The sequence below is a fragment of the Leptodactylus fuscus genome, chromosome 1 (assembly GCF_031893055.1).
Source record: "Leptodactylus fuscus isolate aLepFus1 chromosome 1, aLepFus1.hap2, whole genome shotgun sequence".
In the NCBI taxonomy this organism is placed as follows: domain Eukaryota; kingdom Metazoa; phylum Chordata; class Amphibia; order Anura; family Leptodactylidae; genus Leptodactylus; species Leptodactylus fuscus.
The window spans coordinates 331,180,758-331,324,936 of NC_134265.1; the positions used below are offsets into that span (position 1 = coordinate 331,180,758).

At 43.2% G+C, this 144,179-nt stretch overlaps 1 protein-coding gene across 1 annotated transcript; it reads right to left on the minus strand.

Annotated features, from left to right (window-relative positions):
- Positions 1-2,321: 2,321 nt before the first annotated feature.
- Positions 2,322-63,734, minus strand: SH3BP2 (SH3 domain binding protein 2). The gene is made up of 13 exons (XM_075261097.1): positions 63,721-63,734; positions 19,679-19,818; positions 11,922-12,024; positions 11,361-11,478; positions 10,802-10,872; positions 10,514-10,596; positions 10,242-10,301; positions 8,859-9,591; positions 7,118-7,235; positions 6,463-6,518; positions 5,615-5,693; positions 4,623-4,682; positions 2,322-3,529 (listed from the first exon to the last, which is right to left on the minus strand). Exons 2-13 carry the CDS (start codon positions 19,812-19,814, stop codon positions 3,389-3,391), a joined length of 1,758 nt encoding a protein of 585 aa, XP_075117198.1. The 5' UTR covers positions 19,815-19,818; positions 63,721-63,734; the 3' UTR covers positions 2,322-3,388.
- Positions 63,735-144,179: the final 80,445 nt, after the last annotated feature.

A 144,179-nucleotide genomic window follows, 5' to 3' on the forward strand; every position in this document is an offset into this window, starting at 1 on the left:
GGGAGTTTACTGACAGAGAAATGTAACAGATTATTATAGTCTGCAGGAAGTAGAGTCTCTTCCCCAGAAACCAGGGTGTGACAGGGGAGATGCATTTAGAGCCTTCTCTGTATGTATAGTTTTACTATGCTGCCATATCTAGGCCTCCAGAAGTACCATAGAGTTATCATGAATTCTCCAACCCTTTATTGATGAGATGACCCCGCTCAGTGGTGAACCTAGCCCCTCTGCTGCCTGAGGCGGACAATCAAAAGAGGAGATGTCTTCCCACATTTCCAGGCTCCCTCATTTCCCGTCTCTTCCCTTAGGACCGCCATGACCACTTCTTCCAGCTGTTACTTGACTCTGTAAAGTTTGTAACACAGACATCTTTGACTCCTCACTTCTCCATGCACTCAACCCCTATATATACAGTACAGAAAGAGTTTTCTGTATTTTCATGACTATGAAAATTGTAGATTCACACTGAAGGCATCAAAACTATGAAGTAACACGTGGAATTATATACTTAACAAAAAAGTGTGACACAACTGAAAATCTGTCTTATGTTCTCGGTTCTTCAAAGTAGCCACCTTTTGCTTTGATTCCCACTTTGCACACTCTTGGCATTCTCTTGATGAGCTTCAAGAGGTAGCACTCTGCTGGTACCTGTTCCGGCCACACGTGACGGCTGAGACCACTGAACAGGAAAGGAACCAATGACGTATGTAGGTGACTGTGTGGCGCGGATTTCTGGTGGCATGGGCCTTGGTGTGTGCTAGGACCGGACACTGGAGCGTCGAAGACAGGTTTCACCTTCCCCGGCCTTCTGGCTCAGTACGGATATTCCTGGACAGCCTACTTTTTTTTAATCACGCTCTGGTGACCACCAGACTCCAGTCAATGAGCTTTAAGGATATCTCTTATACCCCCTTTATGTAGGTGGCGTAAACCACCACTTTTATAGACTACACAAGAAATTGTTCTATATAATAAAACCACATAGGCTTGTAAAGAAATCCAGGATGACATAGATTAGCAAGTGTAATATTATTCATCTTTAAATTAAAAATGGCCCAACATTTTAATTTACACAAAATATAACAAAGGTCATCTTTCTGTAGTGTACAATATACCTTAGTAATACAATTTCAACAATTATTAACCTTCAGATATCTGGAAACATCCCCTTGTCACATAACAAACATATCTGTAGCTATTACAAATCTGGATAACGCTCAAATTTGAAAAACATAAAATAAAGTACAAAAAAAATGACAGGATCAATAAGAAACCCCCCAAGTATACCCGTCAATTAACACTCTCAGGCTATACCATAAGTCCCATTGCCTTTTATTACCTACAAGTTGATGTTTTTTCTTCCAAATCCTTCATCCTCTGTAGCACATGTGAAAAACCAACATCTAAACTACTGGGAAGGACACAAGCTCAACATGTAGAGTTGGATATATGCTGGAAAGGACACCATCTTTATATATTTTCAACCCTTCAGGTTTGAATGCAATTTTTAAAGGGGTTTTCCAGCTCCAAATGCATGTTTCATGCATGACCTATGCACAGGATAGGATGAGCTGAGGGGTCTGACACCCAGACATTTCAAAGCTCACCTGTTCTGACAACCTCTAGGTGCTGACGGTTATTGCACTGGATGGTAAGCAAAAGCAACTCTGCTCCTATATACTGGACAAAACTGCAGCTCTGCGCTTATTACTTAAATAGGAGCAAATTGCTTCCATCCATTGTTCACTGCGGTAGTTTCTGGCACCGGAGGCTGCTGTTCCAGCTTGCCTGTGCGGGATCCAGGTGACCCCCATAGATGACCTATTCTGTGCAACATAGTCTAAAGTCTCGTTCACATCTACGTTGGTATTCCGTCTGGGGGAGTCCACATGGAGACCCCCTCAAATGGAATACCGAACGCAACTGCAAGGGCTGTGCCAGTGCAAGCACACGGACCCCATAGACTATAATGGAGTCCGTGTGCTTTTCACCAGATCTCCGTAGGGAACATGCGGACAGGAAAGTAGTTCACAATCTACTTTCCTCTCTGCATGACTCATGCGGGCGGGGTGCGGCAAGCACACGGACCCCATTATAGTCTATGGGGTCCGTGTGCTTTTACTGCACAGCGCTTGCAATTGCGTTTGGTATTCCGTGCAGACGGAATACCAATACAGATGTGAACAAGGCCTTAGCAAAAAGTACAAAATTTTGAAGTATACAGTACCTATGCCAACCTCTCATGGTTACAGACTATGAAATGTGTAGTCTGATCCAGAGATGATGAAGAGTAAATGTGGCCATATACATTAGATAAAGGTTATGATGATGTTATTTGGTGATGTCTCGGCTTTTCTTTCATAGAAGATATTAGTAGAAAGAAGGGTCAAGTTTGCTGAATTTTATCATGCCAGAGATATTTTTGTTCTCCAAAAGATAACTTACTTCCTTCTCCCTTTTTTTTAGAAGACATGTGAGCATGAGTCGGTTGTGAATTTTTGTGGGAGTGGGAAGGAACAGTCAGACGAACGAGTATTCGACTGACCGTTAATATGTAAGGCTAACTTAACCCATGACTTCAATATCAAACTACACAAGGGCTGAAGCAGAACTTGGAAGTTATAGATTTTGCATTGGGGTTCCTACCTACATTGTGCCACTTAAAATAGTGGTATATGTAATCCTGGGGCCCCCTGAGGATCCAGGGCCTAATATCAACTGGTTCTTCTGCACCCCTTATAGCCTTGTCCCAGTATGTAGACTATATCCTTGTAACCTTGGGCACACTTAGGCCTAGATAGAAACTGTATACACCAAACAATTCTTTTAGAACCAAAACACATTGGAGCGCTAACAACAATTGCAAAGGTCAACAGTTTTTAACATTTGCACCGATGTCATTCCAGAATTATTCTCACAATTTCCAGCACTGATGTATGGAATGAATATATCAGTGCAAACTAAAACCTTTTCATGAATCCGTGCTCAACAGCCCAATGAATGACGTGATAGTGTAAAGACAGGAGATATCCCCAATATTAGTTGAATCCATGTCTATAATCTTTGACATTTATCGCTTCTCATTGGACATCATCTCTTCAGATTCCTTCTTCACCGATTCTTCCATCACTTGTACGTCTGTCTTTCATTCCCATAAGAAGGAAGTAACACGTACACAAGGAAGTAGTCACAGCAAGAGTTGGCTATTATTAGGATGGATCATACTTCTTCAGAACATAGGTTCACAGTTGAATCATTGACCTCGTGTACTCCTTCCTCCTGGTACACACTCACTATAACGTATTCTACTACGTGTTCTAGTGATCTCCATGAATGTATATAACTATAGACATTATTGGTTCATCCAAAGTGAAATCTAGCGTTCTTGTCACCTGGGGTTATTTGGGCATCCATAGGCAAATCTGAGAACGAGTCTGTCATGACTGGGTAATGTATTCCCGTAGTAGTGTTCAACCAAAGCGCTAAGGTCTGGAAATAACTTTTCTGACTCAAGGTAAACGTTGAAATCCTATATAAAGAGAGAATATATGTTAGAATAACATATAGAAAACCTAATAGACAAAGGAATACAATAATGTCATGTTATATAATGGGTTGAGGGGATATCGTCACTCCATAAGGAGAGAACCACCATTAAGGTGTGTGGAGTCTTATTAAGCCATAAGCGCTCCACTGTGCAAAGGAACATGGGAAGAATATGCAAATCTGGATGTCAGTGCCCCAAGTATGCACACCAATAGAGGGCGCTGACCCAGTAATTATAATAAAGAGGCCGAGCACTAGCAATAGGGTGTGTAAATGCCAACATTTTTGTAATAATCTCTATTGTGTTAACAAATATGTCCTTCCTTCATTTTCTTCTTGGCTCAAGATAACTCAACTTGGGTGGCGTGGGATGACCAGCTTTAAAAAATAAATTTTTGTCTGACCCTGCAAGATGTTATATATGCTATAGATGTCCATGTCAGTGTGAATTCAGGAAAAGGGTCTGAATATTCCTCAGAGACTTGTTTGTTGCATAAAATAGAAATGGGTGCAGTTATCAAGACCGGCATAGAGGACGCCAGTCTTTATAATTCCTGCACCACCGGAGGATGCGCCTCTTGAATTACACATAGTCGGCGTACATTTTAGACATCATAACTCTGACTGTCTGTAACCCTGTCCATGCTATGACCCTTTCAGGAACGTGTTGAAGGCCGATGTAAACAAAAGAAAAATTGCAATTTTTTGCAAAAAAAAAAACAAATTGAGCAAATATTTGCAATTTTTTCATGCCTTGTGTGTCCAAATTCTGCATGCCAAATCTGCCCCTATAGAGTTTAAAAATATGTTTATGCTGGGGGCAACACGGTGGCTCAGTGGTTAGCGCTGCAGCGCTGGAGTCCTGGGTTCCAATCCTGCCAGGAACATCATCTGTAAGGAGTTTGTATGTTCTCCCTGTGTTTGCGTGGATTTCCACCTATTCTACAAAGACATACTGATGGGGAAAAAAAAGTACATTGTGATTCCTATATGGGGCTCACAATCTACATAAAAGAAAAAAGAAAAAAAATATGTTTATGCAGATAAGTTAAGATGTAAAGAAAAAATTTACAAACCTTTTCAAAAATCCGGTAGTTTCTTAGTTTCGATTCCAGTTCATCCCAAACAACCAGGACCTTTATAAAATATAGAAGTTCTCATTAGTGATTAAGTTACAGGACATAGATTAATATAAACTATCACTACATGGAAGAGGAAATTTCACCTCCTCTGGCACCGGCGGTATTATAGCATATATATTGTCAGCTTTTCTGGTACACACCTGGCTGTTAGTTTCGGAACCGACGTCTCTCCACTGTCAGATGGGTGGGTCTTACAGCCTAGCATCATCATTGGGGCGGTAATGATCACCCCCCTGACAGTACCCTTAAATTGCCTTTTACTGTCCGAGGTGCGTTTGATGACCCTGAGAGGTAAGGCCCGCCCTTCTGACAGTGAAAGGCCATCGGTGCATTCATTCTAATAAATAGATACATTATTGGACTGAGGTACCTTGGAGCCACCAGATATAGTGATTCCGAAGGCCAACCCTCCAACAACCCCTAGAAAGTAGATCATAGTAACCTTGAAATTTACATGTGCTATCTTTGCGTTAGAGACTAGGCCCACCAGAGGATCCCACAAGTCTGACACTGAATAAATAAGGTCCAGATACACATAGAGACAGTTTTCAAGAACGCATGAATTTAAAAATTGGCTAAAAGTAAGCAAATTGCACCAAAAAAGCCAAAGGTATTCTGTCTCTGTAGGGAGCTGTACTACGGTATCCACAGACTACTGTACCCCTGTACACTTTCCATCCATTGAAGCATACCATGATTTTTATTCTGTGGCATGGTATAAGGAGCCATAAGGAGCACCATACACACCACCATACATCTTCCAGCATACTACTCTGCCAACAGATAATTTGCTCTACCTGAACTTTCTATCATTTTTCCAAGCTAATTTCATTGACTATCAGGAAACAGGAAATTGCTGCGAAAACAACTTGCAAAAACTGAAAGCTAAACTAAACAGCCAAATCTGTATTCAGCTCCAGGGTTACCTTTCCGGCCTTCGCAGAGTTTCTAATGCAGAAGAGTCCATTGAGGGGGCTTCCTCTGGCATCCGTAGCTTTGAACATCCTGAAATAACAATACTCTCATTTATCTCCAGTGTAACAGGACACGGCTATCATTTCATGTGCTTGCTGTGCAGAAATATTTTCAGCGTCGCAGCAGGAGTGAACTTTCCTTTGCTTATATACATTAGTATATTTAGGATATGGTGAGTAGGCAAGAACAGTCAACATTTCTATGTCACCCACTGCTCTATACATATATAATGTATAGAGAACAAAGCATTGTACAATGCCTTACTTATGGACTAGATGTTATTGGAGGTTTTGAAGTTTCTTAAGAAACACGATCCAGTCCAGATGTCTCCTCTGCTCCATCTTAATATGTATGTATGTTGCTTCTCATCCAGGGCTTCTTAAAGGAGTTAAGGGGTTACTCTATCCAACGGGGAAAAGTATCCATTGGATAGAGTATAAATAGCTGATCGGTGGGGGTCTGACCGTGGAGACTCTCTCCAATCCTAAGAACATACTCCTGTAGTGAATTCAGCCAGGCTGCAGCCCATATAGGACAATGTGCATCTGCGTTCCCATTCAATTCAGTGGGAAAGCCATTGTTTTTAATGGGAGGCAGTGGTAGACGCTGCTCTTATTATCAGAATGCAGAAAAATGAGGCGCTGACTGGAGGAGTAAACAAAAGGTTGGGCAAGGTTGGAGCCAACCTAAGCAGAAGCCTCCTCTCATATCAGCTGCATGGGCAACATGGTATGTACACCCATATTATACCATATCAATACTTTTTAGTATACTAGTATACAATAAATAAATATGTTACCTTTCAACGTCTAAAGAATCACATGTATCAACATAGACAGAAGCCGGCAAAGGAACCTGGAACAGATCAGGTGAACTAGGTGAGAACTCAATATACATAAAGAGGTGTATTATACATTTATGTAGCATTCTTATATACTTTGTTTAACTCGTCACATTCAGATGATGAAAACCAATATAAATATATTTTTTACAGTGGAAGGTTTGCTATACTGAACTGTGTCCAATCTAGTCAACCAAGTCATGTAGACTAAAGCCCCATGCACACTACCAGGATTGCTGTCCGAGGTGGGTTCCAATGCTCCGATCCATGGAATATGGAGCATATGCTCTGTGACAATAGAATGGAGTGGAACCCCCTATTTAAATCAATGCAGGACAGAAGGCACTCAGTTGACACTCAGACATTATCCAAGTGCTTTCTGCTAAAAAATCGGACCCCCCACAGTCTACACACTCATGTCATGTGCATGAGACCTAATACAGTACATATTTTCTGCACTGATACATTGTAGCAAACAATCAGAACAAGATAACAATTTGTGCTACTTCGCTGACAGAGACTAGATTGGTAGTAAATACTAGATCTCTGCTCTGCTGCACAGGATAGGTTGCTCGATTACAAACACCCCTTTCAGACAGTCATTGGGTATTACCTTTTCATAATCATCATCGCTATCGCTTTTGTCATCCTTACTTCTCCTTGGCCTTTCTGGACGGATTGGCAATTCCATTGTGATATCTCTAAAACTTTGACCATCAGGTGGCGATCTCCTAGAGCAAGCCAGAAAACAAACTATTTGTGTACTGAAATTTACACGCCCATTAAGTTACAACACGTTGACTAGTAGGGAAAAGTATGTTTAATAGAACGAGTTAAGCTAGCCATACACATTAGATATGTATTGGCAGAACCTGACAATTTCAGCAGCCTGTTTTTTGGGAGATAAGCTACTGTCAGAGGGGTCTGGCACTGGTTTTCTTCTCTCTATTTGAATGGTCGCATTGCCATGTGACCAATGTACATGATGTCACTTCCTGGGAAGAAAACAGCCATGTTTTCTAATCCTAGTTAAACTCTTTAAGGACACATCACTGCTTACCTGAGACCAGCATGTATGGCCAGCTTTACAGCACCTACAGCTGCCAATAGGGAAACGGTTTTCTTTTTACGATTTTGTTGTTCTTTATATACCATACAGAACTTCTTGTGACTACCCATACACATATAACCAAATGGTAGTCACCCAGCAAAGAAGTCAACTTAAAGGGGTATTTCCACCTCGCCTGTTCACCAACTTGCAGGATGTGTGCTCTGTTCACTTCCTGGTTTTCTCGGTGAATTGGTGGGTGGGGTTTCACTTGCTGTCTCCCAGACAAAGCCAGCTCTTCATAGGTGATGAGAATCCCAAACTTACATGCTACAGGACCAAGAGTCAGCTTGCAATAAACTCAGTTTTAGGTCTGTGTTACATACAGAGGTAACAAACTCCCTGTCTCAGCCCTTATCAGCAAAATTCAATTAGCTGACCTGATAACTGGAGAGAACCGGAGATAAACAGCTCAGAAATACAAGCTGCTCCGAGCTCTCAGCTCCCCCTCCCTCCTGAGAGCAGGGAGCTACGTCACTTGTCCTGGTTGGAGAGATAAGATCATCCCCAGGTCTGTGGTTATGGAAACGCAGTGTAAACAATTAAGTGAATAATCTCAGATAATAGCCAAACAAAGCAGTTTTGCTGAAACAATGTATTTAGGAAAAGTCTTAAATCCACATAAGCTAGCAGTATAGATAGGATCGTTGAGATGGGACAACCCCTTTAAGGGAGGCAGCAAGAAGATAAACATACATAGGTTCTGTAAAAGCATATATCTATGTAGAAATAATGAGGCAGATTTGTCATTCCCTCTACTTTTGATAATGTGCTCTACAACCCCTGTTCTGTGTCACACTCGCCATATTGTGCAAATATGGATGGAGTGGGGTTGGCCAGAGATGTCTTGGAGTGACAGATTCATCAAAACTGGTACCAGATTTCTGGTGTAGCTTATAATGGAAATCTACGGCAATTCCTAACTGGTGAAAATTTCCATTCTGGTGCTGGGGTGTGCAGATGAGTTATGAAGAGGCTGGAGCCTACTCATAAATTTCTTGTTCCTTGTGCCAGTCAAGGCCTTTATTAAGACTGGTGACAATATGCCAATCTTAATAAATCTGCCCCAATTTCTTGGTGGAGTTGGACATAAGCATGTCATAGTGGAGGTTCTCCTTCCATGAGCCAAAGGAGGGAATGAGGACCCAGAAGGTGTCATAGATTATAGAAGCATGATGGCAACCACCATAACCTTGATCTTTAAGTCTAATTGATAAGGAATAACCCTATAATGATCTATACTTACAGGTGTGGCGAGAATCCACCATCGATTTTCCTTGGTTTTAGTTGAGGAAGAGTAGGAGGTGGCTTGACAAGTATGGGTTTCGGAACAGTGGGTGAAAGCTCCTCAGGCGATTTTGAAGATTCACTTAACGCTCTAGGTTTTGTTGGAACTGGTGGTGCATAACTGTTCATTGGCTTACTGGGAAATACGGCTGGCTTTACTGGTAGTACTGGAGTCATGACATGGTTAGACCTGGTGGTTGGTTTTGTTACTGGAGAAACTGTGTTGTTTAACCTACTAGCAAGTTCCTCCTGTAATGATACATTATTTCCCGCCCTATAGGATGGCTTATTCCCAAAGAGTGCATCTTTAGAATGACTGCTTATCAGTTCTTTTTTTGGTTGGGAGGGAAATGGCTCTACCCGATGAACTGGTGGTTGCGGTGGTAGCAAAGTTGGTTTTCTGCCGGGAATATTAGGAAATGGCGGATGATCTTTCTTGGGATCCTTTTCAGCTCTGTCAGTTGATCTGTTTATAGAATCATTAAGTCTATGAGCCGGTGGGAATACTGGTACTGGAGGTTTTCCAATGGCCTCTTGTACAATGTAGCTGTCAGAACTTTTCCTTGGGTATGTGCGAGCAGGAGGGGAAGGGGGTTTTGGTGGAGCTGAAATTCTAGGTGAAAGCTTGCTTGAAGCGATTTCATTCTCTTGTATTACTGGAATTGGTGGCGGCGGGTAGCTTGGCGCACTGTCTATTGAAGAAAAGCAAGAAAGCTACAGTATACAGCATTCATAAAAGTATATCTTATATCTAAGTGGATATCTCCTTGAAGACACTGGTGGCATGTATCATTGTTTTACTGATGGCTTTCCCAATCATAGGACCCCCTCTGATCTCTAGCAGGAAGAGAAGTGCCTTTTTCTTCATTTATTTATGACAATGATCATATCTATACAATAAAGATCTATGGAGAGGGCTGGGGGAGGAAGAGGAGAGCTCCACCAAGCAGTATAGAGAGACAGTCTTCTTTCACAACACGGCTGGGTTATCAGGAATTACTATCCAGCCTTCTCCTGACAGAACTGACTGATTTAATGCTTTAGATGGCCTGATATCTCTGTTTCTCTCTTTTTCCTCCTCCCCCCTCCCTTCTCCATAGACCTCATTGCAATCTTATCTGCTTATGCATGGAATACAAACTGAAATCACTCAGAAAGTGAAAACAGAAGCATTAGACACTGTAAAAGACACTTTTCTGTAGTGAAGTATATTACAACGTTTGTTTCACCACCACCTACTTATGGCCCAAACATGTGGTCTCAGGTAGAAGACTAGCGGAGCTGGTTTATTTTACAGAACCCCTTTAATATTCATTGAGTGCACTTTTAGCTAATATCTTACCATCCATTAAATCTGGTTGTTCATAGTCTTCTTCGTCATCATCTTCATCCTGCCAACTATCTGTAAAGGCATAGAGAAAACTTTGCTAATTCATATACATGAAAAACTTGAATTAAAAATTTGGTAAACTTCTGGTGACTCAATTTCCTTTACGAGCTTTATCCTTTGCTCAGTATATAATGCTTATGCAATACGGTATCACTTAACTATTATGAATTTTTATACAAATTCAATTCCATTATATAAAATATATGAAGTGAAGATAAATTTACCATCTGCAGGGTTGTGCGTGTATTTTATATCCACAGGACGCTCTACAGATCCATAGAAACTGTCTGCGTCAGAACCACTATCACTGTGAAGGAAACAATCAGCATGTTACTTATATATTCTACACATTTATAGTTATGATAATTTGGACTATTTTCATCATTTGTATATAGTAAGTGCAGGGTCTTTATATACCCTATAGATAGATTGGGTACCACTGAAATCTGCGGTAAGGTAATATCAAAGTCTACATCATCCTGCTAAGACATGGAAAGATTAAGGAGTCATACCTTAGGTCTGTGATTGTCTCCTTCTTCTCGTGGTAGTAGTCAATCTCTTTCCTCAGAGCCAGCATCCATTTCTAGAAGAGTAATACTGAATATTAAAAGGGTTCCTATTCATTAGAGTATATCCCATTCCCCTTACTATTTTCCATCTCCTACTAATATTATAAATGTGAAAATTTGGATGTTTGCGGGTTTGGATGTTTGTTCCTCAATCACGCTTAAACGGCCAAACAGATTTGCCTCAAATTTCGCGCATACATACCTTATTGAAACATAGGCTATTTTGTATCCACGTCCAGTGCCGCAGGAGGAGGGGGTGCGGCGGGGGGGGGGGGGGGGCAGAGGAGGGTGGCGCTGCTGCAAGGGGGTGCCGTGGGAGGCGGAAGCAAGGGAGGGAGGGAAGGGGGGCCGGCGAACATGGGAGGGGGGAAGGGGGCCCACGTTGTCACATGGCGAGTGATAACCACCAACAATTGCTTAAATGTGCGTGGCTCTACGCCAATGCCAACCCGCAGACGAAGTCATGGGCAGATGCTAGTATTATATACAGTATAACCCATACCTTGCGCTCTTCTTCAGATGCTGCAGAAAAGTACCATGTACGATGCTTCTTGCTGATATGGACCATCTTGAAGGGGAAGACATTATTAGATGTCGTCTCTTCTGCTGCCCGCATGACCCTGATGAAGGCAAAAGGTTGAGAGTGTTTAATAGACCTCACAATCCATGTCCAGTCATGTTATTCACATATATTACAAATCCTCCTAAATTCATAAAAAACTTACCATATATGTCTCCTCGGTAACAGACTACAAACAAACCTGATGTAGTCAAATTATGCAATCGCTAGGTAACACATGTCCCCAGCATGGGACTACAGAAGGTTTGTTTGTAGTCTGTTCCCATTGAGATATCTACTGCTACAATGGAGCTGTCAACACAAAACGGAGATATTTTTGATGAAACCAGTTTGCAGAGTTGCTGGATTTGGATATGGGGCAATACATTTTTTTCTTTTTTAGGTGTAGTCCATATTTATTAGAATAATGTTGAAATATAAAGATATAACATCGCATGAGCTGAATGAAGATTTTTGTTTCAAGAGAACGTTGTTGCTACCAACCTGTTGTATCCATTTAGTGAAAAGGCGCCTTGGGAAGCGGCTGAGGTGCTTGTTTTGAAGTAGTACACACATCCTTTATGTATGATGACAAATCTGAGGGGCCCTAAGAAAGCGAAACATGACACTGAGTTGCTGGGATTCAAAAAAGCAGAACTGATCATTACAACAAAGGCATATTGTTACAGAAACAGCGCTACTCTTGTCCTTGGATGGCGTCTGGTACTACATTGGTTTCCTAGGCCATGTTCTTGGCAAGACAATCCATTTCATACTCCATCACTTTAATTAACAGGCGTTCACCATTAGAAAAAATGTAACAGTCTGTGCCCTAGTCCAGGGCAGTATTTACACTGCTGCAGCCTTCGGAGCTGAAATCCATGCTGGATTTATATTTGTATTTAGCATGGTGACTGTATTTTGGGAAGTGCCATCTTCACGCCATGCAGGAAAAGATGAAACCCTGTATTAGGTTGAGGCCAAACGTTGAGGAAACGTAGCTTATATTGGTGCTGATTTTGCTGCGTTTTTTTTTTTTGAGCGAAAGCTACAAAAGGAATGGGAAATATATAGGAGGCTCTTATACACCTTCTGCTCAATCCACTCCTGGATTTGGCAAAATCTACAACAACAAAAAAAGATGGACTTCGCAACGTGGGGCCTCAGCCTTATTGCAGTTGAACTTTGACAACATGGAATCTTTCCAATAACATTAAGTTACAAGAGTTGGGAATGCAGCTCTAGATCACAAACATTTTGTAGTAAAGCAATATAGTTGCAAAAATATTTGTTAATATTTATGCAAACATCTATGTCAATTATATGTAAAGGTAAATTGGTGAAACTGAGTAAACCCTATAATACAAACAATAGGCAAAAAAATACTTGGAACATGATGTTATATATTTTAGAAGACATATCAGGAATCGAAAGGTAAGAGAGTTCAGCGGCTTCTTCACAGCTTGTGGGCATTAGCAGATTGGGAACTTCCACCTTGTGAGCTGCTTATCAGATTATGGTAACCCTGTTCAGATGTCCTTATCAGACCTTTGTTACCTCTAGTTATAAGCATATAGGTTGTGTTGATTTCCGTTTAAGGGGTTTACAGCAACCTTTTGGTCAAATAGTTGCATATCATTAAGCAGAATGGTAAACGGTATCAAAGAACCTTCTCCATTTTGACTATAGATTAGGATTACTGATTTGCAGACCAGGACACTTGCTGGTTAATTTCTTCATATATCTTTTTAGCAATCAGATCTCTGTTAGTCTTATACAGCTTCAAACCTTATATATACAGTACTAGCTGGTACCCGCGACTTCGTCTGTGGTGATTGTAGCAGTGGGTATATACAGGCGTGGGTAAGGTTTTTGTACTGTGTATAAGGTATGGGATATGAAATGTAACTTTGTATCTTGTTTTTGCTGAAATTCATAGAATACGTGAGACTTTTGTGTTGGATGTAATTTGTATTTGAGCTGCTATACGGTGTTGTGAGAAACTTTACATAGTGACTTTGGGACAGAGGTATTTGAAGTTAACCCCTTCCCATCGGTGGCATTTTTTGATTTTCGTTTTTGACTCCCCTCCCTCTAAACCCCATAACTTTTTTATTTCTCCGCTCCCAGAGCCATATGAGGTCTTAATTTTTCCTGGGACAAATTTTTCTTCATGATGCCACCATTATTTATTCTATATAATGTACTGGGAAGCAGGGAAAAAATTCAGAATGGGGTGGATTTGAAGAAAAAATGCATTTCTGCGACTTTCTTACGGGCTTTGGTTTTATGGCGTTCACTGTGCAACCAAAATGACATGTCCCCTGTATTCTGTGCTTCGTTACGATTCCGGGGATACCAAATTTATATGGTTTTATTTACATTTTGACCCCTTAAAAAAAATCCAAAACTGTTTAAAAAAATTATTTTTTGAAAAGTTGATATATTCCGACAGCCGTAACTTTTTTATACGTGCGTGTACAGGGATGTATAGGGTGTCTTTTTTTGCGGGACCGGGTGTACTTTGTAGTTCTACCATTTTCGGGAAATGTTATTGCTGTGATCACTTTTTATTCAAATTTCTATCAGAATCAAAACAGTGAAAAAATGGCGGTTTGGCACTTTTGACCATTTTTCCCGCTACGGCGTTTACCGAACAGGAAAAATATTTTTATAGCTTTGTAGAACGGGCGATTTCGGACGTGGGGATACCTAACATGTATGTGTTTCACAGTTTTTAACTACTTTTATATGTGTTCTAGGGAAAGGGGAGTGATTTGAATTTTTAATCCTTTTTATTTTTTTTTTTATATTTTTTTTCCTTTTTTAAAACTTTTTTTTTTTGCATTTATTAGACCGCCTAGGGGTATTGACATGGGTGGGCGGTGTCGCGGATTGTCAGAGCGGTGGGGGTCGGCAAACATGGCTGCTCTGGAGCGTTAAAGAGAGCCTCCTGGAGTATCGGTAAGGTGAGGGGTAAAGTGGTAAAGTATATGTATATGTGATTGTGTGGGGTTAGGGGCGAGGCTGTAGAGGGCAATAGGAATTTTGTGGCTTGCTATGGTCCAAAGTGTGTGAGATTGCAGAGATGGTGGTGTGAGTTTGGGTTTTGTGGGGGTCCTGGCACAAACGTATGTGCGCTATTGTGACAAAAAGTAGCCTATTGCGCAATCGGGTGTATTAACTATGTTTGTGGAAAATTTCAGCCAAATCGGTCGAGCGGTTTTTCCGTGATTGAGGAACAAACATCCGAACATCCAAACTCACAAACCCACAAACTTTCACATTTATAATATTAATAGGATATAGACATAAATGATATGATTCTGGATTCTTGAGGTCGCCACTAGATGGAGTTTTGGCACTTACAGAATATTTTATAACTGAGTTATTAAAGTTAAGCAAGTAAGTAAATAAGCCCCCTCCCAGTGGCGTAACTAGGAATGGCGGGGCCCCGTGGCAATCTTTTGACATGGGCCCCCCAACCAACGCCGAAGACCCTGACTGACCCCCCCCCCCCCGCATTCCTGCGTGCTCTATTATGCCCCATAGTAGCCCCTACACACAGTATTATGCCCCATAGTGGCCCCTGCACACAGTATTACGCCCCATAGTGGCCCCTGCACACAGTATTATGCCCCATAGTGGCCCCTGCACACAGTATTATGCCCCATAGTGGCCCCTGCACACAGTATTACGCCCCATAGTGGCCCCTGCACACACTATTACGCCCCATAGTGGTCCCTGCACACAGTATTACGCCCCATAGTGGCCCCTGCATGCATTATTACGCCCCATAGTGGCCCCTGCACACACTATTACGCCCCATAGTGACCCCTGCACGCAGTATTACGCCCCATAGTGGCCCCTGCACACAGTATTACGCCCCATAGTGGCCCCTGCACACACTATTACGCCCCATAGTGGCCCCTGCACACACTATCACGCCCCATAGTGGCCCCTGCACATACTATTATGCCCATAGTGGCCCCTGCACTTAATATTACGCCCCATAGTGGCCTCTTTACACAGTATTTTGCCCCATTGTGAGCAGCCATAAAGAATTATTATACATAAAAAACACTGTCACTTACCTATCTCCGGCTCCTCTACACTCCTCAGTTCTGTTGGTTATCTTTAATGACGTCTGGGACGTCACATGACTTGGGACGCAGGTCTCGGTCATGTGACGTCATGGAAGACACACAACTAGGCCCGAAGCCTGTCTGGAGAGGTAAGTAACACTATTTTTTATGTTTCCTTACCTCTCCGGGCCTCTAATCATTATACTCAGGGGTCTGAAAAGACCCCCGAGTACAATAATAGTGTTTGTGGGGCCCGCAGCGTCACTTACCGATCCCGGAAGTAAATAGGGCCCATTACCGGCCTATTAAAAAACCAAACAAAAACAAGACGCAGCTGTAGCGGCTCACACCGAGCACCTAATGTCCCGGGCCCTGTGGCAGCCGCTAACCCTGCTACCCTGGTAGTTACGCCACTGCCCCCTCTACTGGTGGCTGCAGGCTTACAGAATTTTATTATTTACTTCTACAGCTAAGCAAGGAATTTGGAGCTATGTATAAAAAAAAACACAAGGGAGGAATTTACTAACCTAGCTATACTAGTTTTCCAGCATAGATGGGTGTAAATGTCGCAAGAGGGACGCAGAATGAACAATATGGAACATTTTTGGCACACAGACCCTGCTTGCACCGAAGATGAGCCACGTTGTTCCTACAAAGCCCCTCTAGCCACTTTTTGTCAAAGTGGATGGAGAAGGGCAGAAACCAAGGAAGACTGGGATGGGGAGGTTAAGCCACAAAGGTGGCATAAATTATACCTGAAACCTATGGCAGTTCCTGACTGGTGTAGATTTCAATTCTGGCACATGTAGTGTTAATTCAGTGAGGAATTGTTAAACTACCCCATTGCATATCTCCGTGTACGGATACCGTACATAGCCATGGAAATAGATCTTACATCTGTAAGGGGTGAAGATAGACCTAGACAATACAGACAGACTTATGCAGCTTAGTACGGTTTTAGACTCATGTATTACTTGCAAGAATGTAACCAACAAATCAGATAAGCGACATGTAAAACATAGCTACAGGAACTGAAGTGGCCCATCTGCTGTAAATGTCACTGTCAGCAAACGATGACCACATAGTCGTGTGGTTTGTCTAGTGAATGTCACAAGACGTCCTTACTGGCAGTTCCAAACCGCGTCTTGCTAAGTCTGTTCCATTTTAACTAAGAAAACCTTCAAACTATACAATAGTAAAATGAAACATAAGTACCCCCAGACACCTGCAAATTTCTCATGGGGAGATCTTGTCATAATGATTCTGCCATCTTAATAGCACTACTGCTTTCAGGATGGAAGGGATCTTTGGAGAAGCCAAGCCCCTTTGGAACCGGTCCGAAATTTGTGGAAGCCCCAACACTAGTGTGAACCTAGCATTAGTATTAAAATATATAATCCCATGTAAAGTTTTTCAGGGATGTTTGCTCTATAAAATGTCCAAAATATCCATTGTTCATATGTTTTCTCCATCTTGCCATTCACTAGGTCTCACCTCTGTTACCCCAGTATTCCAGGAGCTGAACCTTGTTTAACCAGGTCTCATTCCACACTGATGTGTTTACAGAGCGATTATGACTCAGGCTATGTCATACACATAAGACTGCCACAAAGCAATACAAAGATAAACATATATTTGTACAAGGCTAGTAAAGCTGAATCATAAAACAAAGGAACAATAGAAGTCATAAAAGTCCTGGAAGGTGCCCCTGAATCGGGACAAACAGGCATCATAATAAAGGAGTTTTCTAGGATTAAAAGGGTTTTATGATATTACATTTTTCCCCTGGAACAGCGCCACTTTTGTCCATATACTATGTCTGGTATGGCAGTTCACCACCATTTAACCACTTCAGTACCGGGCCAATTTGTGGTCCAGGACCAGACACATTTTAGGTTTATTTTGTATGTCAGGTTTTGAGGGCTGTAACATTTTTCTCGTATGTCTCAGTCTACTAACTTTTGCGTCTTTTTTTCGGGGACACATAGGGCATTATTTTTATGTTGTTTTTTTTTCAAATGTGTTTTAATTTTTTTTATATCCGGGAAAATATAAACAAAATAGGAGGGAAATTGTGTCTGGTTTTCAATTTATTATTATTTTTTTTGTTTAATAACAGTGTCACTGAAAAACTTTATAATATAGGAAAAACTCTCCATTACGGTAATTTTTATTTTGTATGGTGTCGTCGGGGGTGGGGCTATAACCTTTAATAACGGCGTTTTATTAGCGTATTATTAATATTTTTTATTATTTTATTTACATTTTTTTTAAAAAAACTTTTTAATTATATTTTTATTTTATTTATTTTTTTTCAGATTGTGTCCCCATAAGGTGATAAGAGACCTTTGGGGACATCTGATCACTTTTTTTTTTTTTCTTGTACTGGAGGCTGATTTCTCCTATAACTGGGGCTGCTACATTTAGCCTCAGTTGCAGGAGGAATCCAGCCTCCTGCACACTGTATACACAGCTTACTGAGCAGCTCTGGCAGGACACTGCTCCCAGCGGATCATGTGTCCGCCGGGTCAGAGGGCAGCCGAATTATGGCGGCGCCCATAGCTGTGTATACAGCGCTCATTGAACCCTGTATACACAGCGATCGAGAAGGCAGGGGAGGTAATAAATCTTCCCTGTCTTCTCTCTGGGAGCTCCGGCTGAAGTTACAGCCGGCTCCCAGTATCAGCAGCTGCACGATCTCCGTGCAGCTGCTGTGTTCTGACTGGACGTACTGGTAGGTGCTGTCAGAACAAGGCAACCACTTCCCGGACGTATATAGTCTATGGGTGGTCCGGAAGTGGTTAAAGGGGTTATGCCATGAAAAGTGTATTTACCCTCTATCCATAGAATAGAGCATAGGTAACTCTGACTGCTGAGACCCTCACCGCTCCTGAGTATCGTGTGTTTTCTCAGCCAGGCCATATGTAGGTGCCTCACTTGGTGGACGCCACACCTATTCACCTCCATGGGAAGTGAAGTAAAGAACTTGGCTATGTAAAGTGCTCCCTTTAAGTGAATGAGAACACAAGATTGTCCTTCCACCAAGTGATACGCCTACAGTCATCCTGGCTGAATGCACAATGGAGGATCAGAACAATAGGGGTCTCAGTGGTAGGACCCTCATGATTAGGTATTTATCCTCTAAGTTATGAATAGAGAATGAAAACTACCCCTTTAAGTAAGTACTGCATTACCAAACAAAGCCTATATGCAATGGATGCCGAAAAAACGGACAAGGTCATATGAATAAGGTTAATGGGCTCTATTAGATAACCAGTGAGGATTAGCTGCATGATATCGCATGGAAACATGTCATATTAATATGGTACAGATACATCCAGGCACTAGAGCTAGAGAGAGTCCAGTATCCACTCTGCCATAGAAAATAATAGTACGTGGCAAATGGGGGCCCTATTACAGATTTTGCATTGGAGCACAAGAGCCTGTTTTTTTTATATTTTTATGTTTTTATGTTAAACATATTTAATGTGTTTTATTTTGTGATGTCTTTACAACCTTTCCATATCTATATCTTAACAAAATACAAAAATCCTGCAGTTTTCACTCTTCGACAAAGCCTAATAATAGACTGATATTTTCTGTTCTTTCTAACAGGTATCTATACATAGATAACCCAGGATCCATCAATTATAATAGACGATGGTCACAGATCCTCCGTCTCCTCCTTGTAGAGGTTACAGAGCATGCCCACAACACTCTCCCATAACCATCAATAAACATCTCCAGAGTACAATGTCTATGCTACATGTGACTGCTGGAAAGCGCATCTCTAACTGCTGTTAGACACAGCTAAGCAAAGATGGCCACCCAAAAAATAAAATGTAAATAAAAAAAAAAAGTCTATATTCATAAAGTTAAAACACACACGTTACAAAATCACTATTCTCCCGATAAGTAAAACATATAGTACAGGGGTCAGCAACCTTCAGCACTCCAGCTGTCTTGAAACTACAACTCCCAGCATGCTCCATTCGCTTCTATGGGAGTTCCAACGACAGCAGAGCAAGTATGCATGCTGGGAGTTGTAGTTTTACAACAGCTGGAGTGCCAAAGGTTGCCTACCACTGATATAATATGTACACTCCCTTTAAGGTGATTTTTTTTTACAAAATTTCCCCTTTAAATACCATCATTTTGTATATTTCAATAACTTACATTTAAAGAGCTGTAACTGTTTTCCTCCTCTCTTGTGCAGGTATCCTGAGATTGTGACGCCCCCTGGCATTGTCAGTAGGTTCTGGGCACCGATGGCCCTCATAGGAATGGGCCAGCTTACATCTCCCGATGCCATATTTCTGTAAGACACGGAGTGAGATATTCTGGTTTACAAATCTGAGCGCAAGGTCATTTTATAACTAAGTAGCCCAGTCAGGTTATTTCCAAACCTACCGAGCCGCACATATTAGTTCCTTGTATCCATTCCAAATCCCTGCTGTAACTGTGTGGACAGGATTACATGAGCAGCAGTCATGGTGTGCCCGGGCTCAGTAATGCAGATCACCTTGGTTTGTCAGCTTTGTATGAATGTTATGACAACCTTCACCCTTCTCCTATGGCACATTGCCAATGCAAAACATCCCGGAGCTGGGCATTTAATAATAACCCTGGGTGTATCCTTGCTAGTACTTTCCTTGTAGAAGAACCAGGTAATTATTATCTGAAATGAACTTCTGCACCATGTTATTCATTAACTGCTGCCAACACGTGAATGACACGCATATCACTTACATGTAACGTATTTAAAGGGCTATTCCAGTATTCATATGCACTGTCTGACTGCTAGGGATTAGAGATGAGCGAGTAGGATTCGATCGAATACCTTCCCTGCATAGTTATTGGTGTAATTGGTCGAAAACCATGTGGTAAACGCAGTAAAAATTCGGTTCCCCTCCCACCTTCCCTGGCGCTTTTTTACACCAATATCTATGTAGAGGAGGTATTCGATCAAATACTACTCGCTCACCTCTACTAGGGATGACCCATCCCAACTTCACCCCTGACCGACCAATCAGGTTTCTTGTTGTGATCTGGAATCTGATTGGCTGCCACCACACCACTGGCCACCTCGCCACGTCACTAAATTGATTTTTTTTTTTTTTTTTACAATCCCAGTCTATAAAACTTTATTTACTGGACAAACCCGTTCACTTATTCTTTGTCTACAGGATTACGATTTATGAACTTTGCCTGAACTTCTGACTTGAACTGACTACAATGCCAGATTATTATCATGCGTATTAATAGACAGCAACATGATGTGAAGATTGTAACCGCACTGAACCGCCATTATCTCTGTCAATCTGTTCCCTGTCTAATTACATTTTTATTCCAATGAAAGAAGATACTGTAAAGAATCCTGGAAAAAATTACCAAAAAACATTTGTTCCCATTTCATAATTATTTATGTGATTCCTTAAAGGGACACTAACCTACGGTAATCAATTAGAGTTTACGGTATGTATGAAACTATTGCCATTGCTATAAGAAAGGGAAAATGTTAGACTTCAGTCTGTGCAAATCTCTATAGTCTGTGCTGTGTGTATAGATTTGTTTAAGCAGGGGCGGAACCAGGGGAGGTGCCATCATATTCAGGGGTCCGAGGGGTCCTAAAGACCCTTTGCTACATAAGAAATTCTGCATCAAAATCCTCAAGTACATGTATGGCAATCCATGCAGATCTCTTGAATTTTGAACATGTACATGCAGATTTGACAAGGATTTTGGTACAGATTTTTCACATATGGATTATGAAAACCCTTTTTTCCTGAGGGATTGGCAAAAAATAAAAATAAAAAAAAATTACATGATATAGACATAAAAATCTACAAGTGAAAATCTGCACAGAAAAAAATCAAGGTGTACATTACTCATTTACTTTGCTGGTAATGTATTATACAGCAGTGTATAAGCAGGGAGGTGCAGTCATATCTTTGTGTCTAAGGGGTCCTAAAGTCCCCCAAAATCTGCACCAAAATATGGAAAATGGCAAATCCACACCAACTTTCTGTGTGAACTAGCCCTTAGGATTTTACTGATAGTCTTAGAAGGAATTCCTTATTTATGTACTGCCTTGCAAAGGACCACACTGACTATCCAAGACACTGGGAAGCAAAAGTTATGCTTGGTGTAGATAACCAGCTGCATGATGTCATAGCAGCTTAGGCTCCTTCATATTTCCTTGTAAGAAATGACTTACCACTACATGACGAGTAAGACACGTTAAACTGAAAACTGTTCTTGTCTGATTTTGACTGTAAATTCGTCAGCAGAAATGGACAGAACATCCCTGCAATGGACAGAACGTCCCTTCAGCAGGATATAGGTCTGTAGACGCGTGTAAGTAAAACATCATACTAAAGGAATTGAACTTATTTGTCAATTCCCAATGTAAATATATAGACATCGCATAGTTAACACAAGTTCTTTCTTCTTAGAGGGGTTTTCCACTTCAAGAAAACTGGGTTAACCTGATAGAGCCGAGTATTCCTGGTGTAGAACTGAATCATTGGCTTGAATTTAAGCAGGGCAATATCGGATCTACATTTGCATGTTCTTCTTTATCCAGGTTGCTCCTTCTATAGTCCATATACAAAAATCTGTCAGTGAAAGGCCTGAGTGGGCGGAGCATGGAGGAAATTCAAAGATATTCCACCCCCAAGGTTCATAAGAAGCGCCTGTACAGCTTGCTATATGTAGGTGTACAAACACAGTGGTGAAAAAATACATAATGTTTCTGACTGTTTAATTTAATTTAATTCCAATTTATATATTATAATAATATGGTAATTGTACTTAAAATAGTATAGATATTAGAGATGAGCGAATAGTATTTGAAACTCTAGTTTCGAATACCTCACTCCATAGGAATGAATGGAATCAGCCAGCGCACGGCTGGCGCTTAACCCCTTGATGTTTGGCCAGTTCCATTCATTCCTACGAGAGCGAGGTATTCAAAACTAGAGTTTCGAATACTATTCGCTCATCTCTAATAGATATAGATATTGGTAAATGTCCTCTTTGGACAATAACTTTAGAGAACCATAATCTTAAGCCCCTGGACCCCAATGTAAAATCTGTAATGGGGCCCCATACTTTTTGCCATTTAGAATAATGGTATATTTTATGTGGTAGGGGGACCTTTGGGGCCCCCTCAGGTTCCATGGCCTGGTAGCAACTGCTACCCTTGCATTCTCTATAGCTACCCCCACTCTTAGACAATGCTCTTCAGAGGGTGTTTTGCTGTTGGAACCCCCAGTGATCACATATACTGTTCTATTCCCCTGCAGCACCCCCTCAGGGAAAATGAAGCATTACAAGTCAGAGTGCTGTTTCTGTAACGCTTGTACAAGCTGGGTCCTCCAGAGAGGTCTGAATAAGTAACTACCGTCTATTTACTAAGGATACCTTAAAATGGTTCCTAAACCATCCTGTTGGATTTAGACCTTATTCATTGGGATGTAACGTGACCCTTACCCTTTATGCAGAGGAGCTGAGCTACGTGTCTCTCTGTTTTTACATTACACCGGAAACACCAAACTTACTTCTTGGGACTTTCATTATGAACTGCAGAGCGTCAGATATGATCTACAACCACTGATCTCTGTGGGATCACTACAGTAAAGGATGTCATCTCCTGGCAGGATGCAACTAGCTTTCCCCCTTAAAGCCAAGGGTCTTCTTTGATGAATATAGCTTGTATTGCATTATCAGCCAAGAAATCCTTAATATCCCTTTGTTTCCGAGTTGTCAGCAGAATACAGGCACCTTTTTGTATTGTACGTGCAGCTAGTGGATACAGAAGTAGCAGCTAACTAGGGGGCCCGATACCCTACAATATGTGAAGATACCAGTACTATAAATGGCTATTACAGACTGGGAGCTATGAGCTTTAATGTATGGAACATACTTACATTTGAAGAGCCGTAACATTTTGTTATTAATAATCTGTTATCATAGTGTACATTTTGGGTACCGATAACTCATTCTTTAACCTCATTTTTGGGGTCAAGGAGAGAGAGAAAAATTCAATAAATTGATATATATCTATTTTATGCCCTTCATTGTACAGTATACATAATATTTTACTAGGATAAGGGGTAACTTGGGTATTGGTTGGGGTCTGACCTCTGGGGCCACCACTAATCACAACAACTGGAATGTTTTGTAGCTGGTCAGAAATCTCTACTTCTGCTTCATTCATGTCAGTAGGACCACCAAAGATAGCAAAGTTACAGCACTTGGTTATCTGCTGGAGTCCCTTTGAAATGAATAGAGCAGTGGTGTGTATTTTCGTCCAGCCGCTTCATTGAAATTGTGGTGGAGAACACATGATCGGTGGATGATGTATGTATCAATGGTTGGTCAGACACTGACTGAACAACCCCTTTAAGTACCATATACTAGTAGTATATGTGCAGTATGCAATGCTTGGCAGGAAGAGGTTAAAAGTTGAACCTTGAATACTTATAGACTCTCAGACACACAAGCATATTACATTTCCGTACCACCACCCTACTGTACCTTTTCCAGTGGATGTGATCTAGTCACTGTGCACACCTAGTGAGGTTTCACAAGTACTTCCCACTCGGGTGTTTGCAGCTAAATTTAACCGTTAAAGAAGAAGCGTGGGCAGAAATCAGAGCCAAATATAAGAAATAAACAAAAAGCCCCTTAAATAGGGGGGCGTTTATAGCAGTCTAAAAATATACGGGAAAGGAAGTCTCCCAGGCCATGACTGGTACGTTACTACCAACGCATCAAAACCATAAATAATACAAGAAAAAAAAAAGATGAGTAGTTGATTTAGATTACCATAAAGTATGACTCCTAGTGGTCCTCTTCTATTAGATCCTATTCTTCTATTTAGTAGCACTGTTGTCCAGGCGCCTAAATGTCAAACCTGCCTAGTTAGGGGATTAGGAAATATATGAGGTGGACATACCACCACTCCATATATTTGGAATAGTGTTAGCCAAAACTGGCTGTACATCTTCACTTTCAAGAACTACCCCATATACATGCACACTTGGCTCAGTCATGCATGCATCTGTTCTGAACAAGTGGAGGGGATCAAGTTACAGTTTTTGTCCCCCAAGAATAAAGGATCAGGCATGTTGAAATTCTTCAAACCTGATCCTTCTATCCCCTGAGAAAGTTGGGATACTCCCATAAACATTAAATGAAGGCCAGTCCTGTATCCGGTGGGATCAGCCGTGAACCTTAAACGTACTTATGTCAGCCAAGTGAGCATGTCAGGCATAAGGTGCCAGTGATCTTGGCACTAAACAACAAAGGGGAATTGTTTATATGCAATAGTCACCATTGATATAAAATGGAGAGTGGAACCTGTCGGAGACATACAATGATTGTGGGACCCACATAACGTATAGTATAAGAAGGCTTGCTGCATATTTCCATGGCCCACAACCCTGTAACCTTACAGGACTTTGGATCTCCGGAGTAGATCTATGGATTTTTCCATTGGAATTAATGCTGGAGTGAAACATATGTTCCCATATTGGATATGATTCACTCTCTAGCGTTATTACTCTGGCCATATATCCATTTTAATGCATGGAAACCTGTGCATAGAACAGTATAGGAACCTATCCTAGGGCCTACTAGGTATAATGATCCTGGCGGCCCACCTTCCAACAAACACTAAAAATACATCATAGTAACCTTCAAATTTGAATGCCTTCTACTTGACCAGTATTCTTTTAGAGCCTGGGACGACCGGAGGATCCTCTAGTACCGTAATGGGCCAGTCTGACATTGTATGAGGATAACTACAAACAATAACTTGCAATGGGACCCCAGTAGCCGAGGGAACCCATTTAGATGTGGAAACTAATTCTATTGTAGGTTCTCCATTTGCAGGATATAAGATGCTACAATCCATCTGTATGATTGATGCAGCTTTTTGCATTGCCACAATTTATAGTTCTAGTTATGTCCCTAAACCTATTTAGGATCCACAATCCTACAGCGGTACATATGTACTGTACTATACGTGTTTGCTATCCAATGTAGAAGACGATTAACTGGTAAGAACCCATTGTATATTGATTGTATTGTACTATGAGAAGGGATATGATATATATTTATTTTATTACGATATACGGTATATATATATATATACATTTATTTATTCCAATATATAATATATTTATTAATATAAAAATATATCTATTATATACACACTATAATAATGTATATATAATACTAATTATGTTATAATATAATGCTATAAGAATAATTCTAATTTATTTATAATATTATTATTTAGTAGAGCATCAACCCTGCATGCAAAACAAAACCATCAAATACAATGAACTGAATTTGCACAAAAAAAAAACAAGGTTAAAAACAATATAAATAAAACAACTAAACTATATACCACAAAACTTTCCAATTATAGTAGAAATAAATTCCAATTACTCCGTTTCTCTACATAGGCCTCAAGCAAGCTTCAGCATGCAGCAGTAAATACTGAATAATAGTCTTAAAATATTATATTATACAATACGCATATCCTACAATACTCAATTATACAATACAATATTCATGAAAACAAAAAATAGAATAAAAAAATTGAATTTTCAAATATTGAGGTGCAAAGTTGACTGTACCAAGGCGAACTAACCTGACAGTGTTCAGGCGACACATATTTCTTCTCTCCACAGATGCTGCCAGAGACTTAGATCTTTTTATAGATATCGCCATTAGACCTGCACCATCATTATGTAGATAAGTCTCATGCTCTGCTGGATGTAAGTGGTCAGAGTGTATCAGAGATGTATCACGTCTGACTACAACATGCAACTATTAGGGTCTGTACAAGTCACACACACAAAACTGGCCGGGGACAGATTTCCTCTGGTGGTACAAAACTTCCTCTTTCCGGAGCTCTAACACCAGGCTATACCATATATGTAATGAGTTTCCTGCTCTGACAACTTCACAACTAGAACCGAACAGATATAAAACTTACCAGAAGGCTAACATCAAGGAAATTCCAAACCAAAGCTTTAACTTGTAAGGTTTGCTACTTCCCCATTCACAAAAAGAGGAACAAACTGAGAACGTTCACAGTCTCTGTAAAGCTTCATCTAGATTCAATGCACATCACTGTTTTACATGGAAGGGCGGCCTTCACATTGCACATTTGGACCGCTGCATAGAGAGGGCACCAAAGAAGGAATGACCCCTGCGGTTTTTGACAAATGCAAATCTGAAGCTGTGTTATGTGGACCTTGTATGGCACTGTTGTTAGATTACTTCATGGATGGACAATGCATTATTTGAGTGCTGGTCCTGTGTACTTTTTGTGGAGCACTGCACTGCTTGGGCAAAAGTACATTAAGGTTACCATGCACTGGCACTGTAGAGCATAGGCAGCTATATGGAAGTGTGACATGACCAATCTATGGCACTGTTATTTGGGCACCAGACTATATGCGGTTTATTATTAGATGCCGTAGGGTATAATTTTTTGTGCAGGGTATACCGTATAAGGTGCTAACACAAGCACATGGCACTACGTAAGACCATCCCTGAGTGAAAGCTACACTGAAGTAGGAGCAGCCACATGTTAACTCATATGCTAAAGATTTCCACAACAGAAGCAGTCAGGCTTAAAACAGCAATAATAATAATCTGATAATATACAATATAACAAGATTTGTGCTGTAAAATGGATACATAAAATCCCGCTATGTGGCAACTTCAATAATATTCCAGTTCCTGAGCATGGCAAATTTTTCATGTTATTTCATGTTTCATGATGAGCAGCAGGTGTGAACCCACTTTGTCACCTAACCATTTTGGTTTTGGGCTACTCCTGAGGGTGCAGTCTAAGTGGTCCCCAGGTTCTCACCTTATAACCACAATACAAGGATCTAGCCTTTGCTGCACGGAACCACCAGGTTGTACCGTTAGGAGTAACCCCAGTGTAGGTGATGGCTGACCCAAACAGATAATGAAACACTGATCATAGTACTGTGGGAACATGTGTGTGGTCCAGGCAAGAGGTCAGGTAGAGCAGAACAGGTTCAAGAACAAGCTTGGGGTCAGACACAGAAAATCTGCAGACCCTGTGCTGTAAGCTTCCGCCCATCCTGGATGCATTTTGCTAGTTTTTATTATTATTTTTTTTCTAGGTTCGTGTTGGTTCATCTGACATCACAGTTTGGTGTATATTTTGCCCTGAAATGATCTAAAGGCTCACCTACCTGATGCCCCTGGCACACTTTCCTGTGTGAGAAAGTGCCTCTTAAAACAAGAGGTCAGAGGGGATTGGATGGGGACACAAAATTTGGTCCTATAAGACCCGGCAAGGGAATGCTTTCTCACTCTGTGCACTAAGCACAGGAGAGAAGGAAGAAAATGCAGGAGGAAATGAGGAGAGTCGGAGCAGATACATGGGACTGTGGCCACTGGTAGGAGTGTTGTGCCAGGGACCCAGGCTACCAACATTACACATGTACTAATACATGTCTTCAAAAATATACTACCGCCATGCAGGGAACTATTCCTAAGCAGATTTTGTTTATATTTGCTCATTGCTTAGAAATGTGAGGTAGTGCTTTTTGGGGACACATAAAGTGGCCTCCATATAGTGGCTCAGTAGTTAGTGCCAATGCCTTTCAGCACTGGGGTCCTGGGATTGCATCCAGTCAAGGACATCTGCAAGGAGCTTGTATGTTCTCCCCATGTTTGCTTTAGGTTTCCTCCCACACTCCAAAGGCAAACTGATAGGGAATTTAGATTGTGAGCCCTATATGGGACAGTGACTGAAAATATCTCTGTAAGTTGCTGCAGAATATGATGGCGCTATAAGTAAGCAATATAAATATGCAGGCCACTGACTATGGTTATGTGACATACACACTTAAAAATGTGAATGTTAGGAGCAAGTCTAATGGCCCATGGCAGTCAAAATGGGAGCAGCACGGGAGAAGATCCTACAATATTTCTGTTATAATGCACATTAGGTGGACATATTTCCGTACCAGAGATCCTGTCGGTTAAATATTCCTTCCAGATTTACCTTTTGACCCCTCTCCCACCAAAAATACCTTTTTTTCCTACTTCTTGATTGAAAATTCCCTAATGCTTCATATGAGGACCAGAAAGAAGATTACAGAACTGCACAAAGCAGATGTTTTATTACAATCATATTTTTAGCCTATTAAAGTGGTTTTCACATAAAAGCAAGTTATTTCCTATTATGGGGAAGGTAGCTCGGTATAAGCAGTGGTGCGGACCCAACCAGTCAGGTTTATTTAGAAAAATAGCAACATAAATAAACCTTTACTTCAGGCACAAAATAAGCAAAGTAAAATACAGCCTTAACTTCAGGCAAAAGAAAGTCAAACAAAACCCTGCTCGTCCGAGCACTAACTAAACAATAAAGTACTAACTGTATGGGTGGCTTACTACCAACCACACGAATAAACAAAAATTGCACAGTACAGTCTCACCAGACTCTCAATGTGTCAGGACAGACCCAGGCGCCTCCTCTCACTCCCAGGATCTGCCCAGAAGTGCAAGCTCTGCAGCCTTTAATGGCCCAGTAATGAGCCCTGAACCCACACCTGGGCTGAGGCCTATTCAAGACCCGCACTGGACCATACATAGGTCAGAAACCCGGGGCTGATATACTGGGACTCCAGCACTTTGCCTGTCACCTTCTCACACTATCCATAGACTTCAATGGGACAATACTGCAGTACCTACACTCGCTGTATGGTTTGTATGGCAAGTGAGCAGCGCAGCTCTCCTGTTACCTATGGGGGTAGTGGGTGGTGGACCTCCCAGATCTAATAGTGAGGGATAAACCATCAATCTTAAAAATCGGATAACCCTGATAGATATGGGTCCCACCTCTAATATCACATTACAAATATAATAGCATCTCTATGAGAGTGTGTCATACTCTCATTTTTATATATAGTTATATTAAAATTTAAAAACAAAAATGAATTAAAAAAAAGATAATAGCATGCAGGACTATAGGAAATTACAGACTTCCTGCCAGCGTGAGAGTTAGGTCTGCTGGGTCTGCTAGCATCATATTGAAACCGTGCTATACATTGCCTATGGGTCAAGCCTTTTCTTGGTAAGAGTCATTACCTTACATGTGACATGATGTAACGAGAGTTTGGTCAGTGACACACTTTATTTGAGTTTAAGGAAAACAGCTTTAGGAAAAGATGAGGTAATTGTTAAAAGATGGAATTTCAGTTCAAGGGTATTGCTAGGGGATCACTTGTGTCCCGGGTGCTGGATGCCAAGGGGCACCAACAAGCCTCCCTGCTTTGTCAGGGTATTTAGCTATGTGGCTAGGGCTGCAAACCGTAATGGGCAGTATAATAATGAAAGGTAGTATTGTGTGCCAAATGGATGGCCAACAAGTAAGTGCTTGGAAACAGAGGGGTGCAATAGTTACAGTTGTACCTGGTCTCTGAGGGTGCCCAGTGGAGCCATCTGTCACTTAAAATGATACTGTATTTAAAATAACACGTAACGCAGACATGAGATCTAGTTGTTCTTGATGCTGGTGCAGATCAGAGATATAACACGAAGCGCCTTGGCTTCAATGGCTCCAACCTATTACAGGCCTCCATACTAAGTGCTATTTATAATACATTTATGCAGAAGGAGCACTTTTGGGCTTTCTCAGATACAAGGTATAGGAGTGAACTGCTACCTTTTTACCAAATTGCTACCAAATCCACAAAGTCCCTTTTCTGTTTTTGTGTAAAATATGCCCCCTAACCAACAAGTCAAAAAATTAGTAAAATGAGTAAAATTTGAATACCACTTGCACATAGCTATAATTACATGCAGCTTGTCTGGTTGGTCCTCATGGAGCAGTAGCCCAAACACACTGCACTTCCTTGCAAGTCGCCTACTATAGAGCGCCTTACCGCTCTCCAGACATGGAGGACTTCACTACAGGGTTATAACTAGGACCACAGCATATGAGCAGTACTAGCAGTTCTAGCATGGGGGATAGGATGCCTGCCTCCTGTGAACCCAGGTGCCAGGTTCCAGGAACCAGCTGATGTTGAGATGTTGCACTTCTATAAAGCTGCATAAGCAAACTTCTATAGCAAGCAAACTTCTTCATTGAACTCTCTGCAAGCATGCAAATAGGCCCTTAAAACATAACTTAACTTTGGGACAATTTTTGATTTTTTTGACAGTATTTGTGTCATTAATAAATTTTGTCTCCTTTATGTGAAATTTTTCACTCTTTCCCTTGCTTCTGTATTGAGAGCTGTTCCTGCCTCTCACTGGATGTTACTGTATATGGAGTACGGGCTGTGTAATATGTAGAGGAAATGAGGCTAGGGAAGGGTCACTTCAAAAAGTTAGATCTAAGACATTATACAAACATGCTTTTGGAGTCATATACAAGGGGAGATTTTCTTTTTTCATATGACACTAGGGTTCTGTGCTATTAGAGATGAAAACACAGTTGGGATCGGGATTTTTATATCATATATATTATACAGCTGCGCATAAATATCCTAATCCCGGCTGTGTTTTCAACCAATATCTCTGGAAATCATTTAGATTGCACCCTGGAAAGAATATGCAAATCTGACTTCCATGATGTAATTAGGATGCCAGTGCCTCAAGTATGCACACCAATAGAGGGCGCTGACTGAGAATGTGCAAGTCTGTCTTCTATGATGTAATTAGGAAGACAGAGTCTCAGTCAAGACATCCAATAGAGGGCGTCCCTTTAACATAATGCCGATCTTCTCAGAGGCCTTTGTTTGCAATGATGTTGGGATTTTACCAGATACAGTCTTCTCAGCCAAGGACAGCTGTTTCGATGTATTTGCATCTCAACAGCATGGCACAGAGAGGACTGATCTGGCAGAGGTGAGAGGCTTAACATAGTGTCATAGAGAATCTCTTCTTTCATATGACACCAAAAGCAAGTTTGTTTGTTTTATAATGTCCAAGATATAACTGTTTGCAGTGACCCTCCCCTCATTTTATCTACCGTACTCCATACACAGTAACATTCAGTGAGAGGCAGGAACAGCTCTTAATATAGAAACAAGGGGAAGAGTGAAAAACGCAGGATTTCACAGAAAGGGGCCAAAATTTGCTAATAAAGCATATCACAAAATGTATTAATAACACAAATACTGCCAGAAAATAAAAAATTGTCCCAAAGTTTAGCTATGCTCTAAATAGTATTCCCCATCCCACCATGGGTAGTTTGGGCAACCTGTGATGTCAATGGGTCGCACCATGGGACAGCAACACACAACATATTCCATGGTACAACTCTTAGGCGCAACTCTGTTCTGCCTATTAAGAGCAATTGTGCGAACCAGTTTCCAAAAACATCCCAAACCAATGTCCGCACACAACACCTTCTACCAGTACCAGTTATAGGATGAGGCCTACATGGCAGCAAAAGAAAAGACATGTTTACCAAACTCCCTATTCCCTTTCATAGATAGATAGATAGATAGATAGATAGATAGATAGATAGATAGATAGATAGATAGATAGATATTAGATAGATAGATAGATAGATATGTATCTGTCTATCTATCTATCTCTCTCTCTCTCTATATATATATATATATAGATATATGCTATCTATATATATCTAGCTGACTAATTTGTCAGACAGTCTGGCTGAAGGTGTGTGTTATCAGATCAATATGGCTACCTGATCTGAATCTGTCTGTCTAGCAATTTCCACGAAATGCTCTACACTGTGATGTATGTAATGTTTTTTCTCCATCGATCTGCTCGTGTAAACATATTGCAGTCAGTGCTTCCTCTTTTCCCATGAAAGGAATCATTACAAAATCTTGAGAAGTACAACGCTAAAACCAAGACATGCTATAGTGTTCTGTTTTTCATTATCAAAGTAAAAGTCATATTTCTAAATGGTATAAGGAACATTGTATAATCCTATCCCTGCTGAGAGATAGTGTGTATGAGACATTGGGAAACTTTATATTTTGTGTTTGGGGACATAGGAAACATTACAATGTGTGGTGATCACTAAGGAACAGTATACTGTGGGGACCACTGGGGAGCATTATACTATGTAGGGACAATGGGGAGCATTATATTGTGTGAAGGCCACCAAAGTGCATTATACTGTGTGGGGGACAATGGGGATTATTATTCTTCGTGTGGGGCCACTGGGTAGAATAACTCTGAGTCGGGGCACTAGAGAGTATTATAATATGTGGGGGCCACTGGGGTTCATTATACTGAATGTGGAGCTACTGAAAAGTATTATACTGTGTCAGGGCCACTGGGGAGCATTATACTGTGTGAGGGCCACTGGGGAGCATTATACTGTGTGAGGGCCACTGGGGAGTATTATACTGTGTCAGGGCCACTGGGGAGCATTATACTGTGTCAGGGCCACTGGGGAGCATTATACTGTTTGAGGGCCACTGGGGAGCATTATACTGTGTCAGGGCCACTGGGGAGCATTATACTGTGTCAGGGCCACTGGGAGCATTATACTGTGTGGGGGCCACTGGGGAGTATTATACTGTGTGGGGCCACTGGGTAGAATAACTCTGAGTCGGGGCACTAGTGAGTATTATAATATGTGGGGGCCACTGGGGTTCATTATACTGAATGTGGAGCTACTGAAAAGTATTATACTGTGTCAGGGCCACTGGGGAGCATTATACTGTGTCAGGGCCACTGGGGAGCATTATACTGTGTGAGGGCCACTGGGGAGCATTATACTGTGTCAGGGCCACTGGGGAGCATTATACTGTGTCAGGGCCACTGGGGAGCATTATACTGTGTCAGGGCCACTGGGGAGTATTATACTGTGTGGGGCCACTGGGTAGAATAACTCTGAGTCGGGGCACTAGTGAGTATTATAATATGTGGGGGCCACTGGGGTTCATTATACTGAATGTGGAGCTACTGAAAAGTATTATACTGTGTCAGGGCCACTGGGGAGAATTATACTGTGTCAGGGCCACTGGGGAGAATTATACTGTGTCAGGGCCACTGGGGAGCATTATACTGTGTCAGGGCCACTGGGGAGCATTATACTGTGTCAGGGCCACTGGGGAGCATTATACTGTGTCAGGGCCACTGGGGTTCATTATACTGAATGTGGAGCTACTGAAAAGTATTATACTGTGTCAGGGCCACTGGGGAGCATTATACTGTGTCAGGGCCACTGGGGAGCATTATACTGTGTGAGGGCCACTGGGGAGCATTATACTGTGTCAGGGCCACTGGGGAGCATTATACTGTGTCAGGGCCACTGGGGAGCATTATACTGTGTGAGGGCCACTGGGGAGCATTATACTGTGTCAGGGCCACTGGGGAGCATTATACTGTGTCAGGGCCACTGGGGAGCATTATACTGTGTGGGGGCCACTGGGGAGTATTATACTGTGTGGGGCCACTGGGTAGAATAACTCTGAGTCGGGGCACTAGAGAGTATTATAATATGTGGGGGCCACTGGGGTTCATTATACTGAATGTGGAGCTACTGAAAAGTATTATACTGTGTCAGGGCCACTGGGGAGCATTATACTGTGTGTGGGCCACTGGGGAGCATTATACTGTGTCAGGGCCACTGGGGAGCATTATACTGTGTCAGGGCCACTGGGGAGCATTATACTGTGTGGGGGCCACTGGGGAGCATTATACTGTGTCAGGGCCACTGGGGAGCATTATACTGTGTCAGGGCCACTGGGGAGTATTATACTGTGTGAGGGCCACTGGGGAGCATTATACTGTGTCAGGGCCACTGGGGAGCATTATACTGTGTCAGGGCCACTGGGGAGCATTATACTGTGTCAGGGCCACTGGGGAGCATTATACTGTGTCAGGGCCACTGGGGAGCATTATACTGTGTGTGGGCCACTGGGCAGCATTATACTGTGTGTGGGCCACTGGGGAGCATTATACTGTGTGGGGGCCACTGGGGAGCATTATACTGTGTCAGGGCCACTGGGGAGCATTATACTGTGTCAGGGCCACTGGGGAGCATTATACTGTGTGTGGGCCACTGGGCAGCATTATACTGTGTGTGGGCCACTGGGGAGCATTATACTGTGTGGGGGCCACTGGGGAGCATTATACTGTGTCAGGGCCACTGGGGAGCATTATACTGTGTCAGGGCCACTGGGGAGCATTATACTGTGTGTGGGCCACTGGGCAGCATTATACTGTGTGTGGGCCACTGGGGAGCATTATACTGTGTGGGGGCCACTGGGGAGCATTATACTGTGTCAGGGCCACTGGGGAGCATTATACTGTGTCAGGGCCACTGGGGAGCATTATACTGTGTGAGGGCCACTGGGGAGCATTATACTGTGTCAGGGCCACTGGGGAGCATTATACTGTGTGAGGGCCACTGGGGAGCATTATACTGTGTGTGGGCCACTGGGGAGCATTATACTGTGTGGGGCCACTGGGGAGCATTATACTGTGTGGGGGCCACTGGGGAGCATTATACTGTGTCAGGGCCACTGGGGAGCATTATACTGTGTCAGGGCCACTGGGGAGCATTATACTGTGTGTGGGCCACTGGGGAGCATTATACTGTGTCAGGGCCACTGGGGAGCATTATACTGTGTCAGGGCCACTGGGGAGCATTATACTGTGTGGGGGCCACTGGGGAGCATTATACTGTGTCAGGGCCACTGGGGAGCATTATACTGTGTGAGGGCCACTGGGCAGCATTATACTGTGTGAGGGCCACTGGGCAGCATTATACTGTGTGGGGGCCACTGGGGAGCATTATACTGTGTCAGGGCGTAACTGCTACTGATGGGCAGGGCAATACACTGCTAGTATCTGGTAAGTGTGTCCTGAGTCTGAAAAGTCTGGGAAATATTGGTCTTGGGTTTCTAAGGACTCATTCCGCTGCCTAGTCATGTATCTTGCCAGTCTAAGACAGGACGGAAAATCGTTATATATGTCCGGGGAAGAAAGGGCATAACATTTTCCTATACAGGACCCTAAAATTCCTGCTCAGACCTCTATCTGAAGCGACATAACCCTATCAGTTGTGCAAGTTATTTTGCACATTGTGGTGCTGTATCCTAGTGACCGCTTGTGGATTCCTGTACTTTTCTGCTGAATGTACCCTCTGTTTGACACTTGTGTTTTGACCCTTGCTATCCTGAATATACTTGTCTGCTGATTTTGGGACTTGAAGTGTTTCTTGTAGTGTCCCTGGCCCTTGTTTTGGTCACCTGGTTCTACATACTGGCTCTGCCCCTTGTTAGTTTACAGTTCTGTTTCACCTGTCGTCTGGTTGTAAGCCACTTCACAGAAAAGACCCTGTCAACGTACTCGGGAAGACCCTATGTCAGTATGGGGTTAAAGATCAAAAACCTGCAATCCTTTACTTACCAAATTGGCTTAAGCCAAGCCTAACCGGTAGAAACCCTGATGGAGACAGCTGACAGCGGCTTCTTTATGTACTAAACAAAAAAGCAACAATATAACTAAAGTCTTCAGAGAAGGCTGCACAGAAAGGGTTAACTGGCAAGGATATTAGGGTTGGAAAATGTCCAATCTGCTCTGTCCTTTGTTATAGTGTCATCATTCTGGCTGACAAAACAGAAACTTCGCCTGGAGCGGGCTATGAGATGTCTCAGGAATTTTCTCCCAACAAATAAGCCATTATAATGCAGCTTAACCGTACAACCTAAGACGTCACAATAGTCACAGGTGTTCTACAATACATCACGCCTGAGATTGGTCTCCATATGGTAAAGGGGTTTTCCAGGGAAACGGATATTGATGGCCTAGCCTTAGGATACGGTATTGTGCAAAAGTTTTAGGCACGTAGTTCATTTTTATCAATTAACAAAATAAAGTGAATAAAAAGAAATGTAAATCCTATCACTATTTGGTGTGACCTGTGACCTTTGCCTTCCATATGGGCAAAGGAAGCTGACCGCTCTCTCAGTACATTAGTTACACACATCATCAATATGCAAATAGATGATGCAGCTCATAGTAACAAAACGTGACTATACCCATGTCCTCAACCAGATCAATGACATAATAATAATAAACCACAACTTAAATATCCTACATACAGTATACTGGATTCCAACTCCAACCTGTCTTCTACGTGTTTTTCATAAAACAGCACTACCTAGTGGTCACCTGCAGTAAGTACAATGAAAGAGGCAACAGTACGCTTCATGTTTTCTACTGTGCTAATAAAGAAAACAAGGCAATACAGATTCCTTTAGAAGACATACGTCAATATAAGACAAGTTTCATATTCGAAACCTGTGTTATCTCAGTGGTATGATCCACATATCTGTTACGTCTCCTCCTAGATTGCTGTCACGACCATGGACGTGCTCCAGATTTTCAATGTTTTATGGTTCTGCAGCAGGAAGTTATTGTCTGGCAGATACTTCCTGTTCACCATATTAACAGTGGTGGGAAAGACTGGGCACCATAACAAGCTTTTGACTGGGGCTCTCAGGGTATAACACCCCCATAATTGACTCCCCCACTAGGTACAATACCTCTTTACTGACTCCCCCACATGGTACACACCCCATTTACTGACTCCCCCACATGGTACAACACCCCATTTACTGACTCCCCCACATGGTACAACACCCCATTTACTGACTCCCCCACACGGTACAATACCCCATGAACTGACTCCCCCACATGGTACAATACCCCATTTACTGACTCACCCACATGGTACAATACCCCATTTACTGACTCCCCCACATGGTACAACACTACATTTACTGACTCCCCCACATGGTACAACACCCCATTTACTGACTCCCCCACATGGTACAACACCCCATTTACTGACTCCCCCACATGGTACAACACCCCATGTACTGACTCCCCCACATGGTACAACACCCCATTTACTGACTCCCCCACACGGTACAATACCCCATTTACTGACTCCCCCACACGGTACAACACCCCATTTACTGACTCCCCCACACGGTACAATACCCCATTTACTGACTCCCCCACACGGTACAATACCTCATTTACTGACTCCCTCACATGGTACAACACCCCATTTACTGACTCCCCCACATGGTACAATACCCCATTTACTGACTCCCCCACATGGTACAATACCCCATTTACTGACTCCCCCACACGGTACACACCCCATTTACTGACTCCCCCACATGGTATAACACCCCATTTACTGACTCCCCCACATGGTACACACCCCATTTACTGACTCCCCCACATGGTACAACACCCCATTTACTGACTCCCCCACATGGTACAACACCCCATTTACTGACTCCCCCACATGGTACAACACCCCATTTACTGACTCCCCCACTAGGTACAATACCCCATTTACTGACTCCCCCACATGGTACAACACCCCATTTACTGACTCCCCCACATGGTACAATACCCCATTTACTGACTCCCCCACATGGTACAATACCCTATTTACTGACTCCCCCACATGGTACAAGACCCCATTTACTGACTCCCCCACTAGGTACAACACCCTTTTATTGGTCCCCATACAATATTTCACATCCTTTATTGCCCTCCCTAACAGTATACTGTCCCTATTATATGCCCTCATACAGTAAGGGCCTCTTTACTGACCCCCACACAATATACTGTCCACCACAGAGGTAATTTAGGCCAGTACAGACTCCCACACAGTATACCGTCCCTATTAAATGCCTCCATACGTAAGGGCCCCCTTTATTGACCCCCACACAATATACTGTCCCCCAGACTTCCACAGAAGTAATTTAGGCCAGTACAGACTCCCATACAGTAAATGCCTGTGTTAAAGTCTCCCATACTGTAAGGTCCCCTTTACTGCCCCCACACAATATACCATCCTCCACAGGTACTTTAGGCTAGTACCCACTATATTACTCCAGCAGGTAACAAATTTTCAGTTACCCATCCCTATTCCTGTTCATAGACACCTATGTTTAGGTGCACCATATGTTACGTCACGACACTCAACAGGATGTAACATATCAACATTGTTCAATGCCCCCTGGAGGTCTGAGCTGTGCAAAAGTTTTAGGCACACATGGAAAAAATGCTGCAAAGTAAGAATGCTTTCAGAAATAGAAATAGTTTATTTTTGACAATGAACAAAATGAAGTGAATGAAGAAAAGAGAAATCTAAATCCCTTTGATATTAGGTGTGACCTTTGCCCTCTGGAGGAGGAGTCCTGGAGGTGATGATATGGCCCCCACAGATATAGTCCTGATCTCATTATCATCCAGTCTGTCTGGGATGACATGAAGAGACAGAAGGATTGGAGCAAGCCTACATCCACAGAAGATCTGTGCTTAGTTCTCCAAGATGGCGGGAACATCCTCCCTGCCGAGTTCTGCCAAAAACTGTCCGAGAAGAACTGATGGAAGGCGGAGGGCAAAGGTCACACCAAATATTGATGGGATTTACATTTCTCTTTTCTTCATTCCCTTTATTATGGTAATTAATAAAAATGAACTACATGCCTAAAAATTTTGCTCAATATCGTATCATAAGGATAGGCCATCAATATCTGTTTCCCTGGAAAGCCCCTTTACACTATGGAGACAAATCTCAGGCGTGATGTATTGTAGAACACCTGTGACTATTGTGACGTCTTATGCTATACGGTTAAGCTGCATTATAATGCCTTAATTGTTTGGAGAAAATTCCTCAAACATCTCATTGTCTGTCCAGTGAAATGTCTTTCTCTTGTATGTGTTTGCAGACCAGGCATCCGTATAGCTCAAGCGTTCTGCAATATCCCTCCTTGTTATAAGGTGCATGAGACTATTTCCACTTTCAGCTTTATTCACTAACTCACCGCACACAAACCACCTACTGAATGTCATTTCAGGGTTTGCAGATACATAGAATACTGGAACAAAGCTGTAATTCTGCATAGCATAGTGTGTGACTAAACAGAGCTTGTACACCCCATGCTATGGGTGTGCAAAACACAAATACCACTTATATATATGTCCCTAACAGTACATCTTGCCTTATAATAGACGCCTCAACTGCTGCAGAACTGCTTTGTGAAGAGGATGCTTGACCTTTGTATCAATGATTGACTGAATAATGCAAGAAAGAGGATCTGCAGCAGCTGCGGCATGTATTACAGAGCCCTCCATACAGTGCCAGTAACAATGTCCCCATGCATAGCCATATAGAAATGTCATAACTAGGTGTTGGGGGACGATGCATGGAGCCTATGTAATGCCACCACGTGTATATGCCACCATGTGTATATGCTAGGAGGTTGGTATATAGGAGGCCAAACCTCTCTCAGGCCTTAAAGAGGATCGAAAATCTCAAAGACACATCTTATCTGACCAGCGCTGCCACCCTATTTGAGTTTTTTTATTCAAATCTGTTCAGCTATTCCAAAGATATGAGCCCTTTTAATATTGATGCAGATTGCATGACCAATAGCATCTAAAGGCCCCACCCCCACAGAAACCACAGTGGTACCGCCCACTTGACCCCACTTACATCTTTGTAACAACCTTTTCAGACCTGGTGACAGGTACCCTTTAAAGGGATTCTATCATTTAAACACAATTTTTTCTTCCTATCACGTAGGAATAGCCTTAAGAAAGGCTATTCTTCTCCTATTTTCAGATGTCTTCTCCGGGCCGCCGTTCGGTTAAAATCCCGTTTTTTCACCACAAGAAAATGGCCGCTTGCACTGTATTTTTTTTTGTGGCCGGTGGGCATGCGCAGTCGGCTTTGCCCTACGCCCGAGGCCTAGAAGTTTGAAGCCAACCCCCAGAAGAAGACGCGTCAAGACCTCGTTCCTGAAGAAGATGAAGGTGGCGCTGGAGAGTTCTCTCGCAGCATTGGAGATGCTCCCAGTGCTGTTTGAGCATTAGGGCCCGCCCCCAGTGCTGCAAGAGAACTCATTTGCATACCGGCGAAAAACGGGATTTTAACTGAACGGCGGCCTGGAGAAAACATCTAAAGGTAGGAGAAGAATAGCCTATCTTAAGGCTATTCCTACGTGATAGGTAGAAAAAATTGAGTTTAAATGATAGGATCCCTTTAAGACTAAGGCCCCATGGGCTGGTAACACCGCGCTAAAGCGCTGCGGAAACAATCGTGATGAGAACGCATCGCAGTTCTTCCCGCAGCGCTTTGAACAAAAAGTTCATGAAGGTTTCCTCCACGGACTTTCTGTTCCTATTATAGCTATGGGAAAGCCATTGGCGTTTCCATAGATATAATTAACATGCTGCGATTTCCAAAATCGCGCCGGTTTTGGAAATTGCAGCGTGTTCGTGCAGTGGATTTTAACGCATAGTGGGCATGGCATTCGGATGGGTGAATCGCGGCGTTTCCGGCCCGTGGGGCCCCAGCCTAAAGGGGTATTCTGGTCCGGGGATATCCTTAGGATAGGTCATCAGTATCAGATCAGTCGGGTCTGAAAGATAGACCCCACAGCGGTCAGCTGTTCCAGGCCAGCTCTGGTCGTTGGGACTATACATTGTACAGAGCTGTAGGTAGGAGGCTCTGTACACTGTGTAGTGGCTGTGTCAGAGTACTGTAGCTCTGTGCCCACTCACTTGATATTCGAACTGTTGTCATTTATGATGTGCGCAGTATGACAGCACAATCTGCATGTACTGTATGGCAATATTAGTTATTAGTGTAATGATGTGTGTACTGAGTTTGCCTTTTGAGTACATGGCACCTGTAAACTTCTCAGAGTACGATATCAGGCATATTCTTACTTAGGCTAGCGTTACATGGTAGGCTTGGTCGTGACTAATGTTAGTCGCACTGTGACTCCTAGTGTGCCAAGATTATGACCTCTAATCACGATAGAGTCGAGCAATGTTCAACCTTAAATCGCAATTTCAGCACACTAGGGGCAGCAAAGCAACTCCATGCATTAACATTAGTGAAGGAATCTCAGGGTGACCCAGAGACCCAAGAGTCATGGCCAACGTTGCTGTCTAGTCCACATAGTGATCATAGCAAGACAATAAAATTCAGCTTTCACAGCACCTGTAAAGTGAGATTTTTTTTATTTTTTAATTAAGGTGCTCTCTATTGACCTCTAGTGGTTAATATGAAAACTGCAACATGGAATGATCATGTCCCTTTAATGCAGACAGGTTTGCTACAGTGGCATTGTTAGTTGGGGATATAAACAACTTCCTGTTATACTTTTTTTTTAACCTTCTACTTTCGAGAATGTAACTGCAGAGAAATATTTTTATACCCAAGAGCCCGGCTTCCTTTAAATCACTTTTTCCTTTTGCACTGAAACTTCTGCCTGGAACGCACACATACCAGTGGTTTTAGGGTTTGCTCCTACTCCCTGATTCTGTTCTTATTTCCTATAAATAAAGCTATTGGGCGTGCTCTTCTGACTCACGCGGCGGTCACTTTTCAGATACCGGGGGTGGGAAGACCTTGTAATATACTATATATTTGTAGGTAGATATACACAGCTAGACCATATATCTGCAATATCTGTCCATGGGCAAGAGTGGGCGACCATGCATCTATCAATCATCCTGTGCATAGGTGATGAATGTTGTTGGACTCTATTGTGGGGGAGGACAAGTACCTGATCGGCAATATATCTCATCGATCGGTGCTCATTTATATCTGCCTTTTGCACAAGCAAACTCCATAGGGGAATTCTAAGACCCTTATTGATCACCATTGCTGATTACACATCAATATGCAACCACCAGCCGGCTTCATACAGGCAGGTTTGGTCTGTGAGATACAGCCCAGATGTTGGTTGTATTTCCTGCACCAAACTCTGACGCTTGGTTCACACCTGCGTTCGGGTCTCCGCTCTGTGCTTTCTGTCTTCTGCATGCAAGAAGACGGAAAGCACAGACCGGGTCCGGCTGTGAGCGGCGGTGAGCATTTTATGCTCTCCGCCACGAAACCGTTTTTTTTAAATCCAGACACAGAGTACTGCATGTCCAACTCTGTGTCCGGATTAAAAAACCCGGTTTCGCGGCGGAGAGCATAAAACGCTCACCGCCGCTCACGGCCGGACATCTTTCTCACCCATTCCAATGAACGGGTATGAAAGACTCCTGCAGGTTTCCGTCTCCTGCTCTGTTTTATGCAGGAAAGGAAACCTGCAGAACGGACACCTGGGCGCAGATGTGAACGAGCCCTGAGCTAGCACCCAGGCTCCAAGTGTCACAGTCATCTATGATGCTAGGAATCCCTGCTGCTGTCCTGTGGCTCTACAGTAGAGCCATGGGAAAACAGGGACTCCAACCATCATGGCTGATTATGCTGCTGGGAGTCCAGGGCCCAACTTAGGCTTAGGCTTTGCACGTGGTGTTGGCCGTATTAGTGTTTTCACCCTTAGGCTAGGTTCACATCTGCGCTATAGAGACTGCCAAAAATAGTTGGAGAGAAACATCCTGCACGGAGGACTTTCCTCTCCACCAGTTTCAGTATAAAAATGGCGGACACTGGGCAGACTCCATTATAGTCTGACTCTTTGTCATTAACAGTCCAGCTCTTCGTCATAGGGGTCCCCCGGTGAACCCGAACGATGGAGACTCATGTGCAGATGTGAACCTAGCCTAACAGAGCCCGATAATCAGAAATGAGCCATTCTACAAACAGTTGCTCCTGATAACGGTCATAATAATCTGGTTATAGGGACATTTTTCTAGACTTTAGTCTGTCTTTATCTGGAAGTGAACACTGCCGCATATGCAAATACAATGTCAGCTATCTCTCAGTATGTAAACCTTTATTTGTAGTTGTAAGTCCTTGCTCCTTGGTAACCTACGATAAGAGATTTTACTATGGAATTAACTTTTCAATGTAAGAAAAACCCACAAAAGTTTGAGCTGAATACCCGGTTTTACTTGACTGCTCAGTTATAACTCAATGTTGTTTTTGGTCCAACATCGGAATATCTTAAAGGGTATTATTTGTGATGAAACGTTCTAGTATACAATACTATGGAAAAGTTTGACGCTGCGTTCGGGTTTCCCTTCTTTGGATCCGCTTGGGAATCTGAACAATGGAAACCCAATCTGCTTTTTGCATTTTTAACCCTTTCCCGCCGATGGCATTTTTTGATTTTCGTTTTTCGTTTTTGACTCCCCTCCTTCTAAACCCCATAACTTTTTTATTTCTCCGCTTCCAGAGTCATATGAGGTCTTAATTTTTTGCGGGACAAATATTTCTTCATGATGCCACCATTATTTATTCTGTATAATGTACTGGGAAGCAGGAAAAAAATTCAGTATGGGGTGGATTTGAAGAAAAAATGCATTTCGCGACTTTCTTACGGGGTTTGGTTTTACGGCATTCACTGTGCAGCCAAAATGACATGTCCCCTGTATTCTGTGTTTTGGTATGGTTCCAGGGATACCAAATTTATATGGTTTTATTAACATTTTGACCCCTTAAAAAAAAATCCCAAACTGTGTTAAAAAAATTTTTTTCTAAAAGTCGCCATATTCCGACAGCCGTAACTTTTTTATATGTCCGTGTTCGGGGATGCATAGGGCGTCTTTTTTTTGCGGGGCCGGGTGTACTTTTTAGTTCTACCATTTTCGGGAAATGCTTTTGCTTTGATCACTTTTTATTCAAATTTTTATCAGAATCAAAACAGTGAAAAAACGGCGGTTTGGCACTTTTGACTATTTTTCCCGCTACGGCGTTTACTGAACAGGAAAAATATTTTTATAGATTTGTAGAGCGGGCAATTTCGGACACGGGGATACCTAACATGTATATGTTTCACAGTTTTTAACTACTTTTATATGTGTTCTAGGGAAAGGGGGGTGATTTGAATATTTAATACTTTTTATATATTTTTTTACTTTTTTTAAAAAAATTTTTTTTCATTTATTAGACCCCTAGGAGTTTTGAACCCCAGGGGGTCTGATCACTAATGCAATGCATTACAATGCTAATGCATTGCAAAAAATCATCATTTCTTTTGCAGGCTGCATAGACCAGCCTGCAAAAGAAAGAGCTTGCAGACCGGCCGGGGAGCCTTGTAAAGGCTCCCGGCTGTCATGCCAACATGACGTCGGCCCTGGAGCATGCTCACCTTTGACCGTGGCATCGGAGGGGTTAATTGGTCCAGGGACCGATCGGAGGCATTAGAGCCGGTTGTCTATTGCTTAAAGCAGTAGACACCCGGCAGCTATGGCGGATATCGGGAAGGGGTTAAAAGATTTCGATTTTTGTAACAAAAACTTTGTAAATTTGTTATCGTTGTGATCGTGCCGACCCAAAGAGTTTACGCAACATGCTATTTTTACAGTTCAGTAAGAAAACACAGTTGTTTTCTTGTTCCACCTCATTCTGAATTTTCTTCCAGCTTCCCATTGCGTCATACAGAATATCAAATGGTACCAAAAAAAAAAAATAAGGCCTCATATGAACGGAAAAAAAAAAGTTATGGCTTTTGGAAGGCAGGGAGTGAACAGCGAATAATGTCTGCAGTAGGAAGGGGTTAATTGTCGTGCAATTCTGGACCCATGGACATAAAAACAACGGTGCACGATCCCTTTAAGACAGATTAGAGAAATAAGAAAAAAAAGAGAAGGCCGGCAAATATTGCACAGCAGTCCTGACATTGCGGCCTATGGACAACATATTGTGCAGTTGTTTTTGTTCCTCTTGCTATGGATCTGCCTCGAAACCAGAAGCAGTAGTTCAGACTATCCAGATCGTAATCTGATCGACCTTTGTGTGTTAAAAAGCAGCAGCCTTCTAATAGGGAAGTAGAGGAGAAATATTTCCCTTTCTACCTACTTTCAAGCAACTGCAATGTAAGGTATGCACGTACAGCGGCACGCCACTGCGCATGTAGAGTAACGTAAGGACTGACCAGGGCAAAGGATCCGTACTAGATACGAATGGAAATGAGATCAGATATAAGGATTTTACTATGTCTATATAATCTACAGAAAAAGCAGAAATAACCAATTATGGCAGACTGCCAGCGTAACTGAGAACAGTAAGATGGTGCTCAGATTAGAAAACTTATTTTCCGACGCCTATGAGTAAGTAGAAGATGCAAGTGGACCTCCCTATTCCCAGAATCTCTCACAAATCATCTGATTACATAGAAAGCTCATTGATTTAACTGGGATCAGTGTAATACTTCATCTCTCCTGTGGGGGCACTGCCGAGAAATGTCATGCGTTCAAGTTCCCACTGGTTTAGTTTAGACAAATTGGTAAGAATTGACAAGCACAAAAATGCACATGAAGGGTGGGAAATCTTCCGTAGGGAAATCATTAAAGCACAGGAACTAACAATACCTAGAAGGAAGAAAAATGGGAAGCACCTAAAAATATCAGGATGGATGACCAAAAAATTACATAACCTGCTAAAAAGGAAAAAGGAAACATACAAAAAGTGGAAGACGGGAACTATACCTAAGGAAGAGTACACAGCAGTCTGCAGACTCTGCAAGACAAGCATCAAAGGAGCTAAGGCTGAACACGAATTGAAGCTTGCAAAAGAGGCAAAGAGTAAGGTAAAAGGATTTTGGGGATATGTTAAAAGCAAAAGAAAAGTGAAGGAGACCATTGGAGTCCTGAAGAATGACAAAGGAGAAACAGTTAACATGGTGGAACAGCAGGTGGAGCTACTAAATTCATATTTTGTATCCGTCTTCTCCCAAGAAACTAATGGAAATATCGACATTAATGGTGATGGAGATGAGGGGAAGGAGGACTCCAAGCTGACTATAAGCGAAGGTCTGGTAAGAGAGCACTTAGCCAAGTTACAGGAAACCAAGTCCCCAGGACCAGATGATTTACACCCTAGAGTCCTGAAAGAGAAAGCAGAGGAAATAACAGAACCCCTTGCTATAATCTTCGGTAAGTCATGGGAAACAGGAGTGGTCCCTTTAGATTGGAAAAGGGCAAATGTTGTCCCCATCTACAAAAAGGGGAAAAGGGACGATCCAGGAAATTACAGGCCGGTAAGTCTGACCTCGATAGCAGGAAAAATCTTTGAGCAAATTGTCAAGGAACATTTACTTCGGTACCTGGATGGGAAGGCATTAATTAACCAGAGCCAGCACGGCTTTATGACCAATAAATCTTGTCAGACTAACCTGATTTCCTTCTACAACAAAATCACTGAATGGTTGGACCAAGGGAATGCCGTGGACATAGTATATCTTGACTTCAGTAAGGCATTTGATAAAGTATCACATAACCTTCTTATTGAAAAAATGATTAAGTATGGCTTTGACAAAAAATCAGTTAAGTGGATTCACAACTGGCTTAATGATCGGGCACAACGAGTAATACTAAATGGCTACACATCCAACTGGAAGAAAGTCAAAAGCGGGGTGCCGCAGGGCTCTGTTCTGGGCCCAGTACTTTTTAATATCTTTATAAATGATCTGGACGATGGAATTATTGGGGAACTCATAAAATTTGCAGATGATACGAAGATAGGAGGAATAGCCAACACTAGAGAGGAGAGAGAGTGTATTCAAAAGGACTTAGACACACTGGAACAATGGGCTGAGGCAAACAAAATGGTATTTAACAGAGACAAATGCAAAGTTCTACATCTGGGTAACAGAAATGTAAAAAACATATATAGTATGGGAGGAATAGAACTAAGTGATAGCATAGGGGAAAAAGGACTTGGGCATAATAGTAGATCACAAATTCAACATGAGCCAACAGTGCGGTGCTGCTGCAAAAAAGGCTAATAAAATTCTGGGATGTATTAAGACAAGCATTGAATCTAGATCAAGAGAGGTCATTATTCCGCTGTACTCTTCCCTGGTCAGACCACACCTGGAATACTGTGTACAGTTCTGGGCGCCTCAATTCAAGAAAGACATCGATATATTGGAGCAAGTCCAGAGAAGAGCAACCAAAATGGTGGAAGGTCTGCAAACCATGTCCTATGAGGAGCGGCTAAAAGAACTGGGATTGTTTAGTTTGCAGAAGAGAAGGCTGAGGGGAGATTTAATAGCAGTCTACAAATATCTGAAAGGTAGTCACAGTGCAGAGGGATCTACCCTATTCTCATTAGCACAAGGAAGTACAAGAAGCAATGGGATGAAACTAAAGGGAAAGAGATACAGATTAGACATTAGGAAAAACTTTCTGACAGTGAGGATAGTGAGAGAGTGGAATAGGCTGCCACGGGAGGTGGTGGGCGCTCCATCAATGGAAATCTTCAAGCGGAATCTGGATAAACATATAGCTGGGATGATTTAGGAAAACCTGCACTCGCAGGGGGTTGGACCCGATGGCCCTTGAGGTCCCTTCCAACTCTACCAAAAAAAGTAAAAAGTAAAAGAGACTTCTTGTTTTCTGTAGACTTCTTTGCAGCAGTTACCTCACTTACAGCACACTGATGATCACAACTATCATGAATATGTAAATAAGACACAGAATCCACCAGTTATAATAGAGGATTTCACGGTTTATCTAAATTGGTGGGGCACTTACAGGGGTGAACCTAGCTTTTTTGCCGCCTGAGGCGGACGACAGAACGCTGCCCCCCACCACCCCCTGCAACGCCCCGCCCTCCCATCCCCCCACCCCCCACCTGTGTAGGACGCAGTCACACGTCGGGTGCGGGCCTGATTACGTGGCCACGTCACCCGGCATGTGGGGAGGAGGGGGAGGAGCGGAGGGGGCGGCGTTAGCAGGTAGAGAGCAGACAGGGAGAGGACCTGCTCTCTGCTAAGCGGGGGCGGCCGCTGGAGCTAGGTGAGTTAAAACAGCACTGCATCCACAGGGCCGCCCCAATCCACCGCTCACTTCCCCTGCCGGGCTGCCGAGACGGTGACGCTAAGCCAGTCCAGGACAGCTTGTCCTGGACTGGCTTAGGTCAGTAAAAATGCTGCCCCCCCCGGGGCCCCGGCATAGCGCCGCCTGAAGCGGTCGCTTCAGGTCGCCTCATGAGAGGTGCGGCGCTGGTCACTTAACAAGTATAACCACCTTCTTAAGATGTTCAATAAGTAAGATAGTCAGTGATGGACCTAATAGGTAATTCAGTGATTTTGACTATTTGCCTAGATATTTCTTATGATGTACTGAGTAGCTCTACTGGGTTGAAGTCAGGACAGTTCAAGCAGGTTTTGTTGAGTTAACACCTGCATTAGAGGCTACAAACTGAGTCTCCGTTGCAGATTCCATCAGACTTGTTGGAAAAGAAAGCAGCAGGCAACAATATTTCTGACTGAACTCCAATGGACCCCATTATAAGTCAATAGGGTCTGTTGCTGCCTTTGGAGTCTGCCATGTAATGGATCAGGCGCACCATGGTTTTCTGCTGCTAGGACAGCAGGAAGCATGGAACATCAAGCCAGATGTGAACATAGTCTAACTCTTTGATAACAGCAGGTCCCCTTGGCGAAAATCCTCTGAATCTTATTATCGTTCATTCCCTTATGTTAATGTTGGATCATGGACATTGACCTCAGATGAGAGTGGAGCGACCTGCAGAGCTTTGGGATGTTCTTCAGAAATGTCCACATTCCAAGACACTTGGAAATAATGGGTCTCAATTTTGTTTAAAGGATTTCTAACTTATTGGAGTATAATGAGGTTTATATTCAATACGGCTGTAACCATCTTAGTGGTGTTATCTTGGTAGAGCCAACAGATATGGCCATGAATACAGGAGCTTTCTATGGTCTGGGACTTGTCAGAAACCCTGTCATGATGTCCTTATTGTGTCCGGGTTATCTTCTCATACATGTAGTGACCTCCTGATAACCAGCCATGATGTCCTTATTGTGTCCGGGTTATCTTCTCATACATGTAGTGTCCTCCTGATAACCAGCCATGATGTCCTTATTGTGTCCGGGTTATCTTCTCATACATGTAGTGTCCTCCTGATAACCAGCCATGATGTCCTTATTGTGTCCGGGTTATCTTCTCATACATGTAGTGTCCTCCTGATAACCAGCCATGATGTCCTTATTGTGTCCAGGTTATCTTCTCATACATGTAGTGTCCTCCTGATAACCAGCCATGATGTCCTTATTGTGTCCGGGTTATCTTCTCATACATGCAGTGTCCTCCTGATAACCAGTCATGATGTCCTTATTGTGTCCGTGTTATCTTATCATACATGTAGTATCCTCCTGATAACCAGCCATGATGTCCTTATTGTGTCTGGGTTATCTTCTCATACATGTAGTGTCCGCCTGATAACCAGCCATGATGTCCTTATTGTGTCCGGGTTATCTTCTCATACATGTAGTGTCTTCCTGATAACCAGCCATGATGTCCTTATTGTGGTCGGGTTATCTTCTCATACATGTAGTGTCTTCCTGATAACCAGCTATGATGTCCTTATTGTGGTCAGGTTATCTTCTCATACATGTAGTGTCTTCCTGATAACCAGCCATGATGTCCTTATTGTGGTCAGGTTATCTTCTCATACATGTAGTGTCCCTGGCTGATAACCTGGACACAATAAGGGATCACGACTTGGTTTCTGACAAGTCCCAGACCACAAACAGTTCCTGTATTCATTGATGTATGCTTTGACAGCCTACCAAGTCCAAAGATGGTCACCACTAAGTTGGTTCGAAAAAATCTGCAATTTTTTGAATAACTTTTCGAATTGTTCCAAAATGTTTAACCATGTTTGTGGGAATACTCCTTTAGAGGGTTATGAGTTTAGAAAAACAAACAAACAAAACAACAGCAGGGGTGTATGCAGGATTTTGAAGGAGTGTGTGTGTTGGTGTCCCATGGGGATGCAGCACGTATTGTGTGGAGGGCATAATGTGTGTATGGGGGCATATAGTGGGGGCATCATAATGTCCTCTCCTCTGCCCTCACATAGTATAGTGTTTCCCAGGTCCCATACAGTATCACGCCACCAAACCCACATAGCATAATGCCATCAAATGCCCACACACTGTAGTGTACCCCAACACAGTATCATGGTGGAAGGTTTCATGCACTATAAAGGTAAGTACTATGAGTCTCAGAACTTATCACACCTCGTACTCCCTACTTTTTTGTTCCTCTCACAAGCAGACATAAGAGGAGGACAGTCTTAGGAATGGAAAGTGCATTGTACTAACCACTCACTCCAGGGTCCATCACTAATGAAGGAAATGCTCCTTGGTTTCAGACCACCGCTCTCCTGAATCATCAAGAAATGGGGTCAGCAATGGGGGACATTTTTAACCTTCAAACTGCCCCTGAATGTGACAAATATGACATAAAAGTGGTCAGTTATCAATATGATCACAGCACTGCATACAGTAGGTATATAACTGGCACACAAGGACGAGAGATTTCATGAAAATCCAACCTTCAGCCTATTTTTGCTATAAATCACTAATAACACGACATAAGTCATCTGTTCCTCTTTCTATCTTTCAAACCCTTCAGAAAAAAATAGAAAAAGCAGAATCCAATTCCTGATGGAAGTCACCCGAGATATTTACAACCCCAATGTATCAACCAATGACGAGAAGTAAGATTATCTCATAGCGAAAGGGGATATTTCTGGGCAGATTTGTATATTACCACTTACAGCCTATGTATTTGCATCTTGGTTGAAACATTTATATACATATTAGTCATCACTGTGATTCTTAGAGCCATATATGCCACCTATAGGTCAATGAAGGCGGAAATGTTACTGTATGGATTCATACAGATGTAACATAATTTGCAATATCTTATCACAGGAGATATCACAAACCAATGCAAAGTCATTGAAAAAAAAAAAACATTTCTCAATGACGTTCCATTGGTTTTTCTTGTCTTCTGTGATAAGATATCACACGGCAGAAGCTCAATTTAACTCTACTACATCTGTATTTCTACTTATATTGACTTGTATGTGGCAATTACAACCCCATAGTGACATATTATTGTTTTATTCATCTCTAGCTATGTTTTCTTCCCTTCCCTTATCTTAAATTAGCACTCTGGGCAAAATTTTAGAAACAGGTTTTTGTCAGGAATGGAGATGGCCACCCCTAAATCCTACCAAAGTGGTCTCTGCCAATTGGGAGAGCCATCAGTATCATTAAGGTTATGGGTAGAGATGATCAGGACTAGAGATGAGCAAACAAGTTGGTGACAAGGCAGGTTCATTATGAATTTTCCAAAACGTAAAGGCCCAGGAGAGTTGCGGATCAAAGCGTCATGATATGAGCACCTCAGGTCGTGTGATATCGGAGAAGACGCAATAAGGGCTAGTTCACACGGGCACAGAGGGGGCGGATTATGGTGTGGAATCCACCTCATAATCCGCCCCCTCCCAATGGTGGTCTATGGAGACCGCTAGCAGTATGTTGCCGCTAGCAGAAAAAAGAAGCGAGCTGCCCTTTCTTCAGACGGATTTTCATGGCAGCAACCTCTGGAGTCCGCCCATTCATTTGAGCCGACTCAAGCCGCAACTGTCAGAAGCCGCGACACTCGTAGCAGGCGGATTTTGGCCTGAGAGTGACGTGGCTCCCTGCGTCACTCTCGGTGCCAAAATCTGCCCTTCCACTCTCCATGTGAACTAGCCCTAAGAGACTGCAATAGCCCACGGGTGAAGGCCAGAATGTAGGGAAGAGGAGATCTGAGAAGAGGTGAAGAAACCCTAGGGTATAATAATAGAGTTCCCAGTTTGGACCGAATAAGTTTGGGCCCAACCCAAAACTAGTGGGCTAACCTTGCAAATATTGAAACGAATCTTGTAAGGTTCACCCATCTCTAGTCATGACCCAGGACCTGAATAAGAAACCACCCACCAAACCTGTGGAGTAACCTGCTAGCAAGTGCTCAATATCCTACAACGCCATCGGAGTGGAAATGAAGTACCGCACGATTTTTATAGTCATCCAATATAACACACGGTCCTCCAGAGTGAGAGACTCTATAACCTCTACTGGTTCCGCTTAACAGGTCAGGATCTTTAGACTTTAACTACAAACAAACTAGGAATTTCCCTAAAGTTCAGGAAATCACCTAAAAACTTACTCTTGACTTCAAGTCTCCTCATCCTTGTCTTGGTCCTTCTTATTCTAGAGGCTCTGGAAGGTTATTCATCCATTGCATGTACATCTATTTATTAGTATCACCTTTTATTAAAGGGAACCTGTTAGTAAATTAACCATTTGCAGCACAAAATACTGACAGGCTCCACTACAAAGACCTGCAATGTTTCCGAGAAAACAGGACCAGATATACCAATACTGTCTAATAGTTACTACTGGTGTAGACCCATATTCTGGTGCACAGTAGTATGGCAGAATTATTACCAGGCAGGATGCTCATTTCCATAATCAGGTTGATAAATATTAATTGAGAATGGAGGATGTAATATTCCGCCGACCCTAAAATATCTTGCGGTATGTTTAGTTTAATTTGCTCATTCCTGATGCTCTTTAATGATCTCCTAGACTAGGAATCCCCTAATATCTCTTTGCACCATGACCTTCCTCTGTTCTCTGCTCCTCTCTCTCAATGTAATTACCATCCAGTAATTGTTACCTCCAGGCTAGTTCACCAATGACATGACGTCAGAGCAGTCAATAATTATATAGGACACTCAACGCTCTACTAGCCATACACTTTAATGGGAATGGTTCCTCCTTTTTAATCTTACTACTGGTTTAACATTGGTTTTGTCCTATTTTTTGCAAAGCTGAGTTTGCAAGACTTATTACCCATAGCAAATCAATTTGGTCTCAATAACCCATGAATTTACTGTGCACACATGCCGCCATGGAGTCTTAAGCTTTTATCAGAGCCAAGGAACTAGAGAGGTGGTAAGTCCTCCCTGGACATGGATGCCAATGTTCATGTAAAGAGTCAGACTCGAATGAATTTCTACGGCCTTCGAGACAATGGAGTCGTCTAGAGATAAATGTTTCAGACTTCCAGATGGTTATTAAAAAAGTCTGCAGAATCACCAATGACTATACTAAAGGCTCTTGGAAAAGATTTCTCCTTTGCAAAAGGGGTCTGGGTGCATCCACCCTAATCTTTATACTGAAGGTTCCCTACATAAAACTATCAAACCATTTGGTAGAGAGAATGCTGAAAGAGGCCATTGCCATTAGGAAAAACCGCTATCATGAAGGGTGTACTTGGTCGGTACAATGCTTAGATTGGTCATTTATGTCCATGTAATATCTACATGAATGACACAATTCCTAGGTTTACCCAATGTATCCCAGCAACACAGAAATAGAAGGGTTAATAGATTTTTTTTGTCCCATCAATATTTGGTGTGACCTTTGCCCTTGGTACTTGCAGACAGTTTTTGGCCGAACTCAGTAGGGAGGTTGTTCCCGCCATCTTGGAGAACTAAGCCCAGATCTTCTATGGATGTAGGCTTGCTCCAATCCGTCTGTCTCTTCATGTCATCCCAGACAGACTGGATGATGTTCAGATTAGGTCTATATCTGTGGGGGCCATATCATCACTTCCAGGACTCCTCCTCCAAAGGGCAAAGGTCACACCAAATATTGATGGGACTTGCATTTCCTTTTTCTTTATTAACTATAACTATGCATTTTGTGAATTGACAAAAATAAACGTTTAGGGCCCTTTCATAGAATAGAATTCCTCTTCATTCTTGGACACCAACTATGCACAAATGTTCTGCATCAGCATTAAGCCGTTTTTTAGGCCCAAGTGGACTCTGCTGTAAAATCGACCAGGATCCTTATTTTTTTCAGCATCCTGATGTGATCTCTGCCTGCCATTGAAAATAATGGCAAAATGTAGGGAAATTCAGCATTAAATTCTTACATGTGAACAGCCCCTAAACACTTCTGAAAGTAATCTTACTTTGCAGCATTCCCCCCTATCTACCTAAAACTTTTGCACAGTCCTGTATATCTGTTAATATTGGATTAGTTTCCTTGTTTCTCGCTTCTCATTTCACAAACAATGTAAGAGTGGATCGCTGCAAGCAATGCCATAGAGAGCAAGACGTGGAATGAAATACAACTATGCTATTGTATCCATTGTCCTACTTTGTCCTCTCCATTATCCTGCTAGAAAAAAAATTGTTGCACGTGAATTGAAAAAATGTAGTATGAATGGATCAATGAAGATAATTGTGCTATTGTATATGGGCTATTGAGATGATATGACCACAGACACGGCCTATGGATACGACTTTTTTGGCGTATTCTAACCCTAGTCAACCCATCAAGCCTTTTATCCTCAGATTCCTATATGCTGATCTAAAGGGCCGAGCCAAGGCTGTGAATGCTTCCTTACATATCTTGTACATAAGACTTACTGACATATCTACAGTATATGACCAAAGAGCGGCCATATAGATGAGTCATATGCAAACCAACCCTACCCCCTCCCCTGCTGCTGTGGTCGCTGAGGTCATTATATATTAGGAAGTAACATCATGCGACAAGTTTTGTGTCTTTATGGATTAGAAACTTTTTAGCCCTTGTAAATGCGGGACCTTCAGAGAAGGTAAGTTGCTAGGTCAATCAGATGGAGGCAAGGATATCAGCTCTTAGTTGTAGTCAGTTTATTGGAGGCAGTTCACACAGTCCACATAATGTAAATCAAAAACAGCTTTCTTCAGCAAAAGGATAACACAAAAGGAGCTTTCTTCAGCAGGGTACAAAAATGAAACAACAAAACAGTCCTTACTTCAGGATGTAAAGAAGGTAAGTCCTCAGGCTTTCCTCACCCACACACAAGGTGAATTTTAAGGTTTTATCCTACACACACACACACACACACACACACGCGCACACGCGCACACGCGCACACACGCACACACGCACACACGTGTACAACAGGTTTCTCCTCCAAGAGACGACCACACCCCCACTTCCCATGGGCAACCTCAGTGCTTTAATAGCTGATCCTTGGGTCACCTACCAAACCAGGACTGGAGTATAGGCCTGGGTCTACAACTACTCCTAAATCCTGGACCCATACTCCAGGCAGTCACCATGTGGACACCAGCCACCTCAGTGGAAGATACCTGCCATCTACCACTTTTCCATCTGCCTGTTTACACCCTTTTTAAAATATAGATCATAATAAATAACTGGGGGTTAATGCAAAGACTTGTCCCGTGTCAGAGGTGTAACTTGTAGGGGCCAATGCAAAATCTGCAACAGGACCCCTATATAATGTTTCTAGTGTTCTTTTTATTTGGCAGTGGTGCATTTGGGCCCCTCAGGTACCAGGGTACACACATAGTACCCATTTAGTGGCCCCAAACAGTACAGTGTCCCCTTGTCACCCCTATAGTATTATAGCCACCACAGTAAATTTCCCCCTTCAATGTATCACCACCATATAATTTCCTTTTCAATGTGGCCCCCTACTTTATAGTTTCCTCCTTAATATGGCCTCCACAATATAATGTTCCCTTAATATGACCCCCACAATCTCATGCCCCCCGCTTTATATGACCCCACAGCATAAAGTCTACCTTAATATGGCACCCACAATACAATACCCCTCTTATAATGGGCCCCTCATTATTATGTCCCCTTAATGTGCCGCCATGGTATATATAATGACCCCTCCTTAAGCACACTAAAGCACAAAAAAAACAAAATAATACTCATTTCAATCCATTCCCCCAGAATCCACTCTGGTCCCTGCTGCCGACACCTCAGGAGCAGCAGATATGATGTAATGATGACATCACATCATCCTTGCCTAATTCCCAGCTGCCAGGAGCTGAGCCAGGGCTTCCTTCTTCACCATGTACTCAACTCATCTGAATCCTTCGAACGTAGATGACTTGAAGACAAGACATGGGACAATGGGATAGCACCTGGAATCCACCTGTCCCTAAGGATAGGCCATTCATGTCAGAAACTGGACAAGCCCTTTAAAATTGGGCATGTTCCAATTCATTGGCAGAAGGGACGACTTAATCATAGTGTAAATGGTCACCAAGTGGGAGGGGGCATTGAATGGGGGGCCACTTCAGGGAACATTAAATTATGAGGGGTCCACTTAGGAAACCTTTGAACAAGGCCTACTAAGGTATTAAAATGGTCCTAGTTTGCAGAAAGAAGGATCAACATGTCCAATCCTTTGCTGCTATCAGAGGACTCTCTCTATTGAAAACATATTGTATGCATGCTTGTCTAAGAGTCGGGAAGAACAGCGATTGGAGGTGTATGGGTACCTTAGGACAAGTGTGAACATAGCCTTAGGATGAGAGAGACTTACCACCGTTACCTATTAGTCCTGTGCAGTGAGTGCAGGGAGGTCTCGCCCTTCTGTCAATGCACTCACATGACTAAATGAACATGGTGCAACTTGTCTTGACTTTGACACACAGCTCCTCATAGTGACTGGCTCAGAGTAGACATAGAACTCATGGCTGATGTCTATATATGGCTCATGAAGTAAGAACCGCGCTCTAGGTTGCAGAAAAGTGATGGTTTTGGAACATTGGATATAGCACAGCATCAAGCAAGACACATTGAATCCATATGAGACATAGTGTAACTATCTGTAAAGTGCATCTTGGCTGCAAAAGAAGCAGAAAATATTCAAGGGAAGACTAAAGAGACCATGTGACACTGCCCTAAGACTATCAGACCTGTCTTAAAGGGGCTCTATCAGCAAAATTATGCTAATAGATCCCCACATATGTGTGAATAGCCTTTAAAAAGGCTATTCAGGGACCGTAAATGTTATATTAAATCCAGGTCCTGTTTTTAAATAAAAGCATTAAAACATATATGCAAATCTTACTGAACGTGCACCATGGGCGGGGATAAACAATGCGACGTCAGCTTCGGGCACGCCTGCCTCTTCTGTCTTCTTGTAGTAACGCCCTCCGGTTACTTGTCTTCCGGCTTCTTCTCTCCAAAGTAAAATGGCGAGTGAGCCTGCGCAGTAGCTCTCCGGAGGGAAGCGCTACTACGCAGGCGTGGGTTTTGGAAAGAAGAAGCCGGAAGACACGTAACCGGAGGGCATTACTACAAGAAGACAGAAGAGGCAGGCGTGCCCAAAGCTGACGTCACATTGTTTATCCCCGCCCATGGTGCACGTTCAGTAAGATTTGCATATATGTTTTAATGCTTTTATTTAAAAACAGGACCTGGATTTAATATAACATTTACGGTGCCTGAATAGCCTTTTTAAAGGCTATTCACACATATGTGGGGATCTACTAGCATAATTTTGCTGATAGAGCCCCTTTAATAAAGATTCCCCCAAAGTAAAGCTTTGATTCCTGCCTTGTAGAAATATTGATTTCTAAGGCTGGGTTGACAGCAACGAACATTAAACTGTTGTAGAGAACACGACAGACTGATTTTGTGTCCATAACTATTGACACTAAACAAGCTTCCATCATGTTTGTTTACCTTTCTAATGGAAAATAAAGTCCTGCATGCATGACTCTGTACATTACCCTGGTACTGTGACATCACTGTGTGTATTATCCCTGTACTGTGACATCACTGTGTGTATTATCCCTGTACTGTGACATCACTGTGTGTATTATCTCTGTACTGTGACATCACTGTGTGTATTATCCCTGTACTGTGACATCACTGTGTGCATTATCTCTGTACTGTGACATCACTCATACCTCCCAACCGTCCCGATTTCCGCGGGACAGTCCCGATTTGGGTGACATGTCCCGCGGTCCCGGTTGGAGGGAGGTATGTCCCGATTTCAACTCAGATCTGCGTCCAGAGTACGCAGATCTGAGTTGAACACATATGCGGCTGAAGGAAGGAGCTGACACAGGTCAGCTCCTCGCTTTGCCGCTGGCCGCCTCTCTCCCTGACACATGCGGCTGAAGCTGCTCGCGTGCTCGCTTCGCCGCTGCGTCTCTCTCTCGCTGACACATGCGGCTGAAGCGAGGAGCTGACCTGTGTCAGCTCCTCGCTTCACTGCTGCCGCCGGCTCCTGGCTTGTAGACGCGATGTACAAGCCAGGAGCCGGCGGCAGCGGCGAAGCGAGGAGCTGACACAGGTCAGCTCCTCGCTTCAGCCGCATGTGTCACCGAGAGAGAGACGCAGCGGCGAAGCGAGCACGCGAGCAGCTTCAGCCGCATGTGTCAGGGAGAGAGGCGGGCAGCGGCGAAGCGAGGAGCTGACCTGTGTCAGCTCCTTCCTTCAGCCACATGTGTCAGCGAGAGAGGCGGCCAGAGAGCGGCGAGGGAGCGGAGGAGAAGGTAAGTTTAATGTGGAGGTGGAACGTGAATCTGGGGGCAGATGAAGGAGAGGACAGCATGACACTGGGGGCAGAGATGGAGAGGACGGCATTACACTGGGGGCAGAGATGGAGAGGACATGAATCTGGGGGCAGAGATGGGGGACATGAATCTGGGGGCAGAGATGGAGGGACAGGAATCTGGGGGCAGAGATGTGGGGACATGAATCTGGGGGCAGATATGGAGGGACATGAATCTGGGGGCAGAGATGGAGTGGACATGAAACTGGGGGCAGAGATGTGGGGACATGAATCTGGGGGCAGAGATGGAGGGACATGAATCTGGGGGCAGAGATGGAGTGGACATGAAACTGGGGGAAGAGATGGGGGACATGAATCTGGGGGCAGAGATGGAGAGGACATGAATTTGGGGGCAGAGATGGAGGGACATGAATCTGGGGCAGAGATGTGGGGACATGAATCTGGGGACAGATATGGAGGGACATGAATCTGGGGGCAGAGATGGAGTGGACATGAAACTGGGGGCAGAGATGGAGGGACATGAATCTGGGGGCAGAGATGGGGGACATGAATCTGGGGAAAGAGATGTGGGGACATGAATCTGGGGGCAGAGATGGAGAGGACATGAATCTGAGGGCAGAGATGGGGGACATGAATCTGGGGGCAGAGATGGGGGACATGAATCTGGGGGCAGAGATGTGGGACATGAATCTGGGGGCAGAGATGGAGGGATATGAATCTGGGGGCAGAGATGGAGAGGACATGAATCTGGGGGCAGAGATGGAGGGACATGAATCTGGGGGCAGAGATGGAAGAGGGACATGAAACTGGGGGCAGATGAAGGGTGTATATGAAACTGGGGGAGAGATAGAGGGGGGACATATAATTTACGGGTGACTGTAGGAGGATTATACTGTGTGCGGGCACATGAAAAATTAACGAGTGGGTGGAGTCAACACAAAAGTGGGCGGGGCTAAGTTTGCCGCGACGCGCTACGCGCGCCGCACATTTTGTCCCTCTTTCGGTTCTTCAAAAGTTGGGAGGTATGCATCACTATGTGTATTATCCCTGTACTGTGACATCACTGTGTCTATTATCCCTGTACTGTGACATCACTGTGTCTATTATCCCTGTACTGTGACATCACTGTGTCTATTATCCCTGTACTGTGACATCACTGTGTCTATTATCCCTGTACTGTGACATCACTGTGTCTATTATCCCTGTACTGTGACATCACTGTGTCTATTATCCCTGTACTGTGACATCACTGTGTCTATTATTCCTGTACTGTGACATCACTGTGTCTATTATCCCTGTACTGTTACACGTTATGCTGTATGGCTCTATGGTTACAGCACACCTATGTACGGTGATATGTTTTACTTCTGCACATTATGTTACATTGACTGAAATAGCCATAACCTATCTCAGCACTTCCTGTAGTGAAACGTTTATACAGTACCTTGTGTTATAGATAGCATGTCATTATAAAAGAGGATCTTGAGGGACGTGAGAAAGGCCTATACAGTATATACAGTATGCAAGACACAAGAAAATACCATGTATCATGGATGTGACTATACAGGTGCAGAAGCTGAGATTTGCACCTTGTCTCTGGTGACTGGCAGTACATAGGGTCCCTCTGTCTCTGTCTCTTACAGATTTTGCATTAGGTCTCAGGATCGTTCAGTTACCCCCCAGCTGAGCATCATAGATGCTGTTGACTTTATGTTGTTATGTATATAGGTGAGACGTTGTTACTGTATATTAGTGTTTTTAAAGGACATATATCCAGGCTGACTCTTCTTTCCTCTAAGGCCTGACATGTATGAGACTGTATCTCCAGTTTATGGAGCCTAGAGGCCTATAGCCCAAGGCAAGAGCCAGCAGCTACTGAAAAGGCCCCAGTCGGGGCCACACGGTGGCTCAGTGGTTAGCACTGCAGCCTTGCAGCGCTGGAGTCCTGGTGTTCAAATCCCGCTAAGGGCAGAAAACCATCTAACATACCATCTGACCAAAGACATACTGATAGGGAAAAATGTACATTGTGAGCCCCAGTCCAAGGCAGCATAGCATAGCAGCCATAGTGCTGGGGTAGACTTAGCATTTCAGAGGCCCCTCAAAATGATATCTGGGGGTAGCTGGTATTAGAGAGCCCACCTGTATATAGGATGAAAAACAAAAGAGACACCGAGCACACTATATAGTGTAGAATGTCTGATAAATTTTGGTGGAAATAACCAGAAGATTTAAAAGGACCAAATGGCCTCTCACCTGATGAGGTTGTGACAATCGCTCACAACTACGTTAGGGGTTTACCGTCAGGTGGAGGAGGCAGCACGTCTGATGGACACCGGCCAAGGCCAGGGAAGATAGAGTTTTCAATGAAATGGAAAGACGGCGCTCTCAGGTCACAACAGGATTTTATTCAATAAGACAATGATGCACAATTGAAAACACCTGTATATAGGGGTAGATTACAGCCCATTCATAATCGGTCAACAGGCTAAGCAAGTGGCAGTTTTTATTTATGTCCCCATTGAAACCCCACTGTGGGATATCCCAGGTTTGACTGATCTCTTCACACTCCCCAGTACATGGAGTTGGGAGCAGTTCTGTCCTTAGGTGATGTATATGACCAGGGTGTATTCCGCTCCTTTGAATCTCTGAGCACATTGTCTGATATTCCCCGTACACAATTTTTTAGATTCCTTCAGATCAAGCATGCCATTTTTACTCAATTCCCACAACCAATCTTGCGAATTTATACCTATCCTCTCATTGGCATACTTAGGTCCCAGGGTCCATATAGTCTCATTTCAGGCTTATACGCTCATCTCATATAGGTTAAGGTGTCCCATCTAAATATACCTTGCTTTTATTGGATGTCTCCTCGTCCACTCTGCCTGTCAATGTGGAGGAAATTAGTTAATTTTGTCAGTTCACATGGAGTAACGTGCCGCGTGATGTGGCACATATACGGCGTGTGAGACTTAGCGCGCCGTATACACTCCCATTGATTTCAATGGGAGCATATACGGCGCTCAAAGTCTCACACGCCGTATACGTGCCATATCACGCGGCACGTTACTCCGTGTGAACTCCCCCTTATTACTGTACAATCAAATGTTGTATAGGGGCAGAGGTTGCCCCGCAAAATTTGAAAAGTCCTGGTGTAATTCACCATTGACTTTGCATATTGCCCCATCCTTCCCTATGGGTTTTGGTGCATCACTTGAGATAACACTGTTATCTTTTTTGTCTATGTCCCTGTATTGCATAATATGTTGTACAATATTTCAATAAAGTGATTTTAAAATAAATTTATATCTGGGGACCCCCTAATCGAAGTCTTTAGGCCACACCTCCTCTGTACAGGAAACCCCTATTTGCAGATCAAAAACTCTGGACATCTGGACAAAAGTGCATGCTGCACTTTCTTGTCCTATAATATGCCATGCTACCTATGCTGCATTCCTCCATATTGTACACACAGTATCATGTCCCATTTACTGTCCCCCATCAGTATATTGTCCCTTTACTGGCCTCTGTACAGGATATTGTCCCTATAATGGCTCCCACACATATGGTTCCTTTATTGTTGGTGCAATTTTTGACCTTGATTTCCCCTTGTATATGACATAAATGCCACCACTGGGATTCTCAGCTGCCCGGTGAATTGGAATCCACCAGTTCCCCAACCACATTCCCTATGTTCTTCAGCCGTGACGTGGCTGCACAAAACCTAGTCAGCTTTCCATTGAAATGTACCAAATGAGAGGCATATATACATATTGCCCCCAGAATCTATTCGTTGGACCCTAGGCCCCAGGTCTGACACTCCCAGCAGCCATCAATATAATATTCAACATATCACAAACTGCATTACAATGAAAACACATCAGCGCACCAGGAATGCAAGCGTGTATTAACCCATACTACACGCCATCAATTTCCAGCACGTCAGCAGATAATACAGAACATCAATGCAAGGTCTTTTCTAAGCAAGCATGTATTAACTTATCCCTCATACAATGCAGTATGTTGGATACAGTATCCCTGCAGTACTGACTGTATATAGGATCTTAGCTAAATGCGGTAGGACTAAGGGTATCACATGTAGCAGAGCTGAATTGGTAACTTTACACAATTCATCATATTGTAACCATATGTTATGTGTGGTCTTACATAGGAGTTTAGGCAAACCTACTGCAGGTAATTCAGAGCAATACATAGAAGCATGCACAATGTAGCCTGTATGCGAAACAGGGGGGTTAAATAAATAAATGAAAAAAAATTATATATATATATTTTAGATTTCAGAGGTCCCACAATTCTGTGCTGATCATGGGAATTGCCTACAGGAAGCATTGCATGGTCACAAGTACAATATATGCCCTAAATGTCTAAGACAAAAATAAGTTCTGTTATACATGGCTGTCTGTAGTATTTATAGCCGATGTCTGCTCAAGTTTATCCCAATTTTAGGTGTCCCCCTATTCAATCCATAAGCCCTGGTATGGAAAGCAATTGTTCCATCTGGAAAACAAGTTTCGATGTCACGTTCTGCTCTACTAAATCCATATAAGTCGCAACTACTTGTAATATCCACCAAGAATTTCCTTCCATCATGACACACATGACAAATTTGCAGCAATTACAAGTTACAATTGTAAATCATTTATGGCAGAATCTTCATTGAACTCTTCAAAAAAAATCGCACCAAATGTGACCGACTTAACTTGTAGCCGAGTCTTGCAGGGACATATCTTCCTAGCCCTTCAGATTCCCACCTGAGTGTAGTAGTACCTGTTCTGCAGAACTGATGGTTATGTAAGGACTCAGCCGGTAGCTCCAGGGTCCTCGCTCACTCTGTCGCTGCTCTCCACATCTTCAGACTAAGGCAGCAGGAAATACACAGTGACAGCCGGGTTGACAAGAAAGTTCATTATTCAGAGCTAGCACCTCCTTCTTAAAGCCTGTGCCATCCCTGCCGGCTGTCCCTCCCTGATCCTCCCTGCCACACTGTCCATGCAGTCACCTTTCCTTGGATCTACCTGTGTGTGCTTGCCTCCTCCTGCTGTACCCTGAGCAGTCACTTAGTAACTTTCTGTATTATTATCAGCTGCATTTACCACCCATGTTTCCTTCCTGCCTTTTGTTCCTTTCTACTCTGGGCTGCTCAGCTCTTCCCCTTACAAGTGAGAGAAAGTTTCTGCATTATTTGTCTGTAGTTTCAATGATGTTGCAAGTCGTTGAAAGTTATGACTTGCCACTTAGACCACAGTACTTCCATTATTGGAATCCTTGTATGTAGTGAATTTACAGTCACTTTAAGGGAGTCTGTCACCAGAACAATATAAACCCAGCCCTGCAAATAGGTTAGGATCATCTGAGTCAAGCGTTGTTTTCACCTTGTGAATCGCTGTCTCCATTGCCGAGATATCACTTTTTTGTCAATATGCAAATCAACTCTTTGGAGGAACAATGGTGTTATTGTTGCCCCACAGAAGTCAGCACTAGAGATGGGCAAACCTCTCAGGATACCTTTTGTTAAATTTTCGGGTGGCTCTGGTCCAAGATTCTGTGGAGCCTTACAAACCACACCTTAAATTATCTTTAAAAAGTGCAGAACACTCTTAAGGTTACTAGAAACCTATCTATAAAACATAGTGTAGAACACTGTCAGGGCTCCTAGGAACTTATCTATAAAACATAGTGTAGAACACTGTCAGGGCTCCTAGGAACCTATCTATAAAACATAGTGTAGAACACCGTCAGGGCTCCTAGGAACCTATCTATGAAACATAGTGTAGAACACTGTCAGGGCTCCTAGGGACCTATCTATAAAACATAGTGTAGAACACCGTCAGGGCTCCTAGGAACCTATCTATGAAACATAGTGTAGAACACTGTCAGGGCTCCTAGGGACCTATCTATAAAACATAGTGTAGGACACTGTCAGGTCTCCTAGGAACCTATCTATAAAACATAGTGTAGAACACTGTCAGGGCTCCTAGGAACCTATCTATAAAACATAGTGTAGAATACTGTCAGGGCTCCTAGGAACCTATCTATAAAACATAGTGTAGGACACTGTCAGGTCTCCTAGGAACCTATCTATAAAACATAGTGTAGAATACTGTCAGGGCTCCTAGGAACCTATCTATAAAACATAGTATATAACACTGTCAGGGCTCCTAGGGACCTATCTATAAAACATAGTGTAGGACACTGTCAGGGCTCCTAGGAACCTATCTATAAAACATAGTGTAGAACACTGTCAGGGCTCCTAGGAACCTATCTATAATACATAGTGTAGAACACTGTCAGAGCTCCTAGCAGCCTATCTATAAAACATAATTTAGAACACTGTCAGGGCTCCTAGGAACCTATCTATAAAACATAGTGTAGGACACTGTCAGGTCTCTTAGGAACCTATCTATAAAACATAGTGTAGAACACTGTCAGGGCTCCTAGGAACCTATCTATAATACATAGTGTAGAACACTGTCAGAGCTCCTAGCAGCCTATCTATAAAACATAATTTAGAACACTGTCAGGGCTCCTAGGAACCTATCTATAAAACATAGTGTAGGACACTGTCAGGTCTCTTAGGAACCTATCTATAAAACATAGTATAGAACACTGTCAGGGCTCCTAGGAACCTATCTATAATACATAGTGTAGAATACTGTCAGAGCTCCTAGGAGCCTATCTATAAAACATAATTTAGAACACTGTCAGGGCTCCTAGGAGCCTATCTATAAAACATATTGTATGACACTGTCAGGGCTTCTAGGAACCTATCTATAAAACATAGTGTAGAACACTGTCAGGGCTCCTAGGAACCTATCTATAAAACATATTGTATGACACTGTCAGGGCTTCTAGGAACCTATCTATAAAACATACTGTAGAATACTGTCAGGGCTCCTAGGAACCTATCTATAAAACATAGTGTAGAACACTGTCAGGGCTCCTAGGAACCTATTTATAAAACATAGTGTATAGTTCTCAGACCCCAGAGTATAATAGGTAGGGGCCCAGGGAAGGTGTAAAAAACCCCAAAACTTTCATACTCACTCTTTTAAGACCCCCGAGTATAATAATCGGAGACCCAGGGGAGGTGAGGGAACATAATAAACAGTTTTACTAACCTCTCCAGGATCCGATGTTAACCCTAGTAGGCTTCAGGCCTGTAAGGTAATGTCCCAGATGAGTATTATCAGGAGGGGAGGGGGCATTCCTCCCCGCTCACACAGTACAGCGCTATAGGCGCTGCTGTGCAGAAGGATGTTCCTGACAGACTGTCAGAAACGCCCTTCTGACTGTGAAGAGCTACTGTACCGTCACCGATAGCTCTTCACCCGGGGCATAGATCGTGAAAGCCGACAGTGCACTGAATTCAGCGCAAAGCCAGCTTTCCAGCGGTATATAACACCACATGTGCCCAAATCCATGAAAGGTCCTCTTTAACTAGACATAATAGGGAAGGTCACAGTCAGTCAGGTATCAGACTCCAGGCCCCATTTTCCAATCGTACTGGAGGTGTAATTGATATCCCATGATGAAAGCACCAAGACTGCAGAACCATCCAAGAATATAATTGCACGGGCACCTGCAGAAAACAGGAAAGAAAACTCCAATGTGATGAAACAGTCTTCAGTCTTTACTGGTTGAGACCTGTTGAGAGCCACCAATAAAGACTGAAGACTGTTTCATCGTGTTGGAGTTTCCTTTGCTCTTTTCTATGGGTCCTGGTGATCGTATATTCTTCACTGGTCCTTAGTTGGTTCTACACCCTTGGACGTCCTTTGGAGATTCATTGAGTTTCCATCACAGGATGTCGACTAAAACAATTGAAACTCCAACCAGTTGCCCATGTGCCACCCCTGCCATCTTTTTGCAGCCATAATCATAATGAAGGAAATGTCAATGGTATTGTGCATGCATGGGTAGATGCCAAAATAGTGTATGAAAATGGCAGCACTGGCACGCTTGATCATTGTCACAAAAATGTCAGCGTACCTAACTGTGCAGGTCAATAGCAAGAACAAGTTGCAAAAATGTAAAAATGTACTTTCAAAGCACACCGCGGTTCATAGACAGGGAGTGACCTGTCTCAGAGAAGCAGGAATGAGGATACAGGCAGACATCAGTCTGAGACGTTGTGTGGACTTGGCTGGTTTTGTCTATTTTCTGTCCTGAAGCTCTTCTGTTAAGTTCTCAGAAGACTGCGTAGACTAGATGGACGTGGACCGATCTTGAAGATAGGTCATCAATATGTGATTGGTAGGGGTTCAACATCTGGGACTCCCACAGATCAGCTGCAGCACTTTTGCGCCTCCACTAAGGCGCCTGATGGAGGGTCAAGTGACCCGACCTGTCCATAAGCTGTCTTCATTGAATAGTGCTCTGCACGGTGATGGAACACCGTGTTATTCAAAGGAGGATGGACCGGTCTGATCACCGCGGTAAGACACAGTGTCGCACAGCCAGGTAACTACATTGCAGTATACAAGAGGGCGGCATTTTTAAAAGCCAAGCATTGGAACATGTATTTTCCTTGCAATATACTGTGTGGAGGTTGAGGGCAATATACTGTGTGTGGGCCACAGGGGGGCATTATACTGTGGATGTGGGCTCTGAAGGGGACATTAGACCATGTATGGGGGCATTATAGTGTGTTGATGGACTGAAAGAGCAATGCATTGAGTATGTGGAACTTTCCTTACATGGCCCCAAAGCCTCCCTGTAAATGCAGTGACTACTGACACACATAGCAAAATAAGATGCAATACAGATTTACTTGAGTACTAAAAGCTTCACACAGCACTCCAGCCATCTTTTTCCTTATAGTTGTGGTATACTTGCATGTATACTCAGCAGAATAATCCTTAGAGGATTAGTTCTGCGCTGTTGGCTAATGGTCAAAAGCAACATACGTGGCCAAATTCCTACGATGTTATGAATAGTGATCAACCTCCTGGCGATCATGTTGCTTCTTGCTGTGCATTGTTATAGTAAGTGCACATAGATGGAAATAAAATATGGATTGTGAATAAAACTGGATACCTCCCAAATCTAACTATGCTAAGGAAGAAGATTTACTGTACAGCGACCTAAGAAATCCTTAAGGTAAATAAACTTTAGGGATCCTTTCACTTTGCATAACAACGAAATAGGCATTTGGCATTGTAAAGTATGTGAAATCAGTATTGAACAGGTCACTCATTTTCTAGGGGATTGCCTCGGCCATTCTAGCAGCTTTATTTTCTTTCTTCCTTGGCTGTGCGTTTGGGATTGTTGTCTTGCCAAAATGTCTGCCCTTGCTTCATCTTCATCATCCTGGTGGTTGACAGCAGATTTTTTTACCAAGAATGTCTCGGTACTTTTGTCCATTCATCCTTCCTTTAATTCTATGAAGTTTGCCAGTGTCAAATGCCATAAAACAGCCCTGCACCAGGATGTTCCCATCTCAGAACTTCACTGTTGGTCTGGTGTTTTTGTGTGTGATATGCAAAGCCAGACAATATTAGGTGACCCCCATTCAGGTGGCATGGTGGCTCAGTGGTTAGTACTGTAGCCTTGAAGTGCTGGACTCCTGGGTTTGGATCCAACCAAGGACAACATCTGCAAGGAGTTTGTATGTTCTCCATGGATTTCCTCTGGGTGCTCACAAACTCCTAAGACTCCTCTACCTCATAGATTGTAAGCTCTTGCGAGCAGGGCCCTCAGTCCCATTGTGTGAAATGACTTTCTTTGTAATGCATCTTTCTGTCTGTATTTGAACCCTACAAATTGTACAGCGCTGCGGAATATGTTGGCACTATATAAATAAAATTTATTATTATTACATACTGAAAGGGGGAAAAAATTATTAGGTGACCCCCTGTCCAAACCATAATATAGCATAAGGACATCATAAAGGACCTACTTTGGAGAAGCTACAGCACGGATGGTCTTAAGAGGGTTTTCTGATGCAATATCCTAGGGATAGATCATCAATAACATTTCAGTGAGGGTCCGACACCACATACCCCCAACCGATCAGCTGTCTTCAGTAGCCGATACACAGAGAATGGAGTAGGAAGCAGAGAGCACTGTTCTCTGTGTAGTGGCCAGACCTGGTACTGAAGATCAGCTCCCATTCATTTGAATAGGACCTGTTGCAGTGCCTCAATTCTACCACTACACAGAGAACAGCACTATCTGCATCCTGCACCACTCTTTGTGTATCAGTTGCTGAGAACAACTGATCTGTTGAATTGTCGGAAGTCAGACCATAAACAATTTAATATTAGTCACCGATCCACACTGTTCCATCAGAGTCCCACTTTCCACTTTTTATGAAAGCCTGATAAATTTACTATGTCATTTACTATGTCATGTTTTATACTTGAAATTTACATCAGTTCCTGTCTGGTGTAGATTTCAATTGTGGCGCCCCAGAGAACACTTGCATTATTTAGCGGCAGTATCCTCTCGTGCCAGTCAAGGCCTAGATTAAGAATGGCACACATAACGTAATGCCAAGGTGGGAAAACCTTGTAAGACCACAATAGGCCCTGAGAGAGGACACTTGAGAGAACCAGTGTGAGTCATGCTTAGTCCGACCACAGAGCCTGCATTGCATCATTCTGTGTATGCTCACTGATATGGGGAGAGCTGTATTTAAAGGTGAACTTAACCTCATGACCTTGTCTGTGTATTACAGTATAGCCCTTTTCTTTGCTTTTGGTTGCAATTTCGACCCAAATCCTGAATTTTCTGTATATTCCTGTCTCATTCCTTGGATTTATTACCTGGTACTTGTTGTTCTTCTCCTGGTTCTGCCTCCTGACTTATTCTCCAACTATGGCTCACCTTCATTTTTCAGCTTGACACAGTGTGACTGCTTTCTTGGTGACGACCCTTGACATGTTCCTCAGTAGGCTATAGTCCCATCAGTACTTCTGCCTCTAATAACTATTCTGGGAACTCCGACCTTTTAATCAAAGCAAAAGGTCCATTTGTCAGTAAAAACTACCTATTGTCCCACAAAAAAAGACACCTTACACAGCTCCTTCCAAGTTTCAGGTGTCAGAAAATGGTGATGCAAATATTTTTTTTTCTTCAAAATTTTGAATTTTTGTAAAATTATTAAAACATGAAAAAAAATTCGATAAATTTGGTACCACCGTGATAGTACGGACCCAGAGAATAAAGCTAACATAGCAATTTTACCGCAAAGCGGAGGCCGTAAAATCAAAGCCTGTAAGAAAATGGCGGTACTGTGTTTTTTTTTCCAATTCCACCTCATTCTGATTTTTTTTTCCCCTGCTTCCCAGTACATTATACAGAATAATAAATGGTAACATTTTGAAGTACAACTTGTCACGCAAAGATCAAGCCCTCATATGATTATGTAAACAGAAAAATGAAAGTTATGGCTTTTGGAATGCAGGGAGTAAAAAACAAAGACACAAAAATGGAAAATGTCTGCGTTACGTAAGAGTAAGGGCTCGTTCCCACGATGTAACACGGCGCTCATTCTGACACGTAAACACGTGTCAGAGTCAGCGCTTCAAAACAGAATCCCATTGACTTCAATGGGTTCCGTCTTATGCGTGCTACACATTGAAATCAATGGGAGGCTTTTTAACCCATTGATTTCAATGTGTTACTCGCGTTAAACGGATCCCATTGAAGTCAATGGGATTCTGTTTTGAAGCGCTGACTCTGACACTTTCTCTGACACTGAAACATTCGTGTCAGAATGAGCGTCGTGTTACATCGTGGGAATAAGCCCTTAGAGTAAGATTGAGGAAATGGGGCCCAGATGACTTTAAAGGGTTTGTACCAGCCTTACATATTATCCCTTTTTGATAGGTTATGATTAGGGATAACTACATGATTATCAAAACATTGGTTTGGTTTCCCTGTCTTAATGGAGATCTCTTGAGTATTTTAGGAGCTCCCAAAAGGAGTGAAAGGAGCGGCAGGGTTCATTCTCGGCTTGATGTCCCATTGATGGGAGTCTGATCATGAAGTTATTCCCTACCCCGTTGATAGGGGATTATGTTTGATGATGGCACAACATTTGAATTGTCCCAATAAAGTGGATATCTTGTTTCCCATTCTCAATGGAAAAGTGACTGAATATGTAAATGTTCTGCAGGTTTCCACTACATATAGGGGGTAAAACTCCATTCTACTAGACGTGGAATATACCGGACCCTTGCCCCCCTTCCAAAAGCGTGAAGATAAAAAAAATACACAGACTGACAAAAAATATGGCTACTACTAATAATGGAACAGTATTGTAAGCGGCCATTTTCTCGTGGCCTGTGGGCATGCGCAGTCTGTTTTTGCCCAAGGCCCGAGGCCTAGAAGTTACAAGCCACCGCCGGAAGAAGAGGCTGAAGATGACACTACTGAAGAAGATGGAGAGAGTTCTTTCGCAGCATTGGGGACGCCCCCCGTGCTGTCTGAGCACTGGGGCCCGCCCCCAGTTCTGCGAGAGAGCTAATTTGCATACCAACAAGAATCGGGATTGTTGGTGAACGACGGCACAGAGAAGACAACGAAAGGTAGGAGACGAATAGTCTTTGTTAAGGCTATTCCGACGTGGTACCTACAAAAAATATAGTGTGTGAATGATAGGATCCCTTTAAAGGATACAGTCAAACTGTTTATAGTCAATAAGGGGTTAAAGTTACGTAAGCATTATGTTCCAGTACAGAAGTGAGAAGGTGTTAGGAGTATTTAGGTTCATTACTTTCTATTTTTCTTACCTGGGGAGTTTTTGGCTGCGCAGTGTCTGGGGTGGCATCCTGGCGCTGCGGGGTTGTCCTGTCGTGAGTATTGGTGCACACCTTCTGACTTGCACGCGCGCACTGCTGGTAGGCAGCTTTATCTCCTGGTTGATTAGTCTGTCCTCCCATTTGCACCTGGGAGGAGTGGTCTCTACTCTGTATTTAAACCCATGCCTCCCATGGTTCTGTGCTGAGTGTCGCTTTTACAGAGCTAGGCCTTAGCAGGAGGAGTAGGTGGCTATCTTGGATAGAGGAAGTTCCGTGGTTGGTTTTTGGGAGGTTTGGGTGAACGAGTTGGTTTGTGTGTTTTCCCTTCTGTGTTCACCAATCCTCCCTCTGTGTATAATTGACTGTGTGAGTGAATTGCCTTATCCTTTGATTTCTACTCTGTTTCCCTGTGTTTGTTTCCTAGTGTAAGGTACCTTCCCATTTTGGTTTGGGGGAATCCTTTCCCACATTTTTCCTGTGTGCTGCTTGTGTTGTTAGTCAGCGCACACCCTTGTCAGTCCCTGTCAGTAGCAGCTTCACTTGTTCGTTAGGGGTGACCCCCTTTAGTCTCCAGTCCCTAGAGGTCTTATAGGGCATTTCTTCTCCCACTTCCCTCTAGGCCTACGGTATCAGTGAGAGAGGAGCTGTCGGGGTCAGGCTTAGCCTGAGTAAAACCGACCCACACCCGTGAGGCAGGGACCGGGATAGCTAGTGGGAGTAGTGCAGGGCGAGATTCCCTACTGCTATTCCTTAGCCCCGTTGCAGCTACCTGGACTGACATAACAGAAGGTGCCTGAACTGGTTGACTGTGTGCGAGACATTGTCAGTAATACCCATGCCTGGGGCAGAATGAACTCTAAAATTAGCCCCGGCTACGCGTATAATGACAATTACAAAATTCCAAATCAGGGCCAGAACCATGTTATTGGCATCACCTTAAGAACAATAGCATTTGCTTTTTGTCTATATACAAAGCCCTTGGCAGCTGGCACTATGGCCAGCACTCTTTAGTAACTTATATTGGCACAACCAATCTAGCGGAAGCCCTTCCAGTGTCTGTGGCCACATGTTGCAATACCATGTAACAGATTCTAAGTTTAGGGCTTCCCAATACTGAAACAATGTAGCCGCACATAGATAAATGACTCATTCATGTCTTCTACATCTGTACCTCCAGGGACACGCATTCCTCTGTGACAGTAGTGACACCATTAGTTTGTAGTGACATCATTGACCTTTATCTTATAGAGGTGACATAAATCTGTTAGGCAAGTAGTGTCAGACCTAGGATCAGCATGTTGTCCTGTGACACCAGCAAGTGGCAAGTGGATTGACCACTCACAGGAGGCCCAAGGCCGCTCATATGGCCCATAGACTTGGTGCACACTGCGGTTTTATCACTGATTTTGCTTTGTGCAGGTCTGACAGATACTTTACTATCTATGTAGCTCGATGTTACATGTCATATTGGAATTTGGCCCTTTAGTAAATACTGAAGACACTCACAATCTTCTAATGTAGATATAGATTTAGCCATATTTATTATATAGCACAACTCCTGGTTAGGTCACGATTTCGTTTGTTGTTCTTCTATAGTAATCCATACTGACAAAACATTCTAGCCACATTTAGGGGTCTGGTCAGAACTATACTTAGGGGTCAGGATTGCTATATAGAGGGTCCAGTAAGGGGCCAATCTGCTTTTATATTTAGGAAATCTAGTTAGAGGTCTGTTCTGAGATCTGTATTTGTGTAGTTTAGTTTAATGGGTCTGGGGTCTGTATTTATTAAAGGGGTGGTCAGTATTTATGCCGTGGTTGCTGTGGCATCCCCGAAGCTAGAGGTGACTGCAGGATAGAGGTGTCCAACATTGCAGTCATCATGAGAAGCCATCATGGCTGTCGGGTGGGATGGGAAAGAAAATAAGAATCTAGAATCAGAGAAGATGTCATCTTGAGTCACTTGATTAATAAAGGAGTTGTCCATTCTACGTCTGTGATAGTAAATTCTTATATTCCACAAAATGCCTTTGTGTAGCCCAGGGAATTACCTTCCTGCTTGCCAGTAGAATTTATTCCTTCACTGTACAGTCTGATACTGTCCATCAGAGTAGGAAAGGCCCACCGGTGGGCCCCATGCCCAGAGTCAGGCCCAGCCACATTGTTAACTGAAAGGGACCCAGTGCCATGTGCCACATGGCCCCTCAACAATAGAAACCTGAACAGGGCAGGTCTGTGAAAATAACAAACACTTTTATTCACCTCTCTGGGGGGTCTGATAATCCGGCATCATCTTCTGGCCATTTCTGTCCCGTAGCTGACGTCACGTGTTCCAGACATCCCTACTGAGGCCTGTGATTGGGCCTCAGCAGTTATGTGGGGCTCACTGGCATCATAATGTTGTAATGCCCAAAATGTGCGACATCAGCCACAGACCTAAAAAAGGAACTGGCAGTACCAGGAGCAATGCGAGGATGCCCAGGAGAGGTAAGGCGAGGTGAGTATAACTGTTTGTTATTTTCCCTCACCTCCCCTGGGATCTGATTATTGTATTCTGAGTCGATTTGGAGCGGTGTTTTGGATTTTATTTCATTTTATTATAACATATTACTTTTTCTGTCAATTTTTTTTCTACATTTTCTATTTTGGGGCATGTTTATGGAAGTGACCACCTTGCCTAAGCTTCTGTTAACAACATTTAGAGATCTTCTTTATGGCAGTCACATACTCATTTCTCAAAAGCATTATCCCAAATTCTTAGAATATATTTTAAATTAAAATTTGATGAAAAAAAAATAGAAAACTTTCACGTATTCAGTTTAACAGAGATAGACACAAGCGCAACACCAATAAATTCAAGCACTGACACCTCCAAAAAGTCTTATTTCCTTTAAGCAGTGGCTTTAGTGCCATGACACATTGCGGCCATGTTTTCGCAACTTGTCTTTCTGTTATCTTCAGTTCTTTCTTTCTTTATTTTTTATTATTTTTTGCTATTTGCATCTTCTGAGGTTAGGGATGTGTTATTACCATCTGTAGGCAGTGACAATTCTGAAACCTGCTTGTTCAGCGTAGCGATAGCTAGGAACCTGATCGAAATGTCAGGAAATACTTTCAAGGGAAAACCCCTTTGCCGCGCTCGATGTTTCTTCTATAGGAATTTTTTGCAACCGGTAGTAGTGACTTTTCCTGTCAACACATTATTGAAAGTGAAAGATAATAGTTATGAAGGAGAATGCGACGGGGAATTTCCACAAATAAAGGGGTTGGCTTGGCTATCATTTATTCATTATATCAATGTTTATTGTCGCTGGTCCAACCACTGGGAACCCTACTTGTTATGATAATGAGGGTCCTGAGTCCTTGATTTAAAAGAGCATTGGTGACGCACAAGTGTCTATGGGACTGATGGAGATAGCTGAGTAATCATATATAGAAGCCTTTGTGTGGCGAGGGGGAAGAATGCTTAAAGAAATAAAAAAGTTAATATTTTTTTTTTGTGAGTTGATGGGATTTACATTTCTCTTTTCTTCATTCACTTTGCATATATTGCAAAAAATAAACTATTAACTATTATTATTATATGCTCTGCAATAACCTCCACACAGTATTATATGCTCTGCAGTGGCCCCCACACAGTATTATATGCTGCACAGTGGCCCCCACACAGTATTATATGCTTCACAGTGGCACCCACACAGTATTATATGCTCTACAGAGGCACCCACACAATATTATATGCTCTGCAATAACCTCCACACAGTATTATATGCTCTGCAGTGGCCCCCACACAGTATTATATGCTACACAGTGGCACCCACACAATATTATATGCTCTTTAATAACCTCCATACAGTATTATATGCTCTGCAGTGGCCCCCACACAGTATTATATGCTACACAGTGGCCCCCACAATATTATATGCTGCACAGTGGCCCCCACACAATATTATATGCTGCACAGTGGTCCCCACACAGTATTATATGCTTCACAGTGGCCCCCACACAGTATAATATGCTTCACAGTGGCCCCCACACAGTATTATATGCTGCACAGTGGCCCCCACACAGTATATGCTGCACAGTGGCCCCCACACAGTATTATATGCTACACAGTGGCCCCCACACAGTATTATATGCTGCACAGTGGTCCCCACACAGTATTATATGCTCTATAAGAATCAAATCATCAAATCAAAGAAGCTTTATTGGTATGTCCGAATAGATATTTGGCATTGCCAAAGCAAGTAAAGTGGTGGGGAGAGTTGGGTTGGGGCCACTCTCAGATGTCACTGCTGCAGTCTGTGAATGGGCCTCAGCAGTCACATGTGGTGTGATGATGTCGTTACATCAAGACCAGACACATTTTCTGGTTTTGAGGTCTATACCATTTTTTGTTCAGGTTATTCAAATAATTTTTCTGTATTTTTTTCAGTGACACATTTATTTTTATTTTTGCATGTTTTTTCTTTTTTACATGTATAGGAAAATGTAAACAAAAAAAAAGGGAAATGTGTCTTTTTTTCACATAGCAAAAAGTGCTACTAAAAACTTTTTAAGATAGTTTTCCGTCTATATTATGGTAATTTTTATGCAGTGTTGTGTTGCCAGGAGCGGGTTTGGTTGGTGGGTGTGGTTTTAACGTTTGTTTTACTATTTTACTTTATTTTATTTATTTTTGCCTTAATATATATATATATATATATATATATATATATATATATATATATATATATATATTTTACATTCTGACCCCCCATTAGGTCAAGGGTCATAAGGTCAAATCACCCACTATCCATAGGATTGTGTGTAACTTGAGGATACATGAGAGTCCAAATGCCAGTAGTGTATCTATAGAAGATACAGAGGTAGCAGGGCAGGTGCTATCTTGCTTGGGACCTTGAGGACCTATATGCTGTAGGCTCCCTCTATAGGTTATTGATATATGATCATTGTGAGGCCCCATAGACATGCAAAATCGAGTATGGTCTCTAGAAGCCCCCTGCTTCTTCACGTCTCTACTGTTGGTGCTATATACAGTATGGGACAGTAAAGCCACAGCAAAACAAAAGCTCCTAGTATCATATATGACTAGGCATGGCCATTACCCATTGCATGGAGCCTTCTGCTGCTGGCTCAGTCCACTGTGTAGTTGTGAACTGCCCAATGTCAGAACCCCATCCCATATGACCTGTTCTAAGGATATGCCATCAATACCAAAAGCCTGGACATCTCTTTTTAAGCCCAATAATATATCATACAGTAGCATGGCCTCTGAACCGAGGTGACTATGGCTACTAGGAACGTCTCCCTCCCAAGATTTGTCCAAAAATAGTTTTGTACAGCAACAAAGACACAGTTAACACAGATAGCAACCATGATACACCTCATTGCATTCATGTACAAGTCACCCCTAAAATAGTAGGGTATCCCAAGATGCAGATTTTGGCAGGCAAAGTGTTAAACCTTCTAAGTTGAATTTTTTTAGGCTAGAAATGATATGGCCTTAATATGGAGCAAATACTTAGAGTTGTGACATGGGTAACATAGAGAGAAGTGCATGCAAATGCTTTGGTCAAAACGATATTTCATTTCTGTTGATCGGAAATATACTAGATACAGTTATCTGACTCCCTAAGCTAAAGTACTATGTAGTCCTTCATTAAGAGGGTTGTCCAGGATAGCCAATGTTTTAATAAGAGGTTGGGGATGGTGAAAAAAATCCCTACCTGTCCCCAGTTCCCCATTTCCTTCTAACGCGGTCTAGTCCTACTTCTCCAGCGGAAGTCCCGCCACACGATTGGCCTCAGTGGCCTTAGGAAAGGACACGGGTTGTCACAGGTGTCTTATGTCAGTGATGTCCTTGTCTCTTTACTTAAGCCGCTAATTGACCTCAGTGGTCGCACGTGGCGAGGACTTCCACCAAAACAAGACCTCGAAGCGACAGGACTTGACAGTTGTGGAAGACAACGGAGCACTGGGAACTGAGGAGTATGGATTTTTTTTTCACTTTCCCCAGCTTCCTTGCAAAAAATGGGTTATACAGGACAACCCCTTTAATTCTATGAAAGATTTTAACTAACATATTGCAAAAAACTGTACAGACAAGCCTTCAATTTCAGACTAGTCCTGGAACATCCTCGATCAATGAATGAATAGGAGCTGAGCTGCAGTCACCTACCCTGGCCATTATACATTGAAGGTGACTGCTGGGAACAGCTGATGGGTAGGGCTCCAGGGTATTGGACCCCACTAACCTAATAATGATGACCTATACTAAGGAATGGACATCTATAACCTGGAATAGCCCTTTAAGAATATTCTCTGAAACAATATTGACCTACCCTTTGTGCTAAAACTATTTATATAGGATGTCACTACATGGTTTAGCTCATGAGTCTTGTATTAGCGGGAATGTATGTTTTTGTATGTATGTATATCCAGTATATGTGTGGCCATATACATATCCATGTATATTATACCAATCTAAGTAACATATATATGCTTATAAAAGGTTCTGTGAGAACTGAAACGTTGCATTTGGGTCTATCTATCTATCTCCTATCTATCTATCTATCTATCTATCTATCTATCTATCTATCTATCTATCTATCTCCTATCTATCTATCTATCTATCTATCTATCTAATGAAAGAAAAATCAGCAGCATATAAGAATACAGTTGTGCACATGCACAAGAATTTAGCCCAAGTCTGTTCAAATAAAAATACAATAAATCCTAGGTTCGAATCTTGCCAAGGACGATATCTCAAAGGAGTCTGTATGTCCTCTCTGTGTTTGCATGTTGTTTCCCCCAGATACTCTGGTTTCTACCCACACTCCATAGACATACTGATAGGTAATGTAGATTATCAGCCCTATATGGGACAGTGACTGACTATGTCTGTAAAGCGCTGCGGAATATGTTGGTGCTATACAAGGAAGCATAATAAATAATAATAATAAATGGCACCATGCTATTTTTGTATAGCCACTGTCATCTGGGTTAGTCAGAGCAATGGAGGAGGTCCGGTGGCTCATGGTCACATCATATGTCCTGTGGGCCTCTTACCAAGCGATGGGGAAGGCAGACATTTGCAATGAACAGTGTGCTGGATGTGTCATTCTCACAGTCCGGTGTGGGTATCTGCATCTCCTGCATTTTATATAGAACATTTGCATACACTTATCTTATTTTTAGCGTGTTGCTTTGCTCGTGTGTAGGATTAGAGAGTGCGGTTCCCAGTTATTTATAAAGTGACTAACCTACAGAGGAAGTTACACATATGTATACGTGACAGAACTGTCCTCAAGTGATCTGAATGAGAACTCTATTATTTATTTCACTTATATAGCGCTAACATATTCTGCAGCACCTATACAGACATTGTCAGTGACTGTCCCATATAGGGCTTACAATCTACACTCCCTATCAGTATGTCTTTTGAGTGTGGGAGGAAATCCATACAAACATGGGGAGAACATACAAATAAACAGGTGAGAAACAGTGCCGTTCATTCTTATTGATCATATCAGGTATTGCAGCTCAGTATCTACCATACATGTACAGCTGATGATCCTACTAATACTAATCCTATCCTACTAATCCTTCCTACTAATATTATAAATGTGAAATTTGTGTGTTTGTTCCTCGATCACACAAAAACGGCTGAACAGATTTGGATGAAATTTGGCACATAGTTTGTAACCTTGATTAACACATAGGCTACTTTTTATCCCGGTAAATGACATGCCTTCATGACTGTTATGAATTTATGTTCACATACTATATTACACTGCTCTTATCTCAGCTTCTGATAAAGCCAGGTCTATTATCTCTCTATGTAAACACTCAGCTAACCCTCAGTCCATTGTGTACAAGCATTTACGTATTATCTGATCTGCTCCAGGCAGTGCTGACACAATGGATGGGAAAACACCTTTAATCCAAATTGGCAGTTTGCCAATTTTAAACATGGCAGGAAAAAAGAAAATCTAATTTGTCCCAAAACTCTAAAACAATGAGAGCTGTGAAGGCAACCAGAAGTCACAGAGTTCTCCTCAAGCAGAGCTGAGGGGGATCATCAACCCCAACAACATGCTCATTATATGGCGTCCCAGTTAGCTGCTTAGATGCAGGAACAATCACAGTCACGGTGCGCGGAACAAGTTCAGCAGTAGACCAGCTTGAGACCTGCCGCAACGCCGAAGCAGGTGGATCGTCAACGCCAACAACACGCTCATTATATGGCGTCTCAGCGAGCTTCAGAGATGCAAGAACAATCACAGGCACAGCATGAGGAACGAGTTCAGCAGCAGGACAGCTTCAGAGCAGCCGAAATGCCAGAGCAGGCAAACCGTCGATGGCAGCAATTTGCTGAATAAAGGCAGATCATCGAAACCAACAACACACCAATGAAGTCACAGGCAGGGGCTAGTAGGTAAATAAACATCACACCCTGGAAGGAGCTGCCACCCTTGCCTCCCAAAAAATTTTTAAATAAAAAGTTTTATGTGCCCTACAGTGGTACCAATAAAAACATCAACTCATCCGGCAAAAAAGGAGCCCTTACATAGAAGGTAAGAAAATGGTGCTTTCGAAAAAAGTTTTCATTTTTTTAAAGGTATTAAAACATTACCAAAACTATATATATTTGGCATCGTTGTGATCCTACTGACCCCTACAATGTAGATAATTTGCCATTTTTACTGGACAATAAACGTTGTAAAAACAAAACTCCAAAGAAAATGGCAACCTAGTCCAAGTATATTGTACACAATATTAAATGGTGCCATTATAATGAACAGTTTATCCAACCAAAAAACAGTGCCACACTTCTCTTGGCTGTGTGTGGTATTGCAATTTTATTGGTGTGAATGGAGCTGATCTGCAATACCACACTCAACCTGTTGACAGGTGGGGTGCTCTTCATTAGAACGTAATTAGAAAAAATTCATTGTAAAAGGCAACTATAATGGTATTTTTACACCTACTTAGCATCATTTGCTGTCTCTGTTACCTTGCTCTGTTTGACAATTTTTTTGGATGAATAGATAGTAACTGATGAAGATGCAGATACATCTTGGTCCTGTTGTCTAAGAGGTCCTAAGGAATCCTACAAGACAATATCAGAGCTCGTGTTGGCACAAAGCAAATCTGGGCAGATGCCAGGACCCCCTTTGCATGACAGTAATCCTAGGTCATCTTCTACTGTGACTCTATTGCCCCCATATACCTGGCGGAATATGATGGGGATATTAAAATGGTATTCCCATTTAGGCTTTTATGGCTATATCCATAGGGTATGAATGCAGGACCCACACTTCAAGAACGTTGGTTTATGACCCGACCCCCAGTTTGTGGCTGCCTTTACCGAATTTGCAAAACAAGGATCCTTGACCAATGTACATGAGATAGATGTGGGTCATGGACCTGAACTTATCATGCATTTATAGCATATCCTGTGGATTTACCCATCCATGCCCCTTTAATCTACCATATACAGTGGGGCAAAAAAGTATTTAGTCAGTCACCAATAGTGCAAGTTCCACCACTTACAAAGATGAGAGGCGTCTGTAATTTACATCATAGGTAGACCTCAACTATGAGAGACAAAATGAGAAAACAAATCCAGAAAATCACATTGTCAGATTTTGTAAGAATTTATTTGCATATTATGGTGGAAAATAAGTATTTGGTCAGTAACAAAAGTTCATCTCAATACTTTGTTATATATCCTTTGTTGGCAATGACAGAGGTCAAACGTTTTCTGTAAGTCTTCACAAGGTTGGCACACACTGTTGTTGATATGTTGGCCCATTCCTCCATGCAGATCTCCTCTAGAGCAGTGATGTTTTGGGGCTGTCGCTTGGCAACACAGACTTCCAACTCCCTCCAAAGGTTTTCTATAGGGTTGAGATCTGGAGACTGGCTAGGCCACTCCAGGACCTTGAAATGCTTCTTACAAAGCCACTCCTTCGTTGCCCTGGCGGTGTGCTTTGGATCATTGTCATGTTGAAAGACCCAGCCACGTTTCATCTTCAATGCCCTTGCTGATGGAAGGAGGTTTGCACTCAAAATCTCATGATACATGGCCCCATTCATTCTTTCATGTACCCGGATCAGTCGTCCTGGACCCTTTGCAGAGAAACAGCCCCAAAGCATGATGTTTCCACCCCCATGCTTTACAGTAGGTATGGTGTTTGATGGATGCAACTCAGTATTCTTTTTCCTCCAAACACGAAAAGTTGTGTTTCTACCAAACAGTTCCAGTTTGTTTTCATCAGACCATAGGACATTCTCCCAATACTCTTCTGGATCATCCAAATGCTCTCTAGCAAACTTCAGACGGGCCCGGACATGTACTGGCTTAAGCAGGGGCACACGTCTGGCACTGCAGGATCTGAGTCCCTGGCGGCATAGTGTGTTACTGATGGTAGGCTTTGTTACATTGGTCCCAGCTCTCTGCAGTTCATTCACTAGGTCCCCCCGCGTGGTTCTGGGATTTTTGCTCACCGTTCTTGTGATCATTTTGACCCCACGGGGTGAGATTTTGCGTGGAGCCCCAGATCGAGGGAGATTATCAGTGGTCTTGTATGTCTTCCATTTTCTAATGATTGCTCCCACAGTTGATTTCTTCAATCCAAGCTGGTTGCCTATTGCAGATTCAGTCTTCCCAGCCTGGTGCAGGGCTACAATTTTGTTTCTGGTGTCCTTTGACAGCTCTTTGGTCTTCACCATAGTGGAGTTTGGAGTCTGACTGTTTGAGGGTGTGCACAGGTGTCTTTTTATACTGATAACAAGTTTAAACAGTGCCATTACTACAGGTAATGAGTGGAGGAAAGAGGAGACTCTTAAAGAAGAAGTTACAGGTCTGTGAGAGCCAGAAATCTTGATTGTTTGTAGGTGACCAAATACTTACAGTTAGGGCCAGAAATATTTGGACAGTGACACAATTTTCGCGAGTTGGGCTCTGCATGCCACCACATTGGTTTTGAAATGAAACCTCTACAACAGAATTCAAGTGCAGATTGTAACGTTTAATTTGAAGGGTTGAACAAAAATATCTGATAGAAAATGTAGGAATTGTACACATTTCTTTACAAACACTCCACATTTTAGGAGCTCAAAAGTAATTGGACAAATAAACATAACCTAAACAAAATATTTTTTTTTCAATATTTTGTTGCGAATCCTTTGGAGGCAATCACTGCCTTAAGTCTTGAACCCATGGACATCACCAAACGCTGGGTTTCCTCCTTCTTAATGCTTTGCCAGGCCTTTACAGCCGCAGCCTTCAGGTCTTGCTTGTTTGTGGGTCTTTCCGCCTTAAGTCTGGATTTGAGCAAGTGAAATGCATGCTCAATTGGGTTAAGATCTGGTGATTGACTTGGCCATTGCAGAATGTTCCACTTTTTTGCACTCATGAACTCCTGGGTAGCTTTGGCTGTATGCTTGGGGTCATTGTCCATCTGTACTATGAAGCGCCGTCCGATCAACTTGGCAGCATTTGGCTGAATCTGGGCTGAAAGTATATCCTGGTACACTTCAGAATTCATCCGGCTACTCTTGTCTGCTGTTATGTCATCAATAAACACAAGTGACCCAGTGCCATTGAAAGCCATGCATGCCCATGCCATCACGTTGCCTCCACCATGTTTTACAGAGGATGTGGTGTGCCTTGGATCATGTGCCGTTCCCTTTGTTCTCCAAACTTTTTTCTTCCCATCATTCTGGTACAGGTTGATCTTTGTCTCATCTGTCCATAGAATACTTTTCCAGAACTGAGCTGGCTTCTTGAGGTGTTTTTCAGCAAATTTAACTCTGGCCTGTCTATTTTTGGAATTGATGAATGGTTTGCATCTAGATGTGAACCCTTTGTATTTACTTTCATGGAGTCTTCTCTTTACTGTTGACTTAGAGACAGATACACCTACTTCACTGAGAGTGTTCTGGACTTCAGTTGATGTTGTGAACGGGTTCTTCTTGACCAAAGAAAGTATGCGGCGATCATCCACCACTGTTGTCATCCGTGGACGCCCAGGCCTTTTTGAGTTCCCAAGCTCACCAGTCAATTCCTTTTTTCTTAGAATGTACCCGACTGTTGATTTTGCTACTCCAAGCATGTCTGCTATCTCTCTGATGGATTTTTTCTTTTTTTTCAGTCTCAGGATGTTCTGCTTCACCTCAATTGAGAGTTCCTTTGACCGCATGTTGTCTGGTCACAGCAACAGCTTCTTAATGTAAAACCACACACCTGGAATCAACCCCAGACCTTTTAACTACTTCATTGATTACAGGTTTACGAGGGAGACGCCTTCAGAGTTAATTGCAGCCCTTAGAGTCCATTGTCCAATTACTTTTGGTCCCTTGAAAAAGAGGAGGCTATGCATTACAGAGCTATGATTCCTAAACCCTTTCTCCGATTTGGATGTGGAAACTCTCATATTGCAGCTGGGAGTGTGCACTTTCAGCCCATATTACATATATATAATTGTATTTCTGAACATGTTTTAGTAAACAGCTAAAATAACAAAACTTGTGTCACTGTCCAAATATTTCTGGCCCTAACTGTATTTTCCACCATAATTTGCAAATAAATTCTTACAAAATCAGACAATGTGATTTTCTGGATTTGTTTTCTCATTTTGTCTCTCATAGTTGAGGTCTACCTATGATGTAAATTACAGACGCCTCTCATCTTTTTAAGTGGTGGAACTTGCACTATTGGTGACTGACTAAATACTTTTTTGCCCCACTGTAGTTGATCTATATAAAACTCTGTTGCTTATCATGTAATAGGAAGTTGGGTGCGAAAACCCAAATACGAGTCACGAGAAGTTCTACGTAAAACAGTAGTCACCCGCTTCTCATGTCTCTTACCTGATCCCAGAGACAAGTACACAAAGGGAGCCAAAAATACTGAAGAGTAAATGACAAGTTATTAGGGATGGGTGATGACTGATCTCTCCAGGTATTACAAGATTGTCACTGGTTTTAGGATATGTTCACACCAGGGTCTGAGTCGATATGTGACGAGAAAGTTCAGTACAAAAAAATTCCCTAAAGTTCAAATAAGCCGTGTCCTTAAAGGGTTAAACCACTATTATATAAATAGTATAAGGTAAAAGTAGATGATTTCGGGGCAGTAAGCTGTGTGGGTAGTTGTTATGTTGATAGATGCCACTGACTGTTGTATAAAAATTTCGGTTCAATGCCTCTGACTTCTTTCACTTCCCTTTCAGAATAAAAATACTATAAATAGCATTCTCACGCTTACAATTCTTATAAATAGATCACCGCAGCAGATGATATTACGATCATCACTAATAAAGGCATGGGGTGGGCACGCTTCGGTAAGTAGTAGAGATGAGCGAGTACTGTTCGGATCAGCCGATCCGAACAGCACGCTCGCATAGAAATGAATGGACGTAGCTGGCACGCGGGGGGTTAAGCGGCCGGCCGCTGTCAAAGCGGAAGTACCAGGTGCATCCATTCATTTCTATGGAGCGTGCTGTTCGGATCGGCTGATCCGAACAGTACTCGCTCATCTCTAGTAAGTAGTGTATGCCATGGGCATAAGAACTAAATTTATAATCTGCAAAGGCAAATAGAAATTGGACATATCTGTCAGGTGGGTGGTCTCATCATATTGGATACCACACCGACACAACTCCTGGGGACCTGGTGATATACAGTATACAGGAACAATGCCCTGGTGGTCCAGTGTTAAACATGCCATTTCTTGGTGTCCTTTTGGATCTATATGAATATAGCCCTCCACACAATCTTTACCTTACACATAGACCTACAGGACAGCATTATAATGGAGCACCCAGGACACTGCAGTGAAACAACCCATTACTTGGAGACAGAATGATATACAGTCCTATGAAAAAGTTTGAGCACCCCTATTAATCTTAATCATTTTTAGTTCTAAATATTTTGGTGTTTGCAGCAGCCATTTCAGTTTGATATATCTAATAACTGATGGACACAGTAATATTTCAGGATTGACATGAGGTTTATTGTACTAACAGAAAATGTGCAATATGCATTAAACCAAAATTTGACCGGTGCAAAAGTCTGGGCACCTCAACAGAAAAGTGACATTAATATTTAGTAGATCCTCCTTTTGCCTCTAGTCGCTTCCTGTAGCTCTTAATCAGTTCCTGGATCCTGGATGAAGGGATTTTGGACAAACAATTCAAGTTCAGTTAAGTTTGATGGTCGCCGAGCATGGACAGTCCGCTTCAAATCATCCCACAGATGTTCAATGATATTCAGGTCTGGGGACTGGGATGGCCATTCCAGAACATTGTAATTGTTCCTCTGCATGAATGCCTGAGTCGATTTGGAGCGGTGTTTTGGATCATTGTCTTGCTGAAATATCCATCCCCGGCGTAACTTCAACTTCGTCACTGATTCTTGAACATTATTCTCAAGAATCTGCTGATACTGAGTGGAATCCATGCGACCCTCAACTTTAACAAGATTCCCAATGCCGGCATTGGCCACACAGCCCCAAAGCATGATGGAACCTCCACCAAATTTTACATTGGGTGGCAAGTGTTTTTCTTGGAATGCTGTTTTTTTTGGACGCCATGCATAACGCCTTTTTGTACGACCAAACAACTCAATCTTTGTTTCATCAGTCCATAGGACCTTCTTCCAAAATGAAGCTGGCTTGTCCAAATGTGCTTTTTCATACCTCAGGAGACTCTATTTGTGGCGTACGTGCAGAAACGGCTTCTTTCTCATCACTGTCACATACAGCTTCTATTTGTGCAAAGTGCGCTGTATAGTTGACTGATGCACAGTGACACCATCTGCAGCAAGATGATGCTGCAGCTCTTTGGAGGTGGTCTGTGGATTGTCCTTGACTGTTCTCACCATTCTTCTTCTCTGCCTTTCTGATATTTTTCTTGGCCTGCCACTTCTGCGCTTAACAAGAACTGTCCCTGTGGTCTTCCATTTCCTTACTATGTTCCTCACAGTGGAAACTGACAGGTTAAATCTCTGAGACAACGTTTTGTATCCTTCCCATGAACAACTATGTTGAACAATCTTTGTTTTCAGATCATTTGAGAGTTGTTTTGAGTAGCCCATGATGCCACTCTTCAGAGGAGATTCAAATAGGAGATCAACTTGCAATTGGCCACCTTAAATACCTTTTCTCATGATTGGATACACCTGGCTATGAAGTTCAAAGCTCACTGAGGTTACAAAACCAATTTTGTGCTTCAGTAAGTCAGTAAAAAGTAGTTAGGAGTATTCAAATCAATAAAATGATAAGGGAACCAAAATTTTTGCACCGGTCAAATTTTGGTTTAATGCATATTGCACATTTTCTGTTAGTACAATAAACCTCATTTCAATCCTGAAATATTACTGTGCCGGCAGTTATTAGATATATCAAACTGAAATGGCTGCTGCAAGCACCAAAATATTTAGAACTAAAAATGATTAAGATTACTAAGGGGGCCCAAACGTTTTCATAGGACTGTATATAGGACCTATGCCCTGAGGGTCCAGTGCCAGTAAGTTGCATTCCATAAAATAACTGGTAGGTGTGAACTGAGTCGAAAGTTTACGTTTCTGGTAAATCAATTCATAAAATACAAAAATAGAAAAAGATATAAAGTAGCTCACCCTTGTAGTCGTTCAAATGATGATTGTTGGTGCACGACCCTATTCTCCTTGACTCATTGGAGTAAATAAATGGAAGTATAATCTTGTCAAACCGAAGGTTCGATATAAGGGTCCGCGACTCACAGCTTGTAAAAACTTTTCTTTTTATTTCATCCTTTTAAAATTTCTGTTTGCCACCATAGGCTGGAGTATACATTTAAACACAAAAAAACATAGTGTAGACAAGGTAGACACTGGACATGGTGAGTTAAAAACCGCTAGAAAACTGACGCGTTTCGGGACTATTGAGGCGTCCCTTACTCATAGTGAAACTAGCCTGAACATTGTAAGCAGTGTGAACTTAATATACACTCTGAGATGACTAAAACTAGGAGGATCCAAAACCTTTCTACATCATCAGCTGATCATTAACCCCTTCCTGGCAAGTTTGTGGATCTCACTTAGTTTTGTTTTAAATAGAGACAGGGATAGAAGTAAAAAAACAAAAAAAAACAAAAAAACACTTGTTTATTCGAGATTATTCTGTTGCACGAGCATAAAAGAATAAATATCTCAACTCTAACTAAAGTTGATATCAAAAAGTTAGCTACTTTCAATACTAAACTGAAGCAGATTACCGCAGTACCTCCCTCCATGTGAATTTAGTCCTACAAAGGTACAACAAGCCTGACCACTCCCAAGGTAATTAACTTGCAGAGTTAAGGGCTGAAATCTAATCTAACAGGTAAACTGACATGTAACACTGTTCTCACTAACTTTAACCAAGCATCTAAGATAGACATCAGATTCGCTGATACAGATACCTTAATTCTCAAAACTTTTCAACACATCCCTTAACATATCTAAAAGTTTTTTATATGTTTTTTATATAACACTAAGATAAATAATGATATAAAATAAAACACGTTAATTTAGTAAGGTTAGAAATGAAAAGTTTGTTAGTCAAAAAATAAAAGCCAGGTCTGACTTAGCATTCATACCCTCCGGTTGCCGACAGCCAAACCGGAGGATCCATAATGCTTCTTTTTTAAGTAAGATCTTTTTTTTATTGCCTCCTCTGATGTTATCATTGACTGTTTCAATTCCCCAGAAAGAGAAATTATCTGTCTCTCCACCATGTTTACTCAAGAAATGTTTTGATGCACCAGAAATACCATCCGTACCCTGCTTCTTACTGTCTCTGATATGTTCGGCTATTCTTACCTTCAATGGCCTGGTGGTACTGCCTACATAGTCCATTCTACAAGCTGAACATTTGATGCAGTATACAGTATATCTGGTGGTGCAGTTAATGCTGGAATTAAACTTTACTTTGAAATTTGTTTTAAAACTGCTTAATTCTACCGTATTGTCAGTAAAGGGACAGCTCTTACATTTAGGTCTGCCACACCTAAACGATCCCTTTCTATCTGGTATTAAACTAATGTTGGGGGATTTTAAGAAACTAGGGGACAAATCATTCCCCAAAGATACACCTCTCCTAGGGACAAAGTGAAACCCATTTTTAAGGATTTTTTTAACTGTATCATCAAGCTCCAGGATAGGTAAATTGTTTTTGATTATTTTCTTTATTAAATTGAACTGTGGACTATAATTTGTTGAGAACACTGTGGCGTGTTCTAGATTGGTATTAATTTCAGTTTTTTCCTCCAATAATTTTTCTCTATCCCTCGATTGTACTTTCTCAAATGCCTGATTCAATATTTTCTTAGAGTAACCTCTGCTTTGGAGTCTGTTGATTACCTCCTGACTTTCTTGTACAAAATCCTCCTCATGATTGCAAGCACGTTTTGCTCGGATTAATTCCCCCACGGGGATCCCTCTAATAGTAGCCGCCGGATGGCAGCTATCTGCCTTCAAAATAGCGTTACCAGCCGTAGGTTTGCGATATAATTTAGTGATAACCCTATTGGAATCCAGCACTACGTGCAGTGTGTTGAACCTCTCCTCAATCAATCTTTCACAGGCTGAATTGACACTGTTGGATCGTGGTCTGAACTTTGTTCCCACTAGGCAATTCAATATGTTTCAGACAGTAATGGACATCAATAAGTTTATCAGAACTTTGACAATAAAAAAACATTTTTTTGAAGACACGGATAGACAGACATCGATTTCTAGCACTTTTGATAACATTATCTGTCATAGAAACTCCTTACCATTAAATGCAACTTTGAAAGATCATGTAGCAGCACAGTGTTTGGTGGATTTAGACTATGAAAATGATATGACAATCAAAACCATTGACAATGTGGGTGTTGATAGAAAAAACCCAGATTTTTACCCTACAAAAACCAGAAATCCTTGCTTCCACCTCTTTCAACAGAAGGTGGAGGAGGAATTGGTTGAGCTGGAAAATAAACTCAAAAAAAGCAGAGCTAAAAGGAATAATAACTTAACTAGAAAAGAAAGAGAGGCCATTAAAAAACTAAAAGAATCCCATAACCTTATTATAAAGAGGGCTGACAAGGGGGGGATGACAATAGTTATGGATTATAAGGATTATGTGGAGGGCTGTCATACTATCCTTGATGATGATAACACCTATTTAAAACTTAAGGAAGATCCAACAACAGCATATAAAAAAACTTTAGAAACCCTTATCAAAGAAGGTGAGGCATTAGGGATCTTTGATAAAATGGATAGCGAATACCTTATTAACCCTACTCCTACCATACCAACTATATACGGTCTCCCAAAAGTCCACAAAAATATCAAACCTGTCCCGTTACGTCCTATAATATCCGGACGTAATTCCCTTAATGAGAGGCCCGGGGCATGGTTGGACAAAATACTTCAGCCTCTTGTTTACCGCACCATGGGTCATATTAAAGACAGCCGAGAAATATTAAAAATATTTGACAACTTTATTTGGGAAGAAAATATGTCCTGGCTTTCTTGTGATGTCAGCTCCCTTTATCCTAGTATCCCCCACGGGGATGCCCTCGATGCTTTAGCCTACCAGCTTTATAAATATAGCCTATACACCCCAGCAATGTGTGAGTATATTCTATCCATCACTTCATTTTTATTAACACACAATTATTTTGTTTTTTTGGACACTTTTTATTTGCAGATTAAGGGGGCTCCTATGGGAGCCCCCTTCTCACCTTCACTTGCAAATTTATTTTTATCGTTTTGGGAAGAGAAATTCATTTTCTCTCCTGCCAATCCGTTTGTTGATTCTGTTTTCTGGTATGGGCGCTACATCGATGACCTACTCATAGTGTGGGTCGGAGATGTGGCGCCCATACCGGATTTTATTTCTTTTTTGAACAAAAACGAATATGGTTTAGGTTTTACATTTCAACACAGTTTTTCGACAATAAATTTTTTGGATATTACATTGCTGGGGTGTGTGGACTCAAATAGGGTTATCACTAAATTATATCGCAAACCTACGGCTGGTAACGCTATTTTGAAGGCAGATAGCTGCCATCCGGCGGCTACTATTAGAGGGATCCCCGTGGGGGAATTAATCCGAGCAAAACGTGCTTGCAATCATGAGGAGGATTTTGTACAAGAAAGTCAGGAGGTAATCAACAGACTCCAAAGCAGAGGTTACTCTAAGAAAATATTGAATCAGGCATTTGAAAAAGTACAATCGAGGGATAGAGAAAAATTATTGGAGGAAAAAACTGAAATTAATACCAATCTAGAACACGCCACAGTGTTCTCAACAAATTATAGTCCACAGTTCAATTTAATAAAGAAAATAATCAAAAACAATTTACCTATCCTGGAGCTTGATGATACAGTTAAAAAAATCCTTAAAAATGGGTTTCACTTTGTCCCTAGGAGAGGTGTATCTTTGGGGAATGATTTGTCCCCTAGTTTCTTAAAATCCCCCAACATTAGTTTAATACCAGATAGAAAGGGATCGTTTAGGTGTGGCAGACCTAAATGTAAGAGCTGTCCCTTTACTGACAATACGGTAGAATTAAGCAGTTTTAAAACAAATTTCAAAGTAAAGTTTAATTCCAGCATTAACTGCACCACCAGATATACTGTATACTGCATCAAATGTTCAGCTTGTAGAATGGACTATGTAGGCAGTACCACCAGGCCATTGAAGGTAAGAATAGCCGAACATATCAGAGACAGTAAGAAGCAGGGTACGGATGGTATTTCTGGTGCATCAAAACATTTCTTGAGTAAACATGGTGGAGAGACAGATAATTTCTCTTTCTGGGGAATTGAAACAGTCAATGATAACATCAGAGGAGGCAATAAAAAAAAGATCTTACTTAAAAAAGAAGCATTATGGATCCTCCGGTTTGGCTGTCGGCAACCGGAGGGTATGAATGCTAAGTCAGACCTGGCTTTTATTTTTTGACTAACAAACTTTTCATTTCTAACCTTACTAAATTAACGTGTTTTATTTTATATCATTATTTATCTTAGTGTTATATAAAAAAACATATAAAAAACTTTTAGATATGTTAAGGGATGTGTTGAAAAGTTTTGAGAATTAAGGTATCTGTATCAGCGAATCTGATGTCTATCTTAGATGCTTGGTTAAAGTTAGTGAGAACAGTGTTACATGTCAGTTTACCTGTGAGATTAGATTTCAGCCCTTAACTCTGCAAGTTAATTACCTTGGGAGTGGTCAGGCTTGTTGTACCTTTGTAGGACTAAATTCACATGGAGGGAGGTACTGCGGTAATCTGCTTCAGTTTAGTATTGAAAGTAGCTAACTTTTTGATATCAACTTTAGTTAGAGTTGAGATATTTATTCTTTTATGCTCGTGCAACAGAATAATCTCGAATAAACAAGTGTTTTTTTTTTTTTTTTTGTTTTTTTACTTCTATCCCTGTCTCTATTTAAAACAAAACTAAGTGAGATCCACAAACTTGCCAGGAAGGGGTTAATGATCAGCTGATGATGTAGAAAGGTTTTGGATCCTCCTAGTTTTAGTCATCTCAGAGTGTATATTAAGTTCACACTGCTTACAATGTTCAGGCTAGTTTCACTATGAGTAAGGGACGCCTCAATAGTCCCGAAACGCGTCAGTTTTCTAGCGGTTTTTAACTCACCATGTCCAGTGTCTACCTTGTCTACACTATGTTTTTTTGTGTTTAAATGTATACTCCAGCCTATGGTGGCAAACAGAAATTTTAAAAGGATGAAATAAAAAGAAAAGTTTTTACAAGCTGTGAGTCGCGGACCCTTATATCGAACCTTCGGTTTGACAAGATTATAAATCAATTCATGTACAATGTGCAATGAAGTTATTCAACATTCCAATGTACTTCTTGAAGCGGATTCTTATAATTTCTCGATCTCCATCTAACTGTCTTGAAAATTCTTGGCAGTACGCAGTATTTCGTTCTAAACTGGTTTTCAGGCCTCCGGGAGTATCTACTGACAGCAAGAATAAGTGTGAAAAAGAATACAATGCAAATCATATCACAAAGGTTACGTTTGATTACCGTAAAACTGGAACATTCTTTTAACACTTTAATGACCGACCTGTTTTAGGCCGTAACCATTTTTTGCATTTCCCTTGCGCTAACTTTTATTACAGTAACTCTTTCTGGAAGCAATATATAAAAAAAACACCAATTTTTCCATTGTCATGGCTTAAATAATCAATTCATTTATTCACTAGGTCGATACGGAAAAATTGATACTTTTTTTTTTAATTTTAATTCGTTTGCAAAGTAAAAACCTTTTTGAAATATATTTTTTCAAACAATTATATTTTTGTCAATGTCATTGTCTCGGGGCTTATTCTTTGTGGGAAGGTCCGACGTTTTTATTAATGTCATTTTGGGGAATATAACACCTTTTGTTCACTTTTTGCAATGTTTTGTTGGTGACTGTCAGAAAAAAATGTCAATTCCAGCATGGTACAGCTGCCGTGGCAAATAAAGCCCCCCACCCTTATATTGTGGAAAACCAGTGACACAGAAGGTATGCTGCAGAGATTTTAGCTCTACTTGCTCATACCTCTAAGGATATATTCACACGGAGGAAAATGGAGCTCAATTTGATGTGGAATCCGCATCAGATTCAGTGCTGAAAAAAAGCCTCCCATTGACTTCAATGGGTTCCTTTTTCTCCTAGGATTACATTGCAGCATATAGTACATCCCCAGGAGTATCATACATACTGTATATTACATTGCTGCTAAATACCTCTCCAGAAGCACCAAATAGATATCACAATGTATGTCACATACCAGAGTGACACTCCTTACATGTCTTTTGTTTTATTGTGCCTCTAGTTATGTATATATGTGTATATGTATATTATTAGAGATGAGCGAACACTAAAATGTTCGAGGTTCGAAATTCGATTCGAACAGCCGCTCAATGTTCGTGTGTTCGAACGGGTTTCGAACCCCATTATAGTCTATGGGGAACATATACTCGTTAAGGGGGAAACCCAAATCCGTGTCTGGAGGGTCACCAAGTCCACTATGACACCCCAGGAAATGATGCCAACACCTCTGGAATGACACTGGGACAGCAGGGGAAGCATGTCTGGGGGCATCTAACACACCAAAGACCCTCTATTACCCCAACATCACAGCCTAACAACTACACACTTTACACACTCAATACCACCTCTCTGACAGTAGGAAAACACCTTGAAACATGTGTATTTGGCACTTGCAGTGAGGAGAGCTTGTCACCAGAAGTGAATTTGGCCCTTGTAGTAAGTTGAGGTTGGCACCAACATTTGTTTTGAAAATCAGGGTGGATTGAGCCTCTAACCAGCAGAGTTTGGGCAAATTCATGGTGGAGGGAGCCTCTAAAAACCCCAGTTTGGACCAATTCATGGTGGAGGGAGCCTCTAAAAACCCCAGTTTGGACCAATTCATGGTGGAGGGAGCCTCTAAAAACCCCAGTTTGGACCAATTCATGGTGGAGGGAGCCTCTAAAAAACCCAGTTTGGACCAATTCATGATGGAGGGAGCCTCTAAACAGCCCAGTTTGGGCAAATTCATGGTGGAGGGAGCCTCTAAAAACCCCCAGTTTGGACCAATTCATGGTGGAGGGAGCCTCTAAAAACCCCAGTTTGGACCAATTCATGGTGGAGGGAGCCTCTAAAAACCCCAGTTTGGACCAATTCATGGTGGAGGGAGCCTCTAAAAACCCCAGTTTGGACCAATTCATGGTGGAGGGAGCCTCTAAAAACCCCAGTTTGGACCAATTCATGGTGGAGGGAGCCTCTAAAAACCCCAGTTTGGACCAATTCATGATGGAGGGAGCCTCTAAACAGCCCAGTTTGGGCAAATTCATGGTGGAGGGAGCCTCTAAAAACCCCCAGTTTGGACCAATTCATGGTGGAGGGAGCCTCTAAAAACCCCAGTTTGGACCAATTCATGGTGGAGGGAGCCTCTAAACAGCCCAGTTTGGGCAAATTCATGGTGGAGGGAGCCTCTAAACAGCCCAGTTTGGGCAAATTCATGGTGGAGGGAGCCTCTAAAAACCCCAGTTTGGACCAATTCATGGTGGAGGGAGCCTCTAAAAACCCCAGTTTGGACCAATTCATGGTGGAGGGAGCCTCTAAAAACCCCAGTTTGGACCAATTCATGATGGAGGGAGCCTCTAAACAGCCCAGTTTGGGCAAATTCATGGTGGAGGGAGCCTCTAAAAACCCCCAGTTTGAACCAATTCATGGTGGAGGGAGCCTCTAAAAACCCCAGTTTGGACCAATTCATGGTGGAGGGAGCCTCTAAACAGCTCAGTTTGGGCAAATTCATGGTGGAGGGAGCCTCTAAACAGCCCAGTTTGGGCAAATTCATGGTGGAGGGAGCCTCTAAAAACCCCCAGTTTGGACCAATTCATGGTGGAGGGAGCCTCTAAAAACCCCAGTTTGGACCAATTCATGGTGGAGGGAGCCTCTAAACAGCCCAGTTTGGGCAAATTCATGGTGGAGGGAGCCTCTAAACAGCCCAGTTTGGGCAAATTCATGGTGGAGGGAGCCTCTAAAAACCCCAGTTTGGACCAATTCATGGTGGAGGGAGCCTCTAAAAACCCCAGTTTGGACCAATTCATGGTGGAGGGAGCCTCTAAAAACCCCAGTTTGGACCAATTCATGATGGAGGGAGCCTCTAAACAGCCCAGTTTGGGCAAATTCATGGTGGAGGGAGCCTCTAAAAACCCCCAGTTTGGACCAATTCATGGTGGAGGGAGCCTCTAAAAACCCCAGTTTGGACCAATTCATGGTGGAGGGAGCCTCTAAACAGCTCAGTTTGGGCAAATTCATGGTGGAGGGAGCCTCTAAACAGCCCAGTTTGGGCAAATTCATGGTGGAGGGAGCCTCTAAAAAACCCCAGTTTGGACCAATTCATGGTGGAGGGAGCCTCTAAACAGCCCAGTTTGGGCAAATTCATGGTGGAGGGAGCCTCTAAAAACCCCCAATTTGGACCAATTCATGGTGGAGGGAGCCTCTAAAAACCCCAGTTTGGACCAATTCATGGTGGAGGGAGCCTCTAAACAGCCCAGTTTGGGCAAATTCATGGTGGAGGGAGCCTCTAAACAGCCCAGTTTGGGCAAATTCATGGTGGAGGGAGCCTCTAAAAACCCCAGTTTGGACCAATTCATGGTGGAGGGAGCCTCTAAAAACCCCAGTTTGGACCAATTCATGGTGGAGGGAGCCTCTAAAAACCCCAGTTTGGACCAATTCATGATGGAGGGAGCCTCTAAAAACCCCAGTTTGGACCAATTCATGGTGGAGGGAGCCTCTAAACAGCCCAGTTTGGACCAATTCATGGTGGAGGGAGCCGCTAAACAGCCCAGTTTGGACCAATTCATGGTGGAGGGAGCCTCTAACCAGCAGAGTTGGTGGAAATCAGGGTGGAGGGAGCCTCTAACCAGCAGAGTTGTGGGAAAGCAGGGTGGAGGGAGCCTCTAACCAGCAGAGTTGGTGGAAATCAGGGTGGAGGGAGCCTCTAACCAGCAGAGTTGTGGGAAAGCAGGGTGGAGGGAGCCTCTAACCAGCAGAGTTGTGGGAAAGCAGGGTGGAGGGAGCCTCTAACCAGCAGAGTTGTGGGAAAGCAGGGTGGAGGGAGCCTCTAACCAGCAGAGTTGGTGGAAATCAGGGTGGAGGGAGCCTCTAACCAGCAGAGTTGTGGGAAAGCAGGGTGGAGGGAGCCTCTAACCAGCAGAGTTGTGGGAAAGCAGGGTGGAGGGAGCCTCTAACCAGCAGAGTTGTGGGAAAGCAGGGTGGAGGGAGCCTCTAACCAGCAGAGTTGGTGGAAATCAAGGTGGAGGGAGCCTCTAACCAGCAGAGTTGGGGGAAATCAGGGTGGAGGGAGCCTAGTATTAGCAGAATTGTGCAACGCTTATGGTGGATGAGTATGAGGATGCGGAGGAATTGGAGAGGTTGAGTACAGACATGGAGTTTCATGTTGGGGTGCTTTACACAGGTGGGCACAAAAATGAAGGCTCTATCCAGTGGTGGTTCATTTTTATCAAAGTGAGCCGGTCGGCACTCTCAGCTGACAGACGGGTGCGCTTGTCAGTGATGATGCCACCGGCTGCACTGAACACCCTCTCAGATAGGACGCTGGCGGCAGGACAGGATAGCACCTCCAAGGCATATAGGGCAAGTTCAAGCCACAGGTCCAACTTCGACACCCAATACGTGTAGGGCGCAGAGGGGTCGGAGAGGACAGGGCTGTGGTCGGAAAGGTATTCCCGCAACATGCGCCTATACTTCTCACGCCTGGTGACACTAGGACCCTCCGTGGCGGCACTTTGGCGAGGGGGTGCCATCAAGGTGTCCCAGACCTTAGACAGTGTGCCCCTCGTTTGTGTGGACCGGTGAGAACTTGGTTGCCTACTGGAGGAACTGCCCTCCCTGCCGCCAACGTCACATGCTGGAAACATCTCCATCATATTCTGCACCAATTGCCTGTGGCAAGCATTGATGCGATTGGCCCTCCCCTCTACCGGAATAAAAGACGAGATGTTGTTTTTATACCGGGGGTCAAGGATAGCAAAGATCCAGTACTGGTTGTCCTCCATGATTTTGACAATACGCTTGTCGGTTGTAAAGCACCCCAACATGAACTCAGCCATGTCTGCCACAGTGTTAGTTGGCATGACTCCTCTGGCCCCACCGGAAAGTTCAATCTCCATTTCCTCCTCATCCTCCATGTCTACCCATCCGCGCTGCAACAATGGGACGATTCGAAGTTGCCCGGAAGCCTCCTGTATCACCATCACATCATCGGACAACTCTTCTTCCTCCTCCTCCTCCTCCTCCTCCTCCATTAAACGCAGTGAAGCGGACAGATGTGTGGACCTACTCTCCAGCTGTGACGGATCGGATGCTATCCCTAACTCCTCTGTGTGATCTGAGTTATCCCTGATGTCAATCAGGGATTCTCTCAGAACACACAAGAGCGGGATTGTAAGGCTCACCATCGCATCCTCAGAGCTCACCCTCCTTGTGGACTCCTCAAAGACCCGTAGGATGTCACAAAGGTCTCTCATCCATGGCCACTCATGGATGTGAAACTGAGGCAGCTGACTTTGTGGCACCCTAGGGTTTTGTAGCTGGTATTCCATCAAAGGTCTCTGCTGCTCAACCACTCTATTCAACATCTGAAACGTTGAGTTCCAGCGTGTGGGGACGTCGCACAAAAGCCGGTGTTGTGGCACATGCAGGCGTTGCTGGAGAGATTTTAAGCTAGCAGCGGCTACTGTCGACTTGCGAAAGTGGGCGCACATGCGCCGCACTTTCACCAGTAGCTCTGGAACATTGGGGTAGCTCTTTAGGAAACGTTGCACCACTAGGTTGAAGACGTGGGCCAGGCATGGAACATGTTGGAGGCCGGCAAGCTCCAGAGCTGCTACCAGGTTCCGGCCGTTATCACAAACGACCATGCCTGGGCCCAGGTGCAGCGGCTCAAACCATATTGCCATCTCATCGAGGAGGGCATCCCTCACCTCGGAGGCAATGTGCTGTCTGTCCCCCAAGCTGATCAGCTTCAGCACAGCCTGCTGACGTCTACCAACGCCAGTGCTGCAACGTTTCCAACTCGTAGCTGGGGTCAATCTAACAGCGGAGGAGGAGGCGGTGGCGGAGGAGGAGGCGGTGGCGGAGGAGGAGGCGGTAGAGGAGGAGGAGGAGGGGGGTGTTCTTCTCGTGTCCCTGCCAGGAATGTTAGGCGGGGAGACGAGGTACACCGGGCCAGTTTGGGAAGCAGTCCCAGCCTCAACTACATTCACCCAGTGTGCCGTCAGTGAAATGTAGCGTCCCTGTCCGCATGCACTTGTCCACGCATCGGTGGTCAAGTGGACCTTTGTGCAAAGCGCGGAACTAAGGGCCCGCCTGATGTTGAGTGACACGTGCTGGTGCAAGGCGGGGACGGCACACCGGGAGAAGTAGTGACGGCTAGGGACGGCATAGCGAGGTGCCGCAGTTGCCATCAGGTCCAGGAAGGCGGGAGTTTCAACAAGCCGGAACGCCAACATCTCCTGGGCCAGCAGTTTAGCGATGTTGGCGTTCAAGGCTTGCGCGTGTGGGTGGTTAGCAGTGTATTTCTGCCGCCGCTCCAATGTCTGAGAGATGGTGGGTTGTTGTAAAGAAGCGCCTGATGGTGCCTTTGATGGTGCAGGAGAAGGAGATAAGACAGGAACAGGGGAGGATGAGGGAGAAGTCAACAAAGTGGCGGAGGCAGATGAAGTGGTGTCCTGGCTCGTCCTCTGGAGTGCATCGCCAGCACAGTCAGCAGTGGCAGTGGCAGAGGCAGTGGCAGAGGCAGTGGCAGTGGCGTGAACGGCAGGCGGCCTTTGTCCTGCCGTTGCTGCCTGCCACTGATTCCAGTGCTTGGATTCCAAATGACGGCGCATTGAAGTGGTGGACAGGTTGCTCTTCTCAGAGCCCCTAATCAATTTCGAGAGGCAAATTGTGCAGACAACACTATATCTGTCCTCGGCGCATTCCTTGAAAAAACTCCACACCTTCGAGAAACGTGCCCTCGAGGTGGGAGTTTTTCGGGGCTGGGTACGAACTGGAACATCTTGGGAGATTCCGAGTGTGGCCTGGCTTCGCCTAAGCTGCTGACCTCTGCCTCTGCCTCTAGCTACCCTTTTTGGTGCTGCACCTGCCTCAACATCCACACTACTTTCCCCGCTTGACATCCCCCCTGTCCAGGTCGGGTCAGTGTCCTCATCATCCACCACTTCCTCTTCCAACTCCTGTCTCATCTCCTCCTCCCGCACAATGCGCCGGTCAACTGGATGCCCTGACGGCAACTGCGTCACATCATCGTCGATGAGGGTGGGTTGCTGGTCATCCACCACCAAATCGAACGGAGATGGAGGAGACTCTAGTGTTTGAGCATCTGGACACAGATGCTCCTCTGTTAGGTTCGTGGAATCGTGACGTGGAGAGGCAGGTTGAGGGACAATGAAAGGAGCGGAGAACAGCTCTGGGGAGCAGGGACAGTTGGGGTTATTGTTCTGTGAAGCTTGGGAATTTTGGGAGGAAGGAGGACAAGACTGTTGGGTAATAGAAGTAGAGGAGGCAGAGTCTGACTGGCTGCTGGACAATGTGCTGTAAGCGTTCTCTGACAGCCATTGCAAGACCTGTTCCTGGTTCTCGGGCCTACTAAGGTTTGTACCCTGCAGTTTAGTTAATGTGGCAAGCAACCCTGGCACTGTGGAGTGGCGCAATGCTTGCTGCCCCACAGGAGTAGGCACGGGACGCCCTGTGGCTTCACTGCTACCTTGTTCCCCAGAACCATTCCCCCGACCTCGCCCACGGCCTCGTCCACGTCCCTTTCCGGGAGCCTTGCGCATTTTGAATTCCCAGTTCGAAATTGGCACTATATACCAGTAGCAAAAATTGTGGGTGCACGTAACCCCAATATATTCTTTGAATTCCCAGTCAGACAATGGCACTATATACCAGTAGCAAGAAATGAGGGTATTTATAACCCCAATATATTCTTTGAATTCCCAGTCAGACAATGGCACTATATACCAGTAGCAAGAAATGAGGGTATTTATAACCCCAATATATTCTTTGAATTACCAGTCAGAAACTGGCACTATATGGCAGTAGCAAGAAATGAGGGTATTTATAACCCCAATATATTCTTTGAATTCCCAGTCAGACAATGGCACTATATACCAGTAGCAAGAAATGAGGGTATTTGTAACCCCAATATATTCTTTGAATTCCCAGTCAGACAATGGCACTATATACCAGTAGCAAGAAATGAGGGTATTTGTAACCCCAATATATTCTTTGAATTCCCAGTCAGACAATGGCACTATATACCAGTAGCAAGAAATGAGGGTATTTATAACCCCAATATATTCTTTGAATTACCAGTCAGAAACTGGCACTATATGGCAGTAGCAAGAAATGAGGGTATTTATAACCCCAATATATTCTTTGAATTCCCAGTCAGACAATGGCACTATATACCAGTAGCAAGAAATGAGGGTATTTGTAACCCCAATATATTCTTTGAATTCCCAGTCAGACAATGGCACTATATACCAGTAGCAAGAAATGAGGGTATTTGTAACCCCAATATATTCTTTGAATTCCCAGTCAGACAATGGCACTATATACCAGTAGCAAGAAATGAGGGTATTTATAACCCCAATATATTGTTTGAATTACCAGTCAGAAACTGGCACTATATGGCAGTAGCAAGAAATGAGGGTATTTGTAACCCCAATATATTCTTTGAATTCCCAGTCAGACAATGGCACTATATACCAGTAGCAAGAAATGAGGGTATTTATAACCCCAATATATTCTTTGAATTACCAGTCAGAAACTGGCACTATATGGCAGTAGCAAGAAATGAGGGTATTTATAACCCCAATATATTCTTTGAATTCCCAGTCAGACAATGGCACTATATACCAGTAGCAAGAAATGAGGGTATTTGTAACCCCAATATATTCTTTGAATTCCCAGTCAGACAATGGCACTATATACCAGTAGCAAGAAATGAGGGTATTTGTAACCCCAATATATTCTTTGAATTCCCAGTCAGACAATGGCACTATATACCAGTAGCAAAAATTGTGGATGCACGTAACCCCAATATATTCTTTGAATTACCAGTCAGAAACTGGCACTATATGGCAGTAGCAAGAAATGAGGGTATTTGTAACCCCAATATATTCTTTGAATTCCCAGTCAGAAACTGGCACTATATGGCAGTAGCAAGAAATGAGGGTATTTATAACCCCAATATATTCTTTGAATTCCCAGTCAGACAATGGCACTATATACCAGTAGCAAGAAATGAGGGTATTTGTAACCCCAATATATTCTTTGAATTCCCAGTCAGACAATGGCACTATATACCAGTAGCAAGAAATGAGGGTATTTGTAACCCCAATATATTCTTTGAATTCCCAGTCAGACAATGGCACTATATACCAGTAGCAAAAATTGTGGATGCACGTAACCCCAATATATTCTTTGAATTACCAGTCAGAAACTGGCACTATATGGCAGTAGCAAGAAATGAGGGTATTTGTAACCCCAATATATTCTTTGAATTCCCAGTCAGACAATGGCACTATATACCAGTAGCAAGAAATGAGGGTATTTATAACCCCAATATATTCTTTGAATTCCCAGTCAGACAATGGCACTATATACCAGTAGCAAGAAATGAGGGTATTTATAACCCCAATATATTCTTTGAATTACCAGTCAGAAACTGGCACTATATGGCAGTAGCAAGAAATGAGGGTATTTGTAACCCCAATATATTCTTTGAATTCCCAGTCAGACAATGGCACTATATACCAGTAGCAAGAAATGAGGGTATTTATAACCCCAATATATTCTTTGAATTCCCAGTCAGACAATGGCACTATATACCAGTAGCAAGAAATGAGGGTATTTATAACCCCAATATATTCTTTGAATTACCAGTCAGAAACTGGCACTATATGGCAGTAGCAAGAAATGAGGGTATTTATAACCCCAATATATTCTTTGAATTCCCAGTCAGACAATGGCACTATATACCAGTAGCAAGAAATGAGGGTATTTGTAACCCCAATATATTCTTTGAATTCCCAGTCAGACAATGGCACTATATACCAGTAGCAAGAAATGAGGGTATTTGTAACCCCAATATATTCTTTGAATTCCCAGTCAGACAATGGCACTATATACCAGTAGCAAAAATTGTGGGTGCACGTAACCCCAATATATTCTTTGAATTACCAGTCAGAAACTGGCACTATATGGCAGTAGCAAGAAATGAGGGTATTTATAACCCCAATATATTCTTTGAATTACCAGTCAGACAATGGCACTATATACCAGTAGCAAGAAATGAGGGTATTTATAACCCCAATATATTCTTTGAATTCCCAGTCAGACAATGGCACTATATACCAGTAGCAAGAAATGAGGGTATTTATAACCCCAATATATTCTTTGAATTACCAGTCAGAAACTGGCACTATATGGCAGTAGCAAGAAATGAGGGTATTTATAACCCCAATATATTCTTTGAATTCCCAGTCAGACAATGGCACTATATACCAGTAGCAAGAAATGAGGGTATTTGTAACCCCAATATATTCTTTGAATTCCCAGTCAGACAATGGCACTATATACCAGTAGCAAGAAATGAGGGTATTTGTAACCCCAATATATTCTTTGAATTCCCAGTCAGACAATGGCACTATATACCAGTAGCAAAAATTGTGGGTGCACGTAACCCCAATATATTCTTTGAATTACCAGTCAGAAACTGGCACTATATGGCAGTAGCAAGAAATGAGGGTATTTATAACCCCAATATATTCTTTGAATTACCAGTCAGACAATGGCACTATATACCAGTAGCAAGAAATGAGGGTATTTATAACCCCAATATATTCTTTGAATTCCCAGTCAGACAATGGCACTATATACCAGTAGCAAGAAATGAGGGTATTTATAACCCCAATATATTCTTTGAATTACCAGTCAGAAACTGGCACTATATGGCAGTAGCAAGAAATGAGGGTATTTATAACCCCAATATATTCTTTGAATTCCCAGTCAGACAATGGCACTATATACCAGTAGCAAGAAATGAGGGTATTTGTAACCCCAATATATTCTTTGAATTCCCAGTCAGACAATGGCACTATATACCAGTAGCAAGAAATGAGGGTATTTGTAACCCCAATATATTCTTTGAATTCCCAGTCAGACAATGGCACTATATACCAGTAGCAAAAATTGTGGGTGCACGTAACCCCAATATATTCTTTGAATTACCAGTCAGAAACTGGCACTATATGGCAGTAGCAAGAAATGAGGGTATTTATAACCCCAATATATTCTTTGAATTACCAGTCAGACAATGGCACTATATACCAGTAGCAAGAAATGAGGGTATTTATAACCCCAATATATTCTTTGAATTACCAGTCAGAAACTGGCACTATATGGCAGTAGCAAGAAATGAGGGTATTTGTAACCCCAATATATTCTTTGAATTCCCAGTCAGACAATGGCACTGTATACCAGTAGCAAGAAATGAGGGTATTTATAACCCCAATATATTCTTTGAATTACCAGTCAGACAATGGCACTATATACCAGTAGCAAAAATTGTGGGTGCACGTAACCCCAATATATTCTTTGAATTCCCAGTCAGACAATGGCACTATATGGCAGTAGCAAAAATAGTGGGTGTATATAGCCCCAATTCTATTGCTAGGGGACTTGCAGTGTATTTCTGGGGTGAAGGTGGGGGGGCACACCGTTGGAACGGGTATCGGGGGTATATATCGGGTATACGGGAATACACTGTCAGTGTATTCCATTCAGGATCCTGGGAAAGCTGGGTTGCGGCGATTGAGCCCGTCAGTGCCACGTTACACTGACAAGCTTCTCCCTGGAATTTAGCTCTTATAAGAGCTGTTGGTTGTCTTCTCCTTCCTATCCTAGCCTGTCCCTGCCTACCCAGAATCTAAGCCCTAGCTAACTGGACGGAAACCTCCGTCCCCGGTGAATTGCAAGCTCAGAATGACGCGAAGCTGGGCGTCGCTGTTCTTTTAAATTAGAGGTCACGTTTTCGGCAGCCAATGGGTTTTGCCTACTTTTTTCAACGTCACCGGTGTCGTAGTTCCTGTCCCACCTACCCTGCGCTGTTATTGGAGCAAAAAAGGCGCCAGGGAAGGTGGGAGGGGAATCGAGTAATGGCGCACTTTACCACGCGGTGTTCGATTCGATTCGAACATGCCGAACAGCCTAATATCCGATCGAACATGAGTTCGATAGAACACTGTTCCCTCATCTCTATATATTATGTGTTTGCAGCTTCCATATGTTCTCTATTCCCCAATATTGGCTACTCTTTTCCTTCTTATGGCTTGGTACAGCCTTACCCTATCACTGGCTGTGGGATTTGGAGACTTTAGGTCTCAGGAGCCCTAGTTCTGGCAGTGAGTGTTGGCAATGTGACAACTGTGCTCTAAGGTGACCTCATCAGCCCCTGAGGGAGAGGGTAAGCTTAGCCCAAGACTGCTAACAGACAGCCCTGAGAAAGGGAAGATCCAACTGTCTACCCATCAGACACTGTGCCTAGGAGTAAGATAGGAGTTCTGCTTCCCAAGAAATTGTATTCTGTGACCCACATAACAGACAGGTATTGGGGCTCAAGGGAGTTCCCTGTTTTCATCCCCCAGAACCATTGGGTGAGCCTGGGTTTACTACTTATTTGGAGTGGAGCTAAAGCACCTCAACACCATCATAAGTCTGGGTACCCCTTGTCCCAAGCGTGGGTGTAGCCAATAAGTTGGAGACTACTACCCCCATCGAGAAGCTACACCAGTTCACTTTTCATTTGTTTAAACTGCACCACCCCCTCTTGAGTTGTTCACCATCAGGGGCCTTCTGAACACCACTAGGCTCAGGGTGAGAGAGGACCCTTCTCTAACTGGAAGCGCCCCAGGGAAACAACTACCACCACCACCAGTTACCACGCAGGTTCCCCCATCAGTGTCCAGAGGTGGGCTGTTTGGTTGTCTGTATTTAGCCTTCCCTGTGATATCACCACCATCACTATTACTCCCATTCTATGGTTCCCTCCATCTGGGTTTATGGCAACAATACTACATAAAACACCTTCCTAGGAGCAGCATTCCCTATCACTGTGTTCCATCCTGTATTTATAGAAAACAGTAGCAGTCTTCTCGTCATCGTATGCTTCCCCTGCTGCCAGAGGTCTCAGCTCTTGTTACTTTCTGACCTCCTATGGGTTTCTCTTTGTACCCGTCCCTAGAATCAGCATCACACTACTAGTGTAAATGCAGCCACCATGTGAAATTCTTCATGGAAACCATGTTATTTCACCATTTGATATGCAGTCACTGGTGGAACCACCGATGTAGCAGCTATAGTGACGTCATTGAAGAGGCCTGGAGAGAACAGGAGATTGACCCGGAGCCCAGGAGAGGTGAGTATGGAGGTTTTTTTTTTTTGTTTGTTTTTTTACACCTCCCCTGAGCCTCAGATCATTATATTCTGGGGTCTGAAAATCCACTATGGGACATCATACTGTGTGAAGGGGACATTGTGGGACTTCATGCTGTGTGATGGAGCCACCTTGCTACATCATATTATATGGAGGCCACTATAGGACATTCACTGTGTGGAGGGGCCTCTGTGGGACATTATACTGTGTTTAAATGGGATATTATACCATGTGGAGGGCATAACAGAGGGCATTATGCTGTGTGTGTGGAGGGGTCCAAGTCAAATGCTTGCTATGGGGCCCAGTGTATGTTCTATGTTCTATTGTGTAACTTTCAGCTTCTGATATGTGATAATAACAATAATAATAATAGATTTTATTTATATAGCGCCAACATATTCCGCAGCGCTGTACAATTTGTAGGGTTCAAATACAGACAGAAAGAGACATTACAAAGAAAGTCATTTCACACAATGGGACTGAGAGCCCTGCTCACAAGAGCTTACAATCTATGAGGTAGAGGGGGTGACACAAGAGGTAGCAGGGGCGGCATTGCTTATACAGAGGTCAGACATAGAGATGAGCAAGTACTGTTTGGATCAGACGATCCGAACAGCACGCTCGCATAGAAATGAATGGACGTAGCCGGCACGCGGGGGGTTAAGCGGTCGGCCGCCGTCAAAGCGGAAGTACCAGGTGCTTCCATTCATTTCTATGGAGCATGCTGTTCGGATCGGCTGATCCGAACAGTACTCGCTCATCTCTAGTCAGACACTTTTGTAATAGAGGTTACTGTCATTACATAAACATAAAACTGTCTGAGCCGTCACCAGTCGTGTCCTTTAACATGTGGATGGAGCTTGGACAGATAAAGTTAGCCTGAGATGGCATCATATCATGTGGGGTAATGTGGGTAATTTTGGAGATTCTAATTACGGTTCGGAAGGGTTTACATTAGGAATTGTGATAGACTTGTCTGAAAAGATGTGTCTTTCGTTTGCGCTTGAAACTGTAGAAATTGGGAGTTAATCTGATTGTCCGGGGTAGAGCATTCCAGAGAAGTGGTGCAGCTCGGGAGAAGTCTTGTATACGAGCGTGGGAGGTTCTGATAATGGAGGATGTAAGTGTTAGGTCATTGAGTGAGCGGAGAACACGGGTTGGGCGGTAGACTGAGATGAGGGAGGAAATGTAGGGAGGTGCGGCATTATGGAGAGCCTTGTGGATGAGAGTGATAACTTTATATTTTATTCTATAATGAATAGGCAGCCAGTGTGATCTGTGTTCTATTGTGTAACTTTCACCCACTGATATGTGATCTATGTCCTGTTGTGAATAAACTATAATTATATAAGACTAGCTTCTGCCCGCAACTTCATCTGCAGGTTGTTGTTGGCATTGAGACGCTAATAATTAGCCAAATGTGGTTGGCGGTGATATGCCTGCTTTCGCATGTCGGCTCTGCTACATCTATGCATATACACAGCATCCCCAGCTGTATTCACATCCGTATGGAGAGCAGAGCAAGGTGTGGTACCGCGCTGCCTCAGCTCGGCTACATCGGGCAATTCTGTGTTAGACACTGCTGAATGGCTGCTGGTGAAATTTGACACAGTTTGCCCCCCCCCCCCACAGCACAGTCTGAAGACCACATGCCCCTGTGTTAGGCACACAAACTGGTAGCACGCGGCTCCCTCCTGTTTCCTGTTTAGCTCTGCCCACAAATTAGCGTGTAGCTCTGCGTAGCATGATCCTATGGGACGGCTGAAAGGCCTGTGATATCATCAAAGGTCTTCAAACGTAGTGTGTGTGTAAATTCGTGCTTAACAGTCCGACGTCATTTACCCAGATAAAAAGTAGCCTATATGTTAATCAGGGTTCCTATCTATCTATGTGCCAATTTTCAGCCAAATCCGTGCAGCCGTTTTTGCGTGATTGAGTAACAAACATCCAAACACACAAACTTAGTAGGATAGGATAGGATTTCCAAATCATTGCATTCTTGTTTTCTTTACACTTTATACAGTATTGTATCTTTTTTAGATCTGGGGTTGTATAATTCTGCATTGACAAGAAATGTTTTCCTTTCTCATGAATTACTTCTCTTTCTTATAAACAGGACTGGAGACGTCTCACGTAATTTCCCCGATTTCATTAAAACAAAAATTTTTCTCAAAATAAAGGCAAAACAAGGGAAGATATACATAACAATACTGCCATCTAGTGGAGACAATGTATTATAATAGAGTGAAGAAACAGGAAAATGCTGGTATAAGGTACTATGATATTTTAGCATGTGGCTCAGTCCGTAATGTGACCTTGGAGGAGCGCACTACTACTATACGTCATATTGTACTTGTCTTTACTCACTGTGAATATGTGAAAAATAAGAAAAACATTAGTAAATAGTGGCCCCATAGTGGGAGACTTGTGTCTGAAAAGATGATGGGGGGTTGATAAATGTGGGAGTGACGTAGGTCGTTCACCCTTCATAGGTACAACCTTTGTATGGTGTGATCGGACATTTCACTGTCATGCCGGGGCAGAAGAATATCCCTTTTAACCCTTCGCACTGCAGGCATTTTACGATTTTTGTTTTGGATTTCCCATCTTTGGACTCCCCATAACTTTTTTATTTTTTTCATTCTCATTCACAAATTGTTCCATTTAATATTCTGTATGATATACTGGGTAGCTGGGGGGTGGAATTGGAGAAAAATTGCGTTTCTGCGATATTCTTCCAGGCTTTTTTTTTTTACAGAATTCACTGTGCAGACAAAAAGAAGTGTCACCTGCAGTGGCGTAACTACCAGGGTAGCAGTGATAGCAGCTGCCACAGGGCCCGACACCGGGATTCTACCATTAAAACCTTTTTTTTTGTGTGGATAAGACGTCGGAATAGCCTTTAGAAAGGCTATTCGTCTCTTACCTTTAGACTTGGTCTCCGCTGCGCCGTTCCTTAGAAATACCAGTTTTTACCGGTATGCAAATTAGTTCTCTGGCAGCGATGACAAAGATGACGCTGCGGACGAAGAAGGAGGCAGCGCTGGAGACAATTCTCTGGCAGTGGTGGGGACACCCCCATCGCTGTTTGAGTGCTGGGGCCCGCCCCCATCGCTGCGAGAGAACTCATTTGCATGGTACATTGAGACCGGTGGTGTGATGCTGAGGACTCTGGATTATTAGGACCAGAAATAATGGCAAGGGTGACAAAGAAATTGAGGAGTAACCCCGACATGACTCATAGATTCTCAACAAAGCATATATGGTGGGCTGGGCGCACAATAGCTGCCAATAAGGTCTGTCGACCCATGGGAGACATGGGAGCGTCATCTGGGAGAAACTCTGCTCTATTGCAACCCAGTCTTTAGCTTCCGCTCACCACAATTTTAACCTGTCTGATCTGCTGGTACCAATCTGGGACCACCTCAGAAAGTAGCGACCTACTTTTTAAACTGTTTTTTTTCTATTGTAATTATTACACCCCCTGGGGGCCTTGAATCCCAGGGAGTCTGATCACTAATTGATCAAAATTGATTCCCCTTAGGGAAGACCAGATCATCCTATGGCCCCAAGCCAAACCAGTTTGGTAGCACAGTGGGTCCATGATATGCTGTCCATGTCATAGATTGTAGGGGTGTGAGTGGATGTTTCATAAGTAATTTGCACCTGTGTAGCCTGTCACAATAGCCCATTGAGATGTCAGAATGCAAAAATCACAATGCCCAATCTTAATGCAACAATTGCTCATACTGATACTGATATCATAATGATGCTGTAACATCTTTGCCTGTTCAGGCCTCTGCACCAACCTCTGCTTGCACGTTGCGGCGCAGGAGGCGTGTTGAGTTATGATTCCTTGCTTTAGGTAGTTATTATACTGTCTGAACACTGCTCTATTCCCTCACCTCTGTAATTGATTTTCCACCACACTCATCTCGTACACCTTTGTTTCCCTCTGCTCCTCAAATAGTTAATTTCAGTCTTACTTTTATGATTGACATCTTTTCTTCTTTCAAGTCTGGGGCAGGTTCTTTCTTCCTATATATTATTTTCCCACCCTCACTTAAGTGCTTGCTATTTGCCTTTCTGTGTGTGCTGGCTCTATACTGTTACTGTTTGTATATACATTTCTGATCTTTGGCTTTGTTTGTGACTATGCTCTTGGATCTTGATTCTGTACTGCGCTGCTTGTCTGGCATCAACTTGGCTAGCTGACCTCCCGTTTGTTTTTATTTGTATTGTATACGTTCTGTGTTATCACCTATATTATAATAAGGAACTGCTGCCCAGTTGTCTTCTGCCGCCCAGGGCAATGAGGCAAGTAGGCAGGGACAGGGGACGGGATAAGCTTAGGATTCCCTATCTTGTCGTTCCCATCCTCCCAGGGTTCACCAGCAGGTATTGAGGAGTTACTCCAGCAGGTAACAGGGACTATTTACTTACTGATCCTCACTTTCCTTCAGATGGCCTCATGCATCCCATATCACATTGCTGATGCTGAACAGCATCAGGACATCGCTGACAGAAACATGATATTGGCCCCAAAGTGCCCTCAGTAGGGCTGAAGAGGAAGAGATTGTAGCTGTGGGCAGGGGCAGGGATCAGTAAATAGGACCACTGTACTTGGTATTTGTTTGGACTGAACACGTCCGAACCGAAGCTGCTATTATTATACTGTGGGGTCTCTTTAGGAGAGGTGATTAAAGATAAAAAACACTGTTACTCACCTTTCCTGGGCTCCGGCACGGGACTTCAAACCTCTCAACTGATGTCACAGATGTCACATGGCTTTGGCTAGCGACACCGCATAATAATACCATCGTACCCTCGCTTGTGGTATAATTGAAGAGGCCTGAAGACCTTTGCTGGAGTCCAGGAGAGGTAAGTAACACTAGTTTTTATTTTTAACCACCACCCATGGGTCTCTGGTCATTAGGTTCTTGGGTCTTAAAAGACCACAAAGTATAATAATAGTTTGTGGGTGGTGAACAACAAATATTTTGGGTTCTGTTGAACCTGAAATTTTTGCAATATTTGCAAAAAAGAAAAAAGAAAAGCCGTGGGGCAATATACTGTATGAAGGGGCCACTATGGAATATCATACCATGAGGAGGGGCTGCTGTGGGACATTATACTGTGAGAAGGGGCTGCTATGTGATATTATACTATGTGGAGAGGCTGCTATTGGACATTATATGTGTGGAGGAGACACTATGGAACATTATTCTGTATGGAGGCCACTATGGGACATTATACTGTGTGGAGAGGCTGCTATTAGACATTATACTGTGTGGAGGAGCCACTATGGGACATTATACTGTGTGAAGACATAATACTTGGTGAAGGGGCCACTGTGGGGCATTATATTGTGAGGGGAACCAAGTCAAAGTTTGCTATCGGGTGAGTCTTTGCTAGTTTTGCCCCTGACTCTTACAGGCTCGAACTGGCCCACCGGTGTACCGGGGAATCCCCCGGTGGGCCCCCGAGCACTGACTTAAAGTTTTGATTTTTACCAATGCAGATGCATTGGTCGGGGCCCGATCGGGATGGCCAGGGGCCCCAACCGGGCACCTGGCCAATGCATCTGCCTCCACACACAGGGGTCCCCATTAGTTGATGCTGAAGAAGTACACATCGGAGGACAACGTGTCTTTCTTCAGCATCAGCTAATGGCTTCTCCCTTCACTTACCTGCAGCTGCTGTCCTGTGAGATCTCCCCTGCTGCACGCACTTCCTCCCCCTCCCCCCTCCTCCTCACACTGAGTCCTGTTACATCGCAGCGTGTGGGGAGGACAGGGAGCCGACTACTGCTGGAATAGGTGAGTAAACTCTTTGTAAAATCTGTATGTTTAATATGTATATATGTACATTTGTGTAAAGTATGTGACTTGTATACTGTGTGAGTACTGTATGTTTGTATACAGGTATGTGTGAGTATATACTGTATGCTATAATAATGTGTATGTATATATGTATGTGTGTGTATATATAGTATTCATACAAGTATATATATGACTTATATGGTATATGAATGTATATAAATGTATATGTGCTATAGTATTGTATGTGTATATTGTATATTGTATTGTATATGTGTGAGTATATATGGTATATGTTTAAGGCCTGGTTCACATCTGCGTTCAGTGATCTGTTTGGGGAGTCTGCACGGGAACCCCCTCCCCCTTCCCCCCGAACGGATTACCAAACGCATTAGCAAGCGGTGTGCAGTGAAAGACCGCATAGACTATAATGGGGTCCGTGTGCTTTCCACGCGGTGTCCGCATGAGTCATGTGGACAGGAAAGTAGATTGTAAAGTACTTTTCTGTCCGCATGTTTTATGCAGACACCGCACGGAAAGCACATGGACCCCATTATAGTCTATGTGTGCTTTCACTGCATACCACTTGCTAATGCGTTCAGTAGTCTGTTTGGGAGGGTCCCCATGCGGACTCCCCGAATGGATTACTGAACGCAGATGTGAACCAGGCCTGAGTGTGTAGGTATATAGTGAGTGCAATCCCATCCACACATTGCAGAAAAAACACACACGGCGGACACACTGCAATTTCCAAAACTGTTGCGGTTTTGGAAATTGCAGCATGTCACTTATACAGTCCTATGAAAAAGTTTGGGCACCCCTATTAATCTTAATCATTTTTAGTTCTAAATATTTTGGTGTTTGCTACAGCCATTTCAGTTTGATATATCTAATAACTGATGGACACAGTAATATTTCAGGATTGAAATGAGGTTTATTGTACTAACAGAAAATGCGCAATATGCATTAAACCAAAATTTGACCGGTGCAAAAATATGGGCACCTCAACAGAAAAGTGACATTAATATTTAGTACATCCTCCTTTTGCAAAGATAACAGCCTCTAGTCGCTTCCTGTAGCTTTTAATCAGTTCCTGGATCCTGGATAAAGGTATTTTGGACCATTTCTTTCTACAAAACAATTCAAGTTCAGTTAAGTTTGATGGTCGCCGAACATGGACAGCCCGCTCTCAAATGATCTGAAAACAAAGATTGTTCAACATAGTTGTTCAGGGGAAGGATACAAAACGTTGTCTCAGAGATTTAACCTGTCAGTTTCCACTGTGAGGAACATAGTAAGGAAATGGAAGATCACAGGGACAGTTCTTGTTAAGCCCAGAAGTGGCAGGCCAAGAAAAATATCAGAAAGGCAGAGAAGAAGAATGGTGAGAACAGTCAAGGACAATCCACAGACCACCTCCAAAGAGCTGCAGCATCATCTTGCTGCAGATGGTGTCACTGTGCATCGGTAACAATACAGCGCACTTTGCACAAGGAGAAGCTGTCAGGAAGAGTGATGAGAAAGAAGCCGTTTCTGCACGTACGCCACAAATAGAGTTGCCTGAGGTATGAAAAAGCACATTTGGACAAGGCAGCTTAATTTTGGAAACAAAAATTGAGTTGTTTGGTTATAAAAAAAGGCGTTATGCATGGCGTCCAAAAAGAAACAGCATTCCAAGAAAAACACTTGCTACCCACTGTAAAATTTGGTGGAGGTTCCATCATGCTTTGGGGCTGTGTGGCCAATGCCGGCATCGGGAATCTTGTTAAAGTTGAGAGTCGCATGGATTCCACTCAGTATCAGCAGATTCTTGAGAATAATGTTCAAGAATCAGTGACGAAGTTGAAGTTACGCCGGGGATGGATATTTCAGCAAGACAATGATCCAAAACACCGCTCCAAATCCTCAGGCATTCATGCAGAGGAACAATTACAATGTTCTGGAATGGCCATCCCAGTCCCCAGACCTGAATATCATTGAACATCTGTGGGATGATTTGAAGCGGGCTGTCCATGCTCGGCGACCATCTAACTTAACTGAACTTGAATTGTTTGTCCAAAATACCTTTATCCAGGATCCAGGAACTGATTAAAAGCTACAGGAAGCGACTAGAGGCTGTTATCTTTGCAAAAGGAGGATCTACTAAATATTAATGTCACTTTTCTGTTGAGGTGCCCATATTTTTGCACCGGTCAAATTTTGGTTTAATGCATATTGCGCATTTTCTGTTAGTACAATAAACCTCATTTCAATCCTGAAATATTACTGTGTCCATCAGTTATTAGATATATCAAACTGAAATGGCTGCTGCAAATACCAAAATATTTAGAACTAAAAATGATTAAGATTAATAGGGGTGCCCAAACTTTTTCATAGGACTGTATCTACAGAAACACCTGCAGTTTCACTATAGGTATAAGGCTAAGTTCACACGGGGTTTTTTGGTCCGGAACCTGAGGCAGAGCCCATAATGATGTCACAATAAGCCTCTGAAACATTACAACAGCTCATAAAGATGCCACAATTAATTAATTAGTAAGCCTTCTCCCTCCAAAAATCCATAGATGACGCAGTCATTATTATGGCAGTCAAAGCATCTAAGTGGTTAAACACCGGGATCATTCACAATGGGATACACAATGTAATAATGTGATACACAATGTAATGTATAGGGCCATACAAGGGGGCAATAATCTGCCCGGGTCCCAGTTAAGGGGGCAGTATAATGTGTGTGATTAGAAGGCCATCCTATATATAATTTTAGTTGGGGTCCCCAAAATGACAAGTCAAGCCCTGTTCATGGCCTATCCTAAAAAGAAGCCATCAATATTATAATCTTAAAGAAACCCCTTAGGCTAAGGCCCCACTGGGCGTAAACGCAGTGATAAAGCGCTGCGGAAAGAACCGCTGCGTGATCGCATTGCGGTTCTTTCCGCAGCGCTTTTAAGAGAAAGTTCACAGAGTTTTCCTCTGTGGACTTTCTCTTAACATTATATCTACGGGAAAGCTGCCGGCGTTTCCATAGATATAATTGACATACTGTGATTTGCAAAGCCCCCACAGCTTTGCAAATCGCAGCATGTCCGCGCTGCGATCTTTTCCGCAAAGTGGGCATAGGATTCGCATTCGAATCCCATCTACTTTGCCTGCACTGTACAACACCGCGATTTTTCCTGCAGCATCTCCACCGCAAGCAAATTGCGGCGTTTACACCCAGTTGGGCCTCGGCCTTAAAGCAATTTATCTGAATGAGGATAATGGTCATATGATATTGCAGATATGTCAACTCACCCAGGAGTACGAGAGTCTCCCTGTTGTCAGGCCCACTCACCCAATGAATAGTATCTTTTACTGATATTCACTGCACTGTTTATCTATCATATAACGCGCGTAATTTTTTGCGGCCGCAAAATTGCGCAGGGTGTGTGAGCAGCAGAGACCCTTGATGGAGTACCATCTCCAAAACCCAAGGGTTTCTCAAAGTCAATTCCCGCAGTTTCTGAGTGGCCATGGATGGCAGACTTATGCGAGATACTACGTGTCTTTGATCTACGTGTCTTTGAGGAGTCCACCAAGAAGGTCAGCTGTGATGACGCACTAGTGAGCGTAATCATCCCGCTCCTGTGTGTGATGCGAGAATCCCTTATCGCCATCAGGGATAACGCATTGCATGCTGAGGAGTCGGGGATAGGAGCAGACCCATCCCAGCAGGATAGTCACTGCACACTCCTGTCAGCTTCTCAGCCTGTAATGACGGAGAAAGAGGAGGAGGAGGATGAAGTGGCAGATGAGATCATTGTTACGCACGAGGCTAGCGGGGAAGTTCAGTGCGTCCCATTGCTTCAGCGCGGATGAGGCGAAGGGGAGGAGGAAGAGGAGGAAATGGAGAGTGACCCTTCCGGTGGGGGCAGAGAAGTCATGCCAACTAACACTCTGGCACACATGGCTGACTTCATGTTGGGCTGCTTTTCCAGTGACAAACACATTGTCAAAGTCCTGGAGAGCAACCAATACTGGACTTTTGCAATCTTCTACCCCCAGTATAAAAATAATATATCATCTTTCATTCCGGTAGAGGGGAGGGCCATCGCATTTATGATTGTCACAAGCAACTTGTGCAAAATATGATGGAGATGTTTCTATCAACTCTCGTTGGTGGCAGAGAGGACAGTTCCTTCATGAGGCTAACAACTGCCATCCGGTCCACACCCACCAGGGGCACACTCTCCAAGGTCTGGGAAACGTTAATGGCACCCCCTCACCAAACTACCGCCACTGAGGGGCCTAGTGTCACCAGGAGGGACAAGTATAGGCGCATGTTGCGGGAATACCTGGCCGACCACAGCCCTGTCCTCTCCGATCCCTCTAAGCCCTTCACTTTTGGGTGTCAAAGTTGGACTTGTGGCTGGAGCTTGCGCTTTACGCCTTGGAGCTGTCCTGCCCTGCCACCAGTGTTCTATCAGAAAGGGTCTTCAGCGCAGCAGGTGGCATCATCACAGATAAGCGCAGCCGTCTGTCAGCTGACAATGCTGACGCTGATCAAAATGAACAGCCACTAGATTGACCTATCATTTGCATGTCCACCAGTGTCAAGCACCCTAACATGAAGTTGAATGTGTGTGCTCCAGCTCTTCAGTTCCTCCTCCTCCTCCACCATCACAGTTGTAAAACAAAAATTAAAATCACCCCATTAAGGCTCATCTCAAGGGCCTAATATTATGTTTCGACAAGGCTCTATTCATCCCAAGAGCCAAAAATTAAAACTCTGCTGGTTAAAGGCTCAACTCACCCAAAGGGCCTAACATTCTGCTAGTGCAATGCTCAACTCAATTAAAGGTGCAACGTTTAGATGGCTTCTTTCCAAACCGAGGGTGATTCCTTTCAGTAAGATCTGATGGCTGTTCCCAGCCCTGATTATCCTGGAATGGATGCAGTCCGCACAACGTCAAAGGGCTTCTTTTAAAATTTAACTTTTAATAATCCATATTATGATGACGTTCCCAATACAAAAAAGTGAAGAAAAATAGAAAAAAAGTTAAGAAAAACCATACATAGTGCTAATAAAAACAACCGCTGACACGTTTCCTGGTACACTACCACTTAGTCATAGCGTATTCTGTATGTGAAACAAACCTCTTTTTATAGCTGAACACTCCTTCCACATCATATGTTACAAATTACTGACTTAATTAATTGATGTTGTTTTTGAACCCTCAATAAAGTTTATTCAAACAACGCCTGTCTCCTTTTCACGATATTTGATTCTTTTAATAGCATTTATTTCAAATCATCCATTTAAACAAAATAGGGTACTATTCCGTTATCGGGCCAGCAGCAGCGCATTTCAGCACCAGCTTTCGGGACAGCAGTTCAGTTCAGCAGCGGGAATTACAATGACATCCGAGGACTGCTGGCCCGATGCTTGTGCCCAGTAGCCAGTACATCAATGACCCCCCCTCCATCTCCTCCTCCTTCCAGTGCTGCCCCCCAGCTCTCCTTACATCTACCCCGTACCCTCTCCCCGCCACATGACTAAGCCGATGCTGGCCCGATGATAGAGGCCGTGCTTGTGTGTAGTAGGCAGTACATCGATCGATGCCCTCATCCTCCTCTTCCTTCCAGTGCTGCCCCCCAGCTCTTCTTACATCTGCCCCGTACCCTCTCCCTGTAATAGGCCTCACCGTAAATCTTGAGCAATGAATGCTACTAGATAGCCGCCGGACGCTGCAGAAAGTTTGTCCCTCCGGCTCGCTGTAGCTCACCGTTCCTATAGTCGGCGTGTTTCTTGTCAGGGCCTGGATTGAGCCCCGGTGTCTTTCCTTTCGGTCTCGGTACTAGCGCTGAGGTGAGGCCTAGTCGTGTGGCGGGGAGAGGGTACGGGGAAGATGTAAGGAGAGCTGGGGGGCAGCACTGGCAGGAGGAGAAGGATGGGGGAGGGGGGTCATCGATGTACTGGTTACTGGGCACAAGCATCGGGCCAGCAGTCCTCGGATGTCATTGTAATTCCCGCTGCTGAACTGCTGTCCCGAAAGCTGCTGCTGAACTGCGCTGCTGCTGGCCCGATAACGGAATAGTACCCAAAATAGTTTATAAACTCATAGAACTGAGCTGTTTAATACCCATCTGTTTCTAGATATCAATATGTCACTTTAAGGGTCAGTTCACACGTGAAAACCGCCTAGCTTATTTGTGCGAGGTAAAAAACCTCGAGGAGTTTTTTTGACGCTGTTTTTTGCATTCCACGCGGTTTTTGACGAGGTTTTTGACGCGGTTTTCGCTAGCGGTTTTCGCTAGGGTTTTTTTTTCCTATATGTGCTATAGAAACTGCAGGCGAAAACCGCGCGGTTTTTTGCAAAAAAACGCGCGGTTTTGTGTGCAAAAAACCGCGCGGTTTTTTACCGCGCGGTTTTCGCCTCCCATTCACTTCTATGCAATTCTTCAGGCGTTTTCCGCCTGAAGAAAGGTCATGTCGCTTCTTCAGGCGGAAAACGCTAGGAGGAAAAAAAAAAAGCTAGTGGTCTACATAGACCACCATGTTAAAGGAGAGGTTTTTGAAGCGAATTCCGCTGTCAAAAACCTCCCCTTTGCCCATGTGTGAACTAGCCCTTATACTGTTTCATCCCTAACCCGATGTATTACCACTCCCATTGGTTGGTGTGGGACGCATCATGTGTTTATTTAAACCAATCACGCATTCCCCACTTTATTTATGAATGGACTTACTACACAGCTGTCATATAGTCCACACAACTACGCACTCTATAAGAACAAACAATAAGTCACATGGGTACTTTCCACCAGTCAAAAAGTATTACTTTATAGCCCGATTTGTATCCTATTAATATTGTGAGTTTGGATGTTTGTGGGTTTGTGTGTTTGGATGTTTGTTCCTCAATCACACCCGAATGGCTGAATGGATTTCATAAAAATTTGACACACACCTACATATTGGCCAGGAAGGAAAAATGGGCTACTTTAAAAGTGTCTCACTCACTCCAAAACCCCACCGCGAACCTCAAAAGTTGTCTCCTGCTCCGCTGTCGGCCCGGGCATGACGTCAGCGCAGAGAGTTACACGCCACTCCTATTGGTGCATGGCGGTGTGTGGGCGGGATAGGGAGCCAGCACAGTAGCCCATAGGTTGGCGCCGAATTGTGGGCGTGGCCAGCGCACGGGAACCCTTTGCTCAACATGGTAGCTGCCTGCATGGTTCCGAACGCCGCTGACATGCCGGCCGGCCACATATTGCTTCAGGCCGGCGTAGCATGCAGCAGCACACCTGGCCCGAAGACACACACGGCATGGGAAGGACCGCACATGCTCGCTGAAGCTGCAGCCATGAGACACATACCTCCCTTCCCCAGCATCTACATGGTGAGTGCTGTGGGAACAGGGATCGGCGGGTTGCTTAAGGGAGAGGGGGGGGGGGGACAACAGGTGATGGGGAGGGGGTCATTTTCTACTTTTATATGTATTCTAGGGAAAGGAGGGATTTAGAACTTTCATTTACTTTATTTTTTTATTATATTTTTAAAGCTTTCTTTTTTTTCCACTATTTTATGGGAGATTATATACATTGATATTGCGGCTGGTCATAGACAACCCCCCCCCCCCCCCCCCCAAAAAAAAAAAAAAAAAAAAAATTAAAAAAAAAAATTAAAAAAAAATAAATAAAAATTCTTTTTTTTGCTTGACTCAAGTATAAGCCGACGGGGGCTTTTTCAGCACAAAAACTGTGCTGAAAAATTTGGCTCATACTCGAGTATATACAGTACGTTAGAACTGTTCTCATATTTAACCCTTGAGGGCTCCTACAATTGAATTTCAAGATGTAATAAAGATTATATAGGCTGTACCAACAGAAAATTAGGTACAAGAATTATGGAACATATTAGGGACAGCAGAAAAGAAATGTCTGAAAACATGTCAGGCGCCTCAAGGCATTTTTCCACTACACACAAGGGCCATGTTCATACATTGCGTTTTTTTTGGTGTGGAGAAAGTGGATAAATGTATAAGGGGTGAAAATCATAAAGAGAGACTTTAAAAAAGAGAGGCATTTTACATCTTGAAATTCAATAGTAGGAGCCCTTAAGGGTTAAATATGAGAACAGATCTAACGCCCACCGGAGTCATTTTACAATTTCCCTTTTTGACTTCTCGGGTTCCAAACCCCATAAACTTTTTTATTTTTCTGCTCACAGAACCATATGAGGGCTTGATGTTTGTGGGACTATTTGTTCTTCATAATGGTACTCTGTAATATCATGTATAATGTACTGGGAAGTTGGAAAAAAATTCAGAATGGGGTGGAATTGGAGAAAAACTGCATTTGTGCGACTTTCTTACAGACAGAAAGGCGTGTCATCTGGATTCTATGTTTCGGCACTATTCTATTCTATACTATATTATATTATATACTAATTTATATCGCTTTGTTTACATTTTAACCTCTTAACAAAAGTCCTAAACTTTTCCTTAAAGTCGCCATATTCTGACACCTGTGACTTTCTTAGATTTCTATGTACCGGCATGCATAGGGTGTACTTTTTAGTGATGCCATTTTAGGGAATGTCTATTGCGTTGATCACTTTTTATTTCAATTTTTATCACAGGCAAAATAGCAAAAAAAAACAGTGGTTTGACGCTTTTGATTGTTTTTTTTTTCCCGCTATGGCGTTTACTGTACTGGAAAAATCTTTACATAAGTTTGTTCACCGGGCATTTTCAAACACAAGGATACCTACCATGTATGTATTTCACTGTAATTGTATACTGTTATATGTATTCTAGGGAAAGGGGGATGATGACTAATGCAATGCAAAATACTGGCATTTGTATGACAGGTGGCATAAAGCAGGAAGGGGTTAATTAACTAATAACAGTCTGGGATCTAATATTATTAAGACCTTTAATGAAGACCACTCCCCTTAAAATGGCCACTCCCACTTTTGCTATGGATTACCATCCACAAATCACCCTGTGAAGGGCCCTGCCAGGGTGACATCTGTGGATATTGTAGTACATGTGATTATCCTGAATCTGTTTACTGAACTTGGCATATAGATACTGGCCTAACTAGCAAAGGCTGAGCCCTCAAGCAAATTTTGACTTGTGGCTCCCTCCACGGCATAGCGCCCCCTATCCTGGTCCCCACACAGTATAACACCCCAGTTACACAAACTATAATGTCCTAAAGTGGCCTCCAGACAGTATAATGCCCCATAGTGACCCCTGAAAACAGTACTATGTCTCATAGTGGCCCCTGCACACAGTATTATCCCCCACAGTGGCCCCTGCACACATTATTGTGCCCCATATTGGCCCCTGTACACAGTATTATGCCCCATGTTGGCCCCTGTACACAGTATTATGCCCCATAGTGGCCCCAGTACACAGTATTATGCCCCATAGTGGCCCCTGCACACAGTATTATGCCCCATAGTGGCCCCTGCACACATTATTATGCCCCATAGTGGCCCCTGCACACAGTATTATGCCCCATAGTGGCCCCTGCACACAGTATTATGCCCCATAGTGGCCCCTGCACACATTATTATGCCCCATAGTGGCCTCTGAAAACAGTACTATGTCTCACAGTGGCCCCTGCACACACTACTATGCCCCATATTGGCTCCTGCACACAGTATTATCCCCCATAGTGGCCCCTACACACAGTATTATCCCCCATAGTGGCCCCTGCACACAGTATTATCCTCCATAGTGTCCTCTGCACACATTTTTATGTCCCATAGTGCCCCTGCACACAGTTTTATGCCTCATAGTGGCCCCTGCACACAGTATTATGTCCCATACTGGCCCCTGCACACAGTATTATGTCCCATACTGGCCCCTGCACACAGTATTATGCCCCATAGTGGCTCCTGCACACAGTATTATGTCCCATAGTGGCCCCTGCACACAGTATTATGCCCCATAGTGGCTCCTGCACACAGTATTATGCCTCATAGTGGCCCCTGCACACAGTATTATACCCCATAGTGGCCCCTGCACAGTGTCGGACTGGGGTGTCTAGGGCCCACCAGTGGAATTATTTCTAGGGGCCCACCATCAGGATCCCTGCAAACCAGCGATACCAAGACAGTTGACCAGTTGAAGGTAATAACATATCAGGAGCCATGCTGCTCACCCGCCATACAATGTGCAACACTGCACTACCTAAATCTATTGCTACATACTGTATGGAAAGTGAACAGCGTGGCTCCTAGAAATGTTACCATTACCTATAGCCGCGCTGTCCTGGAACAGCTGATCTGCAGAGGTCCTGGCTGTTTTGTCATCACAGATGTAATATTGATGGTCTATCCCAAGGACAGACCATCAATATTACAAAGATGGATAAACCCTTTAAAGATTTGTCCAGGAATTGGAGCGACCCATGTGCTGGGAGGGAGGTGTAAAATAAAAAATAAAATAAAAAGCGCCTTCACCTGTTCCTCAATTGTCCGCTGCCAGTGTCCATTCAGTCTCGCGCCGGTGCCTCCCTGCTGGGAGTCCTGCACCTCATGGGACCACTGAAACCAATTACGTCTCATTTCTGGAAATCCTGTATCTAACAGACACAGGCGGGGACAATGGAGTGCTGGGGACAAAAGCTCAATGAAAAACACTGTGGAAAAAAATATATTGGGATTCACTGCAATTTTTTCCCACAATGTTTTTTTAGCTGCATCTCGCTGTTGCGCCTAATCCTTAAAGAAGACCTATCACGATCTGGGGCACATGAGGTTTAATACACCGCTAGAAAGCCAACAGTGTGCTGAATTCAGTGTACTATTGGCTTTCACGTTCTGTGCCGATACCGTAGATCTTCATCGTCAGAAGTGCGTTATGACAGTCAGTCAGGAACGGCCTTCCTCACTTTAGCGTCTATAGCGCTGTACTGTGTACTGTGCTCTCTAGCAGTGTATTAAACCGCACCTGCCCCAGAAGGTGAGAGCTCCTCTTTACCATCTCAATATACTGTACATCACACTATAAGGATGAGGCCTAACACAGCGTCCCACAGCAAAAAAACGCTGCGGGAAACCCCCCGGCGCCGACACAGCAGTTTTTCCTGCAGCGCTTTTTGCAGAAACTCCACAGAGGTTTCCGTTTCCGCGCTCGTTTTGTACACAATACAGGACTGGGAGCAGAAAGCTTCATCCACTGTATAGATGCCTGGCAGATTCACTGCAGCTCAGCTCCCACTGACTTCAATAAGTGCTGAGATGCAGAGAAGGTGCCGGGGCCAGAGCTTTCTGCTTCTGGCCCCGTATTGTGTACAGGACTGGTACCAGAAGTGGCTCCATACAGCTGATCGGTCTGAGGGCTGGGTGTGGGCCCCCTACAGATCAGGCATAGCCTATTCTGACGATAAACCATAGAAAATTATGCCTGGACAACCCCTTTAATTTTCCCCCCAAATGCCCCACACTTTAAAGAGGTTGTGCAGCATAATTTATTTTTTTTGGTTTATAATTAGTCCTGGGAGGTGAAAAACAAAGCACACATAAAAAAAACCCCGCACTCATCTGTTCCCAGTGCTCCGGTCCTGCAATTCTGCTGCTAGTTACATGCCGGACTGGACCGCACTGGGAGACACTGAGACAGGCAGACTTCCCCCTGCACACTCCGATCGGCAGTGTGCTTAAAAAAAATAGAAAGTGTTTTTAAGGGCTCGTTCACATCTGCGGCCGGGGTCTCCGCCCTGCAGGCATTTTTCAAACCCATTCAAATGAATGGGTTTGAAAAGTGTGCGTCCGTAAGCTCCTGTGAGCGTTTTGTGCTCACTGCGGCGAAACGTATTTTTTTTTAACCAGACACAGAGTCGGACATGCAGGACTTTGTGTCTGGTTTAAAAAAAAAACTGTTTTGCCGCAAAGAGCATAAAACACTCACCGGCGCTCACAGCCGGACTCGAACCGATAGGTTTCCGTCTTCTACATGCAGAAGATGGAAACCTCAGAATGGAGACCAGAAGCTGGTGTGAACCCAGCGTTAACTGTGTTTTGCTCAGTAGGGCCTAATCCTTAGTGGCCCCTGCACACAGTATTATCCCCCATAGTGGCCCCTGTACACAGTATTATCCCCCATAGTGGCCCCTGCACACAGTATTATCCCCCATAGTGGCCCCTGCACACAGTATTATCCCCCATAGTGGCCCCTGCACACAGTATTATCCCCCATAGTGGCCCCTGCACACAGTATTATCCCCCATAGTGGCCCCTGTACACAGTATTATGTCCCATAGTGGCCCCTGCACACAGTATTATCCCCCAGAGTGGCCCCTGCACACAGTATTATGCGCCATAGTAGCCCCTGCACACAGTATTATGTCCCTCAGTGGCCCCTGCACACAGTATTATGCATCACAGTGGACTTCCCGAAAAGGGAAGATGTGAATCGGGCCTAATACATATAACATACATTTACACACATACATTCATATACATACACACACACACACACACACACACACACACACACACACACACACACACACACACACCAATCTACAAATATACAGGACTCACACAGTATATCAGGCACTTTACACAAATATACACACATTAAATATACATATTTTACCCAAAAAATGTACTTATCCCACAGAATGGCCCCTGCACATAGTATTATCCCCCACAGTGGCCCCTGCACACAGTATTATGTGCCATAGTGGCCCCTGCACACAGTATTATGTCCCATAGTGGCCCCTGCACACAGTATTATGTCCCATAGTGGCCCCTGCACACAGTATTATGTCCCATAGTGGCCCCTGCACACAGTATTATGTCCCATAGTGGCCCCTGCACACAGTATTATGTCCCACAGTGGCCCCTGCACACAGTATTATACCCCACAGTGGCCCCTGCACACATTATTATCCCCCATAGTGGCCCCTCCACACAGTATTATACCCCACAGTGGCCCCTGCACACAGTATTATACCCCACAGTGGCCCCTGCACACAGTATTATACCCCACAGTGGCCCCTGCACACATTATTATACCCCAGAGTGGCCCCTGCACACAGTATTATACCCCAGAGTGGCCCCTGCACACAGTATTATGCGCCATAGTAGCCTCTGCACACAGTATTATGTCCCTCAGTGGCCCCTGCACACAGTATTATGCATCACAGTGGACTTATATACATATATATACATATAACATACATTTACACACATACATTCATATACATACACACACACACACACACACACCAATCTACAAATATACAGGACTCACACAGTATATCAGACACTTTACACAAATATACACACATTAAATATACATATTTTACCCAAAAAATGTACTTACATTTGGCTGTGTCCTGTCTGGCTGTGGTGAAAGCTCTTCGTTTACAGCAGCCGGCAGACTTCCCCCTGCACACTCCGATCTGTGTGGGGGAGGGGCAGCACAGCTCCTGCTAGTGACGGCAGTGTACAGTGCAGGGAGCAGAGACACACACTCCCAGCAATTGGTACAGGGGCTCATTTTGGCACGGTCAGGATCCCGATCGGGCCCCTGAAGATCCTGATCGGGCCCCTGACAAGTGCATTTAGATAAAACTAATAGTCAGGCTCGGGGGCCTGACTATTAGTTCCCTGGCAGGCCAGTCCGACCCTGCCTATGCTTTTTATTAAATAAAACGAGCAGCAATTTATAGTTGGGGCCTGGGGCCCACCGGGGGATTCCCCGGTGCTCCGGGGGGCCAGTCCGACCCTGCCCCTGCACACAGTATTATGCCTCATAGTGGCCCCTGCACACAGTATTATACCCCATAGTGGCCCCTGCACACAGTATTATGCCTCATAGTGGTCCCCGCACACAGTACTAAGATAAGAAAAGATAATCCTTTAATAGTCCCACAATGGGGAAATTTCAGTGATACAGTTTCATAGATGGTACAGTAGTATATAACTAGAGAAACACATACAAGCTCATGGCAGATAGAGAAATCCTAGGAATCAGCAACTAAAAAGAAAGAAACACAGACACACTGCAGGATCATTTAGTTCTCTGCCCCATAGCGGCCTCTGCACACAGTATATGTCCCATAGTGTCCCACCCATGAACAATTATTATACTCCGGGGTCTTTTCAGACCCCAGAATATAATGATCAGAGATCCAGGAGGGTGACAAACATGAAAATCAATATTACTTACCTCTGCCGGGCAGAGGCAGAGCCCAGCATCGCAACGTGTAATGACACTGGCTTGGCCCAAATAGGCCCGAAGATGCCTGGCCTGGAGAATGCTGGAGCGCAGGAGAGGTCAGTAATACTGTTTTCTATGTTCTCTCACCGCCCCATGGCATCCGATCATTATAGTCTGGAGTCTGAAAAGACCCCGAAGTATAATAATAGCATTGTTTGTTGAGGTTCGGGGGCCCGCGGCCTCATTTATTGATCCCCGTTCCTGTTAACAGTAGTCTCCACTATGAAGTGGAGATGGCCGTGAGCAGGAGTGAGGATCGGTAAAGTAAATAGGGCCTGTTAAAAAAAAAAATTAAAAGTATCAGGTGCCCGCCGGGCCCCCAAAGGTCCTGTGCTCTGTGGCAGCTGCTACTGCTGCGAAACTGGTATTTACGCCACTGCGTATAGAACACTTAGCAAAAATTCAAGAAAATTTTGTGGGCATATTTGTCATGCCTTGTACACCAGGGGATGTGGCTAGAAAGTCTGCCTGACATCTAGGCCATCTATGAGCTGGCCTAGATTTCAGTACTAGCACATGGTCTGTGGGGGGGTGCGTCTGATTTATGGTGGGGGGGTGCTAAATGAGGTGCTGAACTACATCAATCTTTACTAGTTTTAGCAATTATGATAATTGACCACTAGATGGTGCCAAAGCCTTTCCTTGCTTATAAACATTTACACTTACCTTCAGTTACTATGTATTGCACTACATTGCGCTGCGGATCAGAGACCCTGGGTCAAGACCCCTCCTGGGATAATAAGATGTTTTTTTTAAAAAAAAATTGAAGTTCAAAGTTAAAAAAAAAATAATTACATTTAAAAATCATATAACGTTATCAAATAAAAATAAACATGTTAGATCAACCCACATGTGTATAAGTCCCCACTATCCAAATATAGCATTATTTATTCTGTATGGTGAGATGTGTAAAAAAAAAAAAAAATACCGCAATGCTCGGACATATCTATGTCAACAAAATAATATCTGGTATCGCCGGAATTGTAATGACCCGCCGGACAAAGCTGCCCTGTCATTTATAATGCAGAGTGAAAACCAAAATTAAAAAAAGTTATCATAGAATTGTGTGTTGTTTCACATGGATCCCCCCAAAAATGGTAATAAAAGCTAATCAAACCATTATATGTACCCCAACATGGTAGTAAATGAAAGTACAATGCAAAGAATAAGCCCTCATACAGTTCTGTGAAGGTTAGAATAAAAATGTTCTGACTTTGGCAGGAGGGTCTAAAATCAGCTACAAAAAGTTGCAGTGAAGTCTGAACTTTAGTGATGAATTTATGCTGCTTTTTTTTGTCTGGGTGACCCCAAACTTTTGAACAGTAGTGAAGATAGATGGATGATGAAATAGATAAATAGATAATAAGATATTTAGAGAATGATCGTGAGATAGAGATAGAGATAGAGATAGAGAGGAGATCCTACATGTCGGGTTTTGCTGTCCGCTTGAAAAGTCGGACATCTTTGGGAACGGACAGTTAAGGACAGGCACGGACTGTAAAAGAACGCACCCGATGTCTATTTAAATCAATGCAAAATGTCACGGGCACAGCTAGTGTCCGCTGCTAATGTCTGCGCAAGATTTTGAACGGACATTAGCAGCGGACACTAGCTGTCGGACACCAACAGTAGTGTGAACGTCCCCTAACTTTTCAAGCTCCACTGCTACACATCTGAAAGGAAATATAAGATCCTGATTCTCTCCATATTTCTGGACACAGTGATTCATCATTGTTGCTAGAAATAAGTAAGGAAACATATGATATTTGTTATGTTATGAAGGAAGAAGTGTAGGAGGAAAGGGTCACGAGGTCCAGCGGTGTACGCTCGTATAGTCACTGCCCTGGGGGCACCATGACAGAGGAGTAGAAATCAGCCACTGTTCACACCAGAAACCCTGAGTAACACTGTCCATAAATGTCTCTGCTACACGTGTGATATACATGTGATAATATTATGTAGATTTCTGGTATTACTTGCAGCTGATTTCAGGTTTTATTGCAGAAGTTTTACTGTTAGGAAATAGGAACATACAGTAATATATCATATGCTGGAAAAGACTAACAGGATAAACCTAAAGGATGTTCTCACATAATCTCACTGCTCACTAATTTTTCTTCTTTCTCATGTATATCTATTTATCTATCTATCTCTCCATCTTGCTGTTTCTTTCTTTTCTTTCTTTCTTTCTTTCTTTCTTTCTTTCTTTCTTTCTTTCTTTCTTTCTTTCTTTCTTTCTTTCTTTCTTTCTTTCTTTCTTTCTTTCTTTCTTTCTTTCTTTCTTTCTTTCTTTCTTTCTTTCTTTCTTTCTTTCTTTCTTTCTTTCTTTCTTTCTTTCTTTCTTTCTTTCTTTCTTTCTTTCTTTCCTGTAAACTAACAAGAAATGAAAACAAACGAACAATGAGACAAAAAGAAGTGTTCTGCCCATAAGAACAACAGTAATTATCTATCTATCTGCTATGTCATATGCTAGAATACAGTTTTTACACAATATAGTATGTTCTCCCATAATTCTATCTATCTATCTATCTAATCAATCAGTGGCGTAACTAGGAATGGCGGGGCCCCGTGGCGAACTTTTGACATGGGGCCCCCCCTCCCCAAACCGATGCCGAAGACCTCGACTGACCCCCTCCTCCGCACTCTATTATGTCCCTTAGTAAGCCCTGCATACAGTATTATCCCCAATAGTGTCCCCTGCACACACAGTATTATCCCCCATAGTGTCCCCTGCACACACAGTATTATTAACCCCTATAGTGTCCCCTGCACACACAGTATTATTAACCCCTATAGTGTCCCCTGCACACACAGTATTATTAACCCCTATAGTGTCCAATGCACACACAGTATTATTAACCCCTATAGTGTCCAATGCACACACAGTATTAACCCCTATAGTGTCCAATGCACACACAGTATTAACCCCTATAGTGTCCAATGCACACACAGTATTAACCCCTATAGTGTCCAATGCACACACAGTATTAACCCCTATAGTGTCCAATGCACACACAGTATTAACCCCTATAGTGTCCAATGCACACACAGTATTAACCCCTATAGTGTCCCCTGCACACACAGTATTATTAACCCCTATAGTGTCCAATGCACACACAGTATTATTAACCCCTATAGTGTCCAATGCACACACAGTATTAACCCCTATAGTGTCCAATGCACACACAGTATTAACCCCTATAGTGTCCAATGCACACAGTATTATTAACCCCTATAGTGTCCAATGCACACAGTATTATTAACCCCTATAGTGTCCAATGTACACACAGTATTAACCCCTATAGTGCCCCTGCACACACAGTATTATCCCCCATAGTGTCCCCATATGTCCCACTGTGGACACCTATAAACATTTATTATACTCTGGGGTCTGAAAAGACCCCAGAGTATAATAATCGGAGACCCGGGGGATTAAAACCATTAAAAGAACAGAGACAGTTGCTTACCTGTTCCTGTCGGCTGTCCTGTCCGCTCTTGTCCAGCTTTAATGACGTCAGACGTCACATGACCCGGGAAGCTGGCCTGGGTCATGTGACGTCAGACACGAATGACGGAGGCCTGGCAGGATCGCGGAGAGGTAAGTAACACTGTTTTTTATGTTACCTTACCCCTCCCGGTGCGCCGATCATTATACTCGGGGGTCTGCAAAGACCCCCGACTATATTGATAACCTCTGTGGGCCCCGCAGTGTCACTTGCCGATCCCGGCCCAGCCAGGATCGGCAAGTGAATGGGGCCCGTAACGGACTTTTAAAAAAAAAAAAAAAAAAACCCGCAGCGGTAGCGGCTGTCACCGGGCCCCCTAATGGCCCGGGCCCTGTGGCAGCTGCTACTGCTGCTACCACGGTAGTTACGCCCCTGTAATCAATCTCTCTCATATCTATCTATCTATCTATCTATCTATCTATCTCCTATTTATCTATCTAATCTATTCTCTCATATCTATCTATCTGGCTGCTTATGGTATGGTACAATGACATTCTCACTGGATACATTTCCCTTCTCATCTCTCACAGGATTTATATTTGGAATTGAATTATCTTTTTAGATGCAAAAGTCATTTCCTCTTATAGACATTGTAATATTGTATTCCGCAGCTTAAGACTTGGGATGACTGTTCATAAGTCTTTAAGAATTCCTTACTTTTCTCCTTGTCTGTATATATAATACAACGCCCTCCTGGAGTAATATAACTTATCATTGTCACATTGTTTATTCATGTCCTGCCTCACTTTTGGTAAATATGAGTAATTTCCCTGATGAAGGAAAGCATGGCGGCAACACAGCCTCAGAAGCAATAATGTATGTGCCCTGGAGGCAGGGTAAGCGATTGTTATGGGGCCCGTGAAGGGGGCCCTTAGGTGCCTATCAGGACACTATGATCTTTTTTTGATGTCTGGCAACCCAAATATAATAAATATAATAAATCCTTCCCTATTACTCTGTTTATAGAGATATTTGATATAGTCTTTCAGACATGTCCCCCCTACCTAGAAGAACAACCCCTTGAAGACTCCATCGGTGAAGACCCCAACGTACTGGAACGACAGAGAACTTGCTCTAGTGTGAATCTAGTGTAAGTCTTCTCCTTCCTGAGTTAGGGAGAGGGCGTGCAAGCTGGAGTCCTGGTTAAGCAGCTTCAAGGCAGCCCCAGTGTTGTTGTGCAGGTAGGAGATGGGCAATAGCCCTGCTACGTTTGTGGATTAGTGGGATAGAGTCTGTAAGGGGAATAGTTGTATGGATCTCATACCTATGCCCCAGTCTGTGAGCCTTAGGCTGGACTGGACACCCTTTGATGACCTGCACCTTTGCCATGACCTGCATATTTTGTGCAGACATACTTTTGGGAAGAAGACTGCCCCTGCAAGGGAGACACTTATGCTAGGTTCACATTAGGTTTGGGTTTGTGTTCTTTTGGGGACCCGAAAAACAGAAACCCTATCCACTTAAAAAGCAGTTACCCACGCAAACTAGACTATAATGGGGTCCACTGGGTTTCCACCCGAAATCGGCAGAGAGAAAAGTCCTACTTGCAGAACTTTTGTCTCCATATATTTTAAGCGGAATGGGGGATGGAAACCCTGAATGGTCACATAAGGCTAATGTGACTGTAGCCCGACTCCAACGAGTACCCTCATCCAACCTCAGCCCCAGTCAAGTGGGGTTTCTAAGAACTGTCGCTCCATCATATGGAAGTGCTTGTTACTGTTGTTGCCTTTTTCCTACAAGTAAACCATGAGTTCTTGGTACATTCAACACCGTCTTCCATCCTTCACTCACCATCAAGAGCACTCCAACCGCCATCAGTCAGGTTTGCTACAGGGAAGAGCCCCAGGGGACACTTGAAACACCATTAGTCAAATTTACTACAGGGAAGGGCCCCGGGGGATACTACAACCACCATCAGTCAGGTTTACTACATAGAAAGGCCCCGGGGGATACTACAGCCACCGTCAGTTAGGCTTACTACAGGGAAGGACCCCGGGGGATACTACAAACACAATAAGTCTGGTTTACTTCAGGGAATGGCCCGGGGGATACTGCAAACACCATCAGTCAGGTTTACTACAAGGAAGGGCCCCGGGGGATACTACAATTATCAGTCAGTCTTACTACAGGGAAGGGCCCTGGGGGATACTACAACCAATATTAGGTTTACTACATAGAAAGGCCCCGGGGATACTACAACTAATAGTATCCACACTTCAGGCCCCCTCTTCACTTCACTAGCCTTGGAAGTGTGCTGGTAAGTCTGGGTGAGGTTACCACCACCATGAACTCAACTCATACTTCTCCCAACCTCATGAGCTTCCTCTACAGAGTTGCTACAAAAGCATATACAGTGTTGGCCAAAAGTATTGGCACCCCTGCAATTCTGTCAGATAATACTCATTTTCTTCCAGAAAATCATTGCAATCACAAATTCTTTGGTATTATTATCTTCATTTAATTTGTCTTCAATGGAAAACCACAAAAAGAATTGTCAAAAAGCCAAATTGGATATAATTCAACACCAAACATAAAAAGGGGTGGACAAAAGTATTGGCACTGTTTGAAAAATCATGTGATGCTTCTCTAATTTGTGTAATTAACAGCACCTGTTACTTACCTGAGGCACCTAACAGGTGGTGGCAATAACTAAATCACACTTGCAGCCAGTTGAAATGGATTAAAGTTGACTCAACCTCTGTCCTGTGTCCTTGTGTGTACCACATTGAGCATGGAGAAAAGAAAGAAGACCAAAGAACTGTCTGAGGACTTGAGAAGTAAAATTGTGAGGAAGCATGAGCAAACTCAAGGCTACAAGTCCATCTCCAAAGACCTGAATGTTCCTGTGTCTACTGTGCGCAGTGTCATCAAGAAGTTTAAAGCCCATGGCACTGTGGCTAACCTCCCTAGATGTGGACGGAAAAGAAAAATTTCTCACCCAGAGACATAAAAAAGCCAGGCTGGAGCTTTCCAAAACTTATCTGAGAAAGCCAAAAACGTTTTGGAAGAATGGTCTCTGGTCAGATGAGACAAAAGTAGAGCTTTTTGGGAAAAGGCATCAACATAGAGTTTGCAGGAGAAAAAAAAGAGGCCTATAAAGAAAAGAACACGGTCCCTACAGTCAGACATGGCGGAGGTTCCCTGATGTTTTTGGGTTGCTTTGCTGCCTCTGGCACTGGACTGCTTGACCGTGTGCATGGCATTATGAAGTCTGAAGACTACCAACACATTGTGCAGCATAATGTAGGGCCCAGTGTGAGAAAGCTGGGTCTCCCTCAGAGGTCATGGGTCTTCCAGCAGGACAATGACCCAAAACACACTTCAGGTCAGCACTAGAAAATGGTCTGAGAGAAAGCACTGGAGACTTGTAAAGTGGCAGCAATGAGTCCAGACCTGAATCCCATAGAACACCTGTGGGGGAGGAGAGATCTCTTGATGGCAGTTTGGAGAAGGCCCCCTTCACATCTCAGGGGGGACCTGGAGCAGTTTGCCAAAGAAGAATGGTCTAAGATTCCAGCCGAGCCTTGTAAGAAACTCATTGCTGGTTACCGGAAGCGGTTGTGTGCAGTTATTGTGTCTAAAGGTTGTGCTACCAAGTATTAGGCTGAGGGGGCCAATACTTTTGTCCGGCCCATTTTTGGAGTTTTGTGTAAAATGATCAATGATTTGACTTTTTTTTCATTCTCTTTTGTGTTTTTTCAAGCAAAATAAATGAAAATATTAATACCAAAGAGTTTGTGCTTGCAATCATTTTCTGGAAGAACACGAGTATTATCTGACAGATTAGCTGGGGGGCCAATACTTTTGGCCAACACTGTAGATACTGTGTATGATAGATAGAATAGAATAGATATAGATAGATAGATAGATAGATAGATAGATAGATAGATAGATAGATAGATAGATAGATAGAGATAGATAGATAGATGGGCCATCGTACCTATCATATGAATTGGGGAGATTTCAATCCCTTTATGCCAGTTTTCTGATGTACAGAGTGGTGCACATTTGGCACAAGGCCCTTTCTTGCCCCAAAACTGCACCACTACCCCACTTCTCCAATGATTTGACTTTTTTTTCATTCTCGTTTGTGTTTTTTCATTGCAAGCAAAATAAATGAAGATATTACCAAAGAGTTTGTGCTTGCAATCATTTTCTGGAAGAAACGGAGTATTATCTGACAGAATTGCAGGGGGGCCAATACTTTTGGCCAACACTGTATATATAGGCAGAAGCAGTATATATAGGAATTAGGTCATAGTGCAACCTATGTCAATAGCAAAAAATAACTCAAGTACAGATTGAGACAGGATAGTCATGTGGCGGCATAACTCTAAGCATAGTAATTCTAGGGGAAAGGCTTTCATTGCATAGCTGAGCTGCTCCTGGCCTGTGTCACAGTGTGTCAGGAATTTGCCTTCCCGCTTCATACAATGACACTGCATGCATGGCTTGCACTTAGTCCCTGTGTCACTATCACAATTACAAAGTAGTTGCACTTTCCAGTGACAACCTGCTGAGTCACGGTGGTTGCGGGCCCCCGGCTGCTGAGCTGAGCGATCGGTATCCTTTTCTGCTCACTAGAGACTTCTTTCTTTTCTGGGATTTGGTTACTTTTCTCAGTTTGCAGTTTCCAGGCTCATGTACAGATACAGCCGAGCTTATTAGTCAGTGGGTTACATCCCCTGTCATAGCATATGGTCTGTCATAAAGTTTCCACTTAGGGATTGGAGAAATTGCAACAATTAGGTCATGAGAGCGTTTACTTGTTTTTTTGTGGCTTGGTTGCATTTTCTGCAATGGATTTTATTATTACATTATTTGGAAAAAGTATGACAATTATGAAGTTTTAGAAAAAAAAAAATTGCACAACCTTGAATAAAACAATTAAAGTAAGTAAATACTGTATAATGATGTAGTCAGTGCGGCCAGCAGGAGGCAGCATTAATCAATGATAGAGGGACGTAGCAGGAGCTTTGTGTAGGGGGCATTTGGCTCACTATAGGGCCATGTGGCAATGACTTTGTAGTACGGGTATGAGGTTGTGAGGAGAATGTAGCAGGCGGCATTTTGTATGGTGGTTATTTGGCTGTACTATATATGGGATGTCATATGCATAGCACTTATAGAGGCTTGTGGCGGGCACTTTGTTTGGTGGGGTATGTGAATATTACTTATAGTATAAGGGCATGTGGTTGGCGCTTTGTATGGTGGGGGGTATGTGAATGGTATGTATACCTCCCAACGGTCCTGGATGCAGCGGGACAGTCCCAGATTCCAGGTCCTGTCCTGCTGTCCCAGTCGGCAGGGGACATGTCCAGGCTTCAATTCACCTACGTCCGGAGGACACAGACGTGTTGAATACAATGGTGAAGCAGGAGTTGTTTGCTCCCAGCTTCACCATTCATCCCCTATGTATTCCCCATTTTGCATGAACTGTGGGCGTGGGTAAGCATGGAGGAAGCAGGGTCCGAAATGTCTTTCAAGTCTATAGAAAATGGCGCATATTTGTGCCAAAATCTACAACAGTTCATAGCAGACCCATAAATTATTTTCTGTATTTAGGACAGCCTATAGACATGCCAAATAAGGGATATTTAGTTAAGCGTGTGTTCACATCTGCAATGTTTAATCTGTTCCTTTAGACTAGAATTACAGGATAACACGGATCCTTCTAATGATAGATAGCAATGGATAGTGACTAAAATGGGGTCCATCCGGTATCCATTATTTCCCTAACATCGGCATCCAAAAAAATCAGGCTTTACTGTGATTTAAGACGGTCTCTGTGCTGGATGTTGCAGAAGTGAACGTAGCCTAAGGCTTAAGTCAACTGCTGCCTTAAGGGGTTAATACAGAATACATGGTCAATGAGATATTTCCAAAATGTGTGATAGGGCACCAGGGTCTTAGTGCGAGTCCAACCTCAGCGGCCCTATACCGTACATGTTTATAGGGTTAAACTATCAAAGAAATCACCACTAGGGGGCAGATATGTACTAAATTGGGAAATGCCCCGTCACTGCCTCAATTCACAGAACTCAGGTATAAAAAGTAAAGACTCCGCATGCCGCAGTCACATTGTCTACACCATATGTATTCGCACATACCTGACATACCTATGACTAACCTGTTTAACAGAGGAAGAAAGTGGCAACACAAAGCTGGGAAATTTCCTTCAGAAAAATTTGTTACCTGTGTCATTTTTTTGCATCTGGAATTTTCTACACTGCGCTAAATTTATAACTATAAGACATAGAGGTGAATCTATATTTATATAGTCTCTTAGTGGCGTAACTAAATCACAGGCCCCAGCAATTACGCCTGGGCCGCATGACCTCAGTCACAGGCCAGAAGAGGCCCAAAGAGGATTCCTGAAGCCATCAGAAGTAGTGCGGTAGTGGTGCAGTTTTGGAGTAAGAAAGGGCCTTGTGCCAAATGTGCACCACTCTGTACACCAGAAAACTGGCATAAAGGGATTGAAATCTCCCCAATTCATATGATAGATGGATAGATCGTTGGGACATCGTACCCATCTATCTATCTATCTATCTATCTATCTATCTATCTATCTATCTATCTAATCTATTCTATCTATCATATACAGTATCTACAGTGTTGGCCAAAAGTATTGGCCCCCCTGCAATTTTGTCAGATAATACTCAGTTTCTTCCAGAAAATTATTGCAAGCACAAACTCTTTGGTATTAATATCTTCATTTATTTTGCTTGCAGTGAAAAAACACAAAAGAGAATGAAAAAAAAAAGTCAAATCATTGATCATTTTACACAAAACTCTAAAAATGGGCTGGACAAAAGTATTGGCCCCCTCAGCCTAATACTTGGTAGCACAACCTTTAGACACAATAACTGCGCACAACCGCTTCTGGTAACCATCAATGAGTTTCTTACAAGGCTCTGCTGGAATTTTAGATCATTCTTCTTTGGCAAACTGCTCCAGGTCCCCCCTGAGATGTGAAGGGGGCCTTCTCCAAACTGCCACCAAGAGATCTCTCCCCCACAGGTGTTCTATGGGATTCAGGTCTGCGCTCATTGCTGCCACTTTACAAGTCTCCAATGCTTTCTCTCAAACCATTTTCTAGTGCTGACCTGAAGTGTGTTTTGGGTCATTGTCCTGCTGGAAGACCCCTGACCTCTGAGGGAGACCCAGCTTTCTCACACTGGGACCTACATTATGCTGCACAATGTGTTGGTAGTCTTCAGATTTCATAATGCCATGCACACGGTCAAGCAGCCTCCGCCATGTCTGACTGTAGGGACCGTGGTCTTTTCTTTGAAGGCCTCTTTTTTTCCTGTAAACTCTATGTTGATGCCTTTTCCTACTTTTGTCTCATCTGACCAGAGAACATTCTTCCAAAACGTTTTTGGCTTTCTCAGGTAAGTTTTGGCAAACTCCAGCCTGGCTTTTTTATGTCTCTGGGTAAGAAGTGGGGTCTTCCTGGGTCTCCTACCATACAGTCCCTTTTCATTCAGACGCTGACGGATAGTACGGGGTGACACTGTTGTACCCTCGGACTGCAGGGCAGCTTGAACTTGTTTGGATGTTAGTCGAGGTTCTTTATCCACCATCCGCACAATCTTCCGTTGAAATCTCTCATCAGTTTTTCTTTTCCGTTAACATCTAGGGAGGTTAGCCACAGTGCCATGGGCTTTACACTTCTTGATGACACTGCGCACGGTAGACACAGGAACATTCAGGTCTTTGGAGATGGACTTGTAGTCTTGAGATTGCTCATGCTTCCTCACAATTTTGCTTCTCAAGTCCTCAGACAGTTCTTTGGTCTTCTTTATTTTCTCCATGCTCAATGTGGTACACACAAGGACACAGGACAGAGGTTGAGTCAACTTTAATCCATTTCAAATGGCTGTAAGTGTGATTTAGTTATTGCCACCACCTGTTAGGTGCCTCAGGTAAGTAACAGGTGCTGTTAATTACACAAATTAGAGAAGCATCACATGATTTTTCAAACAGTGCCAATACTTTTGTCCACCCCCTTTTTATGTTTGCTGTGGAATTATATCCAATTTGACTTTTTGACAATTCTTTTTGTGGTTTTTCATTGAAGACCATTTAAATGAAAATAACAATACCAAAGCATTTGTGATTGCAATCATTTTCTGGAAGAAACTGAGTATTATCTGACAGAATTGCAGGGGTGCCAATACTTTTGGCCAACACTCTATCTATCTAACTATCTAATCATATATAGCATTTATCTATCTTATATGTTATTTGTAGGATCTAATAAACTCACCCCACAGCCCTCCAGTGATCATTTTGTCCTGGCCACTGGTATTGGGCTATTGTATTTTGCCTTCCAAGAGCCATAACTTGTTTATTTTCATGTCAATGTGTCCCTATGAGGGCTTGTTGATTGATTTCTGGAAGATTTGTGTTTTACAGGCACCATGTTACTGCTGTTGCACAATAAAAAAAAATTAAAAAAAATGTAATGTACATTTTATTGTTGTTGAAATTTGTTTTGGAAAAAAAAAAAAAAACCCTTATTTGAAAGGACCGTAATATTTTTATTCTTCTGTTGTTGGAGCTGTATGAGGGTTGGTTTTACAGGGAGGGAAGGAAAGAAAGAAAAGAAAAGAAAAGAAAAGAAAAGAAAAGAAAAGAAAAGAAAAGAAAAGAAAAGAAAAGAAAAGAAAAGAAAAGAAAAGAAAAGAAAAGAAAAGGAAAAGAAAAGAAAAGAAAAGAAAGAAAGAAAGCATATTTCTGGGCACAGTGATTCATCTTTGTTGCTAGAAATAAGTAAGGAAACATATGATATTTGTTATGGAGGAAGAAGTGTAGGAGGAAGGGGTCACGGGGTCCAGCGGTGTACGCTCCTATAGTCACTGCCCTGGGGGCACCATGACAGAGTAGTAGAAATCAGCCACTGTTCACACCAGAAACCCTGAGTAACACTGTCCACAAACGTCTCCGCTACACGTGTGACATACATGTGATAATATTATGTAGATTTCTGGTAATACTTGCAGCTGATTTCAGGTTTTATTGCAGAAGTTTTACTGTTAGGAAATAGGAACATACAGTAATATATCATATGCTGGAAAAACTTACAGGATAAACCTAAAGGATGTTCTCACATAATCTCACTTCTCACTAATTTTTCTTCTATCTCATGTATATCTATTTATCTGTCTGTCTATCTCTCCATCTTGCTGTTTTATTTTCTTTCTTTCTTTCTTTCTTTATAAATAAAAATTCTATGAAAATGGACAAATGAAAGTCAGTCATTGCTTTTCGCTTCAACAGAATTTAAGAAAAAATAAACCTCATGACACCAGCCTGGACAGAAATGACTGTAACTTAATATTTTGCTGCACAACCTTTTGAAGCGATCGCTGCGATCACACGATTCCTGTAACTTTCAATGAGACTTCTGCACCTCTCAGCAGGTATTTTGGCCCCTCCTCATGAGCAAACTGCTCCAGTTATCTCGGGTGTGAAGGCTGCCTTTTCCAGACGACATATTTCAGTTCCTTCCAAAGATGCTCAATAGGATTTAGGTCAGGGCTCATAGAAGGCCACTTCAGAATAGTCCAATGTTTCCCTCTTGTCCATTCTTGGGTGTTTTTAGCTGTGTGTTTTGGGTCATTATCCTGTTGCAAGACCCATGACCTGCGACTGAGACCGAGCTTTCTGACACTCGGCAGCACATTTCTCTCTAGAATCCCTTGATAGTCTTGAGATTTCATTGTACCCTGCACAGATTCAAGACACCCTGTGCCAGATGCAGCAAAGCAGCCCCAGAACATAACAGAGCATCCTCCATGTTTCACAGTAGGGACAGTGTTCTTTTCAAGATATGCTTCATTTTTCCGTCGTTGAACATACAGCTGATGTGCCTTGCCAAAATTTTTTTTTTTTTTTTTTTTAATTATTTTGTCAGATTCCAGTTATTTCTGTGACCATTGTGGGTACGAGGGCGACCAACAATTTTGTCCATGTGTGTTTCTATAATATCTGTCTATTTTATACAGTATTCATCTATTTTGCACAGTATTCTTCCATCTCTGTGACATAGCCATCTTATCATAAGCCGTGCACCTGTGATTTCTGTTTCTATAAGTCAGCGTGTTTCCATATGTAGAGTATTTTCAGTAAGTACAGCTCATTTTCATCCTTTTGAAACAGAAACATCTCTGGTTCCAGCATGACTAGTCATTCGCCATCTGCCATACTGGGCTGTGGGTTTCCCATTGGTGATAATATTAGTATGTGACTTCCTCACGCACTGCGCTCACGGTTATGTGACCACGCTGAAAGATGTGAAACGTAATCTCTAAGACATGACTAACTAACCCAAGGCTGAGGCAGCACATTCTCTATACCTCCAGCCCTGTATTTACATACAGAAGGGGAGACCATGTGAAGGTAGCAGGCGGTGGTAATATAAATGTGAAGGGTATCACACGCAAGGCGGTGGTTGACATATTCCAATGTGACTGATCTGTATATTTCTGGTAACCGCTATCACACAGCCCTAATATATTGTATGCAAATTACTCATTGCAGCACCTTTGTTACAAAACTGTCACAACCTAAATGTTCAATAGCCAGGATTTGTTCCGGACCACATCATGATGGGGCACATTTATATGTCACTCCATGGCAGATTCCCCTTCTGGTGCATCTCGGGGAAAAAAACTGAAAAAATTTATTGCACAAAACTGGCAAGCTCCAAAAATTGCCCCTTTTTTTTTACTCCACGTTTGGATCATGAATGTGCCCCAGTGTGCCTATGAGAATAACCCGGCAGGAGGTGTTATATGGGTGCACAGGAATAGACAACAAGATCTGGGGCTAAAGTTCTAGGCCTGATAATGGCAGTAAAGTAGTAAAAAATTGGTTTTCTGATTTTACGTGACACTGGACAACTGGGGAGGATGTCATGGACTGCATGGCCAGGATTGTGGGTAACATCTCTCTCCCCCTCTTCTCTTTTTGGTACGGTCTGTGCCAAGGAGCTGAAGGGGTTAAAGATGGCGGAAGTAAAAGGGGGTTCTGTAGTCGAATATTCCCTCTGTATATTGGGACGAGGATGGCAAAAGGGTTAAGTCCCCCCTGAGGGCCTTAGGGTTAAGGGTTAAGTTCCCCCTGAGAGCTTGAGGGAATTTTCCCCTTGTCTCAGAATGTCTTAAAATGTAGGAACATCCATAATGCTTTGTTGATTTGCTAGTTAAAGAGCGCAGCAACTCGGGAGGAAGTAGGCTGGGAGTAGTAGTACTTTAAACAGGAGTTGTCATGGTGGCTTATTGGCTCAACCAAATCTTCCAACTCTCCACCTGGGCTGGTGTAGAGCTTTGGGCCTGCTGTGTACCTGATGGTGGTAATAGTCTTTCCCCAGGGAACATCCTAATGATTTTCAACCCTTCTGAGCCACATGGGGGTTGGAGAGCCATAATGGTAATGCAGGAGATGACACTCATGAGATTTGTGATTGCAGGAAATAGATCACTTTACTTGAAAGACAGTGCAGTAAGGCAACAACACCTTCCAGACATTAAAGGTTCTTATAATAGAGGTCTATTGTGGGTATGGGGTGATCCCAGTGTCTGGCAGTTCCAGTAGCCTGTCCATGAATCTCTACCTCTATCCCTAACCAGTTGCCAGTTTCTTACTTGCTCAATATAGAAGGATGCCTTAAGTCCCAAACTAAAAATAAATGCAACAGCCCGAATCCGTAGTAAAAAGGTAACAAAAGGTTAAGTACAAATCCACTCACTTGATCCCGTTGCTGGTATGACGTAGGTTAATGGATGCAATGCGATCGGTGCTCGGAGATCTCTCCCAGCAGAGACAGGAACAAATTAATGAAAAGTAGCAAAGTCCAGCACGAACGATCAGCCATCCATGTATCATAAAACGTAGCTTTTATTTTACATATAAAAAAACTTCATGTGCAGCAGTAGAGGTTACAAGAGCCTACATGTTTCGGGGTTGCCCCCTTACTCATGGCATATGGATGCGTGTTGAGCTGCAGTCTTTTAAACAATAAAAGAAACACAAGTAAAAACAAAGCCCCTCCCGTCTGCACAGAAACTGATTAATTAAGCATCAAGTGTGGTGCTGGAGAGACAGAGGAAAAAGAAGACATAATATGGAGTCATCATTTTAGAATGGTGCATTGAAGTGTAGCATATCAGAAAACAAAAAAAAAATAAAAAATAAAACCTTAAAGGTAAGTGTGAATGGGTAAATGTGGGGGAATTGTTTATATGTCATGCATGAAGGATGCCTTGCTCACCCTGTGGCTCAGTCAGGGTCAATACTCTGAGGCAGTGGCGTAACTAGGAATGGCGGGGCCCCGTGTCAAACTTTTGACATGGGGCCCCCCTCCCAAAACCGATGCCGAAGACCTTGACCGACCCCCTCCTCCGCACTCTATTATGTCCCTTAGTAAGCCCTGCACACAGTATTATGTCCATTAGTGGCCCCTGCACACAGTATTATGTCCCTTAGTGTTCCCTGCACACAGTATTATGTCCCATAGTGGCCCCTGCACACAGTATTATCCCCAATAGTGTCCCCTGCACACACAGTATTATCCCCCATAGTGTCCCCTGCACACACAGTATTATCCCCCATAGTGTCCCCTGCACACACAGTATTATCCCCCATAGTGTCCCCTGCACACACAGTATTAACCCCTATAGTGTCCAATACACACAGTATTAACCCCTATAGTGTCCAATTCACACAGTATTAACCCCTATAGTGTCCAATGCGCACAGTATTAACCCCAATAGTGTCCCCTGCACACACAGTATTAACCCCTATAGTGTCCAATACACACAGTATTAACCCCTATAGTGTCCAATTCACACAGTATTAACCCCTATAGTGTCCAATGCACACAGTATTAACCCCTATAGTGTCCAATGCGCACAGTATTAACCCCAATAGTGTCCCCTGCACACACAGTATTAACCCCTATAGTGTCCCCTGCACACAGTATTATCCCCCATAGTGTCCCCATATGTCCCACTGTGGACACCTATAAACATTTATTATACTCTGGGGTCTGAAAAGACCCCAGAGTATAATAATCGGAGACCCCGGGGGATTAAAACCATTAAAAGAACAGAAACAGTTGCTTACCTGTTCCTGTCCGCCGCCGCTCTTGTCCAGCTTTAATGATGTCGGACGTCACATGACCCGGGAAGAAGGCCTGGGTCATGTGACGTCAGAGACGTCAGACACGAATGACGGAGGCCTGGCAGGATCGTGGAGAGGTAAGTAACACTGTTTTTTATATTACCTTACCTCTCCGGTCCGCCGATCATTATACTCGGGGGTCTGCAAAGACCCCCCGAGTATAATGATAGCCTCTGTGGGCCCTGCGGTGTCACTTGCCGATCCCGGCCCAGCCAGGATCGGCAAGTGAATAGGGCCCGTAACGGCCTATTGAAAGAAAAAAAAAACAAAAAAAAAACGCAGCGGTAGCGGCTGTCACCGGGCCCCCTAATGGCCCGGGCCCTGTGGCAGCCGCCTCCGCTGCCTCTATGGTAGTTACGCCCCTGCTCTGAGGCCATTTTTCCACTTATTCTCAGATTCTCAAGATGGCACTTCCAGTCTTTGTAGCTCTAAATTACCTTTCTCAGGGCTGTAACACAGTTGCAGTTGCTTAGACTCTGTCTCTCTCTACTCCCTTCCTTAGGGCTAGTTCACACGGGGACATGGACGCTGATTTTGACAGCGGATTTCGCGGCCAAATCAGCGTCCATACAATGTATCCCTATGTGAACTGCTCGCTTTTTTTTTTCTGCTAGCTCGCTAGCAGAAAAAGAAGCGACATGACCTATCTTTCGGGCGGAAGCCACTCGCGATGAGCCGCGGCTTCCGCCCAGCCGCAGCACCCTCCATGTCGGCTCATTCATTTGAGCCGACAGCGGAGGTGAAAGCCGTGACCGCGATGGTCGCGGCGGGAGCAGTTCACATAGTGTGGACATTGTATGGACGCAGATTTGGCCGCGAAATCCGCTGTCAAAAACGGCGTCCATGTCCCCGTGTGAACTAGCCCTTAGAGGAAGCAAGGAAAAGATGTCTTCCCCTCTCGAAGCTAAGATAAGACTCCTGCACCCACTAGAAGCTTAGGAAAGACTCTCTATCTACTCCCAAACTTCAGAACTTGCTGTCAGTTTACCCAATTTCCCCACTCACAGTGTACAGCTTTTTTTAAAGGGAAACCATACAGGTTACATATACAACTATAAACACAGTGGCACAAAAGCAGTAGATATGTAAGATAAACACAGTACATAAAAGTTTGCAGTGTGAGAGGGCTAGGACCCACAACTGGCTACTCTTTATCCAAATGAAATGGCTTCACGATTGTTATGAATTTATGTTCACATACTATATTACACTGCTCTTGCAGCCGCTTATCTCAGGTCTGGTGTGTATTAGCTGGGTCGGCTCAGTGAACATAAACTTTTTTTTTAATGTAGATTGTGAGCCCCATATAGGGATCACAATGTACTTTTTTTCCCCCTCCTATTAGTATGTCTTTGTAGAATGGGAGGAAATCCATGCAAACACAGAGAGAACATACAAACTCCTTGCAGAAGTTGTTCCTGGTGGGATTCAAACCAAGGACTCCAGCACTGCAAGGCTGCAGTGCTAACCACTGAGCCACCATGTTGCCCCTCAGTGAGCACAAACTTGACTTCAATATCATTGATGAAGGAACTTGAATTGACAGATTAGTCATCACCTTACGTGAAGTGAAGATGTAGACGCAGGCTACCCGTGCTTAAAGGGGTTTTCCCATGAACATAACCATTCTTAAATTTGTTGTCCTCTTTCAGACCAATATTGAGAAACAAATTTTATTGTTTGTATAATAAAATGTTACAATATTTTCCAGTATACTTTCTGTATCATTTCCTCACAGTTTCCTAGAGCTCTGCCTGCTGAGATCTAGGAAACCATGAAGAATTGATACAGAAAGTATACTGGAAAATTGTATATCTTGTTAAATGTGTAGATAATTAAAATTGAAATATTGTTGAAAATATAAGTAATTAAATATATAGAAGAGTCGTAAAGATTTTCTTTA

Excerpts from the sequence above, each read along its gene's own strand:
- SH3BP2 (XM_075261097.1), bottom strand. The coding sequence starts at position 19,814 with ATGGCATCGGGAGATGTAAGCTGGCCCATTCCTATGAGGGCCATCGGT. Across the intron at positions 10,873-11,360 it reads CATCTGAAGAAGAGCGCAAG|AAATGGATGCTGGCTCTGAG; the intron begins GTATGGGTTATA and ends TTACTCTTCTAG. Across the intron at positions 3,530-4,622 it reads ACTACCGGATTTTTGAAAAG|GATTTCAACGTTTACCTTGA; the intron begins GTTTGTAAATTT and ends CTCTTTATATAG.